The sequence below is a fragment of the Myxine glutinosa genome, chromosome 3 (assembly GCF_964187855.1).
Source record: "Myxine glutinosa chromosome 3, kmMyxGlut1.1, whole genome shotgun sequence".
Taxonomy (NCBI): Eukaryota; Metazoa; Chordata; class Myxini; order Myxiniformes; family Myxinidae; genus Myxine; species Myxine glutinosa.
In genome coordinates, this window is record NC_136263.1 from 48,356,119 (window position 1) to 48,498,021 (window position 141,903).

Below are 141,903 nucleotides of genomic sequence, written 5' to 3' on the forward strand. Positions count from 1 at the left end.
GGTATTTCAAAAAAGTGGAATTGGGGTGAAATTAGCGGGGGTAGAAAAGATCAAGGTTTTGGATGGGGGAAGATAAGAGATGGTGGTGAACAGCTGTTTTAAAGACCTGGAGGGTGGAGTGGGATTGAAGAGAGTGAGGGAGTTTGTTCCAGAGGTGGGAGAAAAGAGGAGTGAAGGTGAGCAGAGAGTCTTGATTTTGGCAGTTTGACCATAAGAGGGTTGCAGGCAGATCTTGTGCGACCTGTAGGAATATTTGCGGGACAGAGCCCAGAGAGAGCTGGGGGGGCAAGGCCAGAGAGGAGTCGGTAGAAGACGGAAAGACCACTAACCTGCCTGCGGTGAGTGAGTGAGTGAGAGGCCCTTGGAGTTAGCTTCATCGCGGGAGATTCCAATGATTCTGAATGCTTTGGTTTCAACAGCGTGAAGACGAGCTAGGTGTGAGGCAGGAGCACCAGCCCAGAGGGGAGAGCAGTATTCCATTGAGCTGCGGATGATAGCCTTGTATGTGGTGAGGAGCTCAGGTGTGCTAAGGAAGGACTTCGCACGACGGAGGATGCCCAGTCGGCGACTGGCTTTGGAGGCCAGATTTGAAATGTGGTCCCAGGAAAGATCAGGAAAGATCATGGCAGATAGTGAGACCCAAAAGCTTGAGTGACAGAACTTCTTGGAGAGGATTATTCAGAAAGTGGATGGGAGGGTTGTCCAGTCGGTCTTTTCGGAGAGACATCGTAAGAGTGTGAGATTTGTCAGGATTGAAAGACATGTTCCACTTGTTTGCCCAGTCTGTGATTTTGTCCAGGTCTGCAGAGAGTGAGGAGGCTGCAGACTGCCGATCTGAGGGATGAAGAATGGAGCGACAGAGAGTAGAGTCATCAGCAAAGAGATACAGAGGATTTTCAAGAGAGTCAGAGAGATCATTGATGAAGACCAGAAAAAGCACAGGGCCCAGAACACTGCCTTGTGGAACTCCAGCCTGAATAGGAAGAGGAGATGAGAGAAACCCATTCAGGGCCACACGTTGACTACGACTAGAGAGAAAGTCCGCCAGCCATGCGTGGAGATTTCCATGGATACCAAAAGAGGAGAGTTTGGTGAGCAGAGCGGGGTGCCAGACCGTATCGAAGGCACGTGATATGTCAAGGGAGACTGCTCTAATTTCCTGTTTGGCATGGAGGACCTCCATCCATTGTTGAGAAAGCAGAAGTGCCGATCTGGTGAACATTGCCGATTTTACACAACCTTGATCTTTGACCTTTTGATCTAAAAAAACATGGGCTTCTAGCTTTTGATTGGTGAACCAATGCAGTGATCCAATATGCAAATTCTTTAAATTTCAGGTCAATTGGATGAAAATTGACGATTTTACGCAACCTTGACATTTGAACTTTTGATCTAAAAAAAACAATCGACTCCTACCTTTTGATTAGTGAACCAATTCTGTGACCCAATATGTAAATTCTTTAAATTTCAGATCAGTCGGGTGAACATTGCCGATTTTACGCAACCTTGACCTTTGAACGTTTGATCTAAAAAACCATGGGCTTCTAGCTTTTGATTGGTGAACCAATTCAGTGACCCAATATGCAAATTCTTTAAATTTCAGGTCAGTCGGGTGAACATTGCCGATTTTACGCAACCTTGACTTTTGACCTTTTGATCTAAAAAACCATGGGCTTCTAGCTTTTGATTGGTGAACCAATTCAGTGACCTAATATGCAAATTCTTTAAATTTCAGGTCAGTCGGGTGAACATTGCCGATTTTACGCAACCTTGACCTTTGACCTTTTGATCTAAAAAAAACATGGGCTTCTAGCTTTTGATTGGTGAACCAATTCAGTGATCCAATGTGCAAATTCTTTAAATTTCAGGTCAATTGGATGAAAATTGACAATTTTATGCAACGTTGACCTTTGAACTTTTGATCTTAAAAAAACAATCGACTCTGACCTTTTGATTAGTGAACCAATTCAGTGACCCAATATGCAAATTCTTTAAATTTCAGATCAGTTGGGTGAACATTGGCGATTTTACGCAACCTTGACCTTTGACCTTTTGATCTAAAAAAAACAATGGGCTTCTAGTATTTGATTGGTGAACCAATTCACTGACCGAATATGCAAATTCTTTAAATTTCAGGTCAATTGGATGAAAATTTATGATTTTATGTGATGCTGACCTTTGACATTTTGACAAAATTATTAATTTGCCTTCTCCGTATTATCAAAATAAAGCTTTGGTGAAAATTTGATAATCGCTTAAATGGTTAAAAAAAAAAGTTACGGCCCGGACACCCAGACACACACACACACACACACACACACACACACACACACACACACACACACACACACACACACACACACACACACACACACACAAAACCCCGTGTCCTGCTGAGCATGGGGCGGGCTAATGAAGAAAAGATGGATTCATTTAAAATAGCAAATGTAAACGACTCACAAGGAAATATTAAATACATATTCCTTATGACCAACTCTACCATTTCCTGAAGTTTCATGAAGATCAGTTTAAAATTGTTACCTGTAGGCGATTGACAGACAGACAGACTAACGCACAAGACCGACCAATAAAGTTGGGAAATCATCGATTTTCGCAAAGTAACTAGAAGGTCTCTCGGTAGAGCGCATACCTCCTCCAGGTGAATAGTTTACCTTTTGTGTCCCACTGATAGGTTGGATCTGGATTCGGACCTGAACCAAAATCTAATGGCCTTGTTCTTGTCACATTGCCAACTCATCTACCACGTTTTTTCATAACTTGTCCACAACTTTTTGAAACATCGTGCTCATTGCATGTTAAGTAAAATTATCATAAATCATCAAATGCTGTACTTTACTTCGTGTAGATTTCAGTTATATTATATGGAGCTCTGATGAGAAAAGTACATCCTAAGGAAGTCAACAAGAAGGATGGGACACAAACTGAAATAATAACATGACGCTCGGACATCGCCGAGGTATTGTCCCTGTCTTGGGCCCATTCTTCTTTTCGGGTGTATATATTTGTCTGACGTTCCCATGGATGGCAACTTTTAACCTTCAAAACATTTGGATAACTCGGTGCAGACATAAAACGATGAAGGCAGAGTATTTATCACAGGGCATGTCTGCATGTATGTACTGTGTGTATGTTTATTATTACAAGACATGTTCGAAAAGGAAGAGTGCACGAAGTTCCGCGTAAATTCATTTCGCCACGTCGTGCGCTAATCGAAGACAGTTAAACAAGTTTAAAAAAAATTATATATATTATTTTTATTTATAAATTAAAAGTTTTAATTAAATAAATATAATTTCCCCGTTCAAAAAAATTATTTACATATATATATAATTTTTATTTTATTTATTAAATAGTTTTAAAATTTTATTTAAATTTAATAAATAAGATTTATTTATATTTTAAATTTAATAAATAAAATTTATTTTAATTTAAATTTAATAAATAATATTTATTTTTATTTTATTTATTAAATAAATTTTGAATTTAATTTATATTTAATAAATAAAATTTATTTTTATTTTATTTATTAAATAGTTTTATTTAAATTTTATTTAAATTCAATGAATAAATTTAATTTACTTTTTTAATTTAATAAATAAAATTTATTTTAATTTATATTCAATAAATAAAATTTATTTATATTTTAAATTTAATAAATAAAATTTCTTTTAATTTAAATTTTATAAATAAAATTAATTTTTCTTTTATTTATCAAATAAATTTTGAATTTAATTTATACGGAATAAATAAAATGTATTTATATTTAATTATTTCTTCTTTTTTTTATAATTTTTTTTTTTTTTTTACTTGTATTACATGATTACATCATAACATTATTGTATGGTAAACACCTTCACAATAAATATTTAGTAGTTTGTGTTGCTCCCACTGACTCGCTAATGTGGCTAGACCATTTACACACGAACAGAAAGACCCTGGTTTTGAGTTCCACTGACATTAGTTAGTGGACGTTGAGGATCCCATCTTCATGGTGTCTTTGCCAAGAGTAGGCGAGTTATTGCCAGCATCCTGAACAAATTACAAAGCCTTGCCCAAACCAGCTGCAGTAAAACATGAGGCCTGTCCAGCCGTTCATGGACACAGTAGTCGACCACGACTCCGCTGCGTAGTCAGATCTTCCATTGAGTTGTGTTCCCAGTATAATGTTTTTCATATCTTTCAACCATTAAGCAAAATTATCCAAATTCCATTGTTGCATCACATTGTCTATTTTACTGACGACTTTATACGAGTCATTCAAGGCAAACCAAATATAATAATAATTGAGTAAAGTCGATGGTGCGTCATCACAAACCGCCACTCTTCCCACCTAAAACAAAGTTGAAAAATAGCAAAAGGTTCCACCAGGAATGGCCCAATAGCAAATTTGTAGTTACATTTTTTCCCTGTTTTGACCCCTGTAACCTCAAGTTCCCATGGCCCGGGGCATGAACCGGAGATCAAATTCATAAAACCGTTACATATTTCATGCGCCCCCCAATGTTGATTGCATATACAACGTTTAATTTTTAAAAAGTTTTAAAATGTGCCCATAATTGCATTTTTTGGTATTTGACCTTTTGACTCCACCCCATGGGGCGGTGCCAAAAATGATATTGCTCTTGCACCTTCATTTCTGCGTTACTGTTTCGGAGGTGTTAGTGTGACTGACAAACAGACGGACGGACAGACCGATTACAATATCCCCCGTTTTTCCCCCAAAAAGTGTGGCGATAATAAAAGCAAATGCATTTTTGCCATTGACGTGCACACAGTATTGATTCCGAAAGTTTATAATACTTCATAGGACACCAACATATAAAGGGCTTTGCTGTTGCACCGACTTCGAAGAGACACGCGAGGAAGCACGGTTATTACCCAGCAAATAACTTTAACATAAGGCACTTACACTTTTTACATTTAACGTTACAGCTGAGGCTCGTGGAATTGTTATTGGGAAAAAGGCACACGGTGGGCTGGAAATGGGGTCATATTTAGGGTCAGAGTTAGGGCCGCGGAGCTTCGACTCCCTGGGAGACCTGCTGACAGGGAGCCTTAGCCGGAGAGCATGAACGCGGAACCTGCCGGTATGCAGGCGCACGACACTCCATCATAGATGGGGCCTCCAGAACGTGCCAGGAACGCGCTCAGGGCCGAGGAGGGGCTCTCCGGCCTTCCGAAGGTCGGGAGTCCTTCGGATCCCGGGGCCGTATCCCAAGAGGAGCAGTTTGCCTCGGCCATTAAAGGCCCCGTGGGTGTCACAGGCCCTCGACCGAGGAACGTGAGGTCACTCGAGCGCATGCCGGGTAACGAAGCCTGGTGGCCTTGATGGACACCCGGGAAAGTCTCCGGAGGTTTTGGGATACAGCAGGGAGAGGGGAAATTGCGCCCAGCGCCGTACGGCATGTCGTGTTCGCATGGAGCTGAGAAGTCCGTGTAGAGAAGGCCATATGAGGCTGGAGGAAGTGGATGCAGCGACGTGGGCGAGGCCGGCTGGTTGATAAGTGGTCCACGGTGCGCCGAGACGCACTGAAAGTACCCTTGTGGCCTGCGTTCTTTCTCCACTCTTTCGCAATGAGATAATTCATTTCCTGTAAAGAGGAACAAAACAATTAACATCCACTTTGCTTCACTTTATCCCATAGTATATGATGTAAAAAAAAAAATGCACGTTTGATTTCAGAAGCAGAAAATCAACGTCAGTTTTTGTTCTGGTTGAAAAAAAGTTTTGTTTAAGAAAATAAAACTTTTACCGATAACACCGTCCGGAATTTTTCATTTACGGACTCAACTCCACTGCGCCATTTCTAAACGATGTAACTTTTACCTTCACCTCCCTCAACATCCTGAGGTTGACGTGGTTGCACATGAGCTATGTGCCGATCGTTGTCACAATATTTTGATTTTCTTTTACCTTTTTGTACGAAACAACCATTTCTCAACGCAGAAACGCATGTTCAAGACCGACACTTAAAATGCTGACCTTGCACATTTCCCCTTAGGGTTGTTGTCTTTGGAGATATCTTTCCCTCTCACCTGCATCTAACGGTTCACGACCTTCCAATCTCCACCCTGATCTTCCTTGAGATCTCCAGCCTACATAGGATTCTAACAGTACATCTAGGCCACTCCTGTGGGACAAAAGGGATATTCCACTTTAAAAACACAACAAAGTAATATCGATAGCAATGGACAAAAGCATGAAAACGTGGATTAAAATAATACAAAATGAGGAGTGCACTGAAATAATGCTGTATAATTTCAATAAGTTTCAGAGGAGATAGGAGTAAGAGGAGGGGAAGATAAGGAGTATACATGTGGTAGCGGATGAGGTGGTGGTGGGTTGGAGTGGATAGTTAGAATTTCTGGCATATTTATGTACGTAATAAATAGATGGCGTATAGGTGGGAGTGTTTGTAGAAGTACACAGTCGCTCCAAAGAGGAAGGTGTCTCTGGACGAGCTGTAGTGCACCGTCGAACTATTCCCACTGTGGTGTTATTTTGGTCACATCTCGTAAATCCATCCTGCACGATATGGGCCTGGTGGGGGTGAGGCTTTCATGCATTTGTAGGAAAATCGGATTCCCTTAAGAAATGACCATCAGTAGTTTTGCCAGGATTTTGTAGGAGATGATGCAATGAAGTGGCGACACGTCCGAGACAAGACCATCTATGGCAGTCTGTATCACTAGACCCAAGCACACTCAAGGGGTGCAGATATTCGTTAATGGGGTCCACTATTATTGTAGTCTTTCCATTCCTGATACAATAATATGACTTCTCCTGGAAGGTACTTCAACGCAGGAGGAGGCAATTAGGCTGATCAAAGCCTGCACAATGGTTGCCACCCTATGGTTGTTTGTCCATGCTCTATCCTTTTATAAATGCTGAGCATCAAAGGAAGCAGCACATACCATTTTTAAAGTACTAGTACACCCGCACACTATGGGAGCGACAAGAAGGGTCATTCCTCTTTGAGGTATAGAGATTACAGTCGATCTATGGTCGGGTCTCAAGAACATTGAGTGTGTGTTCATTTACCAAGTTTCTTGTGGAGAGATCGCCAAGTGGTTTAAGCATTCGAGCAAGCACTCAATTCAAAACCGTTAAGGAACGGCTGGCTTGGCAAGCGCTAGCTAGCTGCTTGGTAAATGAGCACACCCCGGTCTTCCTCCCTTTCAGTTTCGTATCAAACAGCAGGAGCGAGTTTCAAAAGTTCGCTACGAAAAATGCCACGGTAGCGGCAGAAAGGGCCATGTTATTAACCCAACATTTGTGGGTTATATAGAGTACAGTAGATCTTCGCTCAGTTCTGTAAGTAAACCTTACTTCACGGATGTCGGGATTTCTTCATTTAGTGTTATAAAGAGCATTAGCGACTGTTTAAAAAGCTAAGCATACGTTTTTGTGGTTTATAATATTTTTACTTCCTGTAGAAGCCGTTGCTTCAAGGAAACGCCATGATATAAGTATAAGCTATTTATACACGTGTTATCACTGCAGGAAAAACGCCTTGGGGATGTGGGACATTATTAGTATTAATATTGTTTTGTAATAACATTAACAATATGCGATTATCATTAATTTTGTTACTAGTACCCGAATGCAAAGCCGCAATGAGCCGGCGAAGCCAAAGCCTCTTGCCACTATTTTACCCATCACTATGGCATCAGTAGGTTAGGTAGTTGGCAGGTGTAGTAGATACCATAGGTGTAGTAGGTGTAGTAGGTGTAGTAGGTACCATTTGCATTCTGGATGAGATTAAAATTGATAAAATTTACTTCTTGATTAATTCGGTGAATTCCGTCTCAACTTCGGATATTTCCGGCCGTGAAAAACTATCCCCTACGGCCGTGAGATTTCTAAAAAATAATTCTTCGTCAATTTTAGAATATTTGACGCCGTTTTAACCCTCCGAAACGCGTAATAAGCTTTTTCAAAATATTTTTTCAAATGCTCAAATCTCATTGGTTCCGGTGTTTGGTGACGATTTTCGTTGAAGATAACGAGGTTGGTCTTAAAGTATTTTAATTACAAATTAGAGGTACATAAGATTGTGAATCAAACAAAGACGGGTGAAACAAACTCCTATTGAACTTTTTCGCAATTTTTATGCATACTTCTGCATCCGCAAGATGGCGGCCTCCATTGAGCGATTTGGTGCGTCACAGCTTCGGAATTCTCAAGCCAAGGGATCCAGCATAATCTGGTTTTCAACATAATACGTACGCGTTTATTCACAACACCGGCTTCGCCGGCTATTAAAAGCGTCTTTGGAAAAACGTCGCGGTAAATCTTCTTATTTGGAAAAACGCCACGATAAAGCTAATTTAACATTGATACACCTCAACACGCAACCTCATTGACGGCAATGGTGGGGAAAACCCGCTCGGAGAAGAAAACCCCCTTGGGGAGGGGGTGGGGGGGGGGGGGGTAAATGAATGTGCTACATCCTTCATTATGTAACCCTTGGTCGTCCTGTCAAGTTTGGTTGAGATTGGATAAGTAACGACGGAATGTATTGGTGTCAAAAATTCATCAGACAGAAAGACAGACAGACACGAAATGGCGTATTTTAGTATGATGATGATGATTTGGTATGATGCAGCCGAGATACATACCGCCAACCTCCAAGATTCGTAGTAGATGCTTTATCCATTACGCCACTGAGGCTGGTGATATATGATGTTTTGAGATTGATTGATTGATTCACACGTCTTTCTTCAATTGGTGAAGCCACTATAAATTGTCTGCCAACATTCCACCACCCTATACCGCAACTACAGGAGCAACACCATCACAGTCCATAAGCTACATGAACGAAGAAGATCCACAGAGGAAAAACTCACCGGTTGCGACCGGAATCTCGGAAACCTTTAGCAAATGGGTTTCGGTCGATTTTTAGCCTCGTGATCTGCAAGGAGAGGAAGAGGGGATGGGGTAGAGGGGAGAAAGAGTGGGGACAAGGGAGAGGGTGAAAAACACGATCTGCTCCTGCTATGCAAACAGGACAATAACCGAGAACAAATCAAAAACGATTTGGAACTCTACAATATGAAACGTGGCAAAAAATATCCCCATTTCCAAACATTCGGAATTTGTTTATAGATAAATCTTGCAAACAGTATTTAACTGAAACACTTAAAACTGGGAAAGCTTAAAGGGGGCACATAAGATTCAAGACTAAACCGATTTATGCTAAATTTTAACAATAAAGTTATGAAGGCCTTTCAAAAGTCCACGATATACTCACAATAGTCCAAGAAACAGTGTTTTGTAATCTTTCAATAAATATAATTGAATAAATTAGTAAGGAATTATTTTTTCTTACTAATTATATGTGCAGTACTTGCCGGGTATATTGAAAGATAAAATAAAAAGGTGTTTCTTCAACTATCGTGAGTATCGCGTTCCAATAACGTTTTGAACGCCAATTATCCAGTGGATAATATTTTCATTTCCAATTTCATCCCTAAACCTGGCAGTTGGTGGTGACGTGGGAGATGAAGGCCTTTATTTATTTATTTATTTGTATAGAAGATCGAGGCTCGTGTAAGAGCTAACATTAATCACATAAAAAAACGGACACGCAAAACATACAATAAAGGGAGCGGGAGACAAGATGGGGAGGAGAAAGAGGGAAGCACACAAGTACAACAGCAGAGAACAGGGACATCGGGAGATCTGTGGGAGGGAGAGCACTTGGGGGGAGCAGGCATGGGAAGGGGGGAGGGGTGGGAGAGGTATAAAACACATGGACACTGCAAGGACTTCCAGGAAAGAAGTAGGAATTTCAAAAACGTGGATCTGGGGTGAATTAACGGGGGTAGAAAAGATCAAGGTTTTGGATGGGGGAAGAAAAAATATGGTGGTGAACAGCTGTTTTAAAGATCTGGAGGGTGGAGTGGGATTGAGGAGAGTGAGGGAGTTTGTTCCAGAGGCGGGAGTAAAGAGGAACGAAAGAGTGAAGGTGATCAGAGAGTCTTGATTTTGGCAATTTCACAAGAAGAGGGTTGCTGGCAGATCTTGTGCGACCTGTAGGAATATTTGGGGGACAGAGCCGGGGGAGCTAGGCCGGAGAGGAGTCGGTAGAAGACAGAACGACCACCTACCTGCCTGCGGTGAGTGAGTGAAAGGCCTTCACAATCAGCTTCATCGTGGGAGATTCCAATGATTCTGAAAGTTTTGGTTTCAACAGCGTGAAGCCGAGCCAGGTGTGAGGCAGGAGCACCAGCCCAGAGGGGAGAGCAGTTCTCCATTGATCTGCGGATGAAAGCCTTGTATATGGTGACGAGCTCAGGTTTGCCAAGGAAGGACTTCGCATGACGGAGGATGTCCATTCGGCGACTGGCTTTGGAGGCCAGCTTGGAAATGTGGTTTTCCCAGGAAAGATCATGGCAGATAGTGAGACCCAAAAGCTTGAGTGACAGAACTTCTTGGAGAGGATTGTTGAGAAAGTAGATGGGATGGTTGTCCAGTCGGTCTTTTCAGAGAGACATAGTAAGAGTGTGAGATTTGTCAGGATTGAAAGACATGTTCCACTTGTTTGAGCAGTCTGTGATTTTTTTCAGGTCCGCAGAGAGTGAAGAGGCTGCAGACTGCCGATCTGAGGGATGAGGAATGGAGCGGCAGAGAGTGGAATCAGCAGCAAAGAGATAAAGTGGATTTTCCAGAGAGTCGGAGAGATCAATGGTGAAGACCAGAAAAAGCACAGGGCCCAGAACACTGCCTTGGGGAACTCCAGCCTGAACAGGAAGGGGAGATGAGAGAAATCCATTCAGGGCCACACATTGACTACGACCCGAGAGGAAGTCCGCAAGCCATGCGTGTAGATTTCCATGGATACCAAAGGAGGAGAGTTTGGTGAGCAGAGCGGGGTGCCAGACCGTATCGAAGGCACGTGATATGTCAAGGGAGACAGCTATGATTTCCTGTTTGGCATTGAGGACCTCCTTCCATTGTTGAGACAGCAGAAGCAGCATGTCTAGAGTAGAGTGACCTGGTCTGAAACCAAATTGATGATCCGAGATCAAGACATTGGAGGAGAGGAAGGATTTCATATCCGAAGCAATGATGGATTCCATGACTTTGCTGATAATATTGGAAGCAGGCTGATTGGTCTGTAGTTGCAAGGATCTGCTGTTGCACCTTTTTTGTGTAAAGAGGTAATGTTTGCTGATTTCCAGGATGCTGGCAGATGACCTTGAGCAAAAGAGAGGGTGAAGAGAACAGAGAGAGGGTGTGAAAGACTTTGAAGACTTTTGTCTTCATCTCCAGCAATTACATCACAACATATCCTTATTAGTCCCCTACCTGGAGGGGACTATATGTTTGCTCTCCATCTCTCCATCCATCCGTCCCAGCTGTGGTTTTCCACACTTTTTCTCACATACTTTAGCATATTCAACTGAAACTTGGTACATCGCTTTATTATGATAAGGCAAGATTAAAAAAATGAGTTGGTGATCGTCCTTTTTTCTCAAAAGTTCGGGTAGGGAGGGAGGTTTTTTTTTTTTTTTTTTTTTTTTTTTTCCTACTTTCCATTGAGTTTTGTTGACATGGAAAAATATAAAATAAAGACTCCTTTCTCCTCAAAATGATTTAATTTCTTCATTCATCTCACAGATTTACAGACATTGCCCAAATCTCTATGAAACACAGTGTTTGTGTGATTTTGGATGATGTTGAATGTCCTAGCTGAGCTTGGTAGTGAAAGGGCAAGACACCTGTACATGTATATACACCATGACATCGGAAAAACAGATAAACACCATGCCCTTGGCACCTTGGCACCCAAGTACAAAAAGCATCATCACGGGCAGCATTCATGAGGACACTAAAAACAGTTGGTCGACTATCGGGTTCCATCCTGTGATCCGTGGCCGTGTCTGCAGCCAACACAAATTTGAGAAATGAGCCAAGAGTCTTTGTCACATCAGAAACTTTGCAAGCTGGTGAAACTTTCGTCATGTCAGTTTTACTGGGGCCGGCGAATACTTTGACAAAAGTACCGCGTGTATCGTCAGGCAATGGCTCCCTATCCCCATCATACTTGCCGTCTGAGAACTCTGCATAGAAGTCCGAGATTGTAACATCCAACTCGGTATTGCACGCAAACCAGTCCTTCACCGTCTTGGAAGAGCCCTCACGGGCTATTGATGCGATCACAATAGGCATTTCAAGCCGATTCTATCACGAATCGATACAGATTTCAGCGGGAAAAATCTCACACAATAGCCGCCATGAATGGCTAACGTAAAATGGGTGAAGTTGCCTGAGGCACTTGCGACGCTCTGCGCAGCACGCACTGCGCATGCGGTGCAGACGGCGCCAAATTTGACTGAAAAGATCGTTTTTGAATGATTTTTTTCAAAATAAAAAATAAAAAAAGTTTCGGGTCGGGTATGTTTCGTAGGGTCGGGCGGGGACGATCACCAACTCATTTTTTTTATCTTGCCTAAGTTAGAGAACAAATTCGAGTTTCAGGGCGTTTCGTAAATTTTTCATTGGGTTCTGTCCTTTTTGGGCTTAGAAAATGTCACATATTATACATGGGTCAGTTATCCAGACTTTTCCCCCTTATCCTTTAACATATTGAACTGATACTTGGTAGGGGACATGTATTGCAAAGCAATTCTCCCTCTTGTTAACCGCCGACCAAACCATAATGGCACAAACCATAACAACCATAATACTCGTAGGTCATCTGAGACGGGCCATACAAGGTGTCCACAAAGTCTTGTTCCGGTTTATATTTTTTATAACAACCAAACCAAAACTTCGTTGTAATAAAAGCTTGTTATTAAGGTTCCAGACAAGCTTGTTGTGCCGCAGTTACATCAAATGTAAATTACACCATTCCCTTAAAATACCGACAATTGTAGTAACCTCGCGAGATCATCATGCTCTCACGAGATTTGAACGAATAGAAGACACAGGTATTTCCGGTGGAAAATGGTGACACAAAATCAGATGGCATTGGTTTCGACTCTTTCATCAACACACATTTGAAGCGAGACAAAGACGAAATTTTTATTTAATACAAAAATCACATCTCACGGAAGAGCGAAAAACCTCTGCCATTTCACGACGTGACAACCACAAGGATATGTGCCTTGGCACGTGTGACAAAATTTGGGAACGTGTTGATGACATTTCCTTCAGGCAATCTTGTTGACAAGTTTATCCTCCCCCTCTGGGTGGGATCAGCTGGAAGCTTAAATGTCCAAGTGGGTGAAATATAGACTCTCCATCTCATGAGGCCTCTTTGGACTCCAACATGTAGTATAAATGAGCCTTGTGGAGCCAAGACGTATTTGTTTTCACAACTTCCCTGGCTCTCAGAGAAAAACTGCATGCGTGCGCAACTCGGTCAATGCAGTCACCTCAATCAGCACAGTAAGGCCCGGTAAGCTCAGTTGGTCTGGCAAGGCTGTCATTTTGGAATTATTGGAGGTTGTAGTTTGTTATTTGCTGGTTTTGGTACGTGGAACTCCATACCTGCTGGTTCTGGTATGCAGTGACTGTAGTAAACACTGTCTCTGGGAAGCAGAAGGTATGCAGCCCAGGTAGTACTGGTAGGCACGCAGGCAGTGGATCCGGTGCAGCTGAGCTCTTCAGCACGTGTACACGAGGCTGGTACCGATGCATGGAGTGCAGAATTAGCTGGGGTAGGACAGGTAATGGAGGGAGGTACGTGATGATTAAAAAGCAAAGATCATGCATGGGATTTGAAAACGGTAACATGAGGTTTTACATGATGTTAACTTATACTCACACGATCATTAACATATTCTAAAGAACATCAGCAAACAGTAGAAAGCGGCACTAACATAACACAAAGATGTAAGGTATGCAACATCATACACTCTTACATAGATGACGTCACGAATAACAAACCAGGTGAATGGTTTGACACCGGAAAGCCCTTACATGACCCTGTGCATCTGTCTCGTTGTTTGTCAGCTTCACGCGCTCAAAGCTCACAAGTTGGCGGGTCCATGCACGACCCATCGCAGGTGAGTCTGGATGGACGTAAACACGGCTGGGGGGCGGAGCGTCCGCCGTGCCGGCCACAGTCCACCTGGAGCTATGGTACACGTACCTGTGGGATGCACAGCGTCTTTGTGCAGTTAATGTACCATAAACGAACACCGCAGGCCCAATTATACCACGGGGATCTAACACAAATGATTCTTCATTAATGGATTTATGTTTAACTAGTGCGTGCCCGTACGTGCGGGGAGGTAAGTACGTGGACATACGTACGTTGACGTACGTACCAAAAATAAGGCCTCACTGTCCGGAAGTTCGCATATCGCAGTTACGATTAATCGCAAATTAGTTGTAATGGCCAATTCTTCAATTAGCGCCAACATATTTTGCCATTTTGCAATTTCATCGCAAGGAAAAGCACAAAGAGAAGAGAACAACAAACACACACGCGGTTCCTTCGCTGTAGCTTGACCGTACGTGCAAAAAAAAAAATTAAAACTTTCATCGTTCCCTTCGCTCTCGTCCTTCGCTGTTCCTTCGTTCACGTACAAAACGTATGTGTTTGCTAAATAAATGGCCATAACTTGGTAACCACCTGTCCGATTAATAGCAAACCTTGAAAAGGCACATCCTCAGGTCCCCAGCAATATACCTGGCAAGTTTCACTTAGATCGGACCAGTGGTTGTCAAGAAACAGCGGTCACCGACATACACACAGACAGACACACAGACACACAGAGATTGCTTGCATTATAGAGAGATGCTGCTCAAAGCTTGACTTGTGGGGCCATATATTTATTACGTAAGTGCTAGGGATGTTCAGCTTGGTGTATACATGGCACGTATAAAGGAAGAGAGGGCGTGGGTGGGATCTCCGCCTTATTTGCATACATAATAAATGGATGATCCACATTAGTTACAAATCTAACAATAGCAACGAACATCATCTTACTAGAATTCACCAAATGTCTGTCTGTCTGTTCCCAGGTACCGCAAAAAACGGCTGAACCGATCGCAATGAAATTTTGGGTGGGTATTCCTGGGACCCCCTGGAGTAAAATGGCTATATTGTTTTTCCAATTTTTCCAATTTTTCCAATTTCCAATTTTTCCAATTTTCCAGTTTTTCCAAACACGATGGAATAATATTTACCGATATGAACAGTGATGTGGCTTTTATTGAAATTGTACAAGTACTGTTTAGATTTTTATGATTTGCGATGATTTAACCGATGTTTATATAAATCGTTTAAAATAAAAAAGCCTTCAATTTCTGATATTTTGCCTTTTCATTTGGGCCTCCCAATTGAAGCCCCGCCCGTAGGTACCTACCGTTGCTAGTAAATCTAATATATAAAATGAGTTCAGTCTGGGTGTGCGTCCGGCCGTCGACGGGCCTTATATTCTAGTATTTTTACAAAACTGCTTTTGTGATATTTTAAACAAAATGGTCTTGCTATGAGCAACATTGAATGAATGACCATCTGAGTGTTATGAGCAGGTACGCATGCTCACACAAAACAAAGTTACCCATGTTACAATTAAATTTAGGTACTTCTTCATTTTGGTACAAACATTGGTGTGAGGATTGCGCTGTTGAAAAATAAATAAACCCAAGTTGGCTGACGGTCATCTCTTGAGGTTGTAGTTCAGACCTCAGCTGATTTGGGGGGACTCCCTCCCCACCTTCCCCCCATGGGAGCCCCCATGATCCGAAATCAAAAAATCGAAGCCTGAGTGATTGTGCAGGATACATTCTTGTATTCATGTGTCAAGTTTCAGAACAATCAGTCGGGAGATAAGGGAGGATTAGCAAAATTAGCAAAAAGTTGACGGACGGATGGATGACCAGATGGAAGGACGGACAGACATCCGGACATCATGACCCATTTTATAAGTTCATCTCTTCGAGAATCGAGATGAGATGAACTAAAAATTAGGCACGATGGCTCTGTGGCTCAACTGACCCTGAATATCCAAAATTAGGATACATTCCGTGACCTAGACCTTCTTGACCTCACAACCACCCACTAAATGTGTTGTGCAAAGCAAATCAGTCACCAATTCTCATTGAAATCCCAATCAATTTCCAGCCACGGCCACAAATTCGGATATTTGACATTTTAGTTCCACGACGACACTTAAAATGCACGTTGCGGGATGGCGTAAACAAACTTGAGAATGACAATCATAAGTTCATAACTCATAAGGAAGGTTTTTGCCATGTTTGTTGAAAATTCCATGGCCGTTTCGGAGAAGTTCAAAACACTGACGTGGACAGGTGGACAAACTGACCGACAGATGGAAGGACGGACGGACAATTCCAAATGCCTCTCCAGAGCACAGCTCCAGGTTCACTATTAAACTAGAAGGGCACTCGGTAGAGAGCATGCTCCGCCAGGCTGAACAGTTTATGTTTTGTAATCCACTGATAGGCCGGATCTGGATTTGGACCTGAACCAAAATCTAATCTGCTTGTTCTTGTCACCATCGCAGGTGAGTGACACCTAACCGACTCATCCACCAAGTTTAGTCATAACTCGTCCATAACTTTTTAAAATATCATGTTATATATCGGTTTTCGCCCGATCTCTCAAAAGTGAAGAATCACTTAAAAATTAAATAATTCTCATATCTGAATCCACATTCAGATCTTCACCAAAATCGAATCGATTAGTCCTTGTCACACACACAACTCGTCCACCAAATTTCGTCCAAATCCATCCATAACTTTTTGAGATATCCTGCTATGTATCGTTTTTGGCCCGATCTCTCAATGGTGAAGAATCACTTAGAAATTAAATAATTGTCATATCCGAATCCATATTCAGATCTTCACCAAAATCGAATCGATTAGTCCTTGTCACACACACAACTCGTCCACCAAATTTCGTCCAAATCCATCCATAACTTTTTGAGATATCCTGCTATGTATCGTTTTTGGCCTGATCTCTCAATGGTGACGAATCACTTAGAAATTAAATAATTCTCATATCCGAATCCATATTCAGATCTTCACCAAAATCGAATCGATTCGTCCTTGTCACACACACAACCTGTCCACCAGGTTTTTGAGATATCCTGTTATATATTGTTTTGGCCCATCTCACAATGGTGAAGAATTACTTTAAAAATTCTCGTGGCCGGATCCGAATCCGGATCTTCACCAAAATCGAATCAATTCGTCCTTGTCACATACGCTACATCTCTGACAAATTTCGTCCGAATCCGTCCACAACTTTTTGAGATATTTTGTTCACAGACGGACAGACAGACAGACACAAACATGGGTGAAAACATAACTCTGTCGCGGAGGTAATAAATTATTTTAGAAATCGGTACAAGTCCAGTTAGAACTAAATTATGCAGCTACAGTCCATACGAGATGTTGGGGGTGTATAAGTAAGAATAAAATACTGTATCAGATCATTGTAATGTTGTATAAATATTTGTGAAACTTGTTTCAAAAACCACTTGGAGTTTGGTCTCCATCCCGTGATGACTTGTTTCATATAGGAAGAAAAATGTACCTGTAGCGCTTGTTGTCCACTGGTACAATGTCCATCGCCACAAGGTACTGCTCATCGGGATCCAAACCGGATAGTCGGACACGGAGGGATGGAAACATTCGCCTGAATGGAGGGGAGGAGGAAAGGGTGTGAGATAAAATAATTTGATGAGAATTTTCTGATTTAACCACATTGGAATTCCACATGGAGGTTCCCAAGGATTGCTCTCTCTCCCTCTCCTCAATGTCGGCCATCACAGGAATTAGGATGGGAATCAAATGCATCATTGAGGCGTGGGTGTAGTTTCACTTTTGGAAATGCTTTCCACCTGCTCTGCATTCTAGGTTAACCCATTGGTAGAGTGACTCTATTATGACAGTAACGATAATTATCCTTTACACTATCATCCCATTAGTTTGGGGTTTGCGCCTCATATACTTTAGGTCTAAGTCTTTCAAGAACTGGATCGCCAGGCCTGGCATTACTAGAGCTGATTATAGCATGAACTTGGAATTTGGTCGGGATACCGGAACGCAATGGCTTGATCTTTTCCAAAGGCACAGTGGGATTTTTAATGCCCGCCAACTAATGCTGGCAGACAGGACGGCCAGCTTAACACATCGATGAGTCACCCTGCATGCGAAACACCAGGATGACAGTTCATTGCTGCCCTGATATTCAAACCCAGGCTTGTCAACTTACAGGTGAGCATGTACACCGCTCGGCTATCCCAGCAGCCCAATGTAATAATACAGGTATACAATCAAGCAACTGCTGCCCCTTGTGTGAGCACTGGCAAACTGCATCAATCTATACACGTATCCATATTTTCAATGTTGTTTCTTTGTTATTCTTTCATGGCAAAACCGTAGCATCTAGAGGAGCCACATTTTTGGTGTAGGTACTTTATAATCTTGTGAAGGTTTTAAGCTACCACACGTTGGCCTTGAATGTCGTTATGAGGCCACCAAGGCCGCTATAAAGTGTATATTGGGATGTGGGGTCAGGAAGTGTTGCTGCCAGCCCACAGACTCCCCCCCCCCCCCCCCCCACTCCCCAGGCAGTGCTGGGGTTGTATCATAGAATGCAAAACAATGACAAACCTGTCATGTGTATGCAAATCAAGTATGAGATAGTCTGTCATGTGATTACAAAACAACTAAATAGCACCGCAAAGCGGGCGTAACCCCTCAGCTCATGCATGGTGGAAACCAATTTCAAGATGGCTGCCGTGGCGGCCATATTGAAAATCGCAGCGCGCCCATTTTCGAAAGGAACCTTCCTCTACTCAACCCCAACATACTCTGCAAAAATTGATTTAATCGGACAAGCCGTTCTGCTCGAAATTGACGGAAACCAATTTCAAGATGGCTGCCGTGGCGGCCATATTGAAAATCGCAGCACGCCCATGAACCATCCTCTATTCAACCCCAACACACACTGCAAAAATGGATTTAATCGGACAAGCCGTTCTCTTCGAAATTGACGGAAACTAATTTCAAGATGGCTACCGTGGCGGCCATATTGAAAATCGCAGCGCGCCCATTTTCAAAAGGAACCTTCCTCTACTCAACCCCAACACACACTGCAAACATGGACTTAATCGGACATGCCGTTCTCTTCGAAATTGACAGAAACCAATTTGAAGATGGCTACCGTGGCGGCCATATTGAAAATCGCAGCGCGCCCATTTTCAAAAGGAACCTTCCTCTACTCAACCCCAACACACACTGTAAAAATGGATTTAATCGGACAAGCCGTTCTTGAAATTGACGGAAACCAAAAGTTGACGGACGCCCGGACGGCAATACCCCTTAGCCCAATTTGGGCTGAGGGGTGAAAAGTGAAGGCGGCACAGTTATTTTCCCATTTGTCCACTTTACCACCAATGGCGTATATGAACATTTCAGTGCATATAACAATCCAGGATTCAATTGAAGACTCCTTCAATACTACATCCAATGTTGAGAAAAATACAGGATAATGATTAGACATTTGGCTGAGATAAAGAAATAAATTAATAAATCATTCACTATCTCAACAGGTACAAAAGGGTATATAGCTCTCTCAAAATTCCTACATCAATCTTCTCTTCAAGCTTCCATCATCACCATCTGACTCCCAGACCAGGTCACTATACGAAACGTTCTGCCAGTGGCATCCATGGTCCCCTCCTTAATCAGCTCATGGATTTCAATGTTCATAAGCTTTATTCTGGAAGTCATACCTTCTCCTGCCTCTTTCTTGGAGGCTGGTGTCCCTCAGGACAATATCTTCGGATTATGGAATATAACCCTCTACCTGTCTGGAAAACACTCCATGATGTGCTCTTGCACCAGGGAGGGAATGCACTGACAGTATATAACCACCTTTAGAGGCCATTTTTCCCCGCAAGCAGGGGTTGGCCTTTTTCGGGAACCGTGGTTGTTGTTGTTTTTTGGTCCCCTTTTTGAAGCAATGTTTTACGGCCGGATGCCCTTCCTGACGCCAACCCTTTTTGCCGCTTTTAACGACAAACAGGGAATTACCAGTGAACTGGTACTCAATTAGCCGACCTCGGAAGGATGACAGGCTGAGTCAACCCCCCTGGCGTTAATTCAGCGATCGACCGGGATTCGAACCCAGGATCCTAGGTATCCTAAGCCGGCACCCTAGCCGCTAGCCCAACACCAGGGATAACTGACTGACACTCCCGGAGTATAATTAGTGTTACTAAACAAGAAGTTGAGGTGCGAGGTTTGATTATCTCCAATCACAAACACCTTGATGTCCTACCAGGTCGCCTATCTCCCAAGATCTGATCTTGACTCCCTTGCCCGATCAACCCTTCATCCTTCACAACGAGCTCCACTAGGCCGCATGTGGGCATCCAGTAACAATTCCTGGTTACACTTCCCAAATCTAACAACTGCTTGTCTGCACTCATTTTGTCGCCCTCTTCACTTGTCTGTAGAATCACCTCCTAGAGCTTATTCAGTCCGATTCTTCCTTCCATTCCATCCTTTTCTTGGAGTTATTCCTCCAAGATCGATTTCCCTGACCGTACCTTCCTCCTCGCCATGCTATCTCTGTCTGCGCATTCCTTGCTCGTCTGCCAGTTTTCCTTCGACTTCATCATTGACACATTGCCTTTCGAATCCCTCTCGTTCAGCTCTTCTATGAGCCTAAAGCTACGTATTAAGAACCAAGTCTAATTTTCATTCTCAAGCATCCCTTGTGACAAATAATATCAACCCCTTTTCCAGGTTATTGCGCCCACCTGCTGTCTCTGTTCCTCACCCCCTTTTCGTTTGTTAGTTGCCAGTTGGCTTGTTCCTTCATTGTGCCACCTTGTGACAGCTTGTGGAGGTTTACAGGTATTGGAGCAGTCACCAGATAGAACGCAGAGGCATTTCGAGCGCTGTTAATTTGGCCGAAAGAACTTGTAGCTGTAGAGTGAAAACGACATTATAGGATAATTGGTCTTACAAGCCCTTGAATAGCTCCAGCTCGCTAAGGCTGGAACAGGAACCTGGGTCCTCGGGGGGGGGGGGGGGGGGGGGGGGAGACAAGGGAATTTTCCTGGATTTGAAGAGAGAGAGAGAGAGATGGCGATTTGGTGAAACCCACTATTTAAAATATCGGTTTTAATTAACACCAGCTGCTGTATGGGAGAGACCGTGTTTCAAAACATGTCAGGTTATACTGACTTATTCTTGATAAAACTCTGAATAATAGAATATTGAGTGCCAAAAACCGTAAAACATGTCGTGTATGCAGGAACAGTGTGGTCTGAGAAAACACAAGGTGTGGACGGACAGGGGGAGACCGGGAGGAGGCAAGGAGGACCTGCGCTAGAAGCCGGGAGGGGCAAGGAGGGCTTGCGCTAGGACCGGGAGGGGCAAGGAGGGCCTGCGCTAGGACCAGGAGGGGGCAAGGAAGACCTGCGCTAGGACCGGGAGGGGGCAAGGAGGGCCTGTGCTAGGACCGGGAGGGGGCAAGGAGGACCTGCGCTAGGACCGAGAGGAGGCAAGGAGGGCCTGCGCTAGGACCGAGAGGGGACAAGGAGGGCCTGCGCTAGGACCGGGAGGGGCAAGGAGGGCCTGCGCTAGGACCGGGAGCGGCAAGGAGGGCCTGCGCTAGGACCGGGAGCGGCAAGGAGGGCCTGCGCTAGGACCGAGAGGGGGCAAGGAGGGCCTGCGCTAGGACCGGGAGGGGCAAGGAGGGCCTGCACTAGGACCGGGAGGGGCAAGGAGGGCCTGCACTAGGACCGGGGCAAGGAGGGCCTGCGCTAGGACCGGGAGCGGCAAGGAGGGCCTGCGCTAGGACCGAGAGGGGGCAAGGAGGGCCTGCGCTAGGACCGAGAGGGGCAAGGAGGGCCTGCACTAGGACCGGGAGGAGGCAAGGAGGGCCTGCGCTAGGACCGGGAGGAGGCAAGGAGGGCCTGCGCTAGGACCGGGAGGAGGCAAGGAGGGCCTGCGCTAAAGCTGTTTACTGGCGCTGAATATTATGTTTGGGAGAAAAAGACTTGACATTACTGGATCAAAATTAATTGGCTTCATGACAATCACTTTCCCTTAGCTCAGTGGTTCCCAAACCAATGGTCGCGACACAAATGAGCGTCGTCAGGGTGTTCCTAAGGGTCGTGGGACGGTCTCAAAAAAAAGAAATATTACAGTGTTATAAATATAAGGGGATTACTTCACTGGCACAATATGAAGAATTATTGAATTAGTAATTAAGGTAGTATAGTTGTGGGTAATATAGCATCTGTTATGTTTGGAGTTCACGTGTTATAATTCACAAGTAATTTATGTTTGGAATTCACATGTTATCGTTCATTTGTATGGGAAACGGAAGTGACGTTTGGTTTTGGAGAGTGGGAGGAGCTAAGGAAATACGGGGTTTTTGGATACCTAATGGGCATGTGCTGTGTTGAGATTTCGAATTAAACCGTTGACGTTACCATCAAGTACGTTTCGGGTAATTGCTGGGTACAACAGCATCCATATACGCTTCATATAACAAGTGAATCCACTTGGATTCCGCCCAGGTTGGCACATGGAAATTATGATGTAGCATAATTATCATCTCGGGTCAAGATTTGAAATTATGCCATGGTTTTTGTAAAATTGCTACTAGTATTCACATTATGTACTTTTCTTTTGATTTAAACATCCATAAATACAAAACAAATAGTATTGTAATCTTAAAAATTTATTAAATGTACAAAATTCCTATCCTATAACATATATATCCTATAACCTATCCTATATATATCCTATATCATATAACATATATCCTATATATCCTATAACATAACATATAACAAATATATCCTATATTATGTACTAGCGAGCGGCCGCGTACCAGCCAAAGGGGTAGCCCATGGTTAGCCTAAATATAGATTTGATGACGTCATGTTTACACATCTGAGCGACAGAAACTGTCTACACATCTGAGCGACAGAAACGTCTACACTGTTGGAGCTTCACTTTTGGAGAGACAGAAATTCTGGGTCATTTGGGTCCTCTGGGTCATTTGGGTCCTCTGGGTCATTTGGGTCCTCTGGGTCATTTGGGTCCTCTGGGTCATTTGGGTCCTCTGGGTCATTTGGGTCCTCTGGGTCATTTGAGTCCTCTGGGTCATTTGGGTCCTCTGGGTCATTTGGGTCCTCTGGGTCATTTGGGTCATTTGGGTCCTCTGGGTCATTTGGGTCCTCTGGGTCATTTGGGTCCTCTGGGTCATTTGGGTCCTCTGGGTCATTTGGGTCATTTGGGTCCTCTGGGTCATTTGGGTCCTCTGGGTCATTTGGGTCCTCTGGGTCATTTGGGTCCTCTGGGTCATTTGGGTCCTCTGGGTCATTTGGGTCATTTGGGTCATTTGGGTCCTCTGGGTCATTTGGGTCCTCTGGGTCATTTGGGTCCTCTGGGTCATTTGGGTCCTCTGGGTCATTTGGGTCCTATATTCCTATCCTATAACATATATATCCTATAACCTATCCTATATATATCCTATATCATATAACATATATCCTATATATCCTATAACATAACATATAACAAATATATCCTATATTATGTACTAGCGAGCGGCCGCGTACCAGCCAAAGGGGTAGCCCATGGTTAGCCTAAATATAGATTTGATGACGTCATGTTTACACATCTGAGCGACAGAAACTGTCTACACATCTGAGCGACAGAAACGTCTACACTGTTGGAGCTTCACTTTTGGAGAGACAGAAATTCTGGGTCATTTGGGTCCTCTGGGTCATTTGGGTCTTTTGGGTCCTCTGGGTCATTTGGGTCCTCTGGGTCATTTGGGTCCTCTGGGTCATTTGGGTCCTCTGGGTCATTTGGGTCATCTGGGTCATTTGGGTCCTCTGGGTCATTTGGGTCATTTGGGTCATTTGGGTCCTCTGGGTCATTTGGGTCCTCTGGGTCATTTGGGTCCTCTGGGTCATTTGGGTCCTCTGGGTCATTTGGGTCCTCTGGGTCATTTGGGTCCTCTGGGTCATTTGGGTCATTTGGGTCCTCTGGGTCATTTGGGTCCTCTGGGTCATTTGGGTCCTCTGGGTCATTTGGGTCCTCTGGGTCATTTGGGTCCTCTGGGTCATTTGGGTCATTTGGGTCCTCTGGGTCATTTGGGTCCTCTGGGTCCTCTGGGTCATTTGGGTCATTTGGGTCATTTGGGTCCTCTGGGTCATTTGGGTCCTCTGGGTCATTTGGGTCCTCTGGGTCATTTGGGTCATTTGGGTCCTCTGGGTCATTTGGGTCCTCTGGGTCATTTGGGTCCTCTGGGTCATTTGGGTCCTCTGGGTCATTTGGGTCCTCTGGGTCATTTGGGTCCTCTGGGTCATTTGGGTCCTCTGGGTCATTTGGGTCCTCTGGGTCATTTGGGTCCTCTGGGTCATTTGGGTCCTCTGGGTCATTTGGGTCCTCTGGGTCATTTGGGTCCTCTGGGTCATTTGGGTCCTCTGGGTCATTTGGGTCATTTGGGTCCTCTGGGTCATTTGGGTCCTCTGGGTCATTTGGGTCATTTGGGTCCTCTGGGTCATTTGGGTCCTCTGGGTCATTTGGGTCCTCTGGGTCATTTGGGTCCTCTGGGTCATTTGGGTCCTCTGGGTCATTTGGGTCATTTGGGTCATTTGGGTCCTCTGGGTCATTTGGGTCCTCTGGGTCATTTGGGTCCTCTGGGTCATTTGGGTCATTTGGGTCCTCTGGGTCATTTGGGTCCTCTGGGTCATTTGGGTCCTCTGGGTCATTTGGGTCATTTGGGTCCTCTGGGTCATTTGGGTCCTCTGGGTCATTTGGGTCCTCTGGGTCATTTGGGTCCTCTGGGTCATTTGGGTCATCTGGGTCATCTGGGTCATTTGGGTCCTCTGGGTCATTTGGGTCCTCTGGGTCATTTGGGTCCTCTGGGTCATTTGGGTCATTTGGGTCCTCTGGGTCATTTGGGTCCTCTGGGTCCTCTGGGTCATTTGGGTCATTTGGGTCCTCTGGGTCATTTGGGTCCTCTGGGTCATTTGGGTCCTCTGGGTCATTTGGGTCCTCTGGGTCATTTGGGTCCTCTGGGTCATTTGGGTCCTCTGGGTCATTTGGGTCCTCTGGGTCATTTGGGTCCTCTGGGTCATTTGGGTCCTCTGGGTCATTTGGGTCCTCTGGGTCATTTGGGTCCTCTGGGTCATTTGGGTCATTTGGGTCCTCTGGGTCATTTGGGTCCTCTGGGTCATTTGGGTCCTCTGGGTCATTTGGGTCCTCTGGGTCATTTGGGTCATTTGGGTCATTTGGGTCCTCTGGGTCATTTGGGTCCTCTGGGTCATTTGGGTCCTCTGGGTCCTCTGGGTCATTTGGGTCCTCTGGGTCATTTGGGTCATTTGGGTCCTCTGGGTCATTTGGGTCCTCTGGGTCATTTGGGTCCTCTGGGTCATTTGGGTCCTCTGGGTCATTTGGGTCATTTGGGTCCTCTGGGTCATTTGGGTCCTCTGGGTCATTTGGGTCCTCTGGGTCATTTGGGTCATTTGGGTCCTCTGGGTCATTTGGGTCCTCTGGGTCATTTGGGTCCTCTGGGTCCTCTGGGTCATTTGGGTCCTCTGGGTCATTTGGGTCCTCTGGGTCATTTGGGTCCTCTGGGTCATTTGGGTCCTCTGGGTCATTTGGGTCCTCTGGGTCATTTGGGTCCTCTGGGTCATTTGGGTCCTCTGGGTCATTTGGGTCCTCTGGGTCATTTGGGTCCTCTGGGTCATTTGGGTCCTCTGGGTCATTTGGGTCCTCTGGGTCATTTGGGTCATTTGGGTCCTCTGGGTCATTTGGGTCCTCTGGGTCATTTGGGTCCTCTGGGTCATTTGGGTCTTCTGGGTCATTTGGGTCCTCTGGGTCATTTGGGTCATTTGGGTCCTCTGGGTCATTTGGGTCCTCTGGGTCATTTGGGTCCTCTGGGTCATTTGGGTCCTCTGGGTCATTTGGGTCCTCTGGGTCATTTGGGTCCTCTGGGTCATTTGGGTCCTCTGGGTCATTTGGGTCCTCTGGGTCATTTGGGTCATTTGGGTCATTTGGGTCCTCTGGGTCATTTGGGTCCTCTGGGTCATTTGGGTCCTCTGGGTCATTTGGGTCCTCTGGGTCATTTGGGTCCTATATTCCTATCCTATAACATATATATCCTATAACCTATCCTATATATATCCTATATCATATAACATATATCCTATATATCCTATAACATAACATATAACAAATATATCCTATATTATGTACTAGCGAGCGGCCGCGTACCAGCCAAAGGGGTAGCCCATGGTTAGCCTAAATATAGATTTGATGACGTCATGTTTACACATCTGAGCGACAGAAACTGTTTACACATCTGAGCGACAGAAACGTCTACACTGTTGGAGCTTCACTTTTGGAGAGACAGAAATTCCCAGGCAAACGCTATAACGCACCAGGTTTACAACCTGTGCGTTAATAATGTTCGAGTCCGTTCACGTCCAATACTCGTGCATCAAGCAGACCAGCGAGGAGCCTGTTTTTAAGTAGGACTCTTATCTGAATGTGATATTTATAGATGGCGCTGTAGTTTTATCGTTTTGAGCTTAAATATCGAATGCACTGTTTTTATTCGTTAAACGTTTTGATTTAAATTTAAAATGTTTTTTTTTTTTTTCGTATACAGAGTCGAGGCTCGTGAAAGAGCTAACATTTATCAAACAAACAAATCAAACAAACAAACAAACAAAGTATATAAAAAGGGGAGCAGTCGACAAGATGGGGAGAGAAGTAGAGGAAGCACACAAACACAACATTTGAGAGCAGGGACATCGGGAGATGTTTTTGGAGGGAGAGGGCCTGGGGGGAGGCAGGATGGGTATAAAACGCAAGGACACCAAGGACTTCCAGGAAAGAAGACAAAAGTCACCTCAAAAAAGTGGATTTGGGGTGAAATTAGCGGGGGTAGAAAAGATCAAGGTTTTGGATTGGGGAAGATCAGAGATGGTGGTGAACAGCCGTTTTAAAGACCTGGAGGGAGGAGTGGGATTGAAGAGAATGAGGGAGTTTGTTCCAGAGGCGGGAGAAAAGAGGAATGAAGGAGTGAAGGTGAGCAGAGAGTCTTGATTTTGGCAGTTTAACCATAAGAAGGTTGCAGGCAGATCTTGTGCGACCTGCAGGAATATTTGGGGGACAGAGCCCAGAGAGAGCTGGGGGAGCAAGGTCGGAGAGGAGTCGGTAGAAGACGGAAAGACCACCAACCTACCTGCGGTGATTAAGCGAAAGGCCCTCGGAGATAGCTTAATCGCGGGAGATTCCAATGATTCTGAATGCTTTGGTTTCAACAGCGTGAAGACGAGCTAGGTGTGAGGCAGGAGCACCAGCCCAGAGGGGAGAGCAGTACTCCATTGAGCTGCGGATGAAAGCCTTGTATGTGGTGAGGAGCTCAAGTGAGCCAAGGAAGGACTTCGCGCGACGGATGATGCCCAGTCGGCGACTGGCTTTGGAGGACAGCTTGGAAATGTGGTTTTCCCAGGAAAGATCATGGCAGATAGTGAGACCCAAAAGCTTGAGTGACAGAACTTCTTGGAGAGGATTATTCAGAAAGTAGATGGGAGGGTTTGATTTTTATACATTCATAACTGTTCTGGATGAGTTTTATCATTGCAGTTTATTTAATTATATTCTGTTGCCAAAATTTCTTTTTTATTCTGAATCATTCAAGAATGTTCTAGAAAACCAATTTTTCACATCTATCTATAATTCCAGTAATCTCTGTGTGTGTGTGTGTGTCTGTGTGTGTGTGTGTGTGTGTGTGTGTGTGTGTGTGTGTGTGTTTGTCTGTGACCGCTGTTTCTCGACAACCACGGGTCCGATATACTTGAAACTTGCCAGGTATATTGCTGGGGACCTGAGGATGTGCCTTTTCAAGGTTTCATATTAATCGGAGAAGTAGTTACCGAGCTATGGCGATTTAGCCGTTCGCCGTTCGCTTTGGCTTTGCGAATGGACCAAACCATTCATGTAAATAGAGGGGGGGGGGGGGGTTCTGTGGTCGTTCGCTTTGGCTTTGCGAATGGACCAAACCATTTCATGTAAATAGAGGGGGGGGGGGGTTCTGTGGTCGTTACTGCCACGCGGTTTGGAATGTTTTTCCGAACGGGCACCCACGTACGGGCACGTCCTAGTATAAGAAATTTCATTTTCGCATGTGTCGACAGTTCACAATCTGACAGTCGTGCTTTCACTTGTTTACTGGAGGCTGAGATCTAGTTACTACAAACAAAGTAAGTATCACCTACATCTTATCTGTCTTTATTTACGTGTGTATCAAAATATCGCTTGCAGAAGTCAAAAGTATTTTCGAAGATCATCTGAAGAACCTTCAGGAAGAAATGGACAGGTATTTTCCGGAAAACGTCGACCTCAGGAAGCATACATAGTTGGATAAGAAATGTGTTCAATGTGGACGTCGGAGGAGATATTCCAGGATTTCAAGAAGAACTTATAGAACTCCAGGAAAATCAAGTGCAGAAGCAACGCTTTGAAAAGATCCTGTCTTCAAAATTTTGCACCCAACTTGCGGATAAGCCCATTCTGACTCGGGAGGCTGAAAAGGCTCTTCTCCCTTTTCCAACAATATATCTCTGTGAACAAGGATTTTCAGGTCTTGTTGCAATCAAGACTAAAGCAGGGAACCAAATGGATTCTAAGCATAACTTGCGTTGTGCTCTGTTCATCAACATAAAACCAAACTTAGAGGAGCTTACCCACAAAATGAAGCAGTATCATAGTAACCACTGAGAAAATCTTCGTGTAATAAAGTCTCATTTTCATGTAAATTTGTTTTTCATTTTGTCCAATTAAAAACTCTTTGAAAACCATTATGTGTTGGTAATTAATTCAATAAAACTATATGAATACGGTAAACACAACGTATCAAAATTATAGGTCATTAACACTGCATGTACAACCTTTAGGGTCACCAGGCGAGGACAAGATTGTATTCAGGGTCGCCACCAAAAAAGTTTAGGAACCACTGCGTCGCTGAATAGCATGAAAATGATCAGTGACGTCAATGGCATTCCTCCATCAGGTTGAACAGTTCATGTTTTGCATCCCATTGATAGACCGTATCTGGATTCGGACATGAACCAAAATCTAATCGACTTGTAATTCATCCTCCAAGTTTTGTCATAACTTGTCCACAACTTTTTGAGATATCCTGCAATATATCACTTTGGCCATATCTCTCAATGGTGAAGAATCACTTAAAAAGCTAGAAGGGTACTCAGTAGAGACCATACCTCCCTCCACCAGGTGAACAGTTTACGTTTTTTATCCCATAGTTATAGTAGACCAGAAAATCACAATGCAGAATCACATTTAATCAAAATCATCCGTCCACAGCTTTTTGAGATATCCTGCTTTGTATGGTTTTTGGCCCTATCTTCCAAATGGCGAAGAATCACTTTAAAATTCTACTAGCCGGATCCGAATCCGGATCCTCACCAAAATTGAATAGGTTCTTCCTTGTCACACACACAACATCTACAATAAGTTTCGTCCAAATCCGTCCATAACTTTTTGAGATATTCTGCTATATGTTGGTTTTAGCCCCATCATTCAACGATGAAGAATCACTTTAAAATTAAATAATTCGCATATCCGAATCCATATTCAGATCTTCACCAAAATCGAATCGATTCTACCTTGTCACACACCCAACCTGTCCACCAAGTTTCGTCCAAATCTGTCCACAACTTTTTGAGATATCCTGCTATGTATCGTTTTGGCCCTATCTCCCAATGGTGAAGAATCACTTAAAAATTCCAATAGCCGGATCCGAATCCGGATCTTCAATCATTTTGTCCTTGTCACATACACTACATCTCTGCTAAATTTCGTCCGAATCCGTCCATAACTTTTTGAGATATCCCACAATGTATCGTTTTTGGCCCTATCTCCCAATGGTGAAGAATCACTTCGGCAATTCTAATAGCCGTATGCGAATCCGGATCTTCAATCATTTTGTCCTCGTCACATACGCTACATCTCTGTCAAATTTCATCCGAATCCGTCCATAACTTTTTGAGATATTCTGCTATATGTTGGTTTTAGCCCCATCATTCACCGATGAATAATCACTTAAAAAATTAAATAATTCTCATATCCGAATCCATATTCAGGTCTTCACCAAAATCGAATCGATTCTACCTTCTCACACACCCAACCGGTCCACCAAGTTTCGTCCAAATCCGTCCACAACTTTTTGAGATATCCTGCTATGTATCGTTTTTGGCCCTATCCCCAATGGTGAAGAATCACTTAAAAATTCTAATAGCCGGATCCGAATCCGGATCTTCAATCATTTTGTCCTTGTTACATACACGACATCTCTGCTAAATTTCGTCCGAATCCGTCCATAACTTTTTGAGATATCCTGCTATGTATCGTTTTTGGCCCTATCTCCCAATGGTGAAGAATCACTTAAAAATTCTAATAGCCGGATCCGAATCCGGATCTTCAATCATTTTGTCCTTGTTACATACACTACATCTCTGCTAAATTTCGTCCAAATCCGTCCACAACTTTTTGAGATATCCTGCTATGTATCGTTTTTGGCCCTATCTCCCAATGGTGAAGAATCACTTAAAAATTCTAATAGCCGGATCCGAATCCGGATCTTCAATCATTTTGTCCTTGTTACATACACTACATCTCTGTCAAATTTCGTCCGAATCCGTCCACAACTTTTTGAGATATCTTGTTCACAAACGGACAAGCAGACAGACAGACAGACAGACAGGGGTGAAAACATAACCTCCATACACCTTTGGTGGCGGAGGTAATTAAAAATTCTCAGATCTGGATCCAGATCTTCACCAAAATTGAATCAATTCTTCCTTGTCACACACCCAACCTGTCCACCATGTTTCGTCCGAATCCATTCCTAACCTTTTGAGATATCCTATTCACACACAACCAAACAAGACAGACAAACAGACGGGTGAAAATATAACGCCCATCCACCTTCGGTGGTGAAGGTAACAAGGGTGAGTGTTACCTTCCAGCCTTGGTGATGATCATCTCTGTACCAATACCATGGAACCTCCGCCAGAGGTCAACTCCCTGAAGCTCCGCATGAGGTTGTAGCAACTCCTCGGCTTCCTCCACATCTATTGCGAAAAGATGGTTGGGCGAGGGAGGAGGGTGGTTGGGTGGTGAGGGGCATTGGTTTGATATGCCGCTCTCTTCAAGAGCACATGATTATTGCACTGACCATGTCTTGATAAATCCATAATCGACAGGCGGATACCATGATCGAATGCACTGAAAACCACAAGAAACTATTCTGCACAACGCACATAGAACCACAAAAGCCGCACCGAGAACCACAATCTACTGCACCTATAACCACAAAAACCGCACCGAGAACCACAACTAACTGCACCGAGAAGCACAACTAGCTGCACTGAGAACCACAAAAACCGCACCTAGAACCACAAAAACCGCACCGAGAACCACAACTAACTGCACCGAGAAGCACAACTAGCTGCACTGAGAACCACAAAAACCGCACCTATAACTACAAAAACCGCACCGAGAACCACAACTAACTGGACCGAGAAGCACAACTAGCTGCACTGAGAACCACAAAAACCGCACCTATAACTACAAAAACCGCACCAAGAACCACAACTAACTGCACCGAGAAGCACAACTAGCTGCACTGAGAACCACAAAAACCGCACCGAGAACCACAACTAACTGCACCGAGAAGCACAACTAGCTGCACTGAGAACCACAAAAACCGCACCTATAACTACAAAAACCGCGCCGAGAACCACAACTAACTGCACCGAGAAGCACAACTAGCTGCACTGAGAACCACAAAAACCGCACCTATAACTACAAAAACCGCACCGAGAACCACAACTAACTGCACCGAGAAGCACAACTAGCTGCACTGAGAACCACAAAAACCGCACCTAGAACCACAAAACCGCACCGAGAACCACAACTAACTGCACCGAGAAGCACAACTAGCTGCACTGAGAACCACAAAAACCGCACCTAGAACCACAAAAACCGCACCGAGAACCACAACTAACTGCACATATAACTACAAAAACCGCACCGAGAACCACAACCTACAGCATCTAGAACCACAAAAACCGCACCGAGAACCACAACTAACTGCACCGAGAAGCACAACTAGCTGCACTGAGAACCACAAAAACCGCACCGAGAACCACAACCTACTGCACCTATAACTACAAAAACCGCACCGAGAACCACAACTAACTGCACCGAGAAGCACAACTAGCTGCACCTATAACTACAAAAACCGCACCGAGAACCACAACCTACTGCACCTATAACTACAAAAACCGCACCGAGAACCACAACTAACTGCACCTATAACTACAAAAACCGCACCGAGAACCACAACCTACTGCACCTATAACTACAAAAACCGCACCGAGAACCACAACTAACTGCACCGAGAAGCACAACTAGCTGCACTGAGAACCACAAAAACCGCACCGAGAACCATAACCTACTGTACCTAGTACCACAAAAACCGCACCGAGAACCACAACTAACTGCACCGAGAAGCACAAATAACTGCACCGAGAAGCACAACTAACTGCACCGAGAAGCACAACTAGCTGCACTGAGAAGCACAACTAACTGCACCAAGAAGCACAACTAACTGCACCGACAAGCACAACTAGCTGCACTGAGAAGCACAACTAACTGCACCGAGAAGCACAACTAACTGCACCAAGAAGCACAACTAGCTGCACTGAGAAGCACAACTAACTGCACCAAGAAGCACAACCTACTGCACCGAAAAGCACAACTAACTGTACTGGACAATGCGTCAATAAGAACAACAAATGACATCACAAAATCCACTTTTCAGTTAATAGTGTAGCAGCATAGCAAACCTGTTGTGCATTTTGTGATACAAGCACCAAATTTGGCACAAATGTACATTAATATGTTGCGAACATTTTCAGATATTGGGCCACTTGAAATTCCGTAATTTTTTTTTTCAAATTTTTTCAAATTTCGTAATTTCAAATTTTTCGGGTGACACCGTCACAATTTCGGTCTTCGAGGCCGGCCGATATAGTGGGGCGGCTTAGCCCAAATATTCAAAAGAATTGTGCATTTTGTGATACAAGCACCAAATTTGGCACAAATGTACATTAATATGTTGCGAACATTGTGTGGTCAGCAATGAAGACGAGAGTCTGAATTACATGTATGCAAAAGACCTTGTGAACCAGTGAAGCAAATACACGGGTAAGCATGAATTAAATCTAGGGCATGATATAATTTCCATGATGTTTACCTCTACACTCAATGGTGGAAGGAGGTAATGTTTTGATCCCAGCTTGTCTGTATGTCTGTTTGTCTGTTAGTCCACAAAATTCCAGACAAAGCTTGTAGTAGTGGTAGTTGTAGTGGTAGTGGTGATAACAGAAATTGTTATATAGAACTGAACTTATATTATTATTATATGCAGAAAATAACTTCATTTCTATATGCCCTGCAGTGGACAGGTTAATTGGTTTATGCACTGAAGGGGTCACCCTGGTGTGCACTGCTGTGTTCTGCCTCACTGAGTTGTTCAGGTATGATGTACTCAGCACAAGCTTCCGGTCGGCCCGGAGGTGGGGGTGCGGGGCCTGTCACGGAACGTCAAAACAAACGGCCTGCCGGGGCCGCCCAAAAGTCGGGCGTGAGGGGCGCGTCCACTAATGGAACGCCTCTCGCTTCCCAGATCGAGGGCCACGTGGTCAGGAGAACCTCGTCCCTTCCGGTCACACTTTGCCTATCGGCCGGCCTCGAAGACCGAAATTGTGACGGTGTCACCCGAAAAATTTGAAATTACGAAATTTGAAAAAAATTGAAAAAAAAAATTACGGAATTTCAAGTGGCCCAATATCTGAAAATGTTCGCAACATATTAATGTACATTTGTGCCAAATTTGGTGCTTGTATCACAAAATGCACAATTCTTTTGAATATTTGGGCTAAGCCGCCCCACTATAAACTCAACAAACGACACATAGTTTTACGCTGATGACACTAAAATTCGGTGTTAGAGGAAGAAACAATAGTTGGTGGGATAAAGAATCATACAGGTTCCATCCCGTCCCGTCCCATCCACAAGCCACACTCTTTCCAGAGCTTTGGCGACTCCGAAGCAACGTCACTACTGGCAGGGAATACAACGGGTGGTTTGCCATTGCTCTTCTGAGCGGTAGTAAGTGTAGGAATTTGGAATCTGGTCAGGATGGCTTCTTATGTCCCTCCTCAAGATTACTTACTTACTTACTCATTGATGTAACGTTTTTCATGTGAAGCACCAGGGTGCTGGTTTACAGCGAGTATATGTTATCCCTGAGCTAACCTGCTAGCCACAATGATCATATATTATTTCATATAGGCCTACTGGTTCTTATATACATGTCCAGGTAAATTACAATCACACATTGTCTAATAACGTTGATACATCACCTTTCTTACACTTGTACTGTACCAGGATCTTGTACCAGGATCCACTAGTACATCGTGCCGTGTGGAGATGCTTGCTAAGGAAATGTACATTTGTAACGCAAGGTACACACACACCTGCAGGTGTCCATAACGTTCTTCGTCGCATGAAAATGTCATTCAATGAACGCAGTCAGTCATACGCAAGATGCGCAAATAAACGTATGGTCCGGATAAGGTGAGCAGTGGTGAAGTGGATAATGATGTAGCGGAAAGTGGTGAAGTGGATAATGATAAAACAGTCGGTGATAAATCTGTGGGTAGTGACGAATCTGTGGGTAGTGACAAATCTGTGGGTAGTGACAAATCTGTGGGTAGTGACAAATCTGTGTGTAGTGACAAATCTGTGGGTAGTGACAAATCTGTGGGTAGTGACAAATCTGTGGGTAGCGACGAAGCGGGTGGTGACGGTGGGTGGAGATAAAATCTGTAGGTTGTGACAAATCTGTGGGTAGTGACGAATCTGAGGGTAGTGACGAATCTGAGGGTAGTGACAAATCTGTGGGTAGTGACAAATCTGTGGGTAGCGACGAAGCGGGTGGTGACGGTGGGTGGAGATAAAATCTGTAGGTTGTGACAAATCTGTGGGTAGTGACGAATCTGAGGGTAGTGACGAATCTGAGGGTAGTGACAAATCTGTGGGTAGTGACAAATCTGTGGGTAGTGACAAATCTGTGGGTAGTGACAAATCTGTGGGTAGTGACAAATCTGTGGGTAGTGACAAATCTGTGGGTAGTGACGAAGCGGGTGGTGACGAAGTGGGTGGAGATAAATCTGTGGGTTGTGACAAATCTGTGGATAGTGACAAATCTGTGGGTAGTGACAAATCTGTGGGTAGTGACAAATCTGTGGGTAGTGACAAATCTGTGGGTAGTGACGAATCTGAGGGTAGTGAGGAATCTGTGGGTCGTGACAAATGTGGGTAGTGACAAATCTGTGGGTAGTGACAAATCTGTGGGTAGTGACAAATCTGTGGGTAGTGACAAATCTGTGGGTAGTGACGAAGCGGGTGGTGACGAAGTGGGTGGAGATAAATCTGTGGGTTGTGACAAATCTGTGGATAGTGACAAATCTGTGGGTAGTGACAAATCTGTGGGTAGTGACAAAACTGTGGGTAGTGACGAATCTGAGGGTAGTGACAAATCTGTGGGTAGTGACGAATCTGTGGGTAGTGACAAATCTGTGGGTAGTGACAAATCTGTGGGTAGTGACAAATCTGTGGGTAGTGACGAATCTGAGGGTAGTGACAAATCTGTGGGTAGTGACGAATCTGTGGGTCGTGACGAATCTGTGGGTCGGGACGAATCTGAGGGTAGTGACGAAGCGGGTGGTGACGAAGTGGGTGGAGATAAATCTGTGGGTTGTGACAAATCTGTGGATAGTGACAAATCTGTGGGTAGTGACGAATCTGTGGGTAGTGACGAATCTGTGGGTAGTGACGGAGTGGGTGGAGATAAATCTGTGGGTTGTGACAAATCTGTGGATAGTGACAAATCTGTGGGTAGTGACGAATCTGTGGGTAGTGACGAATCTGTGGGTGGAGACAAATCTGTGGGTAGTGACGAATCTGAGGGTAGTGACCAATCTGTGGGTAGTGACGAATCTGTGGGTCATGACAAATCTGTGGGTAGTGACAAATCTGTGGGTAGTGACAAATCTGTGGGTAGTGACAAATCTGTGGGTAGTGACATCTGTGGGTAGTGACAAATCTGTGGGTAGTGACGAAGCGGGTGGTGACGAAGTGGGTGGAGATAAACCTGTGGGTTGTGACAAATCTGTGGATAGTGACAAATCTGTGGGTAGTGACAAAATCTGTGGGTAGTGACAAATCTGTGGGTAGTGACAAATCTGTGGGTAGTGACGAATCTGTGGGTAGTGACGAATCTGAGGGTAGTGACAAATCTGTGGGTAGTGACAAATCTGTGGGTAGTGACGAAGCGGGTGGTGACGAAGTGGGTGGAGATAAATCTGTGGGTTGTGACAAATCTGTGTATAGTGACAAATCTGTGGGTAGTGACAAATCTGTGGGTAGTGACAAATCTGTGGGTAGTGACGAATCTGAGGGTAGTGACAAATCTGTGGGTAGTGACGAATCTGTGGGTAGTGACAAATCTGTGGGTAGTGACAAATCTGTGGGTAGTGACAAATCTGTGGGTAGTGACGAATCTGAGGGTAGTGACGAATCTGTGGGTAGTGACGAATCTGTGGGTCGTGACGAATCTGTGGGTCGTGACGAATCTGAGGGTAGTGACGAAGCAGGTGGTGACGAAGTGGGTGGAGATAAATCTGTGGGTTGTGACAAATCTGTGGATAGTGACAAATCTGTGGGTAGTGACGAATCTGTGGGTAGTGACGAATCTGTGGGTAGTGACGAATCTGTGGGTAGTGACGGAGTGGGTGGAGATAAATCTGTGGGTTGTGACAAATCTGTGGATAGTGACAAATCTGTGGGTAGTGACGAATCTGTGGGTAGTGACGAATCTGTGGGTGGAGACAAATCTGTGGGTAGTGACGAATCTGAGGGTAGTGACCAATCTGTGGGTAGTGACGAATCTGTGGGTCGTGACAAATCTGTGGGTAGTGACAAATCTGTGGGTAGTGACAACGCTGTGGGTAGTGAAAAATCTGTGGGTAGTGACAAATCTGTGGGTAGTGACAAATCTGTGGGTAGTGACAAATCTGTGGGTAGTGACGAAGCGGGTGGTGACGAAGTGGGTGGAGATAAATCTGTGGGTTGTGACAAATCTGTGGATAGTGACAAATCTGGGGGTAGTGACAAATCTGTGGGTAGTGACAAATCTGTGGGTAGTGACGAATCTGAGGGTAGTGACAAATCTGTGGGTAGTGACGAATCTGTGGGTAGTGACAAATCTGTGGGTAGTGACAAATCTGTGGGTAGTGACGAATCTGAGGGTAGTGACAAATCTGTGGGTAGTGACGAATCTGTGGGTCGTGACGAATCTGTGGGTCGTGACGAATCTGAGGGTAGTGACGAAGCGGGTGGTGACGAAGTGGGTGGAGATAAATCTGTGGGTTGTGACAAATCTGTGGATAGTGACAAATCTGTGGGTAGTGACGAATCTGTGGGTAGTGACGAATCTGTGGGTAGTGACGGAGTGGGTGGAGATAAATCTGTGGGTTGTGACAAATCTGTGGATAGTGACAAATCTGTGGGTAGTGACGAATCTGTGGGTAGTGACGAATCTGTGGGTAGTGACGAATCTGTGGGTGGAGATAAATCTGTGGGTTATGACAAATCTGTGGATAGTGACAAATCTGTGGGTAGTGACAAATCTGTGGATAGTGACAAATCTGTGGGTAGTGACAAATCTGTGTGTAGTGACGAAGCAGGTGGACATAAATCTGTGGGTAGTGACGAAGTGGGTGGTGACGAAGTGGGTGGAGATAAATCTGAGGGTTGTGAAACGGATAATGATGAAACGAGTTGTAAGGAAGCGGATGGTGATTAATCGAGCTTTGGTAAAGTAGACAGTGAATAGGCGGATCATGGTAACATGAGTAGTGATAAAGCCAGTAGTGATAAAGCCAGTAGTGATAAAGCCGGTAACGATAAATTTGGTAGTGATAAAGCCGGTTGTGATAAAGTCAGTAGTGATAAAGTCAGTAGTGATAAAGCCGGTAATGATAAAGCCGGCAGTGATAAAGCCAGTAGTGATAAAGCCAGTAGTGATAAAACTGGTAGTGATAAAGCCGGTAGTGATAAAGCCGGTAGTGATAAAGCCGGTAGTGGTAAAGCCAGTAGCGATAAAGCCGTTAGTGATAAAGCCAGTTGTGATAAAGCCAGGAGTGATAAAGCCGGTAGTGATAAATCCGGTAGCGATAAATCTGGTAGTGATAAAGCCAGCAGCGATAACGCCAGTAGAGCTAAAGCTGGTAGTGATAAAGCCAGTAGAGATCAATCTGGTCGTGATAAAGCCAGTAGTGATAAAGCCGATGGTGATAAAGCCAATCGTGATAAAGCCGGTAGTGATAAAGCCAGTAGTGATAAAGCCGGTAGTGATTAAAGCCGGTAGTGATAAATCCGGTAGCGATAAATCTGGTAGTGATAAAGCCAGCAGCGATAACGCCAGTAGAGCTAAAGCTGGTAGTGATAAAGCCAGTAGAGATCAATCTGGTCGTGATAAAGCCAGTAGTGATAAAGCCGATGGTGATAAAGCCAATCGTGATAAAGCCGGTAGTGATAAAGCCAGTAGTGATAAAGCCGGTAGTGATTAAAGCCGGTAGTGATAAAGCCAGTAGTGATAAAGCCAGTAGTGATAAAGCCGGTAGTGATAAAGCCGGCAGTGATAAAGCCAGTAGTGATAAAGCCAGTAGTGATAAAACTTGTAGTGATAAAGCCAGTAGCGATAACGCCAGTAGAGCTAAAGCTGGTAGTGATAAAGCCAGTAGAGATCAATCTGGTCGTGATAAAGCCAGTAGTGATAAAGCAGATGGTGATAAAGCCAGTAGTGATAAAGCCGGTAGTGATAAAGCCAGTAGTGATAAAGCCGGTAGTGATAAAGCCAGTAGTGATAAAGCCGTTAGTGATAAAGCCAGTAGTGATAAAGCTGGTAGTGATAAAGCCAGTAGCGATAACGCCAGTAGAGCTAAAGCTGGTAGTGATAAAGCCAGTAGTGATCAATCTGGTCGTGATAAAGCCAGTAGTGATAAAGCCGATGGTGATAAAGCCAGTAGTGATAAAGCCGATGGTGATAAAGCCAGTAGTGATAAAGCCGGTAGTGATAAAGCCAGTAGCGATAACGCCAGTAGAGCTAAAGCTGGTAGTGATAAAGCCAGTAGTGATAAAGCCGGTAGTGATAAAGCCAGTAGTGATAAAGCCGGTAGTGATAAAGCCAGTAGTGATAAATCCGGCAGTGATAAAGCTGGTAGTGATAAAGCCAGTAGCGATAACGCCAGTAGAGCTAAAGCTGGTAGTGATAAAGCCAGTTGAGATCAATCTGGTCGTGATAAAGCCAGTAGTGATAAAGCAGATGGTGATAAAGCCAGTAGTGATAAAGCCGGTAGTGATAAAGCCAGTAGTGATAAAGCCGGTAGTGATTAAAGCCGGTAGTGATAAAGCCAGTGGTGATAAAGCCAGTAGTGATAAAGCTGGTAGTGCTAAAGCCAGTCGGGATAAATCCGGTCGTGATCAATCTGGTAGTGATAAAGTTGGTAGTGATAAAGTTGGTAGTGATAAAGCCAGTGGTGATAAAGCCAGTAGTGATAAAGCCGGTAGTGATAAAGCCAGTAGTGATAAAGCCGGTAGTGATAAAGCCAATCGTGATGAAACTGGGAGCGACAAAGCCGAGAGTGATAAAACTGGTCGTGATAAAGCCGGTAGTGCTAAAGCCGGTAGTGATAAATCCGGTCGTGATGAAGCCGGTAGTGATAAAGCCGGTAATGATAAAGCCGGCAGTGATAAAGCCAGTAGTGATAAAGCCAGTAGTGATAAAGTCGGTAGTGATAAAGCCGGTAATGATAAAGCCGGCAGTGATAAAGCCAGTAGTGATAAAGCCAGTAGTGATAAAACTTGTCGTGATAAAGCCGGTAGTGCTAAAGCCGGTAGTGATAAATCCGGTAGTGATGAAGCCGGTAGTGATAAAGCCAGTAGCGATAAAGCCAGTCTTGATAAAGCCAGTGGTGATAAAGCCGGTTGTGATAAAGCCGGTAGTGATAAAGCCGGTAGTGATAAAGCCAGTGGTGATAAAGCCGGCAGTGATAAAGCCGGCAGTGATAAAGCCAGTGGTGAAAAAGACAGTGGTGATAAAGCCAGTAGTTATAAAGCCGGTAGTGATAAAGCCAGTGGTGATAAAGCCAGTGGTGATAAAGCCGGTAGTGATAAAGCCAGTAGCGATAAAGCCGGTAGTGATAAAGCCAGTGGTGATAAAGCCGGTAGTGATAAAGCCGGTAGTGATAAAGCTGGTAGTGATAAAGCCAGTGGTGATAAAGCCAGTGGTGATAAAGCCGGTAGTGATAAAGCCGGTAGTGATAAAGCCAGTGGTGATAAAGCCGGTAGTGATAAAGCCAGTAGTGATAAAGCCGGTAGTGATAAAGCCAGTGGTGATAAAGCCAGTGGTGATAAAGCCGGTAGTGATAAAGCCGGTAGTGATAAAGCCAGTAGCGATAAAGCCAGTCTTGATAAAGCCAGTGGTGATAAAGCCGGTAGTGATAAAGCCGGTAGTGATAAAGCCGGTGGTGATAAAGCCAGTGGTGATAAAGCCGGTAGTGATAAAGCCGGTAGTGATAAAGCCGGTAGTGATAAAGCCGGTAGTGATAAAGCCGGTAGTGATAAAGCCGGTAGTGATAAAGCTGGTAGTGATAAAGCCAGTGGTGATAAAGCCAGTAGTGATAAAGCTGGTAGTGATAAAGCCAGTGGTGATAAAGCCAGTGGTGATAAAGCCGGTAGTGATAAAGCCAGTGGTGAAAAAGACAGTGGTGATAAAGCCGGTAGTGATAAAGCCAGTAGTGATAAAGCCAGTGGTGATAAAGCCAGTGGTGATAAAGCCGGTAGTGATAAAGCCAGTGGTGATAAAGCCAGTAGTGATAAAGCCGGTGGTGATAAAGCCAGTGGTGATAAAGCCAGTGGTGATAAAGCCGGTAGTGATAAAGCCGGTAGTGATAAAGCCGGTAGTGATAAGGCCAGTAGTGATAAAGCCGGTAGTGATAAAGCCGGTAGTGATAAACGCCGGTAGTGATAAAGCCGGTAGTGATAAAGCCGGTAGTGATAAAGCCAGTGGTGATAAAGCAAGTAGTGATAAAGCCGGTAGTGATAAAGCCGGTAGTGATAAAGCCGGTAGTGATAAGTCGGTAGTGATAAAGCCAGTGGTGATAAAGCCAGTGGTGAAAAAGACAGTGGTGATAAAGCCGGTAGTGATAAAGCCAGTAGTGATAAAGCCAGTGGTGATAAAGCCAGTGGTGATAAAGCCGGTAGTGATAAAGCCGGTAGTGATAAAGCCGGTAGTGATAAAGCCAGTGGTGATAAAGCCAGTAGTGATAAAGCCGGTGGTGATAAAGCCAGTGGTGATAAAGCCAGTGGTGATAAAGCCGGTAGTGATAAAGCCGGTAGTGATAAAGCCGGTAGTGATAAGGCCAGTAGTGATAAAGCCGGTAGTGATAAAGCAGGGAGTGATAAAGCCGGTAGTGATAAAGCCGGTAGTGATAAAGCCGGTTGTGATAAAGCCAGTGGTGATAAAGCAAGTAGTGATAAAGCCGGTAGTGATAAAGCCGGTAGTGATAAAGCCGGTAGTGATACGTCGGTAGTGATAACGCCAGTGGTGATAAAGCCAGTGGTGATAAGTCGATAGTGATAAAGCAAGTAGTGATAAAGTTGGTAGTGATAAAGCAAGTTGTGATAAAGGTGGTAGTGATAAAGCAAGTTGTGATAAAGGTGGTAGTGATAAAAGCCAGTCGTGATAAAGCCGGTAGTGATAAGCCGGTAGTGATAAGTCGGTAGTGATAAAGCAAGTAGTGATAAAGTTGGTAGTGATAAAGCAAGTTGTGATAAAGGTGGTAGTGATAAAGCAAGTTGTGATAAAGGTGGTAGTGATAAAGCCAGTCGTGATAAAGCCGGTAGTGACAAAGCCAGTATTGATAAAGCTGGTAGTGATAAGCTGGTGGTGGTAAAGCTGGTGGTAGTAAAGCCAGTCATGATAAAGTTGGTAGTGATTAAGCCAGTAGTGATAAAGCCGGTGGTGATAAAGCCGGTAGTGATAAAGCCGGTAGTGATAAAGCCAGTCGTGATAAAGCCGGTAGTGATAAGGCCAGTAGTGATAAAGCTGGTAGTGATAAAGCCGGTAGTGATAAAGCCAGTAGTGATAAAGCTGGTAGTGATAAAGCTGGTAGTGATAAAGCTGGTAGTGATAAAGCTGGTAGTGATAAAGCTGGTAGTGATAAAGCCGGTAGTGATAAAGCCAGTCGTGATAAAGCCGGTAGTGATAAGGCCAGTAGTGATAAAACTGGTAGTGATAAAGCCGGTAGTGATAAAGCTAGTAGTGATAAAGCTGGTAGTGATGAAGCCGGTAGTGATAAGCTGGTGGTGATAAAGCTGGTAGTGATAAAGCCGGTAGTGATAAAGCTAGTAGTGATAAAGCTGGTAGTGATAAAGCCGGTAGTGATAAGCTGGTGGTGGTAAAGCTGGTAGTGATAAAGCTGGTCGTGATAAAGCTGGTCGTGATAAAGCCGGTAGTGATAAAGCCGGTAGTGATAATCTGGTGGTGGTAAAGCTGGTAGTGATAAAGCTGGTCGTGATAAAGTCGGTAGTGATAAAGCCGGTAGTGATAAAGCTGGTAGTAATAAAGCCGGTAGTGATAATCTGGTGGTGGTAAAGCTGGTAGTGATAAAGATGGTCGTGATAAAGCCGGTAGTGATAAAGCCGGTAGTGATAAAGCTGGTAGTAATAAAGCCGGTAGTGATAAACTGGTGGTGGTAAAGCTGGTAGTGATAAAGCTGGTCGTGATAAAGCCGGTAGTGATAAAGCCGGTAGTGATAAAGCTGGTAGTAATAAAGCCGGTAGTGATTATCTGGTGGTGGTAAAGCTGGTAGTGATAAATCGAGTCTTGAAAAGTGGTCGGTGATAAAGTGGGTTGTGATGTTTGACGTTTAAAAATGAGGTTGCCGAGTCACCTCAGGTGTGTTTCGTACTTCAGATCGACCAACACCCCCACTGATGGTGGACCTGTCTGTATACGACCCTGGACCAGGGTGCCGGACCAACCCGTGAGCCCTCGGCATCATCTTGAACAATTCTTTACAGCGTCTTAGAATAACCAAAGTTCGGTTTACCTGTACCTGGTAATTCAAATATTTTACCAGTAAATAAATGATGCAATAAAAAAAAAAATTATATATATATTTATGAGGATACATAATTAACATGAACATCATAACATTAAACACACTTGTAAAACTACCTACTCAGTTAATCTATTTCTTACTATATTACGAACAGGTTATTGTGAAACTTAACCGGGTTACGACGACTTACAAACAATTATTATAACGACTCGTCCAAGAAGACAAGTATTTATTAGTTTCCGCTGTCGTGTCCCTCGATTGAATGTATTTGCTCCATTTCCCCTTCAAACCGACTCCGCCGGAGAAACAAAGCATTTTCGGATCGCTCCTTCGGCCACGTGTCGGTTGCTTCGGGTCGATGCCTCGTCTTCGGTGAATCGACGGACATGCCGGTCGGATCAGATACTTCAAAGGTCGAATCAGGTCATCATCACTGCGGAGAAACTCCGGTCTGTACGGAGGGTGACACAATGAGCAGGAGGCGATTGGGAATGGCGGCGGGGCCTTGAACACAGGCGCATTGTTGCGAAGGAGGAGCAGCCCTTCGGTCAACATCCCTCGGTGTTGGCCCTTGATGGCCTGCTGCAATTTCTGCACGAGGCTGATGTAACATCCCCCTGTGATTGTAGCGATCCCAGACTCAGTTGCGTCGAGGTTAGAGCGTCTGATGTCTGGGTTAGAGTCTGGTAGATCGGTGGTGGTACCAAAGATTTGTGAAGCATGCTGCTGCTCCCTTGCTTCCATTGCATGGATTCCAATTCGGTTTCGCGATCCCAGTCGTGAAGCCAAGTTTCGTCACCAGTCACCAGACGAGGGATAATGTTGGCTGGATACTTGCGGAACGGCTCGACAAGCTTGCGACATTGTCGCCAGCCATTGTTGTCGATCATGAGTGCAGAGGTTTTGGAGGACCCATCCTCGTCGAGACCGTGGACAGTCCCGAGTGTTCGTGGAAGATGGCGCAAGCGCTGCCTTGACAAATTCCAAGTTCTATGGCGACTCGCGGGTCAGGAAAGACATGTCCGAGGAATTCCTGGTAGGACAGACATTCCCGAGTGTTCGTGGAAGATGGCGCAAGCGCTGCTTTGACAAATTCCAAGTTCTATGGCGACTCGCGGGTCAGGAAAGACATGTCCGAGGAATTCCTGGTAGGACAGACATTGGCGATGTGTTCGGAATCAGAGCGATGTCAGACAACAGCAACCCAAGTACAGCATTGTGACAATTCATATTATTTGAACATACAACAACAACAACAACACGAATAGTACATATCGACATTTCTTCTAAACTCATTTGCACAAAGTTTAAACCAATTCCATGAAATCGTTAAACCACTTTGGCAATAATTCTATTATTCAGGCTGTAAGGAGCATTTGACTCTAATCGTTATTTAGTTCGTCTTACTCTTTTTGAATAACTATTCATTTACGTGTTCAGTTTAATGAAAATCAACCCGTTCGGTGATTTGTTTAAAGGTTTTGCTTATTTTTGGTATGATTATGGCGGTTTGTTCCACATATAAACAACTTTGACTGAACTACTTCTGCTCTATTTCTGTTCTTTCTCTTTTCTTTTTCAACTTCAAACCGAGCAACCCCTTCCCCATATCCCCCACTACTCCCATGCCCCCTTCCTGTATACATAAAGCCTTATCTCAAACTACTCCTGTCAATCCCGGTGTTATTGCACACATTTCAGGCTGATATCAATGTGGTGCGATTGTTCATAGAGTGCAGGAATGTGGAAGATTCCATGATAACCAAGTAAATACAGGAATTTGGTACATTCCGTGATAACTGGGTCGATTTCTTTGATAACCAGTCCAGAAATCTGGACAGAAGATTCATTGATAACGCAGTGCAGGAATCTGGAACATTCCATGACAATGGTGCACAGTGACCTGGAACATTCCATGATAATGAGCTCCTGGAATCTGGAACATTCTGTGATAACCAGGCTGAGGAATATGGAACATCCCATGATATCCCATGATCTGTGATAACCGGTGCAAGGAATCGGGAACATTCAATGATAACCTGGCTGAGGAATCTGGAACATTCCATGATAACTGGGTCAAGGAATCTGGAACATTGCATGATAACTGGATCCAGAAATCTGGAACATTCCTTATAACTGAATCCAGGAATCTGGAACATTCCATGATAACAGTGCCCTGGGACCTGGAACATTCCATGATAATGAGGTCCTGGAATCTGGAACATTCTGTGATAACCAGGCTGAGGAATATGGAACGTCCCATGATAACCGGTACAATGAATCGGGAACAATCAATGATAACCTGGCTGAGGAATCTGGAACATTCCATGATAACTGGGTCAAGGAATCTGGAACATTCCATGATAACTGGATCTAGAAATCTGGAACATTCCTTATAACTGAATCCAGGAATATGGAACAATCCATGACAATGGTGCCCAGTGACCTGGAACATTCCATGATAATGAGGTCCTGGAATCTGGAACATTCTGTGATAACCAGGCTGAGGAATATGGAACATCCCATGATAACCGGTACAAGGAATCGGGAACATTCAATGATAACCTGGCTGAGGAATCTGGAACATACCATGATAACTGGGTCAAGGAATCTGGAACATTCTATGATAACTGGATCCAGAAATCTGGAACATTCCTTATAACTGAATCCAGGAATCTGGAACATTCCATGATAGCAGTGCCCCGGGACCTGGAACATTCTGTGATAACTGGATCTATGAATCTGGAACATTCCATGATAACCAAGTGCAAGAATCTGGAACCTCTCTGAATGTGTCCATGGAATCCTCCATCATTAAACTTATCTTGCAACTCTAAAGATATTCCCACAACTTGTAGACTCTTCCTTTACACAGTCATGCTAATCCATTAATTAACAATATCGACCATGATGCATCTATGTTGTACACATGGAGAGGAACATCATAATAACACTCTTACACTTAAACCGTGCGGATAAAACACAGGAACCTTCAAAAGTGACAGCAGAGCATCAAGTGCTGTAAAGGCAGGTAAACGATTCGATCGGAGGTTCGCAAAGGTAAGGATTAAAGTGGAATTCTGGGGCTGGCGTGAATGGGGGAGGAGGGAGAGGGAGTGGGAGTCATTGCGTAACCGATGATATTATTCTGGAGGGTGGAGGAAGAGGTGAGGAGGTTGTCCCCCCTTCACTTTAACCACTGTGTGAATATTGAAATCCATGGATTGTTGTGCCAAAGGAACAATATCTAGAAAAGTCTCATAAATGTCTTAAAATAAGTTCCATACGATATATCACCATATAATACCACACAGGAAAACATGTCAATATAGCGAGGGAGCGAGGATGTGAGGGTACTATGGTGCTGGGGTACAAGGGTGCTAGGGGGCTCGAGTGCTAGAGTGATGGAGTGCTAGAGTACTATGGTGCAAGGGTGCTAGAGTACCATGGTGCAAGGGTGCTAGGGTGCTATGTTGCAAGGGTGCTAGAGTGCTAGAGTGCTAGAGTACTATGGTACTATGGTGCTGGGGAACAAGGGTGCTAGGGTGCTAGAGTACTAGAGTGCTAGAGTACTATGGTGCTAGGGTGCTAGTGTACTAGAGTGCTAGAGTACTATGGTGCAAGGGTGCTAGAGTGCTAGCGTACTATGGTGCAAGGGTGCTAGAGTGCTAGAGTACTATGGTGCAAGGGTGCTAGAGTGCTAAAGTACTATGGTGCACGGGTGCTAGAGTGCTATGGTGCAAGGGTGCTAGAGTGTTATGGTGCAAGGGTGCTAGAGTGCTAAAGTATAATGGTGCAAGGGTGCCAGAGTGTTAGAGTACTATGGTGCTGGGGTACAAGGGTGCTATGGTGCTGGGGTACAAGGGTGCTATGGTGCCAGAGTGCCAGAGTACTATGGTGCTAGAGTGCTAGAGTACTAGAGGGCTAGAGTACTATTGTGCAAGGGTGCTAGAGTACTATGTTGCAAGGGTGCTAGAGTGCTAGAGTACAATGGTGCTGGGGTACAAGGGTGCTATGGTGCTGGGGTACAAGGGTGCTATGGTGCTAGAGTGCCAGAGTACTATGGTGCTAGAGTGCTAGAGTACTAGAGTGCTAGAGTACTATTGTGCAAGGGTGCTAGAGTGCTAGAGTACTAGAGTACTATGGTGCAAGGGGTGCTAGAGTGCTAGAGTACTATGGTGCTGGGGCGCTAGAGTACTGGAGTACTAGAGTGCTAGAGTACTATGGTGCTAGAGTACTAGAGTACGAGAGTACTATGGTGCAAGGGTGCTAGAGTACTAGAGTGCTAGAGTGCTAGAGTACTATGGTGCTAGGGGCGCTAGAGTACTGGAGTACTAGAGTGCTAGAGTACTATGGTGCTAGAGTACTAGAGTACGAGAGTACTATGGTGCAAGGGTGCTAGAGTACTAGAGTGCTAGAGTACTATGGTGCAAGGGTGCTAGAGTAATAGAGTGCTAGAGTACTATGGTGCTAGGGTGCAAGAGTGCAAGAGTACTTTGGTGCTCGGGTGCTCGGGTGGTAGAGTACTATGGTGCCTGGGTGCAAGTGTGCTAGAGTGGTAGAGTACTATGGTGCAAGGGGTGCTAAGGTGCTGGAGTGCTAGAGTACTATGGTGCGAGAGTGCTGGAGTGCTGGGGTTCTGGAGTACTATGGTGCTTGAGTACTATGGTGCTAGAGTACTATGGTGCTAGAGTACTATGGTGCTGGAGTGCTAGAGTACTATGGTGCTAGAGTGTTATGGTGCTAGAATGCTAGGGGTGTTAGAGTGCTAGAGTACTATAGTGCCAGAGTACTATGGTGCTGGAGTACTGTGGTGCTAGAGTACTGTGGTGCTAGAGTGCTGGGGTGTTAGAGTACTATGGTGCTAGAGTACTAGAGTGCTAGAGTGTTATGGTGCTAGAGTGCCAGGGTGCTAGAGTACTCGGGTGCTAGAGTACTATGGTGCTAGAGTACTGTGGTGCTAGAGTACTAGGGTAATAGAGTACTATGGTGCTAGAGTACTATGGTGATAGGGTACTAGTGTGCTAGAGTACTATGGTGCTCGAGTACTGTGGTGCTAGAGTGCTAGTGCTGGAGTTCTAGAGTACTATGGTGCAAGGGTGCTAGAGTACTATGGTGCAAGGGTACTAGAGTGCTAGAGTGTTAGATTACTATGGTGCTAGAGTGCTAGAGTACTTTGGTGCAAGGGTGCTAGAGTGATAGAGTACTATGGTGCAAGGGTGCTTGGGTGCTCGAGTGCTAGAGTACTGTGGTGCTAGAGTGCTACAGTGCTAGAGTACTATCGTGCTAGAGTGCTAGAGTGCTGCAGTGCTAGAGTACTGTGGTGCTAGGGTGCTAGAGTACTATGGTGCCAGAGTACTGGGGTGCTAGAGTACTATGGTGCTCGAGTACTGTGGTGCGAGAGTGCTGGAGTGCTAGAGTACTATGGTGCAAGGGTGCTAGGGTGCTAGAGTACTATGGTGCAAGGGTGCTCGGGTGCTAGAGTACTATGGTGCAAGGGTGCTAGAGTACTAGAGTGCTAGAGTACTATGGTGCTAGAGTGCTGGAGTGTTAGATTACTATGGTGCTAGAGTGCTAGAGTGCTGGAGTACTTTGGTGCAAGGGTGCTAGAGTGGGAGAGTACTCTGGTGCAAGGGTGCTTGGGTGCTCGAGTGCTAGAGTACTATGGTGCTAGAGTGCTAGAGTACTGTTGTGCTAGAGTGCGATGGTGCTAGGGTGCTAGAGTACTATGGTGCAAGGGTGCTAGAGTACTATGGTGCAAGGGTGCTAGGGTGCTAGGGTGCTCGAGTGCTGGAGTGCTAGATTACTATGGTGCTAGAGTGCTCGGGTGCTAGAGTACTTTGGTGCAAGGGTGCTAGAGTACTATGGTGCAATGGTGCTAGAGTGCTGGAGTGCTATATTACTATGGTGCTAGAGTGCTCGGGTGCTAGAGTGCTTTGGTGCAAGGGTGCTAGAGTGGTAGAGTACTATGGCGCAAGGGTGCTAGAGTGGTAGAGTACTATGGTGCAAGGGTGCTAGAGTGCCAGAGTACTTTGGTGCAAGGGTGCTAGAGTGGTAGGGTACTATGGCATAAGGGTGGTAGAGTAGGAGAGTACTATGGTGCAAGGGTGCTCGAGTGGTAGAGTACTATGGTGCAAGGGTGCTCGAGTGGTAGAGTACTATGGTGCAAGGGTGCTAGAGTGCTGGAGTACTATGGTGCAAGGGTGCCGGAGTGCTCGGGTGCTAGAGTGCTCGAGTACTTTGGTGCAATGGTGCTAGGGTGGTAGAGTACTATGGTGCAAGAGTGCAAGTGTGCTAGAGTGCTAGAGTACTATGGTGCTTGGGTGCTAGAATGCTATGGTGCTAGGGTGCAAGGGTACTAGAGTGCTATGGTGCTGGAGTGCTATGGTGCTAGAGTACTCGGGTGCTAGAGTACTATGGTGCTTGGGTGCAAGGATGCTGGAGTGGTAGTGTACTATGGTGCAAGGGTGCTAGAGTGCTAGAGTACTATGGTGCAAGGGTGCTAGAGTGCTAGATTACTATGGTTCTCGAGTGGTAGAGTACTATGGTGCTGGGGTACAAGGGTGCTATGGTGCTGGGGTACAAGGGTGCTATGGTGCTAGAGTGCCAGAGTACTATGGTGCTAGAGTACTATTTTGCAAGGGTGCTAGAGTGCTAGAGTGCAAGAGTACTATGCTGCTAGAGTGCTAGAGTACTATGGTGCTGGGGTACAAGGATGCTAGGGTGCTGGAGCATTAGAGTGCTAGAGTACTATGGTGCTAGTGTACTAGAGTACTATGGTGCAAGGGTGCGAGAGTACTCGAGTGCTAGAGTACTATGGTGCAAGGGTGCTAGAGTAATAGAGTGCTCGAGTACTATGGTGCTAGGGTGCTAGAGTGCAAGAGTACTTTGGTGCTCGGGTGCTCGGGTGGTAGAGTACTATGGTGCAAGGGTGCAAGTGTGCTAGAGTGGTAGAGTACTATGGTGCAAGGGTGCTAGGGTGCTCGAGTGCTGGAGTGCTAGATTACTATGGTGCTAGAGTGCTCGGGTGCTAGAGTACTTTGGTGCAAGGGTGATAGAGTACTATGGTGCAAGGGTGCTAGGGTGCTAGAGTGCTATATTACTATGGTGCTAGAGTGCTCGGGTGCTAGAGTACTTTGGTGCAAGGGTGCTAGCGTGGTAGAGTACTATGGCGCAAGTGTGCTAGAGTGGTAGAGTACTATGGTGCAAAGGTGCTAGAGTGCCAGAGTACTTTGGTGCAAGGGTGCTAGAGTGGTAGGGTACTATGGCATAAGGGTGGTAGAGTGGTAGAGTACTATGGTGCAAGGGTGCTCGAGTGGTAGAGTACTATGGTGCAAGGGTGCTCGAGTGGTAGAGTACAATGGTGCAAGGGTGCTAGAGTGCTGGAGTACTATGGTGCAAGGGTGCTGGAGTGCTCGGGTGCTAGAGTGCTCGAGTATTTGGTGCAATGGTGCTAGGGTGGTAGAGTACTATGGTGCAAGGGTGCAAGTGTGCTAGAGTGCTAGAGTACTATGGTGCTTGGGTGCTAGAATGCTATGGTGCTAGGGTGCAAGGGTACTAGAGTGCTATAGTGCTAGAGTGTTATGGTGCTAGAGTACTAGGGTGCTAAAGTACAATGGTGCAAGGATGCTGGAGTGGTAGTGTACTATGGTGCAAGGGTGCTAGAGTGCTAGAGTGCTAGAGTACTATGGTGCAAGGGTGCTAGAGTGCTAGATTACTATGGTTCTTGAGTGGTAGAGTACTATGGTGCTGTGGTACAAGGGTGCTATGGTGCTGGGGTACAAGGGTGCTATGGTGCTAGAGTGCCAGAGTACTATAGTGCTAGAGTGCTAGAGTACTAGAGTGCTAGAGTACTATGGTGCTGGGGTACAAGGGTGCTAGGGTGCTGGAGCGCTAGAGTGCTCGAGTACTATGGTGCTAGGGCACTAGAGTACTGGAGTACTAGAGTGCTAGAGTACTATGGTGCTAGAGTACTAGAGTACGAGAGTACTATGGTGCAAGGGTGCTAGAGTAATAGAGTGCTAGAGTACTATGGTGCTAGGGTGCTAGAGTGCTAGAGTGCAAGAGTACTTTGGTGCTCGGGTGCTCGGGTGGTAGAGTACTATGGTGCAAGGGTGCAAGTGTGCTAGAGTGGTAGAGTACTATGGTGCAAGGGGTGCTAGAGTGCTAGAGTACTATGGTGCTAGAGTGCTGGGGTTCTGGAGTACTATGGTGCTTGAGTACTATGGTGCTGGAGTGCTAGAGTACTATGGTGCTGGAGTGCTAGAGTACTATGGTGCTAGAGTGTTATGGTGCTAGAATGCTAGGGGTGCTAGAGTGCTAGAGTACTATGGTGCCAGAGTACTATGGTGCTAGAGTACTGTGGTGCTAGAGTACTGGGGTGCTAGAGTGCTGGAGTGCTGGGGTGTTAGTGTACTATGGTGCTAGAGTACTAGGGTGCTAGAGTACTATGGTGCTAGAGTACCAGGGTGCTAGAGTACTGTGGTGCTAGAGTACTAGGGTAATAGAGTACTATGGTGCTAGAGTACTATGGTGCTAGGGTACTAGTGTGCTAGAGTACTATGGTGCTAGAGTACTGTGGTGCTAGAGTGCTAGTGCTGGAGTGCTAGAGTACTATGGTGCAAGGGTGCTAGGGTGCTAGAGTACTATGGTGCAAGGGTACTAGAGTGTTAGATTACTATGGTGCTAGAGTGCTAGAGTACTTTGGTGCAAGGGTGCTAGAGTGGTAGAGTACTATGGTGCAAGGGTGCTTGGGTGCTCGAGTGCTAGAGTACTATGGTGCTAGAGTGCTACAGTGCTAGAGTACTATCGTGCTAGAGTGCTAGAGTGCTGCAGTGCTAGAGTACTGTGGTGCTAGAGTACTATGGTGCGAGAGTACTGGGGTGCTCGAGTACTATGGTGCTCGAGTACTGTGGTGCGAGAGTGCTGGAGTGCTAGAGTACTATGGTGCAAGGGTGCTAGAGTACTATGGTGCAAGGGTGCTCGGGTGCTAGAGTACTATGGTGCAAGGGTGCTAGAGTACTAGAGTGCTAGAGTACTATAGTGCTAGAGTGCTCGGGTGCTAGAGTGCTGGAGTACTTTGGTGCAAGGGTGCTAGAGTGGTAGAGTACTCTGGTGCAAGGGTGCTTGGGTGCTCGAGTGCTAGGGTACTATGGTGCTAGAGTGCTAGAGTACTGTTGTGCTAGAGTGCTATGGTGCTAGAGTACTATGGTGCAAGGGTGCTAGGGTGCTAGAGTACTATGGTGCAAGGGTGCTAGGGTGCTCGAGTGCTGGAGTGCTAGATTACTATGGTGCTAGAGTGCTCGGGTGCTAGAGTACTTTGGTGCAAGGGTGCTAGAGTACTATGGTGCAAGGGTGATAGAGTGCTATATTACTATGGTGCTAGAGTGCTTGGGTGCTAGAGTACTTTGGTGCAAGGGTGCTAGAGTGGTAGAGTACTATGGCGCAAGGGTGCTAGAGTACTATGGTGCAAGGGTACTAGAGTGCCAGAGTACTTTGGTGCAAGGGTGCTAGAGTGGTAGGGTACTATGGCATAAGGGTGGTAGAGTGGTAGAGTACTATGGTGCAAGGGTGCTCGAGTGGTAGAGTACTATGGTGCAAGGGTGCTCGAGTGCTGGAGTACTATGGTGCAAGGGTGCTGGAGTGCTCGGGTGCTAGAGTGCTCGAGTACTTTGGTGCAATGGTGCTAGGGTGGTAGAGTACTATGTTGCAAGGGTGCAAGTGTGCTAGAGTACTAGAGTACTATGGTGCTTGGGTGTTAGAATGCTATGGTGCTAGGGTGCAAGGGTACTAGAGTGCTATGGTGCTAGAGTGCTAGAGTACTAGGGTGCTAGAGTACTATGATGCTCGTGTGCAAGGATGCTGGAGTGGTAGTGTACTATGGTGCAAGGGTGCTAGAGTGCTAGAGTACTACGGTGCAAGGGTGCTAGAGTGCTAGATTACTATGGTTCTCGAGTGGTAGAGTACTATGGTGCTTGGGTGCTAGAGTACTATGGTGCTAGAGTACTACGGTGCTAGATTGCTAGAGTACTATGGTGCTAGAATACTATGGTGCTAGAGTACTATGGTGCAAGGGTGCTCGGGAGGGGTATTTAGCGAATTTCCTAGCTGGGAGGAGTGGGGGCGGTGGGTTGTGGGAATGCCCACTCACTGTTTTACGGTATTTCATCATCTCGATGTTATATAAAAACAGCTTCAACCCAAAAAAGAAATAAAGAAGAAATGACCGAAAATATGACAAAGCGCGGCTTATCTTCCAGTACATATTCTGCTGCATTGGGTGCTGAACGTGTGAGAGTGTTAGTAAATGGCAACAATTGGCTCAACACCCCCATTCGAGCTGTGAGCTCAATGGGTTGGATAACTCGCAAACTCATTCGGGAGAGACACTGTGGGTTGGATAACTCGCACACTCTTCAGAAAGACTCCATGGGTCGGATAACTCGCAACCTCTTCAGAAAGACTCCATGGGTTGGATAACTCGCACACTCTTCAGAAAGACTCCATGGGTCGGATAACTCGCAACCTCTTCAGGAAAGACTCCATGGGTTGGATAACTCGCATACACTTCAGGAGAGACACTATGGGTTGGATAACTCGCAACCTCTTCAGGAAAGACTCCATGGGTTGGATAACTCGCATACACTTCGGGAGAGACACCATGGGTTGGATAACTCGCATACACTTCGGGAGAGACACCATGGGTTGGACAACTCGCAAACTCCTTGGGGAAAACACCATGGGTTGGATAACTCGCAAATTCTTCGGGAAAGACTCCATGGGTTGGATAACTCGCAAACTCTTCGGGAAAAACACCATGGGTTAGATAACTCGCAAACTCTTGGGGAAAGACTCTATGGGTTGGATAACTCAGAAACTCTTCGGGAAAGACACCATGGGTTGGATAAGTCGCAAACTCTTCGGGAAAGACTCCATGGGTTGGATAACTCACAAACGCTTCAGGAAAGACACCATGGGTTGGATAAGTCGCAAACTCTTCGGGAAAGACTCCATGGGTTGGATAACTCGCAAACTCTTCGGGAAAGACTCTATGGGTTGGATCACTCGCAAATTCTTCGGGAAAGACACCATGGGTTGGATAACTCGCAAACTATTCAGGAAAGACACCATGGGTTGGATAACTCACAAACTCTTCGGGAAAGACTCCACGGGTTGGATAAATCGCAAACTCTTCGGGAAAGACACCATGGGTTGGATAACTCGCAAACTATTCAGGAAAGACACCATGGGTTGGATAACTCGCAAACTATTCAGGAAAGACACCATGGGTTGGATAACTCACAAACTCTTCGGGAAAGACTCCACGGGTTGGATAAATCGCAAACTCTTCGGGAAAGACACCATGGGTTGGATAACTCGCAAACTATTCAGGAAAGACACCATGGGTTGGATAACTCGCATACTATTCGCCAAAGACACCATGGGTTGGATAACTCACAAACTCTTCGGGAAAGACTCCATGGGTTGGATAACTCGCAAACTCTTCGGGAAAGACACCATGGGTTGGATAACTCGCAAACTATTCAGGAAAGACACAATGGGTTGGATAACTCGCATACTATTCGCCAAAGACACCATGGGTTGGATAACTCGCAAACTCTTCGGGAAAGACACCATGGGTTGGATAACTCGCATACTACTCGCCAAAGACACCATGGGTTGGATAACTCGCAAACTCTTCGGGAAAGACTCCATGGGTTGGACAACTCACAAACTCTTCGGGAAAGACTCCATGGGTTGGATAACTCGCAAACTATTCAGGAAAGACTCCATGGGTTGGATAACTCGCAAAATCTTTGGGAAAGACACCATGGGTTGGATAACTCGCAAACTATTCAGGAAAGACTCCATGGGTTGGATTACTCACAAACTCTTCGGGAAAGACTCCATGGGTTGGATAACTCGCAAACTATTCAGGAAAGACTCCATGGGTTGGATAACTCGCAAACTCTTTGGGAAAGACACCATGGGTTGGATAACTCGCAAACTATTCAGGAAAGACTCCATGGGTTGGATAACTCGCAAAATCTTTGGGAAAGACACCATGGGTTGGATAACTCGCAAACTATTCAGGAAAGACTCCATGGGTTGGATAACTCACAAAAACTTTGGGAAAGACTCCATGGGTTGGATAACTCGCAAACTCTTTGGAAAAGACACCATGGGTTGGATAACTCGCAAACTCTTCGGGAAAGACTCCATGGGTTGGATAACTCGCAAACTCTTCGGGAAAAACACCATGGGTTAGATAACTCGCAAACTCTTGGGGAAAGACTCTATGGGTTGGATAACTCGCAAACTCTTCGGGAAAAACACCATGGGTTAGATAACTCGCAAACTCTTCGGGAAAGACTCCATGGGTTGGATAACTCGCAAACTCTTCGGGAAAAACACCATGGGTTAGATAACTCGCAAACTCTTTGGAAAAGACTCCATGGGTTGGATAACTCGCAAACTCTTCGGGAAAAACACCATGGGTTGGATAACTCGCAAACTCTTCGGGAAAGACTCCATGGGTTGGACAACTCACAAACTCTTCGGGAAAAACACCATGGGTTAGATAACTCGCAAACTCTTCGGGAAAGACTCCACGGGTTGGATAAATCGCAAACTCTTCGGGAAAGACACCATGGGTTGGATAACTCGCAAACTATTCAGGAAAGACTTCATGGGTTGGATAACTCGCAAACTATTCAGGAAAGACACAATGGGTTGGATAACTCGCATACTATTCGCCAAAGACACCATGGGTTGGATAACTCGCAAACTCTTCGGGAAAGACACCATGGGTTGGATAACTCGCATACTACTCGCCAAAGACACCATGGGTTGGATAACTCGCAAACTATTCAGGAAAGACTTCATGGGTTGGACAACTCACAAACTCTTCGGGAAAGACTTCATGGGTTGGATAACTCGCAAACTATTCAGGAAAGACTCCATGGGATTTTTACCGTCCACTCACTCATGTTACCCATATTAACGTCCATCCGAGCGAGGGTAACCTTTGTAATACAGTACAACCCCTCGCTGCCTGCAAAGCACCATGTAGTTGGTCAGGAATCGAACTCAGGTATGTTCGAGTTAGACATCTCAAAGGTAATTGCAGGTGCGCTTACCCTGCACCGTCCTGTTTAAATTGCTCCCTTATCCCACCGTGAACACAACTCATGTGATTGCATAATGATAGTAATATATAATAATTATAACCATAATTGTAATAATTACGAGATGAGACGGACACACACCGGTCTCTGCGCGCTGAGACTCGAAGCCAGATCCTGGTGGAGATGGTGAACGCTGGTGCGGACACGACCCGGGACCGTCGACCTCCCCCGCACCCCCGTGGCTCCTGAGCTTCCTCTTCTTCCCAATTAGCGCCTCCACCGAGAATGCGTGCGCTCGAGAACTGAGCGCCGCACCCGGAGTGCGCTTCGCCTGGGCCATGCGGGGTGGCCCGATATGGCCCGTCCCGTCCCGTTCCCACTCACTGCGCTCCCAACCCGAGTCCGGCTCTTGGTTAAAAATAGCTTGAAGTTCAGCTGTTCTTTTGGTCTCTACGCGATTCCATCGACAGCACTATTCCCCCCTCCCTCACTTTTCCACCCATCCTTCTCCTCACTCTCCATAGCTCCAGCCCTTAAATTATTCTTCTTCTTCCTCTTGCTTTGTTTTTTCTAATCTATGTCCAATTTATTCTCGCTCCCGTTTCCCGCCACTATGGGGGAGCTATCCACGTCTCGGGTCGCAGTTTAAATGCTGAACCGTGAGTGGGAGGGGGTCAGTTGGGTGCTGGGTTTCTGGGATTGGGGAACTTCGAGTTTGTGCTGGTTGGGTCATGTATGGGTGGATACAACATGCGGGATGGTAAGTGCTGGCAATGTCGACCAACTCGAACTAAAGTGCTGAGATTACTAGAGTGCAGTGAACGTGTTGGGATTAGAGTGCTGTGAATGTGTTTGGAATAGAGTGCAGGAACATGTTGGGATTAGAGTGCAGTGAACGTGTTTGGGATAGAGTGCAGGAACGTGTTGGGATTAGAGTGCAGTGAACGTGTTTGGGATTAGAGTGCTGTGAACGTGTTGGAATCAGAGTGCAGGGACGGTGTTTGGAATAGAGTACAGGGACGGTGTTTGGAAAAGAGTGCAGGAACGTGTTGGGATTAGAGTGCAGGAACGTGTTGGGATTAGAGTGCAGTGAACGTGTTTGGGATAGAGTGCAGGAACGTGTTGGGATTAGAGTGCTGTGAACGTGTTGGAATCAGAGTGCAGGGACGGTGTTTGGAATAGAGTGCAGTGAACATGTTTGGGATAGAGTGCAGAGAACGTGTTTGGGATTAGAGTGCTGTGAACGTGTTGGAATCAGAGTGCAGGGACCGTGTTTGGAATAGAGTGCAGGGAATGTGTTGGGATTAGAGTGCAGAGAATGTGTTGGGATTAGAGTTCAGTGGACGTGTTGGGATTAGAGTGCAGCGAATGTGTTGGGATTAGAGTGCAGCGAATGTATTGGGATTAGAGTGCAGGGAATGTGTTGGGATTAGAGTGCAGGGAATGTGTTGGGATCAGAGTGCAGGGACCGTGTTTGGGATTAGAGTGCAAGGAACGTGTTTGGAATAGAGTGCAGCGAATGTGTTGGGATTAGAGTTTAGGGAATGTGTTGGGATTAGAGGGCAAGGAACGTGTTTGGAATGGAGTGCAGCGAATGTGTTGGGATTAGAGTTTAGGGATTGTGTTGGGATTAGAGTGCAGGGAATGTGTTGGGATTAGAGTGCAGCGAAGGTGTTGGGATTAGAGTGTAGGGAATGTGTTGGGATTAGACTAGAGTGCATAGAATGTGTTGGGCTTAGAGTGCAAGGAACGTGTTTGGAATAGAGTGCAGCGAATGTGTTGGGATTTGAGTTTAGGGAATGTGTTGGGATTAGAGTGCAGGGAATGTGTTGGGATTAGAGTGCAGGGAATGTGTTTGGATTAGAGTGCAAGGAACGTGTTTGGGATAGAGTGCAGCGAATGTGTTGGGATTAGACTAGAGTGCAGGGAATGTGTTGGGAGTACAGTGCAGGTAACATGTTTGGGATTAGAGTGCAGGTAATATGTTTGGGATTAGAGTGCAGGTAAAATGCTTGGGATTAGAGTGCAGGTAAAATGTTTGGGCTTTGAGTGCAGGTAAAATGTTTGGGATTAGAGTGCAGGTAAAATGTTTGGGATTAGAGTGCAGGTAAAATGTTTGGGATTAGAGTGCAGGTAATGTGTTTGGGATTAGATTGCAGGTAACGTGTTTGGGATTAGAGTGCAGGTAAAATGTTTGGGATTAGAGTGCAGATAACGTGTTTGCGATTAGAGTTCTGTGAAAGAGCTGTGATTCTCGAGTTTAGTACGTAATGGGATTAAAGTTCTGTGTAGGTATGAAAATGTCGTACTCGGTATCTAAAGGAGCACGGCAAGTGGGATGCTGTATGTTCGGGGCAGATTCGCACGTGGCCACATCATAGGATATGAAGTCTGTTTTGAGAACCTGGTGTCACAATGGTCTTTTCTGATTGAACCTCATCCGACATTTTGTCCCTATTATCCTCTCCACATTAAAGTGTGAGCAGGTAGACGCCTCGAGGTGGATGTATTTTAGAATGTAACTTGAGACCTGTTTGTGGAGGACACTTGAACTTAACAAGGATTGATGATGACAAATAAATGATATTCTTTTCAGGTTCAACCGAGTCAGCATGTAGTCATGCCTCAATAATGATGCAACCAGCCATCCAACTTCATAATTAAGTCTTAATCAAACATACTGTTGCGGATATGGCATTTGGCCTCCATATCCGCTTGTAAATATTCCCCTATTTCCCCAATACTCCCCAACTATCCCCAATCCCCCATTCCCTAGTCCCATTGCCTGTAAATAACACTCTGTAGAACCGACCTTCCCCTTTTCCCCCCATTAAATGTCGTGCCCAGGTCCACCGCATCTCACGTAGACAACTTTCGGACATCTTGCTAGTTATTCTTAGTCTATGTCAGTTAAGGACTCGTTTCCATTAATTCTGACTCTTCGTTGCACCAGAATGTGATTGTATGGCACCAGTAGTGAGTTTAGGACCTTCCCCTACCTCCTCCCATCTTCCCCATGAAACTACAACTACAACTACAACAACAGAGGAGATTGGGGGCGGCGCGGCGCGGGGAGTGTGCGTCCTCACTCCGGCGTGGTTAGCCGCCATTGCCCATGCGCTCCACGGGGTTACCACGAAGGGGCCGGCTGTCAGCTCCTCGTCAGGGGCGGAGCCGGTAACCCCCCCGCACCCAATAAGAAGGGCGGACCGATTCCATCTGGGGCGGAGCTAACTAGCCGAGGGCGTGTCACTCCCCGCCGGATATACGCAGCGACTTACCGGACGTGACGTGAGATGCGCCCCCAGCTTGGAGAAAGAAAGTCACCTTCGAGCGCTGAGTGAGACCTCCCGCATCTCTGGACCGGAGCGGGTCGATTCTGTCCTTGAGCCAAGAGTGCACCTTGAGCCATCGACTACCCGCTTTCCTTGCCATCAATCCCCGTGTGAGTCAGTTTTGTCCCGTTTATCTGTCGTCTGTCGGGGCTAGTATAAGACCGTGTTTAAGTGCCTATCTTCCTATGCTGTCCCTCTCATTCCTGTAATCTAACCTTCCGCCATAATATAACCTCCTCCGGAGGTCTTGAGAACCGTATCCCTGGTGTCGTGTCATTTTAATCCCAGCCGTTGTGTCCTTTTCCTTCATTGACCTAGCGTAGCGCGACTCGGCAACGTTCGAGTATAATCGGGTAACTTGTGCGGACACGGCGGCCATTCCGCTTGGCCCACCATAACATCAAAGTCGTGTCTGTAACAATTGGTGTCAGGAGTGTCGGATTCGGACCTGGGACTAAATTCATTTAGCCCAAATTTTGGAACACCAATTGTACCACTAGGGTAACAATTGGTGTTGGGGAGGTAGAATTCGATCCGGAGCGCGTTTCCCGCGCTCGAAATTATAACGGCGAAATTTGATTTGTTTTACGGAAATAAAAACCCGAATTTTGAAAGTCGTGCTATGGCGGATCAAGACAGCTGGGTTCCGGTAGAGGAGAGTGAGGCAGGGTCGGTCCAGGACCAAATTGAGGGACGCGAGGAGAGCGAAGCAGCGAGGGTAGCAGACGCACAAAATAGCGTCGTTGCGCCCGACGTTGCGGGGGCGCAAAATGGCGCCTCGCTGGTCACCGCGCCCGCGACCGTGGCAGCGCCCCTGGTGGATCCGAACCTTTTTATGTTGCAAATGAGGGCCCTTATGGAACAAATGGGTGAGCAATTGGGAGACCAAATTAGAGGTTTGAAAAGCAGTATGGGACAAATGGGGAACCGGATGGAGGCTCAGAATGAGCAATTGGGGGTAATGAGGGACGAAGCGAGGGATACCAGTGAGGGGTTAGACAATAATTTTGAGGAGTTAGACAAGAAATTTGGGAAGTTAGACAATAATTTTGAGGAGTTAGACAAGAAATTTGGGAAGTTAGACAATAATTTTGAGGGGTTAGACAACGGGATAAAAGAGGTGAGAAATGGGTTAATGGGGGTAGAAAACAGAATGGCCGCTCAAGAGAATCAAATGGAAGGGATGCAAAAGGGGTTAGAGGGGTTAGAAAACACCATGGAAGGCAAATTGAGGGACATGAGGGACCAAGCGGAAAGGGAAGTTAACCAAATGGGGCAGCAGATAGAGGGGGTCAGAATGGGAGTAGAAACCAAACTGGATGCTCACAGGGAGGAAATGGAGCAGATGAGGGTGGCATCTGGGCAGGAGATGCAAGTGATGGGAGAGGAGATCAGAAGAGGTGTGAGTGAGGAGGTCGGAGGAGTGCGCGAGGAGGTGAGGCACTGTAAGGAGCACATGGAGAAGGAGGTGAGAAAGGGGACTGTAAAGTTACAAGGGGGCATAGAGGACCTGACGCAGGAGGTGGAACAGCTGACAGAGGGACAAAAAGAACTAACGGAGCAGGTTCAAAGGAACACAGCGGTAATAGGAGGGTTAAAAGCGACACAAAATGACCTAAAAAATGACTTGGTAGCGACGAAGAGGGAATGTCAGATGGTACGTGAGGGACTGACAACGAGGTTGGACGAGGTGATAGAGGTAATGGAGACGAAGGACCGGCAGGTGAGGACGCACATGGAAACGGTCAAGGTAGCCTTGGAGGACGAGCTAGAGGAGACGTACCGGGGAATAAAGGAGGTGAAGCAGAAATTAGAAGAAGTGGAAGAAGGGGTGAGCGAAATTAAGAAGTGACGGAGAGGGGATAAGAAAGAGATAAAAGAGGAGATAAAAGAATTGGTCCAAAGTCTGTGTTTGGATCGTGATGATGTGCTCATTAACCAGATGAGGGATTCGCAGGTGATGGAGGAGAAGCGAAGAGAAAGAGGACCCGGTGTAAGTGGTGACCAATATGGTCGTGCGTATGATGCGCCAGGGGATTTAAGAAGCTTGGGGGTCGAGATGGACCCGGGTGTTCGTGAGAGGCCGTTGGTGAAGTGTGCGACAGGTCTGGTGTGCGAAAAAGGAGGTGTGCGAGAAAGTCCGACTCTGGGGTGTATGAGGAAAAAGTGCGTGCCAAGGAGTGAGGGTGCTGGCGAGAGTGAGTCGGTCGTAGCGCGTGTGCGAGGGAGCACATGGAAGCGTGGTGTGGTAAGTGTTACAGAGGGTGTGACGGGAGAGTGTGCGCAAGAGTGTGCGCGAGAAAGGTGTGTGACGGACAGGTGCATGGGGAAAGAGTGCGCTGTCAAAGGCAAGGAAGAATGCGCACCTGTGGTGAGTGTTACAGAGGGTGTAACGGGAGAGTGTGCGCGAGAAAGGTGTGTGATGGACAGGTGCATGAGGAAAGAGTGCGCTGTCAAGAGTAAGGGTGAGTGCGTTGTCAAGAGTGGAGGTAAGAGTAGTAAGAGTGACACGGAGCGTGAGTTGGTTGTGACAGGTGAGAAAGGAAGCACACCTGGAATGGTAGAGCGTGAGTGGGAATGCACGCTGGAATTGGTAGTGAGGCACGTGGTTGGGTGTGCGAATGAGGGCACACCTGTGATTGTCACAGAGGAGGTGACCGAGGAGGGGGCGCGAAGAGGTGTGTTGGTGAGGTGTGCTACCAACGAATGTGTGCCAAAGTGTTCGGTGGTCAGGTGTGTGACCAAGGCTGTGAGTGGAATGGGTGTACCTGGGTGTGTAAGGAAAGGTACGAGGAGCATGGAAACGGCTGGATGTGTGAGCAAGGAACGGGCTCCGGGGTGTAAGCATCCAGGTGAAGCATCGACGGTAACCGGGTTAAAGGTTAGAGCGACTTTTAGCCGAATCAGGCCCTCGGTGCGTGCTGGGCCTCGCTTTGAACGGCCGCGTCCGTGCTCCACTAGGCGGAGCGGGCGGCTGGATAGGAAGGGTCGTCATGGCGACCACTTTTTGTTGAGGCAGTCCGGCAGGTCGAGATCGGGACATTGGATGGCTCCACGCCGAGATGGTGCGTGGGATCTCGGCCCGGGTAAGCCCCCGTCCCTGCACCGAGTGCCGGACGCATCCAGCCGCTGGCACAAAACAACCAGCATCCATTGCTCGGCTTTACGAAGCCGGGCTTTGGACGGGAATTGGCGCACCGAGAGGTATTAGTGAGTCGACTGGGTGATGAGGTTAGTGTTTTGGACCCAAAATTAGAGAAAAACAAAATTTGATGATTGGCAAGGGATTGGCAGTAGTGATTGGCAGATGATGGGTAGTGATTGGCAAATTTTTAATTTGTTGAAATTTGATGTGCAAAATTGGTAGTGAGCGATGGGCCCGGTGGGTAAGGGGGGCATCCCTGCCGCCCTTCCCATTTGGGGGCAAAGGAGCAATAGCTTATGGGGTGTATGGCAGTGAAAACTAGCCCGGGTGGGTTAGGTTATATTGATAGGGCCCTAGAAGATGACATTAGGTGACGTTAAGGTTAGTTAGTGACTGATACCTGTAGTGGGGACGCAGGTAGATTAGTATGGATGATAATGACGAGGGAGCGCAATAGTTTAAAGGGACGACTGGGAAGCGCAAGTTTCAGAAGGGAGTAGTTAGCTGAGATGATGCCGTGTGTGTGAGAATTGCACAGGTGTGCAACTGGACAGGTGTGTGGAGCAGTGTATGAGTAGTGAGTGTGTTGATCAGCGCGAATGCGCTTGGGGAGAGAAGGGTGCAGGTGGCACCAGGTGTGAGAGCACAGGTGTGCAAGTACAGGTGTGTGGAGAGAGTTGGAGTAAGTGGTACGGAGTGGTGTGCATGGTGCGAAGGTGTGGATGGGGGAAGAGTGGACTCCTTTCACGAGTACCCGGGGCGGGTAGTGTAAGTGTTAGGTAGAGGGTATAGGTAAATTGTGGTTGGATATTGGCATTTGTGGTGCGGTTGCAGAATGGTATTGTGAATGGGTGCATTAGTGTTGTGGAAATGGCTGGGCGTGTAGCCTGTTAGTGTGTGTAGTTGGTTGGGCACTCCACCACTGTGAGGATGTCGGCCAGGTGAGGCCGCAGGTGGGCTCTGGGAGCCGGTAGAGTTGTGGATGGGGCCCGAGGATCCGGAGGACGGACCCGGGTAGCCCAGTGCCAGAGAGGGCACCGAGTGGGGAGAGCGCCAGAGGGCCTTCCCCAGGTAGTTAGGTTAGGGTAAGGAGCAGGTAAGCTCGGAGGCAACTGCAGTGGTGGAGGTGTGCAGGTGGGTAGACCCGCTGGGAGAGGTACACGCCACAGCCCAGAAATTGTGCGAGGGCACCGGGAGATGAATCGGGGGAGTGAGACCCCAAATTGAAAAGCACCACAGTTTGGCCAATGGGAATTGGTTTTTAGAACCCATAGTGTAAGAGGGCCAATGGTTTGGCCGGAGAAAGACCCCGGGTAGTGTAAAGTTGTTAAAGTCATTTAGGAAATAGTTAGGATTGATGAACCTGTCGCACCATACGCAGCCACTTACCTGTGGTGATGATGATGACTCCACACCTGTGTTTTCTTTGTTCTGTGTGCAGGAAATGAGAATTGCTGTGTGGATTGGTGAGACGCATCACGACGTGGATGAGACATTGGGGTGATTCCATCTCTCCCTCCTTAGGAGGGACTGATGATGAATTGGTGATGGCAAATTTTGATGAGAGTTGAAAATGGCAAATTTGATTGGTTAGGAGGGAGAGAAGACGAATTTGGTTTATGGGAGGAACGGGGAAGACAGTAGGGACGTTTGTTGATTTGTAAAATAGATGTTTATGGGTAGTGTTGTGTTTTGTGGATACAGTAAGGGGTAAGGGAGGGGCCATGTAGGTTACCTGGTGGGGGGGGAGGGGCGTACGGTAGGAACGTACCTGTCTCACCTGGTTCCTATGTGCCCCCAGTGTGCATCACCTTGTATTGCGTGCACTTTTGCGCCCTTACCACCTTACTCACTTGTCTTTTCTTTTGTCTCCCACCTCCGAGGATCTGGCTTTGGGGTAGAGAGAGAGGAGAGAGAGGTGCTGGCTACGCAGTTGTGGGCCTGCACTTTCGCTGCTTGCTGCCTGGATCGATACACCATATGGACCGCAATGTTGGTGGCCACCCACAATGGACCGCAGTTCTTTTGCGGCCAAGCACCACCCGTGGATGGACCTATGGGTCAACGTGGCACCTATGCCATACAGGTGAACCACTTTTAGTTGACACCACTGAAGGCCACAATACAGAAATGGACGCGGTTGGCGCCTTTCTTTATTTTTGAAAGAAGCCAGAAGGCCAAGTGCACCACACGAAGAGCAAGAGACACCTGCAGGGTTAGGGGTTGTTGAATTTATTTTTATTCATTGAACAATGGTGACTGCACCGATTGGTGCTGGGGTGGTGCTTTTGGTGCTTGGATGGGGTGCTCTGCACATTATTAAAGGCCGTAAGGCCACAGAGCACTCGTGGGTTGGTGTATCGATGCTGGCATGCGTGCTCTCTCTCTATGCATAACATCTGCATGTGTTCCTCCAAAACCAGGTCCTGGATCGTAGTGTAAATAGCAGCGTAGTCTAGTAAATAATGCTCCCTACCGGCTGTATGTTTAGTTTGCGAATTCTTTCCGCGATTCGGTTATCCTGTGGGCGTGTTTCTGTGAGGAGAAGGGTGCAACGTCGCAGGGGGACATATTTACTCATTTGTGAATATCTGTAAAACTGTCGCACTCAGGGTAGAGTTAATAGTAGAGGGAACTACATCTGAGTGCCACACTAAAATAGGTAAAAATTTATCGGGTCGGGACGCCCCGAGGGTAGAGAAGGGTGCAATGTTGCGGATATGGCATTTGGCCTCCATATCCGCTTATAAATATTCCCCTATTTCCCCAATACTCCCCAACTATCCCCAATCCCCCATTCCCTAGTCCCATTGCCTGTAAATAACACTCTGTAGAACCTACCTTCCCCTTTTTCCCCCATTAAATGTCGTGCCCAGGTCCACCGCATCTCACGTAGACAACTTTCGGACATCTTGCTAGTTATTCTTAGTCTATGTCAGTTAAGGACTCGTTTCCATTAATTCTGACTCTTCGTTGCACCAGAATGTGATTGTATGGCACCAGTAGTGAGTTTAGGACCTTCCTCTACCTCCTCCCATCTTCCCCATGAAACTACAACTACAACTACAACAACAGAGGAGATTGGGGGCGGCGCGGCGCGGGGAGTGTGCGTCCTCACTCCGGCGTGGTTAGCCGCCATTGCCCATGCGCTCCACGGGGTTACCACGAAGGGGCCGGCTGTCAGCTCCTCGTCAGGGGCGGAGCCGGTAACCCCCCCGCACCCAATAAGAAGGGCGGACCGATTCCATCTGGGGCGGAGCTAACTAGCCGAGGGCGTGTCACTCCCCGCCGGATATACGCAGCGACTTACCGGACGTGACGTGAGATGCGCCCCCAGCTTGGAGAAAGAAAGTCACCTTCGAGCGCTGAGTGAGACCTCCCGCATCTCTGGACCGGAGCGGGTCGATTCTGTCCTTGAGCCAAGAGTGCACCTTGAGCCATCGACTACCCGCTTTCCTTGCCATCAATCCCCGTGTGAGTCAGTTTTGTCCCGTTTATCTGTCGTCTGTCGGGGCTAGTATAAGACCGTGTTTAAGTGCCTATCTTCCTATGCTGTCCCTCTCATTCCTGTAATCTAACCTTCCGCCATAATATAACCTCCTCCGGAGGTCTTGAGAACCGTATCCCTGGTGTCGTGTCATTTTAATCCCAGCCGTTGTGTCCTTTTCCTTCATTGACCTAGCGTAGCGCGACTCGGCAACGTTCGAGTATAATCGGGTAACTTGTGCGGACACGGCGGCCATTCCGCTCGGCCCACCATAACATCAAAGTCGTGTCTGTAACAATACATTTGATCCATGGAAAGATAAATTATATGAGAAGTTATATGCCGATCCTGGATCTCACTCACACTCTGCTCTACAGACTACTCCGAGGCTACCACTACTAATCGACATGCCCAGCCAACGGACATAGCAACCCACCTGTGGGTAGTTGTACCTCGTAGCCACCTGCATATAATTATTTGGCTCCGAAAGACAGCCATTTCAGGATAGGTGCTTTAGCATCTTTATCATTTGTAAACTTCATGCCACCCAGATGTACTTTAAATGGTCGAAAGAGATGAAAATCACAAGTTGACTATTTCAGGAGGGTCAGGAGCTTTTTTGAAGGAGAATATTAATGTCCTACCTTGACACAACCAGCATTCCAGGTCGTCTCTGCGTATTGTTTGTGTCACTTCATTGTGCAATAAATCACTAGTTCTGTACTTTTCCCAAGTGCAAAAAACCTCCACATTAATTAAAACCATTGAGGCCTCAAAACAATTCATATAAGCTTTCCAGCTCTTCGCAGAACCTTGAAACGTTTTTGTTGTTGGGTAGCCCAGCAATAAGGTCTGCACGACTACTACCTGCTGTTACGCTTTCACTGTGGTAAGAAATGATGGACCAAGGTCTCATCACAGTCATGTTCCAATCTCCTTCATTAGACCATCCTCCTCCTTCTGCTAACATTCCAGATCTGTTGCAATGGCTACACAAGTTAACGTTTGATCAAACACGAAGTCCTTTGGTACCGGTCTTTTTTCATATGCGGATTTAGGGGGTCCAGCGTATCTGGACCCCCACCCCCCCACCCACCACTTCCTATTGTAACCCCCCCACCACCCCCACTTTTGAGAGCGAATAAAAAAAAAATCACAACCAAATCCCCAAAAAAGGCAATTTTCTTGAAAGGAACAAATACAGTTAAAATGAATATAATTTAGTTTTTTGTCATTGATCTACACATAATACTGTTGGAACCCATCTGTGGATCGGTCCCATCGGCCGATGGGTCTGCATTGTCATTTCTCGTGCATCCACAGATGGGTCAGACCCATCGGCCGATGGGACCGATCCACAGATGGGTTCCAACAATACCCCATAATGTCAAAGTGGAAATTTTATTTATAAAATTTTACAAAATAATTAAGAACTAGAACGGGCACTCGGTAGAGCGCATACCTTCGCCGCAGCTACTTTTGTTGCCAAAATAAAAGACTACAAGATCTGTGGAGCAAAGCCACACCTACGTTGTCATGCGGGAAGATTTGTTTCAAATTAAACCATTCTATCCCGCCAAAAGTTTGATATTGTAATCACATCCATGACCTTTTCATGACCTTGACCTTGACCTTTGACCCGATCGATTCCAAAATCTAATCAAATGGTTCCCGGATAATAACCTATCATCCCACCAAATTTCATGCGAATCGGTTGAATACTTTTTGAGTTATGCGAATAACATACACACACACACACACACACACACACAGACATACAAATAAATACACAGCGATCAAAACATAACCTTCCGCTTTTGCGAAGGTAATGATAAGCTGAAATGTCTTGAGTCAATTAGTATTCAACCCCTTTGATATGACACTCCAAATTGAGCTCAGGTACATCCAATTTCCTTTGATCATCCTTGAGATGTTTCTACAGCTCGATTGGAGTCCACCTGTGGCCAATTCAATTGACTGGACATGATCTAGAATGAAACCCACCTTTCTATATACGGTCCCAGATTTGGCAGTGAATGTCAGAGCAGAAATTCTACCATGAAGTCCAATAAACTGTCCGTAGAACTCCAAGATAGAATTGTGAGGAGGCACAGATCTGTAGAAGGGTACAAAATAATTTCTAGAGTGCTGAAAGTTCCTAAGAGCACAGTGAGCTCCATCATTAGGAAATGGAAATAATATGGAACTACCCAGACTCTTCCTAGGGCTGGCTGTCCGACCAAACTGAACAACCGGGCAAGAAGGACCTTGGCCAGGGAGGTGACAAAGTACCCAATGACCACTCTGACAGAACTACAGAGTTCCTTTGCTGATATGGGAGAACCTGCGGGAAGGACACCAATCTCTGCAGCACTTCAAAATCTAGGCTTTCTGGGAGAGTGGCCCGACAGAAGCCACTTTGAAGAAAAAGGCACATGACAGCACACCTGGAGTTTGCAAAAAGGCACGTGAAAGACTTTGAGAGAATGAGCAAAAGATTGTGTGTTCTGATGAGACGAAAATTGAACTCTTTGGCCTGAATACAAAGCCCTATGTCTGACGGAAGCTAAGCACAGCTAATTGCCCATCTAACACCATCCCTATCCATGAAGCATGGTGGTGGCAGCATGATGCTATGGGGATGCTTTTCAGCAGCAGGGACTGGGAGACTAGTAAAGATAGAAGGAACAATGGATGGAGCGAAATACAGGCAAATCCTTGAGGAGAACCTGCTTCAGAGTGGAAAAGACTTTAGACTGCGACAAACATTTACGTTCAAACAGGACAATGACCCCCAAGCATACAAGCAAAACAACACTGGAATGGCTTCAGTACAAGAATGTGAAATCCTTGAGTATCCCAGCCAAAGCCCAGACTTGAATCCCATTAACAATCTGTGGAAACATTTGAAGATTGTGACCAAACCTTAGACCATGCATACCTTTTTAGGTAGTAGGTTGTAGACAGCAACAGCCCAGGGTAGTACTGCCGTTCTGACTTAGGAGCGTAAAGTGGTGCCCGAAATAATCTTACACTCTCCGTGTCGGGATTGCTGGTCTTACCTTCTGCCTCACTCAAACTAGAGCTACCGGGCTAGCTTCAATCTCTCTTTCTCACTAACAAACATCATACACTTTTCTTCTCTTTTATTTAAAGCCTGGCCTCGATGAGGGCTATATAGTCTGTGCCTGGAGCCTTCAACATAAAAAACAAAACAAAAAAAAAAGATTGCTGTTTACCGACAACACTCCCCATCCAACGTGACAGAGCTTGGGCAAATCTGCAAGGAATAATGGGAGAAACTCCCCAAATCCAGATGTGCAAAGCTGATACAGACATACCCAAGAAGATTCAGAGCTGTAATCGCTGCCAAAGGCACTTCTACAAAGTATCGACTTAGGGGGCTGAATACTTATGTAAATTAGATATATGTTTTTCATTTTTAATTATTTTCTAAAAAAAAATTTTTTTAATCCCACTTTGATATTATGGGATATTATGTGTAGATCAGAGACAAAAAAATCTCAATTAAATCCATTTAAAATTAATGCTGTAACACAACAAAATGTGAAAAAGTTAAGGGGTGTTAATACTTTCTGAAGGCACTGTACATCGTATATTTCAAGTGCCTTCACGAGAAACTTCGACGCAAGAGGAGGCGATTAGGCCCATCAAGCCTACGCAATGGTTGCCACTTGCCAACCAATGATTATCATGACAAATTACAGCAACGAAAGATAGTTCATCATATTCTGCAATTAAAGGACAAAGTATTCAACCATACACACAAGAGGGTCATTGGTTGATACCCATTGCATAATAGTCACCACGTGATCCAATTGAAATTGTGCCACGAGGCATGAAATGGAAGCAATTATATTCAAATTACTCAATACAACTCGACCAAATAATACAGAAAACAACGGATTGAATACACCTCGATGAACTGAGGTGTATCACGTTATTCTTTTCGTAAGAGGCTGGGCTCCCAATTCTTGCTTGACCTGAATTTTGCTGTCATTTCTTAATTTGTGCAACTTCTTTGGAACCTTGACCTTATTTTGGAACCTTTGCCCTTTCCGTGTATGTTCTAAAGCGTTTAAATATGTTCTTTAATAGTTTGTCACCCGACGTACCACCTCCAATTTTGTTTTCCCTTTCTTGTTAGCTTCACCCATTCCTGGGCAGGAGAGGGTAATGTAATCAGGCTGTGTCGATCAGTATGTTTGTGTCAGTCAGTCAGTGAGTCTGCACCACTGATCTAAATATAACTGGATCACTAGTTTGCTGAAAAGACTGGTCACCGGCTGCCATGTTGGTATTCACTAAAACATGAAAAAGCCCGATAAAAATAAAAACTCACAGGTTATTTAAAACCTGCTAATCTGTGATGGTTTCCCACATTGTTTATGAAGGAACTTTCCATCGGTAGTGAGTCCCAAATATGGCGGCTGCATGGCCTCATCAGCAAATGCACTCTCACCGGCCAGTCGTTCCTCTGTATTAGAGAGCTCAGTGGTCCATTGCACACAGACAAACTTTAACTTCCCCCAATAGGGCATAAGCATAGTTTGACAAGGTTGAAAAAAAACATAACATTTTTACATCTAACTTAACCATTTCGGCAGATTTTTTTTACCTTGATTGTGGATTTATCAAAGGTATATCCACCCACGCCCGTTCCAGAGTATGCGCTTACCCGAACTACCTGTAGTCTGAGGTAGGCTGCAAGGACTGTGTGCTTGACGAATGCGTCCAATGAGCCTTAAGGCCTAGTTTGACAAAGTTCTCGATTTTAACCATAACTTGATGTTATACATTGGATGTGCATTTCGTCTAATTTAAAGACTACCCACAAATAGTGCGTCTGTAAGGATGGGTTAATTCCTCTCGAATTACAGACGGGATGATTTTTCACACTCCATCCACCAGGTGGTGATACATGACACACATTTGCATCGAAAAAATTGGGGTCCTCCCCCAAACCTGAACCATAGACCATGTATGTAAAAACACTAGAGCAATGCGACTGTCGCCAATATGCCTCCGCATAGTCCCTGCCCGTGACAATGGGTAGATGCCCTCGTTCACTGTCCTAAAAATAAACAAGTTTGATTTAAATCCCTTCAGCTGTTTTTGAAGTATCACATTTTCACCAGCCATGAAAGGTTTCACATCGATTGGTGAGGTGGTTTCGGAGAAGGGATTTTTTTAAATATCGGCTTTCAAGCTAATATGGCTGCCATACCACCTGACATATGCCCTTAAAAATGTACACTCTGCATATGTATCAGTAGGGGATCACACATGTGAAGTTTAGTGTTGATCGAATAAGGTTTTTTTTTTTCTTTCATACAGAATCGAGGCTCATGTAAGAGCTACCACATTGAACATGAAATGATGCACAGATACATAAAACATGCAATGAAGGGAGCGGGAGACAAGACGAGGAGAGAGGGAAGTACACAAGCACAACAACAGAAGCGAACAGGGACGTCGGTAGATCTGTGGAAAGGGGAGGGCTGGGGGAGGTGGGAGGAGTACATGGTATAAAGCAAATGAACACTACCGGTACTAGGAATTTCAGGAAAGAAGTGTTGTGTAGAGGTTTGTTTTTCTATAAAGATGGCTGCCAAACCACATGACCTACGATGTTATTATTTTCAAACAATATGCAGCAATGGTGATAGATAGTGGGGCGGCTTAGCCCAAATATTCAAAAGAATTGTGCATTTTGTGATACAAGCACCAAATTTGGCACACTAGTAGACTATCATATTATGAAAAGATCTGGATATTGGGCCATCTCAGATTCAGAGATTTGATTTTTGCAAGATTTGCAGATTTTGCAAGCTGAGATTGCAACGCCAGGGACGGCCGACTCCTTCCTACGAGCTGCCCACGTCACCCGCACAAGAAGAGCTCATCAAATCACTGCAGCGGCACTGCACATCCTGCAACACCGTGCGTATGAACGCCACTGTATGACATATGCTGATGATGCAGAAGACCTGCCTGAGTTCGAAGACTGGTGTCACCAGAGAGGAGAAGACATTCCCAACTTTCAGTACTGGGCAACTGTGCTGGAACTAGAGATGTTGGTACTGGTCTACGTGCGTTCTCTGCGGCAGGCTTCATTCACGACGTACCTTGATGCCCTGACGGAACTGGTCCCATGCCTTAGACCACACGCACTATGCCAGGTGGGTCCCTGTTCACCTGAGGGACACGGTTGCACTCCCAATGAAGCACCCAGATGTAGCCAGAGCATTCAGGGCTGGCAACTTCACTGTTCAGAAGACGAAGAAGGTGTTCTCTTCGATCCCAATCGAATCGAAATCTTGCAAAAATCAAATCTCTGAATCTGAGATGGCCCAATATCCAGATCTTTTCATAATATGATAGTCTACTAGTGTACCAAATTTGGTGCTTGTATCACAAAATGCACAACAGGTTTGCTATGCTGCTACACTAAGATGAGTCGATGACATTTGTAAAGTTTCGCATCGATAGGGTAGGCAGTTTCTGAGGTATAATAATTTAATACTGTCCTTCAAACCAATATGGCTGCCACACCATGTGATTGATGATGTTTTGTGATCAACTTTTAACCACCATGCCCAGTTGATGACACAGGTAAAGTTTCGAATCGATCGATTGCTACAGTGGTTTGGGAGATCATTTTTTAAGGTTTTAGGTTATATCCAAAAATGATTTTTTTTTTTTTTGTATACAGAGTCGAGGCTCGTGAAAGAGCTAACATTTATGAAACAAACAAATCAAACAAACAAGCAAACAAAGTATATAAAAAGGGGAGTGGTCGACAAGATGGGGAGAGAAGGGGAGGAAGCACACAAACACAACATTTGAGAGCAGGGACATCGGGAGATGTGTGGGAGGCAGGGGGCCTGGGGGGAGGCAGGATAGGTATAAAACGCAAGGACACCAAGGACTTCCAGGAAAGAAGACAAAAGTCACCTCAAAAAAGTGGATTTGGGGTGAAATTAGCGGGGGTAGAAAAGATCAAGGTTTTGGATTGGGGAAGATAAGAGATGGTGGTGAACAACCGTTTTAAAGACCTGGAGGGAGGAGTGGGATTGAAGAGAGTGAGGGAGTTTGTTCCAGAGGTGGGAGAAAAGAGGAATGAAGGAGTGAAGGTGAGCAGAGTGTCTTGATTTTGGCAGTTTAACCATAAGAGGGTTGCAGGCAGATCTTGTGCGACCTGCAGGAATATTTGGGGGACAGAGCCCAGAGAGAGCTGGGGGAGCAAGGCCGGAGAGGAGTCGGTAGAAGACGGAAAGACCACCAACCTGCCTGCGGTGAGTAAGTGAAAGGCCCTCGGAGATAGCGTCATCGCGGGAGATTCCGATGATTCTGAACGCTTTGGTTTCAACAGCGTGAAGACGAGCAAGGTGTGAGGCAGGAGCACCAGCCCAGAGGGGACAGCAGTATTCCATTGAGCTGCGGATGAAAGCCTTGTATGTGGTGAGGAGCTCAGGTGTGCCAAGGAAGGACTTCGCACGACGCAGGATGCCCAGTCGGCGACTGGCTTTGGAGGCCAGCTTGGAAATGTGGTTTTCCCAGGAAAGATCATGGCAGATAGTGAGACCCAAAAGCTTGAGTGACAGAACTTCTTGGAGAGGATTATTCAGAAAGTAGATGGGACGGTTGTCCAGTCGGTCTTTTCGGAGAGACATCGTAAGAGTGTGAGATTTGTCAGGATTGAAAGACATGATCCACTTGTTTGCCCAGTCTGTGATTTTGTCCAGGTCTGCAGAGAGTGAGGAGGCTGCAGACTGCCGATCTGAGGGATGAGGAATGGAGCGGCAGAGAGTGGAGTCAGCAGCAAAGAGATACAGAGGATTTTCAAGAGAGTCAGAGAGATCATTGATGAAGACCAGAAAAAGCACAGGGCCCAGAACACTGCCTTGGGGAACTCCAGCCTGAACAGGAAGAGGAGATGAGAGAAACCCATTCAGGGCCACACGTTGACTACGACGAGAGAGGAAGTCCGCCAGCCATGCGTGGAGATTTCCATGGATACCAAAGGAGGAGAGTTTGGTGAGCAGAGCGGGGTGCCAGACTGTATCGAAGGCACGTGATATGTCGAGGGAGACAGCTCTAATTTCCTGTTTGGCATTGAGGACCTCCATCCATTGTTGAGACAGCAGAAGCAGCATGTCCAGAGTAGAGTGACCTGGTCTGAAACCAAATTGATGATCAGATATCAAGCCATTGGAGAAGAGGAAAGATTTCATATCCGAAGCAATGATGGATTCCATGACTTTGCTGATAATTGCGAGAAGGCTGATTGGTCTGTAGTTGCTAGGATCTGTTTTTGCACCTTTTTTGTGCAAAGCGGTGATGTTGGCTGATTTCCAAGCAGATGGCAGATGACCTTGAGCAAAAGAGAGGGTGAAGAGAACAGAGAGAGGGAGTGAAAGAGCGGAAGAATAGGATTTTAGGACCCGTGGACTGATGCCGTCAGGTCCAGTTGCAGAATCAGAGTCGAGGGTTGAGGGTTGACAGAAACCTTTCCACCTTGTCAGGAGGAAAGGACACGGAGTCCAGGAGCAGCTGGGTACGACTGGGTACGGTGGGTACAGAGAGGGATGGGTTTGGGACACAAGATTACGAGGCAAACACAGAGTTGAGGCATTCAGCTTTTTCACGTGTGGAGTCAGCTGTGTAGCCGTTTGAGGTAAGGGAGGGGATGGAGGGGGAACAAACACCAGAAACAGATTTGACCAGACGCCACCAGGATTTGGAAGAGGGAGACAGATAAGAGAGTTCGGTCTTGAGAACGGAGAGATATTGAGAACGGAGAACTTGAGCGGAGAACGGAGAGAACGGAGATGCCAAACCATGTGACCTCTGATGTCATAAATTTAATATTTCAATACAAATGGGTTATAGGTCATGTGCATGCAATTTCAGATTTTTAGGATAAGGCATTCGATTAAAACATTTATGGTGAGTGTACCACTTCACCGATGTTATCGTTATCGTGCTTTTGTTCCCCATTGGGAATACTTTACAATGTGCCAAGTTTCAAATTTTTCCATTCAGCGGTTTCTGAGAAATAATTGTATAATTACTTGGGTTTAATCCAAAATGGCTGCCATACCACGTGACCTATGACGTCACAATTATCACAAAAACATTCTACATGTGTGTCGCTCCTACACTGAAAGTTTTGTCTCAATCAGACATGTACTTGCTTAGAAAAATTAGGTTTAGCCCCCTATGTATGGACGTATGTACGTTCGGACAGACAACCTGAAAACATTTCCAGCTACCTTTGGGGGCGGAGGCATAAAAATTCAAAAGTCATGTCCAGTATTACTAAAGCATTACTGAAGCATTACTGTATTATTGAAGAAATAAGCCTCATACTGGTTTTATTAATCCTAAATTATTTTCGTTGCCCAAAAGTATAGGTGCTGTTGTCCTTTGGAGACCAGCGATTTACAAACATCTGACCATGATAGATCATAATCAAATGATTATATCCCAATACTTGGAGGAGTGAACAGTCTCAATTTGCTGATCATGAATGTGTGGGAGAGAGGGGCAGGGTGGGGGTCAAGTGGGGTAGATGAGGTTTTGATTACCTAAAGTCAAAAAACACATCTCTCGTCTTTTGAGTGTTCAACTTTTAAAAAATGATCACTATTAACCATGTAACGAAATTCTGTATAGTGTCTATAATCCAGTTCACTATCTCTAAGAAACCTGACAATCACAATCATTTGCATATTTTAAAATGTCTGAGTGTGAAATATAATCATTTGTATACATACAAAATAAATAAAAAAGCAATGGTTAGGAAACACATCGTTGTGGGGTTCATCATTATCTGTTCTGAGAGAGTGTTGTTCACTTGTACCCGCCGAGTCCAATCCTGGAGGAAGTCGCTGATCCACAGAATGAGAAATGGATTGACATTCATGTTTTGCAGCTTCTCCAATAATTGGTGCGGTTGCATCGCGTTGAATGCAGATGCGAAATCTATGAAGGTAGCTCGGCCACGCATACCACCCAATTATCAATGCGTTATTGGACAGCGGCCATCAGGTACAACACTGTGACGTCATCACATTTGTCTGTGATGTCATCACATTTGTCTGGTTGCTAGGCAAATTTCAATTTGTCGATGCAATGCAGAAGTAGCTGTAGAAGAAATCTCATGACGATTCCCAAGACAAATACTTCATTGTCAATGTGGTTAATGCGATCGGCCGGTGGTCATACATTTCAGAGGGGTAGTGTTTGCTTGGGTACTGGAACAACAGTAGATTTCCAGCAGGATGGGATTAAATGTAAAATGTCCCCCAAAGCCTCCCAGTGCACCCTGCGAGTACTGTACAACCAGAAGTTTTTAACGCATTCCATGCAGCAGTTCAGGGGGGCATTGAAGTCAAACACAAACAAAAGCCTGGTGGTGGCTTAACGGTTAAGGTGACTGGCTTAAGATCTTAAGGTCCTGAGTTCAAGCCCCTGTTCATGCTGTTGAATTAACACCAGGTGGGTCAACTCAGCCTGTCTCATGTAAGGGGGCACAGCTGCACCCACATAAAATGATGCAGCCAACCAGCCACAGACTGCATACGAAAAAATAAACACAAACAAAAATAAAATTTAGAATTATGTATAGTACAAGTATGATGAATCGTGTTTTATAATTTGTCGTCTCTTCATCGGGCCTGTCTGTATCTGCCAGTCTGCATACTGTCAGGTGCCAAGTGCATGCCTTTTCACAATAGAAGCCATTTGTTCCATCATACCTGTGCTATATCAAAACACATTAATTCAATCTATCAGTTCATTGAATCTTGGAGATAGGGGGAAGAAGAGTGGGGAGTAGAGTGACATCACGTGATGTCGTGACATCACGCTGGTGATATCACAATTTTTTTTTTATCACACCAGTGTCCGAAGGATGTGATTCAGTTTCGCATTTTTAATATGAAATAGTGGGGTGTAGCGGTTACCGCTGGATGTACATAATCGCCTTGCACCGGCCAGAACACGGCCAGACGCGCCTCTCCCGGGCATGCCCGGACTCACTGTTCCCGGGCACGCCCGAACCTCCCGGGCACGCCCGGTCTCGTCTTTCCCGGGCATGCCCGCTATCGCCTTTCCAGGGCTCGCCCAGAGCGTCCGGGCATGCCCGCTATCGCCTTTCCAGGGCTCGCCCAGAGCGTCCGGGCATGCCCGCTATCGCCTTTCCAGTGCTCGCCCAGAGCGCCCGGGCACGCCCAGCCTCGACTTGCCAGGCCGCAGCCAAACACGCCCGGGCAGGTCCAGACTCGCCTTTCCAAGGCTCGCCCTTGATACCCGGGCATGCCCGGTATAGCTTTTGCCGGGCAAACTTCCCGACATAAATGTGTATATATATTGTTGCCCGAAAAACGGGCTTGTCAGAATACCTGAGCTGTTTTGTTTCAATAAAGCAACTCGGACGAATTCCGTCTTTGGTCGCGTCAATTCTTTCGACTCGCGTTGGAGCGCAGTTCCTTCATTGGTGACCTACCGACATGGATACGGCAGTGACGCTTAAACTGCCTACCTTCTGGGAGACTCACGCGGCTGTTTGGTTCGCCCAGGCGGACTCCCAGTTCGCCCTGCGAGGCATCACCGCGGACGACACCCGCTTCCACCATGTTGTGGCGGCGCTCGGTTCCGCCACCGTGGCCCGCGCCTTGAGCCTCCTCCAGCACCCACCGGCTGCTGACAAATACGACGCGCTGAAGACGCTCCTCCTCGGCGCTTTCGCCCTCTCACCGGCAGCACGCGCACGGCGCCTGCTTGACCTGCCCGAGCTCGGCGACACGCGCCCGTCCGAGCGCATGGACTATATGCTCTCGTTGCTCGGCGAGCACTCTCCGGCATTCCTGTTCCGGGAGCTGTTCCTCCGTCAGCTGCCTAACCCGGTACGCCTCGCCCTGGCTGGCACGTTGATCACGGATTCCCGCGCCCTCGCCAGGGAAGCCGATAAGATCTCCTCGGCGGGCCAGCACATCGGCGCGGTTACCTGGAGCCCGCCGCCGTCCGAGGCGACGCCCACGACGCCCGAGCGCCCTGCGCGGTTGGAGGCCGAACTGCCGGTGCAACTGGCGGCCGCCACGCCGCACCGCCCGCTTCCGACACGACGGCCGGGGCCTCCACCTGACCGGGCGTGGTGTTATTACCACGCCAGGTTCGGACACAAGGCTCGGACGTGCCGGCCCCCGTGCACTTTCGGCAGGTCGGGAAACGGCCGGGCCGGCGTTCATTCCCAGCCATGAGCGCCGGCCACTCGGGCAACTTGCTGTTTATTCGGGACAAAGCGTCTGGACGGCGTTTCCTGTGCAACACCGGCGCCCAACTGAGCGTCATACCTGCCTCCGAGCAGGACAGGCTGGACGCAGTTTGCGGCCCCTCTTTGGTCGCTGCTAATGGCTCGGCCATACGCACTTTCGGCCCACGCGTCGTCACCCTCTGCTTCGGCAGCCAGCGCTTTCAATGGACTTTTGTTACCGCCAGCGTCCCCGTGGCTTTGCTGGGCGCCGACTTCCTCTGCGCGCACGGGCTGCTGGTCGACGTCAAACGACGTCGCCTTGTCCACGCCGAGACCTTCAGCTCCCTGGCGTGCACAATGAGCAGCTCCGCGCCGACCGAACTGGCGTGCGCCCTCCCGGCAACGAACGAGTTCGCTCGCCTGCTCGTGGAATTCCCGGCCCTCACGCGGCCGACGTTTTCGGCCGTCGCGGTGCGGCACGGGATCGAGCACCACATACCCACTACGGGCCCGCCGGTCTACGCCAGGGCCCGCCGCCTCGACCCAGCCAAGCTCGCCGTGGCAAAGGCCGAATTCGACGCGTTGGAGCACCTCGGCATCGTGCGGCGCTCCGATAGCGCGTGGGCCTCGCCACTGCACATTGTGCCAAAGCCGGGGGGTGGATGGCGCCCGTGTGGCGACTACCGCCGTCTCAATGACGCTACCACCCCCGACAGGTACCCGATCCCGCATATTCAGGACTTTTCCGCCCGTTTGGCGGGACGGGTCATCTTTTCGAAAATTGACCTGATACGGGGCTACCACCAGGTACCTGTCCGGGCGGCCGACGTCCCGAAGACGGCCGTCATCACGCCGTTCGGCCTTTTCGAATTTTTGCGGATGCCGTTTGGCCTCAAGAACGCGGCCCAGGCATTCCAGCGCTTGATGGACGGCGTGCTGCGCGACCTGCCGTTTCTTTTTGTCTATCTGGACGACATCCTCGTCGCCAGCACGTCCCGCGCCGAGCACCTCCTCCACCTCCGAACACTGTTCGGTCGCCTCAGCGAGCACGGCTTAATTGTCAACCCGGTCAAATGCCACTTCGGCGCGACGACCGTTGACTTTTTGGGCCACCGCATCACCAAGACCGGGGCCGTGCCGCTGCCGACCAAGGTCGAGGCCATCACCACGTTCCCGCGTCCCCGTTCCATCAAGGCCCTCCAAGAGTTCCTCGGCATGGTGAATTTTTATCACCGATTCGTGCCCCGCGCTGCTCAGCTCATGCGGCCCCTTTACGAGGCCCTCCGGGGCAAGCCGGCCAAGCATGACATTGTTTGGTCCGCGGCCATGGACGCGGCCTTCGCCAGTGCCAAACGGGCCCTCGCCGACGCAACGCTGCTGGCTCACCCGGTGCTCAACGCGCCCATCGCCCTCACTACGGACGCCTCCAACTACGCGGTGGGCGCCGTCCATGAGCAATGGGTGGACGGGGTTTGGCAGCCACTCGCTTTTTTCAGCCGGCAACTCCGGCCGAACGAGTTAAACTACAGCACGTTCGACCGCGAGCTGCTCGGGCTATTCCTGGCCGTTCGCCATTTCCGACACCTCCTGGAGGGCCGCCCGTTCACGGCTTTCATCGACCACAAGCCGTTGGTCTACGCAATGGCTAAGGTCACGGAGCCGTGGTCGGCCCGCCAGCAGTGCCACCTCTCCGCCGTGTCGGAGTTCACCACGGACATCCAGCACGTCGCCGGCAAAGACAACGCCGTGGCCGACTGCCTTTCGCGGGCCAGCGCGAACGCGGTCCACCTCGGCGTGGACTTTACGCTCATGGCGGCCGACCAGACCACCGACGCCTCGGTGCAGGCACTCCGCGTGGCGGACACGGGCCTCCGCCTGGCCGACATCCCCTTCGCGGGCACCGTCCTGCTCTGCGACGTCTCCCAGGGCCAGCCTCGCCCCATCGTGCCCGTTTCCTGACAGCGCCACATCTTCGCCTCCATCCACGGCCTTTCTCACCCGGGCCGGAAAGCTTCTCAGAAGCTGGTGTCGGCGCGTTTCGTCTGGCACGGCCTTCGACGAAACATCCGCGACTGGGCCAACGCCTGCACGGCCTGCCAGCGAGCCAAGGTCCACCGCCACACCCAGGCCCCGCTGGCACCTTTCGCCGTGCCTGAACGGCGTTTCGACCACCTCCACGTGGACCTGGTGGGTCCCCTGCCCCCCTCGCGGGGGTTCACCCACCTGCTCACCATGGTGGACAGGACCACCAGGTGGCCGGAGGCCGTGCCCCTCACCTCCACCACCACCGCCGACGTGGCGCAGGCGTTCATCGCCACCTGGGTCGCGCGCTTCGGCGCACCAGCGGACATCTCATCCGACCGTGGCCCACAGTTCACGTCTGAGCTTTGGGGCGCGGTCGCCCGTTCGTTGGGGGTCACGCTGCACCGCACCACGGCCTACCACCCCCAAGCCAATGGGTTGTGCGAGCGGTTTCACCGCTCCATGAAGGCCGCACTCATGGCCGGCCTTCAGGACGACGGTTGGGCCGACCGGCTGCCGTGGGTCCTTTTGGGCCTTCGCACGGCCCCCAAGGAAGACCTCCAGGCGTCCGCCGCCGAGCTCGTCTACGGCCAGCCACTCCACGTCCCGGGCGAATTCGTGCCTGACGCTACCAGTCCCTGGTCCGCCGCTCGCCAGCGCTCGGACCTCCAGGAGGCCGCCCGACGATTTGCCCCCGTGCCGACGTCCCGCCACGGTGGCCCCCAGTCCTACGTCCCCCCGGCGCTTCGCACAGCGGAGTACGTCTTTGTGCGTCATGACGCGCACCGGGGGCCACTCCGGCCGCCGTACGACGGGCCCTTCCGGGTCCTGCGACGGGGCGACAAGTCTTTCATCGTCGACTTCGGCGGCCGGCCGGACCGGATTTCTGTGGACCGCCTCAAACCGGCGCACATGGACGTCGACCGACCACCACGGTTGGCCCTTCCTCCGCGGCGAGGCCGCCCCCCGTCCACAGTTCCCCCCGCTCGACCACCCACCACCACGTCAGACCCCTCCCCACGACCCTCCAGGGGTCGCTTCGGCCGGGTCATCCGGACCCCCCTTAAATTGACCCTGCCGGTGCAGGTCGATTCTGGAGGGGCGTGTGTAGCGGTTACCGCTGGATGTACATAATCGCCTTGCACCGGCCAGAACACGGCCAGACGCGCCTCTCCCGGGCATGCCCGGACTCACTGTTCCCGGGCACGCCCGAACCTCCCGGGCACGCCCGGTCTCGTCTTTCCCGGGCATGCCCGCTCTCGCCTTTCCAGGGCTCGCCCAGAGCGTCCGGGCATGCCCGCTCTCGCCTTTCCAGGGCTCGCCCAGAGCGTCCGGGCATGCCCGCTATCGCCTTTCCAGGGCACGCCCAGAGCGTCCGGGCATGCCCGCTATCGCCTTTCCAGGGCTCGCCCAGAGCGTCCGGGCATGCCCGCTATCGCCTTTCCAGTGCTCGCCCAGAGCGCCCGGGCACGCCCAGCCTCGACTTGCCAGGCCGCAGCCAAACACGCCTGGGCAGGTCCAGACTCGCCTTTCCAAGGCTCGCCCTTGATACCCGGGCATGCCCGGTATAGCTTTTGCCGGGCAAACTTCCCGACATAAATGTGTATATATATTGTTGCCCGAAAAACGGGCTGGTCAGAATACCTGAGCTGTTTTGTTTCAATAAAGCAACTCGGACGAATTCCGTCTTTGGTCGCGTCAATTCTTTCGACTCGCGTTGGAGCGCAGTTCCTTCAGGGGTACCATAATGAAAATGTCGTTACACGGTGGACAAAAGCACAATTTTTTCACCAAAGCATCTCCATGGTATACCTTCTAGGAAAAAAGTAAGCTCCAAAAGAAATGATGATGGGAAGTGTAATATCTGACGTCATTATGACGTCATCAGCTAATTATTATGTTAAAGCGCGGCGTTACGCGCGCTGCTTGTGAGCAAGGAGGAAGCGGACAAGCGGTAACATATAAACGTCTTTATTGTAAGAGCACACTGTAACACTGTAACACTCCGGGCTGGGCGCCCGGTGTATATCATGAGGCCACGCCTACCCCTCGGGCGTGGCCACCGCCCACTTGGTGCGCGGAATGATGTCACCACGCCAGTGGGCTTTTGTGTCCGCCACACGCGCCCCCCCAGAATTCCCGCGCACCTGGAGGGCCAGTTTGCGGGGCAGACGAATGACCCGGCCGAAGCGCCCCCTGGCGATCGGCGGCGTCCGGGGTGCAGGGATGCCAGGTGGGATGCCCCTGGCTGCCCCTGGGATGGGTGCAGGACCGGGGGGCGGCGTGGCGGCGGGGCTGGGCGGTGCCGGGGGTCCGCCCGCAGGAGGACGGCCCCGACGTGGGGGTCGGGCCACTGGCGGTGGATGGTCCACATCGAGGTGGGCCGGCTTGAGGCGGTCTACCGAAACGCGGTCAGGAGTACCGCCGATGTCCAGGGTGAAGTGCTTCGCCCCGGTCTCCAGCACGCGGAAAGGCCCGTCGTACGGGGGCCGCAGTGGTGTCCGATGGGCATCGTGGCGGACGAAGACGTACTCCGCCCTGCGAAGCTCCGGGGCGACGTGCGTCGGTGGGTGCCCGTGGCATGCCGTTGGCACCGGGGCGAACCTCTGGGCGGTCTCTTGCAGAGCGGAGCGCTGCTGTGCCGCGGACCATGGTGCCGTGGAGTCGGGGAGGAACTCGCCCGGCACCCGCAGCGGTTGCCCGAAGACCAACTCCGCCACGGATGCGCGCAGGTCCTCCTTGGGCGCCGTCCGGAGGCCCAGCAGGACCCAGGGGAGCCTGTCGACCCAGCCGCCGTCGCGGAGGGTGGCCCGGAGCGCGGCCTTCAATGAGCGGTGAAATCGCTCACACAGGCCGTTAGCCTGGGGGTGGTAGGCCGTGGTTCGGTGCAGCCGGACCCCGAGCCCCTGCGCAACCGCCCCCCAGAGCTCCGAGGTGAACTGGGGGCCGTGGTCAGATGAGATGTCTGAGGGGGCGCCGAACCGGGCGACCCAGGTGGCGATGAAAGCCTGCGCGACATCGGCCGCCGTTGTCGACGCCAAGGGCACGGCCTCCGGCCACCGGGTGGTGCGGTCCACCATGGTGAGGACGTAGGTGAAACCCCGCGAGGGGGGCAGAGGTCCCACCAGGTCCACGTGGACGTGGTCAAACCGGCGTTCCGGCACCGTGAACGGGGCCAACGGGGCCTGGGTGTGCCGGTGCACCTTGGCGTGCTGGCACGTGAGGCATGTCCTGGCCCAGCCGCGGACGGCCTTCCGGAGGACATGCCAGACGAACTTGTCAGCGATCAGCCTTTGGGAGGCCCTCGCGCCCGGGTGGGACAGGCCGTGGATGGCGTCAAACACCTGGCGCTGCCAGCCCGCGGGCACGATGGGGCGAGGACGCCCGAGGGAGACGTCGCACAAGAGGGCCGCGCCCACGCCGTCGAACGGCACCTCGGTGACGCGGAGGCCCGTGATGGCGGTCCGCAAGGCCTGGACGTCGGGGTCAGCGGCCTGGTCCGCTGCCATCCGGGCATAGTCGATGCCGAGGTGGACTGCGTGGGCGACGGCCCGGGAAAGGCAATCCGCCACCGGGTTGTCCTTCCCCGCGACGTGCTGGATGTCCGTCGTGTACTCGGACACGGCCGAGAGGTGACGCTGCTGCCGGGCCGACCACGGCTTGGTGACCTTGCCCATCGCGAAGATCAGCGGCTTGTGGTCGACGAAGGCAGTGAACGCACGGCCCTCGAGCAGATGGCGGAAGTGCCTGACCGCCAAGTGAAGTCCGAGCAACTCGCGGTCAAAGGTACTGTAACGGCGTTCGGGCGGGCGAAGCTGCCGGCTAAAGAACGCCAGCGGTTGCCAAGCTCCACGCACCCATTGCTCGTGCACCGCGCCCACCGCATAGTCCGAGGCATCGGTGGTGAGGGCGATCGGTGCATCGGGCGCCGGGTGTGCGAGCATGGTGGCGTTAGCCAAGGCGAGCTTCGTGCCCGTGAACGCCGTGTCCATCTGCTCGGTCCAGGTAACGTCGCCTTTGCCCGGCTTACCTCGGCGAGCTTCGTGCAGGGGGTGCAGGAGCTGGGCGATACGGGGCAGGAACCGATGGTAAAAGTTCACCATGCCCAGGAACTCCTGTAGCCCTCTGATCGTGCGGGGGCGTGGAAACCCCTTCACCGCCTCCACCTTGGCCGGCAGGGGGACGGCTCCGTGCCTGGTGACACGGTGCCCCAGAAAATCGATTGTGGCGGCGCCGAACCGGCACTTTGCGGGGTTCACAATCAGGCCATGCTGGCCCACGCATTCGAAGAGCGTGCGGAGGTGGCGTAGGTGCTCTTCGCGGGACGCGCTGGCGACGAGGATATCGTCCAGGTAGACGTAGACAAAATCCAAGTCGCGCAGGACGCTGTCCATCAGTCGCTGGAACGCCTGAGCCGCATTCTTCAGACCGAAGGGCATGCGCAGGAACTCGAAGAGTCCGAATGGCGTGATGACCGCCGTCTTCGGGACGTCCTCCGGCCTGACGGGGACCTGATGGTAGCCGCGTATGAGGTCCACCTTCGAGAAGAAGGACCTGCCCGCCAAACGGGTGGAAAAGTCCTGAATGTGGGGGACGGGGTAGCGGTCGGGAGTCGTGGCGTCATTGAGACGGCGATAGTCCCCGCACGGTCGCCATCCCCCGCCGGGCTTCGGCACGATGTGCAGCGGCGACGCCCAAGCGCTCTCTGAGCGCCGAACGATGCCGAGTCGCTCCAGTGTAGCGAACGCCGCTTTTGCCATCGCCAGCTTCGTCGGCTCGAGGCGGCGTGCCCGGGCGTAGACCGGTGGCCCGACGGTGGGGATGTGGTGGGCCACCCCGTGCTTGACGGCCCCCGCCGAGAAGGTGGGCCGCGTGAGGGCCGGGAAGCCGGCGAGGAGGCGGGTGAATGCGTCCGCTGCCGGAAGCGTCCAGACCAACGTGGCCGGAACCGAATCGTTCGGCAAGCCGCTTGGCAAGCCGCTCGTTGAGCTGGGCAACGCACAAGCGAGCGAGCTGAACGTCTCGGCCTGGACCAGACGTCTGCGCTTGACGTCGACCAGGAGCCCATTAGCGCACAGGAAGTCCGCGCCAAGCAGTGCCATGGGCACGTCGGCGGTGACGAACGTCCATCGGAAAACCTGCCCTCCAAACCGCAGAGAGAGGCAGCGTTTTCCGTACGTACGGATGGGCGTCCCGTTCGCGGCAAGCAGCGCGGGGCCCCCACCCGCGGCGTGCTTGTCTGACGTGCCGGCGGGAATGACACTCACCTGCGCTCCCGTGTCGCACAGGTAACGGCGCCTGGAGAAGGTGTCCGTTATGAACAGCAGGCTGCTCGAACGGCCGGCGTTCATCGCCACTATTGAGCGCCGGCCCGGGCGTTTCCTGACCCGTTGAAGGAGCACGGCGGATGACACCGCCGAGCTTCGTGGCCGAACTTGACGTGGAACCAGCACCAGGTGGGGGAGCTGGAGGAGCGCGGCTGGCTCCGCCGGGCCGGTGGAGTTGGCGGGTTTCCCCGCGGTGGCGGTTTTCGCCGCGGCGGTGGGCGGGGCGTGGCGGCGTTCACGAGGTGCGTATCAGCATGCTGCGTATGCTGTAGAAGCTGATGCTGTGGAACATGCTGCTGAACATCAGCCTCGAGGGCCGTGACGGCCACGCCGACGCTCGCCCGCGTGTCCGAAGCGGCGAAGTACCTGTCCGCCTCGGCTGCCAATGCTCGGGGTTCCGTAAGCTCGGTCCCGGCCAACGCGAGGCGAACCTGCGCTGGAAGTTGGCGCCGGAAAAGCGCCCGGAATAGCGAACCAGGGGCTTCGTCGTCCCAACAGTGACAGCATATGGTCCATTCGGACTGACGGGCGCGTCTCACCGAGCTCGGGGAGATCCAGGAGGCGGTCGGCCCGTGCGTCGTCCATGAGGCCGAACGTGGCTAGGAGTAGCCGCTTGAGTGCCTCGTACTTGTGGCCGTTCGGTGGGTGGCGAAGGACGGACACAACTCGAGCGGCCGTGCCGGGCCCGAGGGAGGCGACGACATGGCAGTAGCGCATGTCGTCGTTGGTGAGGCGCCGAAGCTGAAATTGGGCTTCGGCTTGAACGAACCAGACTTCGGCCTGGGCCTCCCAAAATTCGGGAAGTTTAATCGCCATTGCCTTGTCGTTGGCCATTGCAATGGCGTCGTGTTCGGAAGGATCGCTACGGCAGATCCAACGTCGAGGGTCACCAGTAAAGCGCGGCGTTACGCGCGCTGCTTGTGAGCAAGGAGGAAGCGGACAAGCGGTAACATATAAACATCTTTATTGTAAGAGCACACTGTAACACTGTAACACTCCGGGCTGGGCGCCCGGTGTATATCATGAGGCCACGCCTACCCCTCGGGCGTGGCCACCGCCCACTTGGTGCGCGGAATGATGTCACCACGCCAGTGGGCTTTTGTGTCCGCCACAATGTAATCTATATATATAAAACACAGTTTGTGTGTGTGTAATGTTACCGGTAGACTCCTAAACGGAGAGGCTCACGTACTTGATATTTGGCACAGACATGGCCATTGAGCCTGGGACGAACATGGCCGACCTAAAAATTGATTTCATAATATTTTTAAACCATATTTTTACCTCAGCGAATTCAGCGAGGACTTTATGCACGGAATCTGACCGGTCGCAGAGCAGCGCGCTGATTCGCTCAGAGCGATCACGTGATGTTCCTTGCCGCCATTAACTCAGTTACGTGTTCGCACGTCTTTCAGAGCGAAAAGCAATTGCCTTTTTTCACATTTCAGCGACGAACATTGCCATTCACACCACCGAGGTTTTTTCCCCTTTCATCATCCCACCTGTTCAACACTGCATTCAACATTCAACCCACAGCATTTAACCCCTGACTATCTCTTCTCCTTCTCCCTCCTTTTGCTTTAAATATTTCCCTATTGATTCTTGTCTTTTTGCAATTGTTGTTTTCATGTATTGTTATGCATTATGTTTGCCACTCTGTCAAAGCGCCTTTGGGCTTCTGGAAAAGCGCTATACAAAATAAATGAATTATTATTATTATTATTATCTTTAGATCCATATTTTTTGCCATTACGTAGCGCATTATGGCTCTCTCGAGCTCGAGTTAGCCAATCACCTGGGTGCATGAGGCCACGTTGGCCACGCCCACGACAGGACGCAGAGTTGCAATCGATCGCTCAGAGCGATCACGTGATGTTCCTTGCCGCGCGATTGCGTTTTTTCACATTTCAGTGAGGAACATTGCCATTCACATCACATAGGTTTTTTTCCCTTTCATCTTCAGATCCATATTTTTTGCCATAACGTAGCGCATTATGGCTCTCTCGAGCTCGAGTTAGCCAATCACCTGGGAGCATGAGGCCACGTTGGCCACGCCCACGACAGGACAGAGAGAGAGAGATGCAATCCATCGCTCAGAGCGATCACGTGATGTTCCTTGCCGCGTGATTGCGTTTTTTCACATTTGAGCGAGGAACATTGCCATTCACAGCACATAGGTTTTTTTCCCTTTCATCTTCAGATCCATATTTTTTGCCATAACGTAGCGCATTATGGCTCTCTGGAGCTCGAGTTAGCCAATCACCTGGGGCCATGAGGCCACGCCCACGACACGATGCAGAGTTGCAACTTGCAATCGTGCGTTTGCGTCGTTTCTAACGTGTAAACGTGGTATTTTGTCTACGAGTATTTTGAATTTGGTATTTTGAATTTGTCTACGAGTGAGTGACTGGAAGACTGACTTTGATAAAGGCAATGGCACCGAAGAAAAGAAATTTGTCACGTTCAACCTCCCGAGCAAGGAAAATCGCTGATTGGAGACTTCATGAAGCCGATGAAGGTACTTTTCACCATCGACAAGCCAATCAAGAACGTGTCTCTAGATTCAGACAGCGAGAGACAGAAGATGAGACAGAGGCACGTCTAAACGCCAATCAACAATGTCTGGCGAGGGCCAGACAGCGAGAGACAGAAGATGAGACAGAGGCACGTCTAAACGCCAATCAACAATGTCTGGCGAGGGCCAGACAGCGAGAGACAGAAGATGAGACAGAGGCACGTCTGAACGCTAATCAACAATGTCTGGCGAGGGCCAGACAGCGAGAGACAGAAGATGAGACAGAGGCACGTCTGAACGCTAATCAACAACGTGTGGCGAGGGCCAGACAGCGAGAGACAGAAGATGAGACAGAGGGACGTCTGAACGCTAATCAACAACGTGTGGCGAGGGCCAGACAGCGAGAGACAGAAGATGAGACAGAGGCACGTCTGAATGCCAATCAAAAAAGTGTAGCGAGGGCCAGACAGCAGGAGACAGAAGAACAGCGCCAAAAACGACTCAACAACTGGCAACCATCAGGCAGACGGCAGCTGGCCATTGCATGGGAGAAGGCTGCATTCAGTTACAATCCGAACACTGACTACTCCTCAAAGGTTGATATCGGCTCCATGTCGTTCACCTGTCAGTTTTGCCATGCCTTGAAATGGAAGGGAGAAACACCAGGAATGGGTTGCAGGGGAGGCAATGTCCTTTTGCCTTCTCTCCAATCTCCACCGGAACCTTTGAAAGAACTACTTCAATCAACTACAACTCAATCCAGACACCTCCTGAAGGAAATCCGTAATTACAACTCTTCGTTCCAAATGACTTCGTTTGGAGCAGATCGCGTCGTCACTGAGCAAGGATTCATGCCTACATTCAAGGTGCAAGGCCTGGTGAGGCTCTATCCACTCTCAACCAGGTGAGCAACCGAAATTTTTACAAATCTATTTTATGGGTGACCACCGAGAAGAAGCTGCCCGACCCCCCTCCCCCTCCCCCCCCTTCCCCCTTCCCCCCTTCCCTCCCCCCTCCCCTCCCATCCCTCCCCCCTCCCCTCCCATCCCTCCCCCCCACTCCTCCCCCCCCCTCTTCTCCCCTCCCCCCCTCTCCCCCGTTTCCCTCCCCTCCCCTTCCCCCTCCCCCACCCGGCAATGTCGGGTACTTCTGCTAGTCATATATAAAAAAAAATATCAATGACTTAGAACTAAGGTATTAAGTGCATTTTAACATCAAAATACGTTTCCGAGGTCAAGGATTTCAATGCACTTTTCATTTTTTATTTTAGACAATCTTTAAAAGATTTATGATGTCATTATGACGTCATAAGCGAGTTCTTTCGCAATCATAATTAAAAAATGAATTAGTTAGAACTAGGCTATTAAGTGTATTTTGACATCGAAATATATGTTTCCGAGGTCAAGGAATTCACTGCAATTGTCATTTTTCTTCTTAGACAATGTTTAAAAGATTTATGACATCATTCTGACGTCATCCAGCAAAAAAAAAACTTAGATTCGTCTGTACACAAATTCGTTTGATTAGTTAACATCCACATATCGAGAGTGGCAGAAAAATACACCTGGGTCACCTTCACGTAGCTGGTTTGCTATGTACAGACGACCAAATAGACTAACATCATTCTGGAGAGCAGCGATCTTTTTAGTTTTAGGACTCCCCTTTGCCTTCATTGGTGTCTTGAAGAGCGGGAGCGAATTCTTCTTGATTGGTGCATGAATGGATTTTGTTTTATCGATGAAGACTTCCCGTCTGAATGTTTGGTACTGCTCAGAACCTAATGCCTCGATACTCTGAACTGTCTCCACAAGTGATTCATCGGCACAGTCACGAGAGTGCAAGACCACCAAGTCAGAATGATCATCAAGGAAAGGATTACCGTATTCACTGATCGTCTGGATGAGGCTGTTCGTTTGATTTCGAAAGGCTGCTTGCACTGATTGACCTTCTTCATGATGTTGGTACTTTACTTCAGGGTCCTCTTCAGGTAGGTAGTCACTTTCAAATTGTGTCAGCAGCCTGGCTTGCTCTGGACCAGCTATCATCCAGCGTCGGAAGGCATCTGAATTTTCGGTTAGGCCCACAGCTCCACCCTTGCCTTTTACTTTGGTATTCTCTTGTTCGTGGACTTTATCGATGGGAAGCGCAGAAAACCTCTTTTGTGTTTTGTTCACAACCCAGTGCTTCTGGAAGTCCTTTGTTAGAGCGGCTGGCAAGGATTGCATGTCCCGGAGGTGGACGGAAACCCAACGGCAGTAGTTGTAGTGGTCCAGTGCAAAAAATAGAAACATGAGACTTTGAAGAGACTCAACATAGAGAAGAAAGTCTTTCTCTCTGTGCGCACGAATGAATATCATGATCAAGATCTCTGTTTGCAGCACTATGTCCTAGTACTGGAAAGTCTGACTCTTCTTTGCCATAGCCAGTCTCCAGGCCTCAAATGTCTCACTGTCACTGGACACAGCAGCTTGCTCATATGCTTCTTGCTGTAACCGTGATAGAGCTAAGGCAGTCACTTGGTGGGCATGTCGTGTCCGTGTCACATGAGCGGCATTGATGAAAGAGTTAGCTGTACCAGATGTTGCTACACCTGAATCATTTAGAGCTACAGTCCAGCCACTCTGATCTAGGAAATCTCTCAGTGCATTCCACAAGGCCTTCTCCAAATGGAACCCGCCAAACATGATCAGGAATTCATTTTCACCGTGAGTTGCAGGCCAGGTCCATTGAATATACTTGCAGTTCGCAAAAATTGGACAGTCACAAGTGAGTACTGGAATCTGGCCAGGGTTGAGGAACTCTGTGATGGACTTCAATATGTTCATGGTGTGCTTGATCATGGCTGGTGAGTCTGCCTTCTCTTTAAATAGTGGTAGAAGAGCAATCAAGGCAGGGGGGTCGAGCGGAGGTGATTTCTGAGATGCATGATAGGCAGCCCATGAGATAGTGTCTCCCTTCTCACTTGCATTTCCGTCGAGAAGCTTGGAAGCATGCTGAATCCATTTCTCCTCCTTTTCTTTTGCTTCTTCAAGCCTCCCATTTACAGGTGGCATGATGACCTGTGGTACACTGGTATTTGATGCTTTCAGATGTACTGATTGAATTATGCTAAACGAATCTAGAAGGTGAGGTTTCTCATTTGGATTTGCAGGAAGAAAGCAAGTTGCCACCCGAACACGTCCGAGATTATCTTGTGTAGGAAATTGGATGACACTTATACCACTTCCATGGAACGATCCTTTGGCTGTAGTGGAAGAGGGATTATGGTCGATGTTATCCAGTGCACCAACAGTGAAGAGACCTTTCTTGAGAATATTTGGGCACACAATTTGGTCAGCAGTGAATTGGTCACACATTGCAGATGACAATTTATTCTCCAGTTGCAGAACCCGGCTGTATGAGATGCTCAACCCTAGTTTAGCCAGTTGATCACTGAGTGTTCTGTTCCTTGTCAATGTGTGGATATTCAAGCCAATGTATACTGGAAGTGGAGGTTCTCTCTCAGGAGACTATCATTTGGGAAGTAGCCAGTTTCGTGCACCTTTTCTTTGAATTGTGGAGGAACAACTGGGCGATTGTTTGAGAAGCCTGTGTGTCATTAACATCGCTCTTCAAGTTTGGTCCATAAAGGATCATTGATGACAGGAGTGTAAGACTGGGAAGCATTGTCTGGCATTTAGGGGGGAAACTGCCAGAAAACCTGAAATGTGTTTCTCCAAACATTTCTTCTCTGCATATTTTTGCTACTTTTGCAAAAAGTAGCGCTTCTGATTGATAGTCATGTTCATGCAGAGCATCTTTCAGCATTTGTTGCATGCCTTCTGGAAATACAAGAACAATGTTCTTGCCATCTGTCTGTTCTTGCACACCGGTGTCGGAAAAGTGCTCAAGAAGCCTGATTTTCAACCGGCTCTTGTTAATTGACACATCATGCCCAAGATTTTGAAGACGGCATTCATACATCTCATGAAGATCTGAAAACTTGAACAGGTATGTCCCATCCTCAACGGCAAACTCAACATAAGACACCAACTCCACAAACGCTCTGGCATCTGCTCGTTCTCTTTCCGTGTTGGAAGAAACACCTTCACGGCGATGAGCCCGATGTCTGTTTCTGTATCATGTTAAACAGTTCAGGTGGTACTTGGCTTCTAGGGTGATTAAATCACCCCCTGTTATTTTGTACAAGAGTTGGTCATCCTGCATATCAGTTGCCATCTTTCTGAGGGACTGATCAGCGCCAAATGTTTGGAAGTTGTGTAATTTTTGGTCGCCTGTTTTTTCACAGAAGATGCACACACACTTGGCATCAAATACCGACTGCCGCTTTGACCGTCGCATCTCAAGAGCTTCGGCTTCATGTTTTCTTTTCCTCATTACTTGTCTGTTGAGTTTGGAATTGTTGAATTTCTGATTGCAAGAACGATGCCATGAGGCATTATTTTTCACAAAAGTTTCTACTGTTCCTTCTGTTACATATTCTACATCAACTGGCAGTGCATTTATTTTTCTGAACTCCTCAACATTTCCCAGGAATGCAGCGTATACCTCTCTGGCATTACGTTTAAATCCTTTCTGTGGACAAGATAGTTTTTCCGGTGTAGTTTTCTTGCAGATTATGCAAGCACTCCAATCCATGATGACCTGAAATTGAAAGGAAATAGTCCACATAACCATAAAAAGTACAATATCCAAACCAATATTATACGTTCCAATGCTGTAATTTGATAGAAAATTCATAAATACTTTTATTGGTTTCTTGCATTTCTAAATTTGAATAGCTAGACTAAGATCGCGTATATTCCAGGGAATGTATTGTTTGAACATGGTCTTAAATCACATTTGAGACCGGGACCCTTGCATTTATCCCCTAATTCTTTTTTTTTTTTAAACATATTTGAGTAATGACATCACTGCAACATAGTGAGCTTAAATAGGCTTATATATCAATTACCTGTTTCTTGAAATATTAAATTAATGACTCAAAATCTCGGCACAGTACTTCACAACCTTATGTTATACATTAATTTGCGCTAATATCGTTAGTCTATTGTGACGTCATTATGACGTCATTAAATACACTTCCTGTCATCAGATTTTTTGGAGCTTACCCTCTTTTTGATCCTTATACATGGGCAAAGCTTTGGTGAAAAAATTGTGCTTTTATCCAGTGTAACGGTCCTTGGCATTTTTGTTAATAAGGTACCTCACTATTGTGGGCAAAGCCTAGAAACGAATGAAACCCATTAGAATTACCCTTTATAATTAAACACGGTGTTGATAGGTTCTTCTTCTTCATTTTTTATGGTTGGACATAGCCAAATATTGTGCTAAGTGGCAAGTGTTAAGCTTCACCTCTTAAAATTGTAAATGAACAAAAAGAAAAAAAAATTCAGCACTTTTTGGGGAAAAATGGGTGTGGGATATCTTCATTCTTTCATTAATATTATCTCTATTCTTCTAAAGCCAGCTGAAGACTGGGCAACCCTCATTGTTCCGTCATTTCTTGAATAATCAGAACCTACAAGGCCTTTGTCCAGAACTCAATGGAACATTGCCCTTCCCTATGGGCTGGCACTGCAGCACAAGGCTACAGGGTAGTAGGTCACAGCCAGAATTTGTTCAGGGTGATGGTGACAGCTCACCTACTCTTTGTAGAGAACACAATGGGATCTTCAAGGTCTACCAACTAATTCCAGCAAACGGAACACACAGTCTAACGTCCATTCAAGGGACGGCGTTCACATTAGTGAATTTCCGTGTTTCACATCCATGTGAAATACCGGGATGAGAGTTTTTAGCTGGTTCAGGATTCAAACCCAGCCAAGTCTGTTTAGAGGTGAGCATGCGTCCTTCTTGGCCATCCTGTCAGCCCAGTCCTACTGTATAATAGTGAAATTTGGACAGTGAGGATAGAAGGTTAAAGAAGAACAGAACAGAGATGAGGATTTTATGAGGATCACATTGATGAATCGCCCTGCCTGTGAGACACCAGGCGAGTGTGCGTACCTCTAGGCCATCATGCCAGCCTTTTACATACAGTCACATGAAAAAGTAAGTACACCCCATGTAAAGTTTTGACTTTTTCAACATATTTCAACATACAGCTATTTGATCTTCATTTCAACAATATTGATAGATAAAGGTGATATAATATAACAAATATCATGAACATTTACATTTTGTAGTCCATTGTATAATTTAAATAAACATAAATGCAAATTTCACATGTGGAAAAAGTAAGTACACCCCTACATTTATCACTACTTCAAATACCTAAAATTAGAATCAGGTGCACCAGCTCAGGTGTAAATGATTAGAACATCGTTAGAGAGGATCTTGGAGGAACCTGTCTTATTTAAACCTCAGACATTTAGTTTGGTTTGCTCTTTGTTGTTGAAGTGTGCGGCGTCACCATGCCGAGATCAAAAGAGCTTTCTGAGGCCTTCAGAAAGAAGGTTATAGATGCCTACGAGTCTTGGAAGGGATTTAAAAAGATCTCCAAACAATTGGAAATCAATCATTCGACTGTCCGGAAAATCATCGACAAGTGGAGGAGATTCCAAACAACTGCCAACTTGTTCAGGCCAGGCCGCCCCAGCAAGTTCAGCCCGAGAGCAGACCGCAAGATGCTGAAAGAAGTCTCTAAGAACCCCAGAATGTCATCACGGGACCTACAGGTAGCTCTTGCTACTGTTGATGTCAAAATGCACGAGTCTACCATTAGAAAGAGGCTGCACAAATTTGATCTACATGGGAGGTGTGCCAGGAGGAAACCTTTGCTGTCCAGAAAGAACATCAGTGCAAGACTAAAGTTTGCCAATGAACACCGAGGCAAAGACCAGCACTTCTGGAACAATGTGCTCTGGACAGATGAGACAAAGGTAGAGCTATTTGGCCACAGTACCAGAAGACATGTTTGGCGAAAACCAAAGACAGCATTTATAATAATAATAATAATAATAAATTTATTTTATATAGCGCTTTTCAAGAAGCCCAAAGACGCTTTGACAGAGTACAAAAAACAAGTACAAAAAGACAAAAATCAACAGGTAAATAATCAAAGCAAGAGGAAGGAGAAGGAGAAGAGATAGTCAGGGGTTAAATGCTGTGGGTTAAATGTTGAATGCAGTGTTGAACAGGTGGGTCTTGAGTGATGTTTTGAATGTGGTGAGTGAGGAGGAGTCTCTGATGGTGTGAGGTAGTGAGTTCCAGAGGGTGGGAGCAGCGATTGAGAAGGCCCTGTCCCCCCAGGATTTGAATTTGGTCCGCATGGGGGGGGGGGGGGGGGGGGAGGGTCAGGAGGTTGGTACCAGCAGAACGGAAACGGAGGTTGCGGGTGGGAGTGTGTCTGGAGAGGAGGTCAGTCAGGTAGGATGGGGCCAGGTTATGGAGGGCTTTGTAGGTCAAGAGGAGGATTTTGTACTGGATTCTCTGGGGGATGGGGAGCCAGTGAAGCTTGTAAAGGACGGGGGTGATGTGGTCACGGGTCCGGGAATGGGTGAGTAGACGGGCAGCGGAGTTCTGAATGTATTGGAGTTTATTGATGATTATTGAGGGTGAACCAAAGAGGAGGCTGTTGCAGTAGTCCAGATGGGAGGTGATGAAGGCGTGGGTGAGGGTTTCTGCAGCCGTGGAGGAGAGGGATGGACGGAGACGGGCGATGTTTTTCAGGTGAAAGAAGGCCGTCTTTGTGATCTGTTTAGTGTATTTGTCGAAGGAGAGGGTTTGGTCAAAGATGATGCCAAGATTCCGGATGTGAGGGGAGGTGGATACTGGGAAACCGTCGATGTTGAGGGCAAAGTTATGGGTGGATTTGGTGAGCGTTTTTGGGCCAATGATGATTATTTCAGATTTATCATAGTTTAGTTTGAGGAAGTTGATTTGAAGCCAGGATTTTATTTCAGTGATGCAGTTTGTCAGGATAGAGTGGGTGGCGGTGGAGATGAAAAGCTGGATGTCATCGGCGAAGCAGTGGAATTGGAGACCATGACGGCAGATTAAGTGACCAAGGGGGGAGAGGTACAGGATGAAGAGGAGGGGGCCAAGAACTGAACCTTGGGGGAGGGGAGCAGTGGGGGATTTGCAGTTATTGATGGAGATGAACTGGCGTCTGTCGGAGAGGTATGATTTGATCCAAGAGAGGGTAGTGCCGGTAATGGTAAAGGTGGTTTCAAGTCGGGTGAGGAGGATGGTGTGATTGATGGTGTCAAAGGCGGCGCTGAGGTCAAAGAGGATGAGAATGTTGAGGTTGCCAGCGTCATAGGAGAGGAGAAGGTCGTTGGTGATTTTGAGGAGAGCAGTTTCAGTACTGTGGTTGGAGCGGAATCCGGATTGGAATGTTTCATACAGGTTATTGGCAGAGAGGTGATGTTTAAGTTGAATGGCTACAGCGCGTTCCAAAACTTTTGACAGAAAGGGTAGGTTGGAGATGGGTCTGAAGTTGTTTAGGGTGTCAGGGTTGAGTCCAGGTTTTTTCAGAATGGGGGTAACAGCAGCAATTTTGAGGGATGGTGGGACGATGCCTGAAGACAGGGAGGAGTTTATTGTTGCAGTGATAAGTGGAGAGAGAGCAGGAAGGGAGGCCTTGACAAAGCTGGAGGGGATGGGGTCAAGAGTGCAGGTGGCAGTTTTCATTCCTATGAGGAGTTCAGAGAGGTCAGTAGGGGAGACTGGGGAGAACTGAGACAGGGGGTTCGGCAGGATAAGGGGGGGCAGGTGGTTTGAGGGGGAGCAGGTGCGGTGGTGGTTAAGCTGCTGTAGATGTTGTAAATTTTGCTTTGGAAGAATGAAAGGAAGGAGATGCAGTTGTCTACTGTGAATGACTGGGTGGTGGTGTCCAGGGGGCTGAGGAGTTTGTTTATTGTAGAGAAGAGTGCTTTTGGGTTTCCAGAGCCAGAGTGGATAATTTGAGAGTAGTAGGCGGAGCGGGCGCGGGAGAGGGCATCTTTATAGTGTTGTAGGTGGTCCTTGTAGGCTTGGGAGTGAATTGTGAGACCTGTTTTATTGCGGAGTCTTTCAAGTTGGCGAGCACGAGTTTTCATCAGGCGGAGTTCAGGGGTAAACCAGGGAGCAGAATGGGTGAAAGAAACTTTTTTGGTTTTTATAGGTGCGAGCTGGTCAAGGCAGGAGGAGAGAGTGTGGTTGTAGTAGTCAGTGAGATCAGAAGGGGTGTGGAGGTCAACGAAGGGAGAAGTGGACATTTTTTCAGAGAGGGTGGATGAGAATGAGGTAGGTGAAAGAGCGTTTAGCTTACGGAAGTTGATAGTGCGATAATGCCTTGGTGCTGGGGTGGGGATGTTGATGGTCATAGTGATGGCTAAGTGGTCAGAGAGGGTGAGGTCAGAGCCAGAGAGATGGTGCAAAATTAATCCAGTAGAGCAGACAAGGTCCAGAATGTGACCACGGTTATGGGTAGGAAAGTTGACATGTTGAGTGAGGTTAAAGCAGGTGAGTAAATCAGTGATGTCAGTGGTTATTGTGGAGTCAGTGGAGTCCATGTGGATATTGAAATCACCGAGGAGGAGGATTGAGGGGGAGAGGGAACAGAGCTGGGTCAGAAAGTAGAAGTCAGACAGGAATGATGGGTGTGGTTTGGGAGGGCGGTAGACGACAGCCATGACTGACTGTGTGTGACCAGAGAGTTTAAAAGCCAGGTGTTCAAATGATGGAGCAGATGCGATGGAGATGAGGCTGGTCTTGATGTCCTGTCGGTGAATTACGGCAATTCCACCACCTCGGCCCTCCGAGCGTGGTTTATTGATGTAAGAATATCCATTGGGTGTAGTGAGGTTGAGTGAGAAGTAGTCCAGAGGTTGTTGTCAGGTTTCAGTGAGACAGAGAAAGTCCAGTTTATTATCCAGAATGTAGTCGTTCAGGATGAGGCTTTTGTTGTTGAGGGACCGGGTATTGAACAGGGTGAGCTTGATGTTGCTTTGTACGGTGGGGATGAACTCAGGAGATTTAGCCAGGGTTTGCAGACAGGAGGTGCGATCGTGTGCGTTGCTGTGACTAGGTGCGCTGGGACGATGAGTGGGAGTGCGCTGAGCCGACCAGAGTACGGGAATGAAGTGACCTGTTTGTAAATAAACAAACTTACGACCAGAGCCTCTATGAATGTATCTGGGTTGTCGCAGGAGTCCGTGGTATTTGATTGCAGAGATGCATGATGGGGTGGAGTGAGTATTGAGCAGAAGAAGCCTTGCGGCAGAGTACCTTAGAGCCATGCCAGGCAGGAGCGAAGGGACGAGTAAGAGGCCAAGGTTGAGGAGGACGAGTAGGCCTTGCCGCAGCGGCTATTCAAGACCAGCACTTCTGGAACAATGTGCTCTGGACAGATGAGTCAAAGGTAGAGCTATTTGGCCACAGTACCAGAAGACATGTTTGGCGAAAACCAGACAGCATTTGACCACAAGAACCTTATACCAACTGTAAAGCATGGTGGTGGAAATATTATGGTTTGGGGCAGCTATGCTGCATCAGGGCCTGGGCAGCTCACCATCATAGAATCCACTATGAATTCTTCATTGTACCAGAGGGTGCTTGAGGATAATGTGAGGCCATCTGTCTGAAAGCTGAAGCTCAACCGAGGGTGGACCTTGCAACATGACAATGACCCTAAGCATACCAGTAAATCCACCAAGGAATGGCTGAAAAGAAAGAAATGGAGGGTTCTGGAATGGCCAAGTCAAAGCCCGGATCTAAATCCCATCGAGATGTTGTGGAGGGATTTGAAACGAGCTGTGCATGCAAGAAACCCCTCAAACATCGCACAGCTGAAAGAATTCTGAATGGAGGAGTGGGCAAAAATTTCTCCCAGTCGATGTCAGAGACTGGTAGACAGTTATAAGAAACGCCGACTTGAGGTTGTTTCTGCCAAAGGGGGCAATACCACCTTTTAGAGCCAAGGGTGTACTTACTTTTTCCACATGCGAAATTTGCATTTATGTTTATTTAAATTACACAATGGACTACAAAATGTAAATGTTTCATGATATTTGTTATATTATATCACCTTTATCTATCAATATTGTTGAAATGAAGATCAAATAGCTGTATGTTGAAATATGTTGAAAAAGTCAAATCTTTACATGGGGTGTACTTACTTTTTCACGTGACTGCAGATTAACAACCATATGTTGTCTTGACAAAGATCTTCAATCAGACCTTGTGCAGAGAATGGCTCCTCAATTTCCAAAATAACAAGTTTGATGCTTCTCGTTGAGAAAGCAATCGAGTCGACTTGCTTCAAAAGATCTTGGTGTAGCCATATCACACATATGTAGAATCACATTAATGCAGATGAGTTCTTTCAACTATCCTCGCTTAAGCTTTGAGGAAATTATCTTAAGATTGACAAGCAACATTGCAGGACAGATCTACAGTCAGTTCTTCAGTATTTGGGTGATTGATGCTTGGAACAAACTTCCCGAAATACTAGTATATGCAAATTCATTGGAATTATTTAAGGGTCGGACTCAAGCTGGTTACCATACGGATCATGCAAATAAATAAATAATAATGAAAAAAGATGAATAAATGTCGATTCTTCCATTGGACAGAAGCCACAAGTCTTATCTCTGATGTTTTCTTCTTCTTCTTCTTTTTTTGAACACCATAATGTTAATGAGATTTTACAAAGAGATCGAAGCAATAATAAAGTTTATCAACCAAATCCAAATATCAAGAGATATCATGACCAACTATCATCCCGAGAGATAAACAAATCATTCTAATCATACAGTAAGGATATTGGACCTGTTTTGGGTGTGGACAACACTCCATAAATAGCAGCCGCCATTGTTGCAAACTCCTTTTCATATGTAGCATGTTGGTGACCATTACAAGTTGCCCTCAGGGCATAAGGAGTCATAAGGACACCATTAATAACAGTCCAATAGTGAAATAGCAATCCTTCTAAGATAAGCTCAATATCCAGAATCATGGATTCGGACTGTTACCTCCAGGATGCTAGATCAGTGTGTTTGCAGCTAATTGAAAACCAAACAAGACAAGACCAAAAGTCTAACAGCGACGTAGCTGGGCTTGTAAAATATTATAAACCACAAACACACATGATTAGCTTTTTTAACAGTCGCTAATGCCGTTTATGACAATAAACAAAGAAATTTGGAGGAATCCTGACATCTGTGAGGTAAGTTTTACTTACAGAACTGAGGGAAGATCTACTGTAATCTATATGCCTCACAAGGGTTGGGTTAATAACACTAGCCACGGTACCCGCCCTATGGGCGTGGCTTCAATTGGGAGGCCCAAATGAAAAGGTAAAATATCAAAAGTTGAAGGTTTTTAAAAATTTTAAACGATTCATATAAACATCCGTAGAATCATATCACACGCAAATCATCAAAATCTAAACAGTACATGGTGCCCATTTTGAAAAAAAGATTGAATTCTGCAAAACGGAAGCGGCCGCAACACATCTTTCTCAGTCGCACGTTTATGTGTGAAGAGTGCGCGCCGAATCTGTAACACGGAAGCGGCCGCTACACCTGTTGCTCAGTCGCTTTGCACACGCTGCCATGTTACTTCGGTGCCGCACGTTTATATAGGAAGAGTTCGTCAGGAGTCGATCGATCTACTCTCTCCTGGTATGTAGCATAAACAGTATTTGTAGAATTTCAACAAAAGCCACATCACTGTTCATATCGGGAAATATTATTCCATAGTGTTTGGAAAACTGGAAAATTGGAAAACTTTGAAAAACAATATAGCCTATTTTACTCCAAGGGGTCCCAGGAATACCCACCCAAAATATCGTTGCAATCGGTTTAGCCGTTTTTGCGGTACCATCGAACAGACAGACGGACATTTGGTGAATTATAGTAAGACTAGTGGGGTCACCCGTGGGAATCCCACGGGCATGGACGTGTGTGACATTTCGACATATTGAGTTAGATGCTGTACATTCATTTTTACAAAATGGTTACTGGCAATTCATCAGATCCAGAAATGGTGTAATGAACACAATTGATTTATTTCACATAATATGTGACCCCTCACTCTTCTCCACCTGACACTCTCCTCTCTCCATTCAACACCTCCTCACACCCAACACCTCAACACCTCCTCACACCAACACCTCCTCACACTATCCACCCTCACGCATCTCCAATCCCACTCCTCCTCACACTCCTCTCAAATCCCACTCCTCCTCGCACTCCTATCCAATACCTCCTCACACTCCTCTCCAATACCTCCCCACACACCTCTCCAATACCTCCTCACACTCCTCTCCAATACCTCCTCACACTCCTCTCCAATACCTCCTCACACTCCTCTCCAATCCCTCACACTCCTCTCCTCTCCAATCCCTCAAATCCTCTCCTCTCCAATCCCTCACACTCCTCTCCTCTCAAATCCCTCACACTCCTCTCCTCTCCAATCCCTCACACTCCTCTCCAATCCCTCACACTCCTCTCCTCTCCAATCCCTCACACTCCTCTCCAATCCCTCACACTCCTCTCCTCTCCAATCCCTCACACTCCTCTCCAATCCCTCACACTCCTCTCCAATCCCTCACACTCCTCTCCAATCCCTCAGACTCCCCTCCAATCGCGCCTCACTCTCCTCTCCAATTGCTCCTCACTCTCATCTCCAATCGGCCCTCACTCTCCAACCCCTCACACTCCTCTCCAATACCTCCTCACACTCATCTCCAATACCTCCTCACACTCTTCTCCAATACCTCCTCACATTCCTCTCCAATCCCTCCTCACACTCTCCAATCCCTCGTCACACTCCTCTCCAATCCCTCGTCACACTCCTCTCCAATCCCTCAAACTCCTCTCCAATCGCCCCTCACACTCCTCTCCAATCCCTCACACTCCCCTCCAATCGCACCTCACACTCCCCTCCAATCGCACCTCACTCTCCTCTCCAATCCCTCACACTCCTCTCCTCTCCAATCCCTCACATTCCTCTCCAATCCCTCCTCACACACCTCTCCAATCCCTCACACTGCTCTCCAATCCCTCACACTCCTCTCCAATCCCTCACACTCCTCTCCAATCCCTCACACTCCTCTCCAATCCCTCACACTCCTCTCCAATCCCTCACACTCCTCTCCAATCCCTCACACTCCTCTCCAATCCCTCACACTCCTCTCCAATCCCTCACACTCCACTCCAATACCTCACACTCCTCTCCAATACCTCCTGACACTCCTCTCCAATACCTCCTGACACTCCTCTCCAATACCTCCTCGCACTCCTCTCCAATACCTCCTCGCACTCCTCTCCAATACCTCCTCGCACTCCTCTCCAATACCTCCTCGCACTCCTCTCCAATACCTCCTCGCACTCCTCTCCAATACCTCCTCGCACTCCTCTCCAATACCTCCTCGCACTCCTCTCCAATACCTCCTCGCACTCCTCTCCAATACCTCCTCGCACTCCTCTCCAATACCTCCTCGCACTCCTCTCCAATACCTCCTCACACTTCTCTCCAATCGCTCCTCACACGCCTCTCCAATCGCGCCTCACACTCCTCTCCAATCGTGCCTCACACTCCTCTCCAATCGCGCCTCACACTCCTCTCCAATCGTGCCTCACACTCCTCTCCAATCGCGCCTCACACTCCTCTCCAATCGCGCCTCACACTCCTCTCCAATCGTGCCTCACACTCCTCTCCAATCGCGCCTCACACTCCTCTCCAATCGTGCCTCACACTCCTCTCCAATCGCGCCTCACACTCCTCTCCAATCGCGCCTCACACTCCTCTCCAATCACGCCTCACACTCCTCTCCAATCACGCCTCACACCCCTCTCCAATCACGCCTCACACCCCTCCCCAATCGTGCCTCACACCTCTCCAATCATGCCTCACACCCCTCTCCAATCGCGCCTCACACTCCTCTCCAATCGCGCCTCACACTCCTCTCCAATCGCGCCTCACACTCCTCTCCAATCGCGCCTCACACTCCTCTCCAATCGCGCCTCACACTCCTCTCCGATCGCGCTTCACACTCCTCTCCGATCGCGCCTCACACTCCTCTCCGATCGCCCCTCACACTCCTCTCCGATCGCGCCTCACACTCCTCTCCGATCGCGCCTCACACTCTTTTTGTATACTGAATCGAGGCTCGTGAAAGAGCTAACATTTACTTCACAAACAAATCAACCAGACAAACAAAACACACAAAAAGAGGGAGTGGAAAACAAGATGGGGAGAGAAGGGGAAGCACACAAACACAACATTTGAGAGCAGGGAGATGTGTGGAAGGGAGGGGGCTTGGGGGGAGGAGGCGTGGGAAGGGGGGGGGGGGTGGAGGGAGAAGTATAAAACACAAGGATACCAAGGACTTCCAGGACAGAAGCTGGTATTTCAAAAAAGTGGAATTGGGGTGAAATTAGCGGGGGTAGAAAAGATCAAGGTTTTGGATGGGGGAAGATAAGAGATGGTGGTGAACAGCAGTTTTAAAGACCTGGAGGATGGAGTGGGATTGAAGAGAGTGAGGGAGTTTGTTCCAGAGGCGGGAGAAGAGAGGAATGAAGGAGTGAAGGTGAGCAGAGAGTCTTGATTTTGGCAGTTTGACCATAAGAGGGTTGCAGGCAGATCTTGTGCGACCTGTAGGAATATTTGCGGGACAGAGCCCAGAGAGAGCTGGGGGGGGCAAGGCCAGAGAGGAGTCGGTAGAAGATGGAAAGACCACCAACCTGCCTGCGGTGAGTGAGTGAGAGGCCCTTGGAGTTAGCTTCATCGCGGGAGATTCCAATGATTCTGAATGCTTTGGTTTCAACAGCGTGAAGACGAGCTGGGTGTGAGGCAGGAGCACCAGCCCAGAGGGGAGAGCAGTATTCCATTGAGCTGCGGATGAAAGCCTTGTATGTGGTGAGGAGCTCAGGTGTGCCAAGGAAGGACTTTGCACGACGGAGGATGCCCAGTCGGCGACTGGCTTTGGAGGCCAGATTTGAAATGTGGTTTTCCCAGGAAAGATCATGGCAGATAGTGAGACCCAAAAGCTTGAGTGACAGAACTTCTTGGGGAGGATTATTCAGAAAGTGGATGGGAGGGTTGTCCAGTCGGTCTTTTCGGAGAGACATCGTAAGAGTGTGAGATTTGTCAGGATTGAAAGACATGTTCCACTTGTTTGCCCAGTCTGTGATTTTGTCCAGGTCTGCAGAGAGTGAGGAGTCAGCAGACTGCCGATCTGAGGGATGAAGAATGGAGCGACAGAGAGTAGAGTCATCAGCAAAGAACAGCACTCCTCTCCAATCGCTCCTCACTCGCCTCTCCAATCGATCCTCACTCTCCTCTCCAATCGGCTTTTCCCCCGTCTCGTTTCTCTCGTTTTTCTCCCGTCTCGTTCTTTTCTTGCTCCATCATGTTCAAGTTTGCATTGATGTTCGTCGACGGACTCGTTCGCCCGTCTCATTCATTTTCTTGCTGCATCCTGTTCAAATCTGCGTTCTTCATCGATCGTCTCATTCATTTTGGAAATAGAAGTTTCCACGCAACGCATGAATTGCCACGATCATCAAGAGGAAGTGTCTCGTAATCATCAAATGACAAGTGGCAAGTAAATTACATTGTGAAAATTAAAGATTTCAAATAAACCTATTTAAAGTGTATGCGCACATAACTAATAAAAAAACAAACGTAGAAATATCTCTCGGTAATTTCCTGAAACATATTGTAACGGTTTTGAGAAGTGTAACGGTTTTTGAGAGGTGTAACAATTTTGGAGGAAGTGTAACGAATGTGAAAACGTTACAATGTGAACGTTACAAAAGTATGGTAACACCCTGGTAATGTAAATAATGGTCGCAGCCGTCCTCCTAGTTAATTCCATGAAACTTACACGCAGGCCACGATATATCTTTTTAAATAGTGTATTTCCTTATTCTATGTAGGCTAAATATGTGTTTCCCACTAGATTGACTTTGCATTGTATCAAACAAAATAAGCGTAGGCCCTTCCAATTTCCCCAATCATCTCCGCTCTCCAAAGTTCCTTTAAAAAGGGTGCGAGTGGTGTTCAATCCCGCAAGCCGCCATTGCCCATGTGCTAATCTCGGAGAAGAAAGGCGTGTCTCCACCTCGTCATAGAGGGGAGGAGTGAGCCAAGCCCTAACAGCCAACCAGCACCGCGGTTAGCGACCCGGTAGGCGTGCCCTCGCAGCCGGCGGCTTGATTCCGCCCCGAGTGATAAAAGCGACTGAAAGGGACTGCTTCACCAGATGACCTGGGAGATGAGCGAAGAGGCGACACCGAAAGGAGCGGTGAGCGGTGAGATGCGAGACGCACCAAGCCAAAGAGGAGAGGTACTCGGAGAGGAAACCAGCTAAGGAGAGACGCGCTGAAAGGAGGGAGACGGCTCCACCAGAAGGAGAGGAGCAGGTGTGACCGAGCCAGCGTGTGACGTCTAGAGCATCGGCAGCGGATACGCGACGGAGGGTTTTCCCGCCAAAACCGTGAGGAATTGAGAGCTGCTGCCTCCGACCCTGCCTCCCTCTCCAGCAATCCACCTCAAGCCCTACCTGCCTGCAATATCCCCCGTGGAAGTGTGAACGTCGTCTGTCCTACTCGTTGTCTTGGGGTTAAGTAAATTGAATAGAATAAGCTAACGATGCACTGTGTGACTGTTTTCTCCATCCATTGCTTGTAAATAATTTTGGTCGCTCTTCCTTTTTGCTTGTGTGTGTATAATAAATCTGTTCTTCCTCCGTACTCTGTCTTCTTCTCTTTTCCTTCTCTTTCGGTCGCTTTAGAGGTTTCCCGATTGAATATCTGCGGTGCGATCTGGTCAACGTCGGGTGGAATCGGGTTCTAATCGGGGAGTAACTGTTCGGACGCGGTAATACCAACCGCTCGGTAAAATAACATCTAAAACCGCGTCTGTAACAATTGGTTGTCAGGAGTTGGATTCGGACCTGGGACTAAATTTGTTAGGCCCAAATTTTGGAACACCAATTGTGTTATTAAGTAACAATTGGTGTCTGGGAGTGGGATTCGAGGCCCGAACCAAATTTTTAAAACGTGTAGAAAAAAAAAAAGTTTTGGTCAAAATTACAAGCTGCCGAAATTTGTTTTGTTTAAAGAAAAACCCGAATTTTGAGATCGCGCCATGGACAATCAAGGCGATCGGATGTCGGTGGGGGAGATAGACGGGTTAGGGGTAACCCAGGACTTAGGGGAAGAAAGGGAGGAGGAGAGCAATGAGGAGGCGGTTGAGGGTGTATCAGACGCACAAAATGGCGTCCTCGCGCACGAGGTTGCGGGCGCGCAAAATGGCGCCTCGCACATGGCGGCGGCGGCCGCACCCGCTGCACAAGTGGGGGGGATGACCAAAATGCAGGCCCTCATGGAGCAATTTATGGTACAAATGCAGGCGTCCCTCAACCTGCAGAGTGAGCAAATGAGGGCTCAGAGTGAGCAAATGGGGGTAATGGGGAACCGGATGGATGCTCAGGGTGAGCGATTGGAGGGCCAAATGGGAGTAATGAGGGACGAAGCGAGGGGTACCGGTGAGGAGTTAGACAAGAAATTTGGGAAGTTCGACAATAATTTTGAGGAGTTAGACAAGAAATTTGGGAAGTTCGACAATAATTTTGAGGGGTTAGACAACGGGATAAAAGAGGTGAAAAATGGGTTAATGGGGTTAGAAGATAGGATGGAGGACAAATTGCAGGAAATAGGGGAACAATCTGCCAGGGAAATCAAACGAATGGGAGAGCAGATAGAGGAGGTAAAAATCGGGGTAGAAACCAAATTGGATGCTCAGAGGGATGAATTGGGGCAGATGAGGGTGGCATCTACAAAAGAGATGGAGGAGATACGACGAGGTGTAAGTGAGGAGGTCTCGGGGCTACGCGAGGAGGTAAAGCGAGGTGAGAAGCGTATGGAGAAAGAGGTGAGAAATAATACGGCTAGGTTACAGGGGGGAATAGAAGATCTGACGGAGGAGGTGGAACAGCTGACAGAGGGACAGACGGAGTTAGTGGAGCAGGTTCAAAAGAACACTGCAGTACTCGGAGGGTTGAAGGAGACACAAAAAGAAATTAAAAACGAATTAATAGCGACACAGAGGCAATGTCAGATGGTACGTGAGGGACTGACAATGAGGGTGGACGAGGTGACAGAGATAATGGAGACGAAGGACCGAGAGGTGAGGATGCACATAGAGACGGTCACGGTAGCCTTAGAGGACGAACTTGAGGAGACGCACCGGGAAATAAAAGAGGTGAAGCGAAAATTAGAGGAAGTGGAAGAAGAGGTGAGTGAAATTAAGAAGGGACGGACAGAAACTAAAAGAGAAATCCAGGAGGAGGTGATGGAATATGTGCAAGGTCGGTGCTCAACTCATAATGTGATGCTCACTAACCAAATAAAGAGTTTGCAGGTGGCAAAGGAGGTGCGACGACGAGGTACGGAGGTGAGTGGCAATGTATATGATGTGAGGAAAGCTTCAGTCGGCTTGGGGATTGGTTTGGATCCGGGTGTTCGTGAAAGGCCGTTGGTGAAGTGTGTGACAGGTCTGGTGTGCGAAAAAAGAGGTGTGCGAGAATGTCCATGGGGTGTGTGAGGAAAAAGTGCGCGCCGACCAGTGAGTGTGCCGTCAAGAGTGAGTTGGTCGAAGCGCGTGTGCGAGGGGGTACATGGAAGCGCGGTGTGGTGAGTGTTACAGAGGAAGTAACGAAAGAGTGTGCGCAAGAGGATGCGCGAGAAAGGTGTGTAACGGACAGGTGCATGGGGAAAGAGTGCGCTGTCAAGAGTGAAGGAGAATGCACGCCTGTGGTGAGAGTTACAGAGGATGTAACGAAAGAGTGTGCGCGAGAGGATGCGCGAGAAAGGTGTGTAACGGACGGGTGCATGAGGAAAGAGTGTGCTGTCGAGAGTAAGGGTGAGTGCGCTGTCAAGAATGGAGGTGAGAGTAGTGAGAGTGGCACGGAGCGTGAGTTGGTTGTGACAGGTGAGCGAGGATGTACACCTGGAATGGAAGGATGCACACCTGGAATGGTAGAGCGTGTGTGGGAATGCACACTTGAGTTGGTCGTGAGGCACGTGGTTGGGTGTGCGGGTGAGAGCACCCCTGTGATGGTCACAGAGGAGGTGACCGAAGAAGGGGCGCGAAGAGGTGTGTTGGTGAGGTGTGCGAGCGACGAATGTGTGCCAAGGTGTTCGGTGGTCAGGTGTGTGACCAAGGCTGGGAGTGGAATGAGTGTACCTGGGTGTGTAAGGAAAGGTACGAGGAGCATGGGAACAGCTGGAAGTATGAGCAAGCAAGGGGTAGCGTATGCGTTTAAGCATGCAGGTGAGGCATCGACGGTAACCGGGTTAGCGGTTAGAGCGACTTTTAGCCGACTCGGGCCCTCGGTGCGTGCCGGGCTTCGCGTGCCGTGAGAACCAGCGGGGATCCGAGCCACGGCGGGTTCGAAAGGACCGCCGTACGCGATCCACGCTGGGCCTCGCTTGGAACGGCCGTGTCCGGGCTCCACTAGGCGGAGCGGGCAGCCCGATAGGAAGGGTCGTCATGGCGACCACTTTCTATTGAGACGTGCCGGCAGGTCGAGATCGGGACATTGGATGGCTCCACGCCGAGGTGGTGCGTGGGATCTCGGCCCGGGTAAGCCCCCGTCCCTGCCCCGAATGCGGGACGTATCCAGCCGCTGGCACAAAACAACCCGCGTTCATTGCTCGGCTGTACGAAGCCGGGCTGTAGACGTAAATTGGCGCACCGAGAGGATGTAATAAGTAGACGGGTGATGAGGTTAGTGTTTTGGACCCAAAATTAGAAAAAGGCGAAATTTGATGATTGGTACGGTGATTGGCAGATGATTGGCAGAATTTTTGATTGGTTGGATTTAGGTGTGCGAAATTGATAGTGAGAGACCCCCGATGTGGTGGGATGGCAAATCCACCATCCCTCACAGAAGTGGGGCAAATGCGCAATAGATTATGGGGTTGATGGCAGTGAAAACTAGCCCGGGTGGGTTAGGATATATTGTGTGTAGGGATCTAGCGAAGATGACATTAGGTAACGTTAAGTTTAGTTAGTGACTGATACCTGTAGTGGGGACGCAGGTAGTTTAGTGTGGATGATAATGACGTGGGAGCGCAATAGTTTAAAGGGACGACTGGGAAGCGCAAGTTTCAGAGGGGAGTAGTTAGCTGAGATGATGCCGTGTGTTTGAAGATTGAACAGGTGTGATTGAACAGGTGTGATTGCACAGGTGTGCAACTGAACAGGTGTGTGGAGCAGTGTATGAGGGAGTAGTGGTGATTGCGTGTTGTGTTGACCAAATGGTCCAGGAAGAAAGGAGGGTGCAGGTGGCACCAGGTGTGAGGGCACAGGTGTGCAACAACAGGTGTATGTGGCTGTGTGGAATAAATGGTAGTGTGGAATATCTGGAGTATTGGAATGGATGGTCGTGGAGTGAGTATGGTGGAAATTGTGGAGTGGAGTGGATGGTGCGAAGGTGTGAATGGGGGAAGAGTGGAACCCCATCACGGATACCCGGGGCGGGTAGTGTAAGTGTTAGGTAGAGGGTATAGGTAAATTGTGGTTGGATATTGGCATCTGTGGTGCGGGTGAAAGAATGGTCTTTGGATGGGTGCATTAGTGTTGTGGAAATGGCTGGGCGTGTAGCCTGTTAGTGTGTGTAGTTGGTTGGGCGCTCCACCACTGTGAGGATGTCGGCCAGGTGAGGCCGCAGGTGGGCTCTGGGAGCCGGTAGTAGTTGTTGTGGATGGGGCCCGAGGATCCGGAGGACGGACCCGGGTAGCCCAGTGCCAGAGGGCACCAAGGGGTGACAGAGCCAGGAGAGGGCTTTCCACAGTTAGTTAGGTTAGGGTGAGGAGCTAGGTAAGCTCGGGTGGCAACTGCAGTGGTGGAGGTGTGCAGGTGGGTAGACCTGCTGGGAGAGCTACACGTCGCAGCCCAGAAATTGTGCGAAGGCACCGGGAGATGAATCGAGGAAGTGAGACCCCAAATTGAGAAGCACCACAGTTTGGCCAATGGGAATTGGTTTTTAGAACCCATAGTGTAAGTTGGCCAATGGATTGGCAGGGAGAGACCCCGGGTAGTGTAAAGTGTGTTAATGTCATTTAGAAAGTAGTTAGGAAGAAGGATCTCCTCACACCATCTGCATCCACTCACCTGAGGTGACAGGTACTCCGCACCATGCCATGTTTAATTATTTTTGATGCAAATGTTTTGGATTGTGAGACGCATCATGACGTGGGTGTGACATTGTGCGTAATTCCATCTCTCCCTCCTTATGAGGATTGATGATGAATTGGTGATGGCAAATTTTGAAGTCGAGGGATTGTGGAGACGAATTTGGTATCGGGGAAATATGGGGAAGACGTGACAGTAGTGACGAATTTGTAAATGGGTAGATTTTGTAAATATGGGGTAAGGGCAAGGGTAGCGTAGGTGACAGGGGGGTGACGTACGGTAGGGACGAGCTTTCTCACTTCGCCCTCCGTACGCATTTCGCCTTGCATTGCCTTATTGACGTGTACCCTTGTGACCTTACCCCTCGCTCAATTGTCTTCCCCCCTTTTGTCTCCCACTTGAGGACCTGTGCGCCATTGGGTGCCGAGGGGAGCGTGCGTAAGGTGGCCATTATGCGCACGAGATTCCCAGAACCAGCATGCATTGCGTTGATGTACCACTTTATGGACCGCTGTTCTGCGGCCAAGTACCACTTGATGGACCCCAGGTTCTGGGGCAGGGCACCTCTGTTGGAGACCGGCCATAGTGGCCAGGGAATCTTGCTTGCGGACCTCGGTAAGGTGGCACCTATGCCAAACAGGTGGACCACCCTTAGTTGGCCCCTGAGGCCCTAAATAAAAAATGAACACAAGTTGTGCTTTTAAAAAAATTATTTCCAAGTCGGCCGCATGAAGCCAGAAGACGTCGGGAAGAACATCGGCCCAGCAGAGAAAGAGAAGACCCCCACCAGTTGTTTTGTTGTGTTTATTATAAACCGTGGTGACTGTGCACCGAGTGGTGCTTTTGGTGCGTTGTGGTGCTTTTGGGTGCTTTGGTGGTATTGGTACTGGTGCATCGATGCAATGCGTGCTGTCTCCTCCCTCCCAACAGGAATTTCTTCTTCTTGTTCCCTAAAAAGAAAAAAAAAAAAAAAAACGCAGGTCCTGGGTTGCGTTGTAAATAAGAAATAACGTCATCGTAAATAATGCTCCCCACCGTAAATGTATAGTTTGAGAATAATTCCGTAATTCGGTTAGCTGTGGGCTTGAGTCTGTTAGACAGGGTGCAATGCAATAGGGGGACATACTTATTTGTGTTTTAAGATTGTCACACTCAGGGTCAGGTTAATTGTAGAGGGAATTACACCTACGTGTCACACTAAGTTAAAGTTTTGTAGGCCCGAGCACGGGCCTGAAGAAAGGAGGGTGCAGTGTAACGGTTTTGAGAAGTGTAACGGTTTTTGAGAGGTGTAACAATTTTGGAGGAAGTGTAACGAATGTGAAAACGTTACAATGTGAACGTTACAAAAGTATGGTAACACCCTGGTAATGTAAATAATGGTCGCAGCCGTCCTCCTAGTTAATTCCATGAAACTTACACGCAGGCCACGATATATCTTTTTAAATAGTGTATTTCCTTATTCTATGTAGGCTAAATATGTGTTTCCCACTAGATTGACTTTGCATTGTATCAAACAAAATAAGCGTAGGCCCTTCCAATTTCCCCAATCATCTCCGCTCTCCAAAGTTCCTTTAAAAAGGGTGCGAGTGGTGTTCAATCCCGCAAGCCGCCATTGCCCATGTGCTAATCTCGGAGAAGAAAGGCGTGTCTCCACCTCGTCATAGAGGGGAGGAGTGAGCCAAGCCCTAACAGCCAACCAGCACCGCGGTTAGCGACCCGGTAGGCGTGCCCTCGCAGCCGGCGGCTTGATTCCGCCCCGAGTGATAAAAGCGACTGAAAGGGACTGCTTCACCAGATGACCTGGGAGATGAGCGAAGAGGCGACACCGAAAGGAGCGGTGAGCGGTGAGATGCGAGACGCTCCAAGCCAAAGAGGAGAGGTACTCAGAGAGGAAACCAGCTAAGGAGAGACGCGCTGAAAGGAGGGAGACGGCTCCACCAGAAGGAGAGGAGCAGGTGTGACCGAGCCAGCGTGTGATGTCTAGAGCATCGGCAGCGGATACGCGACGGAGGGTTTTCCCACCAAAACCATGAGGAATTGAGAGCTGCTGCCTCCGACCCTGCCTCCCTCTCCAGCAATCCACCTCAAGCCCTACCTGCCTGCAATATCCCCCGTGTAAGTGTGAACGTCGTCTGTCCTACTCGTCTTGGGGTTAAGTAAATTGAATAGAATAAGCTAACGATGCACTGTGTGACTGTTTTCTCCATCCATTGCTTGTAAATAATTTTGGTCGCTCTTCCTTTTTGCTTGTGTGTGTATAATAAATCTGTTCTTCCTCCGTACTCTGTCTTCTTCTCTTTTCCTTCTCTTTCGGTCGCTTTAGAGGTTTCCCGATTGAATATCTGCGGTGCGATCTGGTCAACGTCGGGTGGAATCGGGTTCTAATCGGGGAGTAACTGTTCGGACGCGGTAATACCAACCGCTCGGTAAAATAACATCTAAAACCGCGTCTGTAACAATATTTTATTTCCGGATAATAATGTTGAATGAAATAAGAACGAAAAAATATATGTCGTTTTGGGACTACTGTCATCAAAAGTAAAATATCTTAACGGAAAAGAAAAAGCGAATTTTTAATATATTTGTCGACACGTTGCCGTCGGTGTCATGTTGGGCGGTGTATTGAAGTGTGGTGCTGCACACACAACTTGCTTGCCAAAGAGGTAGGCCACAACGCGTTTGATAAAACCAAAAGAGTCTTTATTACGAAAGCTCGAACTGCAGCACTGGGCGGGCTCGAGCTTAGAGCCCGCATATATGTGCCGAGGCCACGCCGAGTCCCCGGGCGTGGCTGCTCGGTCGAAGGGCGGGGCATGTGCCATCGGTCCCCGCCTGGGCGCTCGCGCCACCCACTGGTGCGCGAAATTATTGCCCCATGTGCCCGCAATACGCGCCACCCCAGAATTCCCGTGCACCTGAAGGGTGAGTTTGCGGGGAAGCCGGATGACCCGGCCGAAACGCCCCCTGGCGATGGGTGCAGGGCTGGGGGGCAGCGGGCCGGAGGGGTGCCGGGGGTCCGACCACCGGGGGGCGGCCTCGACGCAGACGCAGCGCTGCCGGCGGGAGGTGGTCCGGATCGAGGTGGGCCGGCTTGAGGCGATCCACGGAAATGCGATCCGGGGCACCGCCGATGTCGACCTTGAAAAACTTGTCACCGGTCTCCAGCACGCAGAAGGCCCCGTCGTACGGGGGCCGTAGCGGTGCCCGGTGGGCGTCGTGCCGGATGAACACGTACTTTGCCGTGCGAAGCTCCGGGGCGACGTGGGAAGGCGGGCAACCGTGGTGTGCCGTTGGCACCGGGGCGAACCTCCGGGCGGTCTCCTGAAGGGCGGAGCGCTGTTGCGCCGCGGACCAAGGAGCCGTGGAGTCGGGGATAAATTCACCCGGTACCCGCAGTGGTTGCCCGAAGACCAGCGCCGCCGAGGACGCGCGCAGGTCGTCCTTGGGCGCCATCCTGAGACCCAGCAGGACCCAGGGGAGCCTGTCGACCCAGCCGCCGTCACGGAGGCTGGCCCGGAGTGCGGCCTTCATGGAGCGATGAAAGCGCTCGCACAGGCCATTGGCCTGGGGGTGGTAGGCTGTGGTGTGGTGTAGCTTCACCCCGAGTCCTTGCGCCACCGCAGCCCAGAGCTCCAAGGTGAACTGGGGGCCGCGGTCAGACGAGATGTCCGAGGGGGCACCGAACTGGGCAACCCAAGTGGCGATAAAGGCTTGCGCCACCTCAGCCGCAGACGTCGCCGCCAATGGGACGGCCTCCGGCCACCGTGTGGTGCGGTCGACCATGGTGAGGAGGTGGGTGAACCCTCGCGAGGGGGGCAGAGGTCCCACCAAGTCGACGTGCACGTGGTCGAACCGCCACTTGGGCACCGTAAACGGGGCCAACGGTGCCTGGGTGTGGCGGTGGACCTTTGCACGCTGGCACGCGAGGCACGTCCTGGCCCAGTCGCGGACGTCCTTCCTGAGGCCATGCCAGACGAACTTCGCCCCGACGAGCTTCTGGGGATGTCTTCGCGCCAGGGTGGGACAGGCCGTGGATGGCGTCGAACACCGGGCGCTGCCAGCCAGCGGGCACGATGGGGCGAGGCCGGCCGAGGGAGACGTCGCATAGGAGGGCCGTGCCCGCGGCGTTGAACGGCACCTCGGTGACGCGGAGGCCCGTGACGGCGGTCCGCAAGGCCTGGACGCCGGGGCCGGCGGTCTGGGCCTCCGCCATCCGGGCATAGTCAACCCTGAGGTGGACCGCGTGCACGACGGATCGGAAAAGGCAATCCGCCACCGGGTTGTCCTTACCCGCGACGTGACGGATGTCCGTCGTGTACCCGGACACGGCAGAGAGGTGACGTTGCTGCCGGGCCGACCATGGCTCGGCGACCTTGGCCATCGCGAAAACAAGGGGCTTGTGATCGAAGAAGGCCGTGAACGGGCGGCCCTCGAGAAGATGGCGGAAGTGTCGGACCGCCAGGTGGAGCACGACAGCTCGCGGTCGAAGGTGCTGTACCGGCGTTCGTGCGGGCGCAGCTGCCGGCTAAAAAACGCCAGTGGTTGCCAAGCACCACGCACCCATTGCTCGTGCACCGCGCCCACCGCGTAGTCCGACGCGTCGGTGGTGAGGGCGATCGGTGCATCGGGTGCGCCAGCATGGTGGTGTTGGCCAGAGCCAGCTTTGCGCCCGCGAACGCCGCGGCCATCGGCTCCGACCATGCGATGTCACCTTTGCCCGGCTTGCCCCGAAGGGCCTCGTGCAAGGGGCGGAGGAGCCGGGCGACGTGGGGCACGAAGTGGTGGTAAAAGTTTACCATGCCCAAGAACTCCTGGAGCCCCTTGATCGTGCGGGGCCACGGGAAATCCCTGACTGCCTCCACCTTGGCCGGTAAAGGGACGGCCCCGTGCTCGGTGATGCGGTGCCCCAAGAAGTCGATGGTGGCGACACCGAAACGGCACTTGGCAGGGTTGATGATTAGGCCATGCTGGCCCAGGCTTTCGAAAAGCATGCGGAGGTGGAGCAAGTGGTCCTCCCGGGACGCGCTCGCGACTAGGATGACTGTTTGTCTACCTGGAGCAGGTGGTCCTCCAGGTAGACAAACAGGAAAGGTAAGTCGTGCAAGACGCTATCCATAAGCCGCTGGAACGCCTGAGCCGCATTCTTCAACCCGAAGAATTTGGAATTTGAAGGCATTCTGAGGAATTTGAAGAGGCCGAAAGGGGTGATGACGGCCGTCTTCAGGACGTCGTCCGGTTGGACGGGGACCTGATGGTAGCCCCGGATGAGGTCCACCTTAGAAAACACGGTCGTGTTGGCAAACTGGGCGGAAAAGTCCTGAATGTGTGGGACCGGGTAGCGGTCGGGGGTGGTGGCATCGTTGAGCCAGCGGTAGTCCCCGCACGGCCGCCATCCCCCGCCGGGCTTCGGCACGATGTGCAGCGGAGGAGCCCAAGCGCTGCTGGAGCGCCGCACGATCCCCAGCCGCTCCAGCGTGGCGATCTCCGCCTTCGCCACCGCGAGCTCCGTGGGCTCGAGTCGGCGTGCCCGGGCATAGACCGGCGGCCCGACCGTGGGGATGTGGTGCTCCACACCGTGTTTAACGGCCACCGCTGAGAAGGTGGGCTGCGTGAGGGCCAGGAAACCCCGGGATACATCATCATGACGGGACGTACGGGATACATCATGACGCGATTTTTAAAAATATATCTCTGCATTTTCCCACGTGTGTGTGAATGTTCTCAATTATTGCTGACACCGAGTCTAAAACCATCGATAAAAATGAAATCAGATGGTGAGTTAGATTGGAGATAAAGGCGTGAGAGAGACTCAATGGCCTTGAAGTTACAGGCCTTTGAGAATTCATTTCGTTCTATAAACGGAAACTTTCATCGGATTTTCTTCCCGTTTTTTTTCAACCGAGTCTAAAACGATGTTCGCGACTGTGAAAAATGAAATGATATATCGAATTTGATTTGAAATAAAACTGGGAGAGAGAGCAAGACACCACGGGCCTACAAAACAGGCCTCAAAGCTATGCGAGTTAATAAAATGGTGGATATTTGTTTATACGAAGCCTCTCCCAGAATGGGTGGAGCTACTCTCTCAACGGAGTAAGCCACACCCCCGGACAGACGGACAGAATCACCTTCACCTATTATAGTAAGATGTTATGGTTTCGTTAAATCATGTCACATGCAAATCATAAAAATCTAAAGAGTACATGGCTAAACAGTACATGGACGATCACGTACCATGTACGTCTCGCTCGCTCTCATGTTGTCCCGATAATGATCTTTCCGCAGGTTCACCTACGGAAACATTGTACGACTTTTACTTCCTCTAGACAGTCAGGTTCGCTCATCTTTTCGGTGCACCGGCACGACCCAAGAACGGCCCGTGCAGGGGCTGATCCGAGGGTCTCATCAAACCGTCCGATCAGTAGTAGCGACGGGTGGTGTGTACAAAGGGCAGGGACTTAATCAACGCGAGCTGATGACTCGTGCTTACTGGGAATTCCTCATTCGTGGGACACTGTCTCAAGCCCGAGTCCCCATCACGGATGGGGCTCAGCGGTTTACCCGAGCCTGACGGCTAAGGGCAAGGTCCACGCTGGTCCGTCCAGTGTAGCGCGCTTGCGGCCCCGGACATCGAAGGGCATTAAACGTTCATTAAACATTAAACGTTCATTAAACATTAAACGTTCATTAAAGGATTACGAAACGAAAAACATTACGAAATTACGTTTACACCGTCACGTCAAACACTACCGTGAACACATACATCGTCACAATGAGAACATCGTCACAATGAACGTTATGCGAACGCGAATGTTATGCGGAAGTCCAAACCTGAGAATGCTGGAGACCAAAGCTGAAAATGGGAAAACTAAATAGCCTATTTTACTCCTGGAGATCCCAGGATTACCCACCCAAAATATCTTTGCGATCGGTTCAGCAGTTTTTACGGTACCTTCGAACAGACAGACAGACGGACATTTGGTGAATTATAGTAAGATCGTCACAATGAGAACATCGTCACAATGAACATTATGCGAACGCGAATGTTATGCGGGAGCCCAAACCTGAGAATGCTTGAGACCAAAGCTGAAATTGGGAAAACTAAATAGCCTATTTTACTCCCAGGGGTCCCAGGATAACCCACCCAAATATCTTTGCGATCGGTTCAGCAGTTTTTACGGTACCTTCGAACAAACAGACGGACATTTGGTGAATTATAGTAAGATGCCATAAAAAAACCGAGGCAAATTATTTACTTCCGCGGTTGTTAGTCCGTACACCGGTTATCACCGATTCATGATCCATACACCGCTTCAATCCATTAACTTTGTATTCACAACATTGGGATTAAAGTGTTATGCTCATATTCACTATATTATTTTTATAACGATTACAAAAAAGATACTAATGAAACCTGGGCTTAATTTGTCCGAAGGTGAGGCATAAAACCTGAGGCGTATACGTACCGTATTGTTGGATGAGCCGTAACGTCTATGCTTTCGATATTTGATGGTCATTTTAACAATCGCTTTGTTTGTGTTTCACATTGAATGAAAAACGAAAATGTAGAGCATGGCGATTGTGATACATATCAGGTTCGATGATATGTTCGGCCTGAACGAAATTGGAATCAAAATGCCGGAGTGTGGAGAGTCAGCTGCCGTAATGACATCAGAGTAAACAGATCACCCTGTCATGTGACCAGATCCTCAGCTCTGATTGGTATACGTTTGAGGGGACATACATACGGACGGACAAACACTGTCGTAGACGGCTTTGCCCTTTGGGCTACGCTGTAAAAAAAAAAGACTGATGGGCTCCAAAAGATAAAATGGGTGCCCACGACCCAGTTAAACAATCCCATTAAATGCAGTGGGACCTGGCACTACCTGGCAGTGGGACCTGGCACTACCCAACTTCTATCTACCCATCCCAACTCTCTCTTCCTCATATGTGGTGATTTCAATTGTCACCATGCCAGTTGGCTGGGTGTGGTTACCTCTCTCACCAGCCATGGCTCTTCAGCAAAGGACTTCTGTGACTCACTGGGACTGACACAATCTGTCAATTTCCCGACCCGGATCTCAGTCAACGGAGCATCTTCTCTTCTGTACTCGGTTATGACTAACTTCCCTGAAAATGTCTGCTGCTCTTCTTCAGCTCGAATCGGCTCATCTGATCATGTGCTTGTTAAAGTGGACATCTCTCTGACCATTCTCAGAGAGCCTGCTCAGCGTCGACGAGTCTGGCATTTCACTCAGGCCAACTGGCACGGTCTTCAGGCAGCCATCAATCATCTGGACTGGTCTCCCATCTCTACCGCCTCTGACATCAACTCATCCTGGGAATTCTTCCAAAGTAAATTGCTCTCTCTCATGCACAGATTTATCCCATCTCGTCTTCAGTTGTCATACCCTTCCTCCCGTCCATGGCACACGGAATCTTGTGGTGAGGTTATTGCCCAGAAACAACTTGCTTTCGTCTCCAGGAAAGCAAATCCAACGGAAGGAAATCTCATTTCCTTCCACAAAGCCCGAAACAAGTGTGTGTCCACCCTCAGGAGAGCCAGGAAACAATATCTCTCCGTTCTCAGGACAGAACTCTCTTATCTGTCTCCCTCTTCCAAATCCTGGTGGCGTCTGGTCAAATCTGTTTCTGGTGTTTGTTCCCCCTCCATCCCCTCCCTCACCTCAAACGGCCACACGGCTGCCTCTGCACGTGAAAAAGCTGAATGCCTCAACTCTGTGTTTGCCTCTAAATCTTGTGTCCAAAACCCAAACCCATCCCTCTCTGTACCCAGTCGTACCCAGCTGCTCCTGGACTCTGTGTCCTTCCCTCCTGACAAGGTGGAAAAGTTTCTGTCAACCATCGACTCTGATTCTGCAACTGGACCTGACGGCATCAGCCCACGGGTCCTAAAATCCTGTTCTTCCGCTCTTTCACTCCCTCTCTCTGTTCTCTTCACCCTCTCTTTTGCTCAAGGTCATCTGTCATCTGCTTGGAAATCTGCCAACATCACCGCTTTGCACAAAAAAGGTGCAAAAGCAGATCCCAGCAACTACAGACCAATCAGCCTTCTCCCAATTATCAGCAAAGTCATGGAATCCATCATTGCTTCAGATATGAAATCTTTCCGCTTCTCCAATGGCTTGATCTCTGATAATCAATTTGGTTTCAGACCTGGTCACTCTACTCTGGACATGCTGCTTCTGCTTTCTCAACAATGGATGGAGGTCCTCAATGCCAAACAGGAAATCAGAGCTGTCTCCCTTGACATATCACGTGCCTTCGATACGGTCTGGCACCCCACTCTGCTCACCAAACTCTCCTCTTTTGGTATCCATGGAAATCTCCATGCATGGCTGGCGGACTTCCTCTCCAGTCGGTCAACGTGTGGCCCTGAATGGGTTTCTCTGATCGCCTCTTCCTGTTCAGGCTGGAGTTCCCCAAGGCAGTGTTCTGGGCCCTGTGCTTTTTCTGGTCTTCATCAATGATCTCTCTGACTCTCTTGAAAATCCTCTCTATCCCTTTGCTGATGACTCTACTCTCTGTCGCTCCATTCTTCATCCCTCAGATCGGCAGTCCGCAGCCTCCTCACTCCCTGCAGACCTGGACAAAATCACAGACTGGGCAAACAAGTGGAACATGTCTTTCAATCCTGACAAATCTCACACTCTTACGATGTCTCTCCAAAAAGACCGACTGGACAACCCTCCCATCCACTTTCTGAATAATCCTCTCCAAGAAGTTCTGTCACTCAAGCTTTTGGGTCTCACTGTCTGCCATGATCTTTCCTGGGAAAACCACATTTAAAATCTGGCCTCCAAAGCCAGTCGCCGACTGGGCATCCTGCGTCGTCCTTCCTTGGCACACCTGAGCTCCTCACCACATACAAGGCTTTCATCCGCAGCTCAATGGAACACTGCTCTCCCCTCTGGGCTGGTGCTCCTGCCTCACACCTAGCTCGTTTTCACGCTGTTGAAACCAAAGCATTCAGAATCATTGGAATCTCCCGCGATGAAGCCAACTCCAAGGGCCTCTCACTCACTCACCGCAGGCAGGTTGGTGGTCTTTCCGTCTTCTACCGACTCCTCTCTGGCCTTGCCCCCCCCAGCTCTCTCTGGGCTCTGTCCCGCAAATATTCCTACAGGTCGCACAAGATCTGCCTGCAACCCTCTCATGGTTAAACTGCCAAAATCAAGACTCTCTGCTCACCTTCACTCCTTTATTCCTCTTTTCTCCTGCCTCTGGAACAAACTCCCTCACTCTCTTCAATCCCACTCCACCCTCCAGGTCTTTAAAACAGCTGTTCACCACCATCTCTTATCTTCCCCCATCCAAAACCTTGATCTTTTCTACCCCTGCTAATTTCACCCCAATTCCACTTTTTTGAAATACCAACTTCTGTCCTGGAAGTCCTTGGTGTCCTTGTGTTTTATACTTCTCCCACCCCCCCCTCCCCCATTCCCACGCCTCCTCCCCCCAAGCCCTCTCCCTCCCACACATCTCCCTGCTCTCAAATGTTGTGCTCTCAAGTGTTTGTGTGCTTCCCCTTCTCTCCCAATCTTGTCTTCCGCTCCCTCTTTTCATATATTTTGTTTGTCTGGTTGATTTGTTTGTGAAGTAAATGTCAGCTCTTTCACGAGCCTCGATTCAGTATACAAAAAAAAACAAAAAAAAAACTGCAGGTGAGAAGGGAGAAATTAGCAGCTCTAGGAAGACCACAATACAATACAAAGGATGTACTGAAGGGGGAAAAACCCAAAACAAGGCATTGACTTAGTTCGACCAATTGTGGCTTAATACTATGTTGTGCAGACCCATTAAATCTGTGGAGCATGTAGCATGTCCTCAGCATTCAGTCAGTGCATGAGCTCCGTACCTGTGTCCTGTGTACCCACCGTCACACATTCCATTTTTCAGTGAATCTCCCATGGAAGATGCATCATACAGGAAAAAACGCCATGAGACAAGGTCAATGGCAATAAATAGGAAATCTGTGTGTGGCAGTAGGCCAAAGGTTAAAAGACTCATTTATTTTAATAAACCCACTGCAAACAGGACAGCATGCTGGTACTGCACCGAATAACTCTTGGTTGTTGGATCTGATTTCTATAGAAATTAAATCCAGGAGAGGACTGCACTATCCAGCCGTCCCAATTATCTATTTCAACACAAACAGATATCCAAATAACTGAACTGAACTGAACCAAATAACTGAGCCAAGCCAAACAAGATATTTGCTGGCCCTGCAAGCATAGTAGTCATCAAGTCCAAATGTCTCATGCATGTTATTTTGACAGCAAACAAAAATCTCAGAGTGAGAATTTTATAAAGTGTAATAGAATAATTATTAAAATAACATTACGCATACTTTTAAAAATGTGAATTTTATTTTACGTCGAGCGACACAAGTCAGTACATGGCCATATTTGGACAAACAAGTCGCGTTACATCAAAAATGGAGAAAAGCCTGCATGTCATGGAAACCATCACGTGTTGGCTTTTGGTTCTTCATCCGTTTCACCCTGCTGCTGGGCCTTGCTTTCCTGTTGGATTTTTAGCCGTTTCTGAGTCCTCAGATATTGATGAACCTGAGGGAGAGAGACGAAATGGAGGACATGTCGAGATAAATAAATAATCACCACAAAAGGGGGTGGGGGTTAACCACCCGTTCAGGTTTACAATCATTTAAAACACCAGCCGAAGGTTTCCGATGGGACTGACGACTTGCATGAAAAGCTGGTGACTCAAAATTACCAAGGCAATACAAGCCTCAGGCTTATTCCGTTGAAAGTACCAATAAACAAAACAAGAAATGCACCAAGTTCGACTTGAAGCAAGTCATGCCTGGCTCCAAAATAGACAAATAAGCTACAAACTACATGTTATTACATTTCTCGAGTAAATTAATTATCTGTCTTGCAACGCACAAATTATCTTTAGCCATTTTAATTATTTGACAATTCTTTCAAATATTAAAATGACAAACGCTCTCACCAGGTTCCGAAAATTCTTCTTGGCCAGGGCGCGTCGTGAGAGGCGCCTGTTGTATTCCGGTGTGGGCACATACGCTAGGCCAAACTGTGAGCAGAGAAGCTCGTAGCGATCGAGACGCGTACGCTTGAGGTACTTGAGATGACAGTTCCGCCGGTCAATGGCCATCAGCATTCTTCGTTTGTTGGCCTTGTCCTATTAATGGCAGCAAAGGCAAAAACAACTAAAACCCAAAAGATCATTCCATAGTCTGTATCCGATTTCTTACTCCAGTGAACCTTTTCAACGTTAATAAAGCATGTTTCTTTAACTGTCGAGTGTCAAATAAAGATTTTTGCAATGTCTGAACAGGTAATTCACACCATGATGAGAATGACTTGCACAGAAGAATAGGAAAGGGATACGAATGTGAGAGCTCGAATCGTTCACCTTTGGGTGCTTGTTTAGATGCTCTTGATAGTTCCGAATCATCCCCGTCAGAACAGCAACTGAGAAACCAAGATGGGGATTTGTCATGTGAAAAGGTGAGGGAACACCAAGGGGCTTAAAACTATCAGAGCCGTAAGTTAATCCACAAAGGACACAGGAAATCCAGGTATAGAAATAATTATACTTCAACCCAAACCTCCATGGGGAGGACAGCCAAGATACGTTAACCAATTCCTTTAATATGTGCATCCAGATCCCCAGTACGACAGATCTCAAAGAAGTCAGTCGTGAACATTCAAGGCAAACCCACCCAAACTTCTTCATAATGACGACAGAAAAGATAATCTCAGCCTTGCTGTGCAGGACCAACCTTGTATATCATATGAACCACAATCCAAAGGGTGACGCCGCACAGACTCCACGTACTGCTTAAACTTCACCACCAGCCTCTCTTTCTGGGAATAAAAATAAAAATTGCAACTACACATGGTAGTACAGAGTGTTACAAAAAGACCCTGACAACTTTGGTTGCTAATATATTTAGCACTACAAATGATACAATGATACCCTTTGGTTTATGTGACACAGAAACTCTTAAAGTTTTGTGCACACCATCAATACACTTCAATGTGAGCTCCGTTTGTCGTGTGCAGGACATCAAGACGGTACACGGTTCTTGCCATGTTTGGCTCAGCATGTTTGCGCCACCAGTGTGCATGCAGCTGTGATCCAAGAACGAAGATCCTGCAGGCTTTCCACCTTGGTGTTGTCCACAACATCTTTGACAAACCCCCACAGGAAAAAAAAATCAAGGGGGATTATGTTTCGGGATCGTGGGGACCAGGCAGTTGGTTTGTCTCAGCCAATCCAGCGACCTGGAAAATTTTCATTCAGGACGGCTCAAACGACTAAGCATGAAAAAACACCACATCCTGTTGAAAGATGATATCGGGTTGCAGGTATTAAATCTCTGGAAAGGGGAATTCTTCCCACACTTTCATGTAAATTATTGGGGTCACAGTATCCTCCATAAAGAAAAACGGATCCACCAAGCGGTCATGGAGAAGGCCACACCATACATTGACCTTTGGATTGTGACGTATATGTTCAATAACCACGTGGGAGTTTTCAGAGATCAAGATCCTCATATTGTGCTGGTTGACCTTATACCTTCTTATACATATTGATACATGAAAGCAAGTTTGGTCTGTGAACATGACCTTTTTCAGGTAATCTTAGTCATCCTCTATGCAACCGAGCATTCCCAACACAAACACCTTGCATTTGGGTCCATCATTTGGTTTGGGTTCCTGCAGAATCTGCACCTTTATAGGCACAAAGCTTCAGTCTTTTATACAAAATCCTGTGAACAGTGGTGGTTGGTAGTCCCAGTTCTCTGGATGCGCAAAGGATTATTTGTCTGGGACCTTGTTGAATTGATTCACGCACTTGTTCAACGTCTGCTGTACTTGTGCTTGGTCGACCAGTACTTTTCTGTTTGTGACAACTTCCAGTCACCTTAGACCTCTTGTACCAAACTCTGATACTAGTCCGCGATGGTGGATTCCTTCCATACCTTGTACTGAAATTACTCTGAACTTGCGTGTCGGATCTCATCTCGATGAACCATTCGACACACTGAGCTTTCTCCTGTGGAGTCGCCATTTTATTTTACATTAAACCATCAGACTCGAGAATAAAGAAAACTTTATGAGTTTCTGTATCGTATAAACCAAAAGGCATCATTGTATCATTTGTGGTTGTAAATATATGAACAACCAAGGTTGTCCAGGTCTTTTTGGAACACCTTATAGTTCATACACTATATGTGAAATCTAGGTGGAAATGATCTTGCTGTATTTCAGGAAATGGTCTAATAAAACAACCTTCCTAGTGTGCGTTTTAAGTTTTGGACCTACGTTACAACAACAACAGGCATTTTAAGGCCATTTTCCCTGCTAGAGCGGGGGTTAGCCTTGCGGTCCCCATGACAATCTTCTCCATTTTGCCCTATTTTCTGCATCTCCCCTGGTTAACCCCCTTGCCCGCCTTTTGGACCTACATTAGCACACAATTATTATTTTTAATCCAAACCTTTTAATCCAATTTTAATCCAATCCAATGTCAACCCTCGACTCTGATTCTGCAACTGGACTTGACGGTATCAGCCCACGGGTCCTAAAATCCTGTTCTTCCGCTCTTTCACTCCCTCTCTCTGTTCTCTTCACCCTCTCTTTTGCTCAAGGTCATCTGCCATCTGCTTGGAAATCTGCCAACATGACCGCTTTGCACAAAAAAGGTGCAAAAACAGATCCCAGCAACTACAGACCAATCAGCCTTCTCCCAATTATCAGCAAAGTCATGGAATCCATCATTGCTTCAGATATGAAATCTTTCCTCTTCTCCAATGGCTTGATCTCTGATCATCAATTTGGTTTCAGACCTGGTCACTCTACTCTGGACATGCTGCTTCTGCTTTCTCAACAATGGATGGAGGTCCTCAATGCCAAACAGGAAATTAGAGCTGTCTCCCTTGACATATCACGTGCCTTCGATATGGTCTGGCACCCCGCTCTGCTCACCAAACTCTCCTCTTTTGGTATCCATGGAAATCTCCACGCATGGCTGGCGGACTTCCTCTCTAGTCGTAGTCAACGTGTGGCCCTGAATGGGTTTCTCTCATCTCCTCTTCCTGTTCTGGCTGGAGTTCCCCAAGGCAGTGTTCTGGGCCCTGTGCTTTTTCTGATCTTCATCAATGATCTCTCCGACTCTCTTGAAAATCCTCTCTATCTCTTTGCTGATGACTCTACTCGTCGCTCCATTCTTCATCCCTCAGATCGGCAGTCTGCAGCCTCCTCACTCTCTGCAGACCTGGACAAAATCACAGACTGGGCAAACAAGTGGAACATGTCTTTCAATCCTGACAAATCTCACACTCTTACGATGTCTCTCCGAAAAGACCGACTGGACAACCCTCCCATCCACTTTCTGAATAATCCTCTCCAAGAAGTTCTGTCACTCAAGCTTTTGGGTCTCACTATCTGCCATGATCTTTCCTGGGAAAACCACATTTAAAATCTGGCCTCCAAAGCCAGTCGCCGACTGGGCATCCTCCGTCGTGCGAAGTCCTTCCTTGGCACACCTGAGCTCCTCACCACATACAAGGCTTTCATCCGCAGCTCAATGTAATACTGCTCTCCCCTCTGGGCTGGTGCTCCTGCCTCACACCTAGCTCGTCTTCACGCTGTTGAAACCAAAGCATTCAGAATCATTGGAATTTCCCACGATGAAGCTAACTCCAAGGGCCTCTCACTCACTCAACGCAGGCAGGTTGGTGGTCTTTCCGTCTTCTACCGACTCTCTGGCCTTGCGCCCCCAGCTCTCTCTGGGCTCTGTCCCGCAAATATTCCTACAGGTCGCACAAGATCTGCCTGCAACCCTCTTAAGGTTAAACTGCCAAAATCAAGACTCTCTGCTCACCTTCACTCCTCTTTTCTCCCACCTCTGTAACAAACTCCCTCACTCTCTTCAATCCCACTCCACCCTCCAGGTCTTTAAAACAGCTGTTCACCACCATCTCTTGTCTTCCCCCATCCAAAACCTTGATCTTTTCTACCCCCGCTAATTTCACCCCAACTCCACTTTTTTGAAATACCAACTTCTGTCCTGGAAGCCCTTGGTGTCCTTGTGTTTTATACTTCTCCCACCCCCCCCCCTTCCCACGCCTCCTCCCCCCCACACATCTCCCTGCTCTCAAATGTTGTGTGCTCTCAAGTGTTTGTGTGCTTCCCCTTCTCTCCCCATCTTGTCTTCCGCTCCCTCTTTTTATATATTTTGTTTGTCTGGTTGATTTGTTTGTGAAGTAAATGTCAGCTCTTTCACGAGCCTCGATTCAGTATCCAAAAAAAAAAAAAAAAAAAAAAAAAAAAAGCTCCCCGACATATAATCATAAATTCACATTCACATGCACTGCTTTATCATCAGGACTCATTATCATTAGACCAGCAACAATTTGTAACGTTGTTCCCTTCACTAAAAACCCTTTAAACTCATGGTGTTTGCTGACCCAAAAACCCTCTGCCCCCACTCCCAACCAGTCTCCATCCCCCCAGCCCATTTGAAGGTGAGACTCACATGACCTGCCATGCCCAGCGATAGAATCTTGTGTACATCTTCGTTCGAACTGCAAGCAGACACATAAATATGCACACGTGTACAAGTCCAGTATTCCACGCAACACAACTGCTGGAAGCAAAACAATCTTGAAATGTTAAGGTTCATGAAAAGTGTTTTTTTTCAACTTGGAGTAGTATCATTGGCTGAAGGAACAGCTATGTCACTGATGCAACACCCCCTGAAAGTCAGGGCAGGAATTTGTAATTTTTCCATGGTGCCAGCAATAGCTCACCTACTCTTCGTGAAGGACACCATGGGATCTTTAACATTCATTAACAAATGCCGGCAAATGGGACGCCCAGTTTAACGTCCATCTGAGGGATGGCATTCACATGGATGAATCACCCTGCCTGGGAAACACTGGGATGGCAGCTTATAGCTGGGTCGGGATTCAAAACCAGGCCAGACGGCTTTGAAGCGAGTGTGCGTTCCTCTCGGTCCATGAGTCTAGGACATCCTGAGTCTAGGCCATCCTTAGTCTAGGCCATCCTTAGTCTAGGCCATCCTTAGTCTTGGACATCCTGAGTATAGGCCATCCTGTTAGCCCAGGAATGCATCAAGTGTTGGAATCAAGTCTGGACTAAGACAAGTTAGAGCTTGAGTTATACAATATTAAACTTTTGGAAATTAGGAGGGTTTACCTGATCACAGAGTGAACATGACTATAATCATTTCCTCGATGATGTATTATTTAATCAGCTGTAAGGAATTTGCCTCCTCAACTTTGTGGGAAATGCTCTGCTCTCTTTCAGAATCCATTTTCACTGCAGAGAATGACTCAAATTTGTCACACTTGCCAATGCACACCAATCAAGTGCCAGGAAAACAATGACAAGCTACAAAAAGTCAAGGATCATGATTGGAGGAAAACTCGCAGAATATTAAACCTTCCACAGCATGATATGTTGTTGCTCAAAATGTTTGAGAATGTCATGATGAAGTTATGTAGAAACACAGTATGTGCAATTTTACAGATTTGTTAAAGGAATTGTGAAACGTTGAGCCATTGACATTCATATTTCCAGTGTTGGGTTGGTGATTATGATCCCTGTTTTAGTTTATACAGTAATATAATACTGTACTTACTTTTCAAGCTCTGGCAGCCCCTCGTAGCCATTCTTGAGCATTGTCGGTGGTAAGTCATCCAGCTGGCTGGGTATAGCTAAAAAAGCAAACAAATGGCAGAACACAGAAACAACACATAAAGTAAGAACAAAATAAAATTAAAATTATTAAAAAATAATTTGTGCATGGGATGGAGTCAATAATTTAATTTTTACTTCGTTCCAAAGTCCTTCTGTGAGCTTCAACTGAGAAACTATAGGATATAAAAAAGGAATACAATGAGGAGTGTTATAGTCTATGTCCTCTGCTTCCTCTTCTCTCCCCCAACCGTAAACCCCACACCTCTTGGAACGAACCGCCATTTCAGAATAAATGCGTTAAGACCAGCTCAGTTGTGCATGTGTTTTTATTACTCTGTCTCAGAGCCCGGCAAAAGGTGGCAACATTTTGGGGGCTCGTTCCGGGATCGAGAGCGGCCTGTTGGCAAGTGGCCACTTGTACGATGGAAGAGCCACAATTCCCACATGACCATGGCGACTCAGACAATGGAAGACTGCAAACTGAGTGCAATAGGCCAACTATATATACTGCATCTGGATGGTTTAAAATATTTGGTACAGAAGTATGTAATCATGGATGCCTATTTGAGTAATCGTTTCAAAGTCATCGATGCGATTTTACATTTTAATGCCAATGAAGAAACAGGAAGATGGGGGATGTGCGAGTTCACATCAATGACTACATACCTCCAGGAACAAGTGAGAAGGATCAGTCGGGTAGTTTGTGAGGAGATGTTTTAGTCAAATGTTAACGGACGTACATACAGACGGCTGGACACCGGGACCCACGCAATGAGATTATTTTGGAGAAATAACCGAACAAACCACGTTTGTAATAAAATGCATACACAATATATTTGAACAAAAGAACAGGCAAATTACAACACCTGCACACCGTTTGACCACATGGAAGCGTTAGATATGATATTTCTGTAAGCACGGGTGAAATCCGAAGAATACCTTCGTCTTTTTACAACTTAACGTGAAGGCATCCAAATGAATAAATACATTTTACTAAATTCATACATGATGTGCAACGAATCATTGTTAAACATTATGCAAAGTATAAGAAAACAAGAGCGAGAATTGCTTTGCAATACATGTCCCCAATACATGTATTTTCCAAGTCCAAAAAGGGCATAACTGAAAAATTGACAAAACACCCTGAAACTCGAACTTGTTCTGTAACTTGCCATAATAAATCCACATACCAAGTTTCAGTTGAATATGTTAAAGGGTATGGAAAAAAGTCTGGAAAACCACAGGTGGGACGGACAGATGGATGGACAGACAAAGTGGAAACCTATAGTCTCCGGTGAAACCGGTAGAGGACCAATAACAGAACGGTGCTAAACCTCACGCGGCAGTTTCTTGCATCGGGTTCTTGCATAGGTCCTGCTTGCTTGTACAGCCCAACCTCCAGCAGCTGTTGTGGAGACATGCAAAAGACCACAGTGTCCATCACAATGGTCCGAGACAGCTATTCTCACAAAGTCTGTTAAATGCGAAGGTTATTGAACACCATTTCATTTGATTTTTAAAATATGATATGCTCCATTGTCCAGAAAAGCACAACAAATAAAAAAGTGCAAATCAGACCCACCTAAAGGAAAGTCATTCCGTGGAAGGAAAATAGGCACAGACACTAGGTGTGCTATGGAGCCACCTGTTGGACAAATAATGGATACAAGAAATAAATTAATAAAAATCAGGTTATAGACTCATCATGCACTTCAATAAATCAGTCAGTTCCCCGTTATTAAGAAAACAGGGCTGACGTATTGGGTGGGAGGGGGGGAGGAGTGGATGGGTGGGAGGATGGGAGGAGGGGATGGGTGGGAGGGTGGGAGGAGGGGATGGGTGGGAGGAGGGGATGGGAGGATGGGAGGGTGGGAGGAGGGGGAGGGTGGGAGGAGGGGGAGGGTGGGAGGAGGGGATGGGTGGGAGGGTGGGAGGAGGGGATGGGTGGGAGGGTGGGAGGAGGGGATGGGTGGGAGGAGGGGATGGGTGGGAGGAGGGGATGGGTGGGAGGGTGGGAGGGTGGGAGGAGGGGATGGGTGGGAGGGTGGGAGGAGGAGGAGGGTGGGAGGAGGAGATGGGTGGGAGGAGGGGATGGGTGGGAGGGTGGGAGGAGGGGATGGGTGGGAGGAGGGGATGGGTGGGAGGATGGGAGGAGGGGATGGGTGGGAGGATGGGAGGAGGGGATGGGTGGGAGGGTGGGAGGAGGGGATGGGTGGGGAGGGTGGGAGGAGGGGATGGGTGGGAGGGTGGGAGGAGGGGATGGGTGGGAGGAGGGGATGGGTGGGAGGGTGGGAGGAGGGGATGGGTGGGAGGGTGGGAGGAGGGGATGGGTGGGAGGAGGGGATGGGTGGGAGGGCGGGAGGAGTTGGGTGGGAGGGCGGGAGGAGCTGGGAGGAGGGGATGGGTGGGAGAGCGGGAGGAGTTGGGAGGAGGGGATGGGTGGGAGGAGGGGATGGGTGGGAGGGCGGGAGGAGGGGATGGGTGGGAGGGCGGGAGGGGATGGGTGGGAGGACGGGAGGGGATGGGTGGGAGGACGGGAGGGGATGGGTGGGAGGACGGGAGGGGATGGGTGGGAGGGCGGGAGCAGTTGGGAGGAGGGGATGGGTGGGAGGGCGGGAGGAGTTGGGAGGAGGGGATGGGTGGGAGGGCGGGAGGAGTTGGGAGGAGGGGCTGGGTGGGAGGGCGGGAGGAGTTGGGAGGAGGGGATGGGTGGGGGGGCGGGAGGAGTTGGGAGGAGGAGATGGGTGGGAGGGCGGGAGGAGGAGATGGGTGGGAGGGCGGGAGGAGATGGGTGGGAGGAAGGGAGGAGATGGGTGGGAGGAAGGGAGGAGATGGGTGGGAGGAAGGGAGGAGATGGGTGGGAGGAAGGGAGGAGATGGGTGGGAGGGCGGGAGGAGATGGGTGGGAGGGCGGGAGGAGCTGGGAGGAGGGGATGGGTGGGAGAGCGGGAGGAGTTGGGAGGAGGGGGTGGGTGGGAGGAGGGGATGGGTGGGAGGGCGGGAGGAGGGGATGGGTGGGAGGAGGGGATGGGTGGGAGGGCGGGAGGAGGGGGTGGGTGGGAGGGCGGGAGGAGGGGGTGGGTGGGAGGGCGGGAGGAGGGGTGGGTGGGAGGGCGGGAGGGGTTGGGAGGAGGGGATGGGTGGGAGGGCGGGAGGAGTTGGGAGGAGGGGATGGGTGGGAGGGCGGGAGGAGTTGGGAGGAGGGGATGGGTGGGAGGGCGGGAGGAGTTGGGAGGAGGGGATGGGTGGGAGGGCGGGAGAGGTTGGGAGGAGGGGATGGGTGGGAGGAGGGGATGGGTGGGAGGGCGGGAGGGGTTGGGAGGAGGGGCTGGGTGGGAGGGCGGGAGGGGTTGGGAGGAGGGGCTGGGTGGGAGGGCGGGATGAGTTGGGAGGAGGGGATGGGTGGGAGGGCGGGAGGAGTTGGGAGGAGGGGATGGGTGGGAGGGCGGGAGGAGGGGATGGGTGGGAGGGCGGGAGGAGGGGATGGGTGGGAGGGCGGGAGGAGGGGATGGGTGGGAGGGCGGGAGGGGTTGGGAGGAGGGGATGGGTGGGAGGGGCGGGAGGGGTTGGGAGGAGGGGATGGGTGGGAGGGCGGGAGGGGGTTGGGAGGAGGGGATGGGTGGGAGGGGTTGGGAGGAGGGGATGGGTGGGAGGGCGGGAGGGGTTGGGAGGAGGGGATGGGTGGGAGGGCTGGAGGGGTGGGAGGGCGGGAGGGGTTGGGAGGAGGGAATGGGTGGGAGGGCGGGAGGGGTTGGGAGGAGTGGATGGATGGGAGGGCGGGAGGGGTTGGGAGGAGGGGATGGGTGGGAGGGCGGGAGGAGTTGATGGGTGCGAGGGCGGGAGGAGGGGATGGGTGGGAGGGCGGGAGGAGGGGATGGGTGGGAGGGCGGGAGGAGGGGATGGGTGGGCGGGAGGAGGGGATGGGTGGGAGGGCGGGAGGAGGGGATGGGTGGGAGGGCGGGAGGAGGGGATGGGTGGGAGGGCGGGAGGAGGGGATGGGTGGGAGGGCGGGAGGGGATGGGTGGGAGGGCGGGAGGGGATGGGTGGGAGGGCGGGAGGGGATGGGTGGGAGGCGGGAGGGGATGGGTGGGAGGGCGGGAGGGGATGGGTGGGAGGGCGGGAGGGGATGGGTGGGAGGACGGGAGGGGATGGGTGGGAGGGCGGGAGGGGTTGGGAGGAGGGGATGGGTGGGAGGGCGGGAGGGGTTGGGATGAGGGGATGGGTGGGAGGGCGGGAGGAGTTGGGAGGGGGATTGAAGGGGGGAGGAGTTGGGGGGAGGCATGGGTGGGAGGAGTTGGGGGGAGGCATGGGTGGGAGGGTGGGAGGAGTTGGGGGGAGGCATGGGTGGGAGGGTGGGAGGAGTTGGGGGGAGGCATGGGTGGGAGGGTGGGAGGAGTTGGGGGGAGGCATGGGTGGGAGGAGTTGGGGGGAGGCATGGGTGGGAGGGTGGGAGGAGTTGGGGGGAGGCATGGGTGGGAGGGTGGGAGGAGTTGGGGGGAGGCATGGGTGGGAGGAGTTGGGGGGAGGCATGGGTGGGAGGGTGGGAGGAGTTGGGGGGTGGCATGGGTGGGAGGGTGGGAGGAGTTGGGGGGTGGCATGGGTGGGAGGGTGGGAGGAGTTGGGGGGTGGCATGGGTGGGAGGGTGGGAGGAGTTGGGGGGTGGCATGGGTGGGAGGGTGGGAGGAGTTGGGGGGAGGAATGGGTGGGAGGAGTTGGGGGGAGGAATGGGTGGGAGGAGTTGGGGGGAGGAATGGGTGGGAGGGTGGGAGGAGTTGGGGGGAGGAATGGGTGGGAGGAGTTGGGGGGAGGAATGGGTGGGGGGGAGGAATGGGTGGGAGGGTGGGAGGAGTTGGGGGGAGGAATGGGTGGGAGGGTGGGAGGAGTTGGGGGGAGGCATGGGTGGGAGGGTGAGAGGAGTTGGGGGGAGGCATGGGTGGGAGGGTGGGAGGAGTTGGGGGGAGGCATGGGTGGGAGGGTGGGAGGAGTTGGGGGGAGGCATGGGTGGGACGGTGGGAGGAGTTGGGGGGAGGCATGGGTGGGAGGGTGGGGGGAGGCATGGGTGGGAGGGTGGGAGGAGTTGGGGGGAGGCATGGGTGGGAGGGTGGGAGGAGTTGGGGGGAGGCATGGGTGGGAGGGTGGGAGGAGTTGGGGGGAGGCATGGGTGGGAGGGTGGGAGGAGTTGGGGGGAGGCATGGGTGGGAGGGTGGGAGGAGTTGGGGGGAGGCATGGGTGGGAGGAGTTGGGGGGAGGCATGGGTGGGAGGAGTTGGGGGGAGGCATGGGTGGGAGGAGTTGGGGGAGGCATGGGTGGGAGGAGTTGGGGGAGGCATGGGTGGGAGGAGTTGGGGGGAGGCATGGGTGGGAGGAGTTGGGGGGAGGCATGGGTGGGAGGGTGGGAGGAGTTGGGGGGAGGCATGGGTGGGAGGGTGGGAGGAGTTGGGGGGAGGCATGGGTGGGAGGATGGGAGGAGTTGGGGGGAGGCATGGGTGGGAGGGTGGGAGGAGTTGGGGGGAGGCATGGGTGGGAGGGTGGGAGGAGTTGGGGGGAGGCATGGGTGGGAGGGTGGGAGGAGTTGGGGGGAGGCATGGGTGGGAGGGTGGGAGGAGTTGGGGGGAGGCATGGGTGGGAGGGTGGGAGGAGTTGGGGGGAGGCATGGGTGGGAGGGTGGGAGGAGTTGGGGGGAGGCATGGGTGGGAGGGTGGGAGGAGTTGGGGGGAGGCATGGGTGGGAGGGTGGGAGGAGTTGGGGGGAGGCATGGGTGGGAGGATGGGAGGAGTTGGGGGGAGGCATGGGTGGGAGGGTGGGGGGAGGCATGGGTGGGAGGGTGGGAGGAGTTGGGGGGAGGCATGGGTGGGAGGGTGGGAGGAGTTGGGGGGAGGCATGGGTGGGAGGGTGGGAGGAGTTGGGGGGAGGCATGGGTGGGAGAGTGGGAGGAGTTGGGGGGAGGCATGGGTGGGAGGGTGGGAGGAGTTGGGGGGATGCATGGGTGGGAGGGTTGGAGGAGTTGGGGGGAGGCATGGGTGGGAGGGTGGGAGGAGTTGGGGGGAGGCATGGGTGGGAGGGTGGGAGGAGTTGGGGGGAGGCATGGGTGGGAGGGTGGGAGGAGTTGGGGGGAGGCATGGGTGGGAGGGTGGGAGGAGTTGGGGGGAGGCATGGGTGGGAGGGTGGGAGGAGTTGGGGGGAGGCATGGGTGGGAGGGTGGGAGGAGTTGGGGGGAGGCATGGGTGGGAGGGTGGGAGGAGTTGGGGGGAGGCATGGGTGGGAGGGTGGGAGGAGTTGGGGGGAGGCATGGGTGGGAGGGTGGGAGGAGTTGGGGGGAGGCATGGGTGGGAGGGTGGGAGGAGTTGGGGGGAGGCATGGGTGGGGGGGAGGCATGGGTGGGAGGGTGGGAGGAGTTGGGGGGAGGCATGGGTGGGAGGGTGGGAGGAGTTGGGGGGAGGCATGGGTGGGAGGGTGGGAGGAGTTGGGGGGAGGCATGGGTGGGAGGGCGGGAGGAGATGGGTGGGAGGGCGGGAGGAGCTGGGAGGAGGGGATGGGTGGGAGAGCGGGAGGAGTTGGGAGGAGGGGATGGGTGGGAGGAGGGGATGGGTGGGAGGAGGGGATGGGTGGGAGGGCGGGAGGAGGGGATGGGTGGGAGAGCGGGAGGAGTTGGGAGGAGGGGATGGGTGGGAGGGCGGGAGGAGGGGACGGGTGGGAGGAGGGGATGGGTGGGAGGGCGGGAGGAGGGGGTGGGTGGGAGGGCGGGAGGAGGGGGTGGGTGGGAGGGCGGGAGGGGTTGGGAGGAGGGGATGGGTGGGAGGGCGGGAGGAGTTGGGAGGAGGGGATGGGTGGGAGGGCGGGAGGAGTTGGGAGGAGGGGATGGGTGGGAGGGCGGGAGGAGTTGGGAGGAGGGGATGGGTGGGAGGGCGGGAGAGGTTGGGAGGAGGAGATGGGTGGGAGGAGGGGATGGGTGGGAGGGCGGGAGGGGTTGGGAGGAGGGGCTGGGTGGGAGGGCGGGAGGGGTTGGGAGGAGGGGCTGGGTGGGAGGGCGGGATGAGTTGGGAGGAGGGGATGGGTGGGAGGGCGGGAGGAGTTGGGAGGAGGGGATGGGTGGGAGGGCGGGAGGAGGGGATGGGTGGGAGGGCGGGAGGAGTTGGGAGGAGGGGATGGGTGGGAGGGCGGGAGGGGTTGGGAGGAGGGGATGGGTGGGAGGGCGGGAGGGGTTGGGAGGAGGGGATGGGTGGGAGGGGTTGGGAGGAGGGGATGGGTGGGAGGGCGGGAGGGGTTGGGAGGAGGGGATGGGTGGGAGGGGTTGGGAGGAGGGGATGGGTGGGAGGGCGGGAGGGGTTGGGAGGAGGGGATGGGTGGGAGGGCTGGAGGGGTGGGAGGGCGGGAGGGGTTGGGAGGAGGGAATGGGTGGGAGGGCGGGAGGGGTTGGGAGGAGTGGATGGATGGGAGGGGCGGGAGGGGTTGGGAGGAGGGGATGGGTGGGAGGGCGGGAGGAGTTGATGGGTGCGAGGGCGGGAGGAGGGGATGGGTGGGAGGGCGGGAGGGGATGGGTGGGAGGGCGGGAGGGGATGGGTGGGAGGGCGGGAGGGGATGGGTGGGAGGGCGGGAGGGGATGGGTGGGAGGGCGGGAGGGGATGGGTGGGAGGGCGGGAGGGGATGGGTGGGAGGGCGGGAGGGGATGGGTGGGAGGGCGGGAGGGGATGGGTGGGAGGGCGGGAGGGGATGGGTGGGAGGGCGGGAGGGGATGGGTGGGAGGGCGGGAGGGGATGGGTGGGAGGGCGGGAGGGGATGGGTGGGAGGGCGGGAGGGGATGGGTGGGAGGGCGGGAGGGGATGGGTGGGAGGACGGGAGGGGATGGGTGGGAGGGCGGGAGGGGTTGGGAGGAGGGGATGGGTGGGAGGGCGGGAGGGGTTGGGATGAGGGGATGGGTGGGAGGGCGGGAGGAGTTGGGAGGGGGATTGAAGGGGGGGAGGAGTTGGGGGGAGGCATGGGTGGGAGGAGTTGGGGGGAGGCATGGGTGGGAGGGTGGGAGGAGTTGGGGGGAGGCATGGGTGGGAGGGTGGGAGGAGTTGGGGGGAGGCATGGGTGGGAGGGTGGGAGGAGTTGGGGGGAGGCATGGGTGGGAGGGTGGGAGGGTGGGAGGAGTTGGGGGGAGGCATGGGTGGGAGGGTGGGAGGAGTTGGGGGGAGGGTGGGAGGAGTTGGGGGGTGGCATGGGTGGGAGGGTGGGAGGAGTTGGGGGGTGGCATGGGTGGGAGGGTGGGAGGAGTTGGGGGGTGGCATGGGTGGGAGGGTGGGAGGAGTTGGGGGGAGGAATGGGTGGGAGGAGTTGGGGGGAGGAATGGGTGGGAGGGTGGGAGGAGTTGGGGGGAGGAATGGGTGGGAGGGTGGGAGGAGTTGGGGGGAGGAATGGGTGGGAGGAGTTGGGGGGAGGAATGGGTGGGAGGAGTTGGGGGGAGGCATGGGTGGGAGGGTGAGAGGAGTTGGGGGGAGGCATGGGTGGGAGGGTGGGAGGAGTTGGGGGGAGGCATGGGGGGGAGGCATGGGTGGGAGGGTGGGAGGAGTTGGGGGGAGGCATGGGTGGGAGGGTGGGAGGAGTTGGGGGGAGGCATGGGTGGGAGGAGTTGGGGGGAGGCATGGGTGGGAGGGTGGGAGGAGTTGGGGGGAGGCATGGGTGGGAGGGGGGGAGGAGTTGGGGGGAGGCATGGGTGGGAGGGTGGGAGGAGTTGGGGGGAGGCATGGGTGGGAGGAGTTGGGGGAGGCATGGGTGGGAGGGTGGGAGGAGTTGGGGGGAGGCATGGGTGGGAGGGTGGGAGGAGTTGGGGGGAGGCATGGGTGGGAGGAGTTGGGGGGAGGCATGGGTGGGAGGAGTTGGGGGGAGGCATGGGTGGGAGGAGTTGGGGGAGGCATGGGTGGGAGGAGTTGGGGGGAGGCATGGGTGGGAGGAGTTGGGGGGAGGCATGGGTGGGAGGAGTTGGGGGGAGGCATGGGTGGGAGGGTGGGAGGAGTTGGGGGGAGGCATGGGTGGGAGGGTGGGAGGAGTTGGGGGGAGGCATGGGTGGGAGGGTGGGAGGAGTTGGGGGGAGGCATGGGTGGGAGGGTGGGAGGAGTTGGGGGGAGGCATGGGTGGGAGGGTGGGAGGAGTTGGGGGGAGGCATGGGTGGGAGGGTGGGAGGAGTTGGGGGGAGGCATGGGTGGGAGGGTGGGAGGAGTTGGGGGGAGGCATGGGTGGGAGGGTGGGAGGAGTTGGGGGGAGGCATGGGTGGGAGGGTGGGAGGAGTTGGGGGGAGGCATGGGTGGGAGGGTGGGAGGAGTTGGGGGGAGGCATGGGTGGGAGGGTGGGAGGAGTTGGGGGGAGGCATGGGTGGGAGGGTGGGAGGAGTTGGGGGGAGGCATGGGTGGGAGGGTGGGAGGAGTTGGGGGGAGGCATGGGTGGGAGGGTGGGAGGAGTTGGGGGGAGGCATGGGTGGGAGGGTGGGAGGAGTTGGGGGGAGGCATGGGTGGGAGGGTGGGAGGTGTTGGGGGGAGGCATGGGTGGGAGGGTGGGAGGAGTTGGGGGGAGGCATGGGTGGGAGGGTGGGAGGAGTTGGGGGGAGGCATGGGTGGGAGGGTGGGAGGAGTTGGGGGGATGCATGGGTGGGAGGGTGGGAGGAGTTGGGGGGAGGCATGGGTGGGAGGGTGGGAGGGTGGGAGGAGTTGGGGGGAGGCATGGGTGGGAGGGTGGGAGGAGTTGGGGGGAGGCATGGGTGGGAGGGTGGGAGGAGTTGGGGGGAGGCATGGGTGGGAGGGTGGGAGGAGTTGGGGGGAGGCATGGGTGGGAGGGTGGGAGGAGTTGGGGGGAGGCATGGGTGGGAGGGTGGGAGGAGTTGGGGGGAGGCATGGGTGGGAGGGTGGGAGGAGTTGGGGGGAGGCATGGGTGGGAGGAGTTGGGGGGAGGCATGGGTGGGAGGGTGGGAGGAGTTGGGGGGAGGCATGGGTGGCAGGGTGGGAGGAGTTGGGGGGAGGCATGGGTGGGGGGGAGGCATGGGTGGGAGGGTGGGAGGAGTTGGGGGGAGGCATGGGTGGGAGGGTGGAGGAGTTGGGGGGAGGGTGGGAGGAGTTGGGGGGAGGCATGGGTGGGAGGGTGGGAGGAGTTGGGGGGAGGCATGGGTGGGAGGATGGGAGGAGTTGGGGGGAGGCATGGGTGGGAGGGTGGGAGGAGTTGGGGGGAGGCATGGGTGGGAGGGTGGGAGGAGTTGGGGGGAGGCATGGGTGGGAGGGTGGGAGGAGTTGGGGGGAGGCATGGGTGGGAGGAGTTGGGGGGAGGCATGGGTGGGAGGGTGGGAGGAGTTGGGGGGAGGCATGGGTGGGAGGGTGGGAGGAGTTGGGGGGAGGCATGGGTGGGAGGGTGGGAGGAGTTGGGGGGAGGCATGGGTGGGAGGGTGGGAGGAGTTGGGGGGAGGCATGGGTGGGAGGGTGGGAGGAGTTGGGGGGAGGCATGGGTGGGAGGGTGGGAGGAGTTGGGGGGAGGCATGGGTGGGAGGGTGGGAGGAGTTGGGGGGAGGCATGGGTGGGAGGGTGGGAGGAGTTGGGGGAGGCATGGGTGGGAGGGTGGGAGGAGTTGGGGGGAGGCATGGGTGGGAGGGTGGGAGGAGTTGGGGGGAGGCATGGGTGGGAGGGTGGGAGGAGTTGGGGGGAGGCATGGGTGGGAGGAGTTGGGGGGAGGCATGGGTGGGAGGGTGGGAGGAGTTGGGGGGAGGCATGGGTGGGAGGGTGGGAGGAGTTGGGGGGAGGCATGGGTGGGAGGGTGGGAGGAGTTGGGGGGAGGCGTTGGGGGGAGGCATGGGTGGGAGGGTGGGAGGAGTTGGGGGGAGGCATGGGTGGGAGGGTGGGAGGAGGCATGGGTGGGAGGGTGGGAGGAGTTGGGGGGAGGCATGGATGGGAGGGTGGGAGGCGTTGGGGGGAGGCATGGGTGGGAGGGTGAGAGGAGTTGGGGGGAGGCATGGGTGGGAGGGTGGGAGGAGTTGGGGGGAGGCATGGGTGGGAGGGTGGGAGGAGTTGGGGGGAGGCATGGGTGGGAGGGTGGGAGGAGTTGGGGGGAGGCATGGGTGGGAGGAGTTGGGGGGAGGCATGGGTGGGAGGGTGGGAGGAGTTGGGGGGAGGCATGGGTGGGAGGGTGGGAGGAGTTGGGGGGAGGCATGGGTGGGAGGGTGGGAGGAGTTGGGGGGAGGCATGGGTGGGAGGGTGGGAGGAGTTGGGGGGAGGCATGGGTGGGAGGGTGGGAGGAGTTGGGGGGAGGCATGGGTGGGAGGGTGGGAGGAGTTGGGGGGAGGCATGGGTGGGAGGGTGGGAGGAGGCATGGGTGGGAGGGTGGGAGGAGTTGGGGGGAGGCATGGATGGGAGGGTGGGAGGCGTTGGGGGGAGGCATGGGTGGGAGGGTGAGAGGAGTTGGGGGGAGGCATGGGTGGGAGGAGTTGGGGGGAGGCATGGGTGGGAGGGTGGGAGGAGTTGGGGGGAGGCATGGGTGGGAGGGGGGGAGGCATGGGTGGGAGGGTGGGAGGAGTTGGGGGGAGGCATGGGTGGGAGGAGTTGGGGGGAGGCATGGGTGGGAGGAGTTGGGGGGAGGCATGGGTGGGAGGAGTTGGGGGGAGGCATGGGTGGGAGGGTGGGAGGAGTTGGGGGGAGGCATGGGTGGGAGGAGTTGGGGGGAGGCATGGGTGGGAGGAGTTGGGGGGAGGCATGGGTGGGAGGGTGGGAGGAGTTGGGGGGAGGCATGGGTGGGAGGGTGGGAGGAGTTGGGGGGAGGCATGGGTGGGAGGGTGGGAGGAGTTGGGGGGAGGCATGGGTGGGAGGGTGGGAGGAGTTGGGGGGAGGCATGGGTGGGAGGGTGGGAGGAGTTGGGGGGAGGCATGGGTGGGAGGGTGGGAGGAGTTGGGGGGAGGCATGGGTGGGAGGGTGGGAGGAGTTGGGGGGAGGCATGGGTGGGAGGGTGGGAGGAGTTGGGGGGAGGCATGGGTGGGAGGGTGGGAGGAGTTGGGGGGAGGCATGGGTGGGAGGGTGGGAGGAGTTGGGGGGAGGCATGGGTGGGAGGGTGGGAGGAGTTGGGGGGAGGCATGGGTGGGAGGGTGGGAGGAGTTGGGGGGAGGCATGGGTGGGAGGGTGGGAGGAGTTGGGGGGAGGCATGGGTGGGAGAGTGGGAGGAGTTGGGGGGAGGCATGGGTGGGAGGGTGGGAGGAGTTGGGGGGAGGCATGGGTGGGAGGGTGGGAGGAGTTGGGGGGAGGCATGGGTGGGAGGGTGGGAGGAGTTGGGGGGAGGCATGGGTGGGAGGGTGGGAGGAGTTGGGGGGAGGCATGGGTGGGAGGGTGGGAGGAGTTGGGGGGAGGCATCGGTGGGAGGGTGGGAGGAGTTGGGGGGAGGCATGGGTGGGAGGAGTTGGGGGGAGGCATGGGTGGGAGGAGTTGGGGGGAGGCATGGGTGGGAGGAGTTGGGGGGAGGCAAGGGTGGGAGGGTGGGAGGAGTTGGGGGGAGGCAAGGGTGGGAGGGTGGGAGGAGTTGGGGGGAGGCAAGGGTGGGAGGGTGGGAGGAGTTGGGGGGAGGCAAGGGTGGGAGGGTGGGAGGAGTTGGGGGGAGGCAAGGGTGGGAGGGTGGGAGGAGTTGGGGGGAGGCATGGGTGGGAGGGTGGGAGGAGTTGGGGGGAGGCATGGGTGGGAGGGTGGGAGGAGTTGGGGGGAGGCATGGGTGGGAGGGTGGGAGGAGTTGGGGGGAGGCATGGGTGGGAGGGTGGGAGGAGTTGGGGGGAGGCATGGGTGGGAGGAGTTGGGGGGAGGCATGGGTGGGAGGAGTTGGGGGGAGGCATGGGTGGGAGGAGTTGGGGTGGGTGGGTGGGAGGAGTTGGGGTGGGTGGGTGGGAGGAGTTGGGGTGGGTGGGTGGGAGGAGTTGGGGTGGGTGGGTGGGAGGGTGGGAGGAGTTGGGGTGGGTGGGTGGGAGGGTGGGAGGAGTTGGGGGTGGGTGGGTGGGAGGGTGGGAGGAGTTGGGGTGGGTGGGTGGGAGGGTGGGAGGAGTTGGGGTGGGTGGGTGGGAGGGTGGGAGGAGTTGGGGTGGGTGGGTGGGAGGAGTTGGGGTGGGTGGGTGGGAGGAGTTGGGGTGGGTGGGTGGGAGGAGTTGGGGTGGGTGGGTGGGTGGGAGGGTGGGAGGAGTTGGGGTGGGTGGGAGGAGTTGGGGTGGGAGGGTGGGAGGAGTTGGGGAGGGTGGGAGGAGTTGGGGTGGGTGGGTGGGAGGATTTGGGGGGTGGGTGGGAGGGGTTGGGGGGGTGGGTGGGAGGGGTGGGGTGGGTGGGAGGAGTTGGGGGGGGGGTGGGGATGGTGGGAGGAGTTGGGGGGATGGGTGGGAGGGTGGGAGGAGTTGGGGGGATGGGTGGGAGGGTGGGAGGAGTTGGGGGGATGGGTGGGAGGAGCTG

At 49.8% G+C, this 141,903-nt stretch overlaps 2 protein-coding genes across 3 annotated transcripts in view; both read right to left on the reverse strand.

Moving 5' to 3' along the window:
• Positions 1-3,831: 3,831 nt before the first annotated feature.
• LOC137423603 (T-box transcription factor TBX15) lies at positions 3,832-57,095 on the reverse strand. Of its 2 annotated transcripts, none has more exons than XM_068110931.2 (8): positions 56,622-57,095; positions 31,053-31,164; positions 17,547-17,648; positions 13,955-14,126; positions 13,523-13,687; positions 8,872-8,936; positions 6,058-6,152; positions 3,832-5,612 (listed from the first exon to the last, which is right to left on the reverse strand). In XM_068110931.2, the coding sequence occupies exons 1-8, from the start codon at positions 56,818-56,820 to the stop codon at positions 5,077-5,079; spliced, it is 1,446 nt and encodes a 481-aa protein (XP_067967032.1). In that variant the 5' UTR covers positions 56,821-57,095; the 3' UTR covers positions 3,832-5,076. The 2 variants fall into 2 exon arrangements, with proteins under 2 accessions (XP_067967032.1, XP_067967031.1); XM_068110930.2 differs by having other exon boundaries at positions 13,922-14,126; positions 56,622-57,047.
• Positions 57,096-121,738: 64,643 nt separating this feature from the next.
• MRPS15 (mitochondrial ribosomal protein S15) overlaps positions 121,739-141,903 on the reverse strand; it is a 24,376-nt gene continuing 4,211 nt past the window's right edge. Inside the window, exons 2-9 of the mRNA XM_078774025.1 lie at positions 130,064-130,126; positions 129,821-129,886; positions 128,423-128,498; positions 127,295-127,343; positions 123,531-123,615; positions 123,161-123,219; positions 122,735-122,926; positions 121,739-122,328 (exon numbers count right to left, since the gene is read on the reverse strand). Of these exons, the coding sequence (XP_078630151.1) occupies positions 122,227-122,328; positions 122,735-122,926; positions 123,161-123,219; positions 123,531-123,615; positions 127,295-127,343; positions 128,423-128,498; positions 129,821-129,886; positions 130,064-130,126 (692 nt within the window). The 3' untranslated portion in view covers positions 121,739-122,226. The remainder of the gene's footprint in view (positions 122,329-122,734; positions 122,927-123,160; positions 123,220-123,530; positions 123,616-127,294; positions 127,344-128,422; positions 128,499-129,820; positions 129,887-130,063; positions 130,127-141,903) is intronic.

Coding starts and splice junctions, on each gene's coding strand:
- LOC137423603 (XM_068110930.2), bottom strand. CDS start 56,820: ATGGCCCAGGCGAAGCGCACTCCGGGTGCGGCGCTCAGTTCTCGAGCG. Junction 14,127..17,546: donor GTGGACAACAAGCGCTACAG/GTACATTTTTCT, acceptor TGCATCCCACAG/GTACGTGTACCATAGCTCCA. Junction 8,937..13,522: donor CTGCATACCAGAACCAGCAG/GTATGGAGTTCC, acceptor CTCTCCTTGCAG/ATCACGAGGCTAAAAATCGA.